Source organism: Falco punctatus (genome assembly GCF_963210335.1).
Source record: "Falco punctatus genome assembly, chromosome: 4".
Taxonomy (NCBI): Eukaryota; Metazoa; Chordata; class Aves; order Falconiformes; family Falconidae; genus Falco; species Falco punctatus.
This window is the reverse complement of record NC_137583.1, coordinates 97,113,162-97,235,089: the sequence shown is the minus strand read 5'-3', so window position 1 is coordinate 97,235,089 and position 121,928 is coordinate 97,113,162. Positions and strand designations below refer to the sequence as shown.

The window sequence follows — 121,928 nt, the reverse complement described above, 5'->3', positions numbered from 1 at the left end:
GACATCTTTTACCACCTTTACCTCTTCTGTAGTGTGCATAAACAGCTGGGTAGTGTACATGTTACCGATTACTTTGTTTTTACTCCATGATTAAATTGCTAAGTTGGATGAATTCACTAACATCTCATTTTGCCATCAGATTAAGTCCTGCTTTTATTTTCATTCTCCATTCTAAGAGCCCTTGGTATACTTATTTTTGGCAGTACACTGAAACCTAAGTCAGTGTTACTTAATTTATAACATATTCTTGATATATTCTGGTCCATTAAACAAAGGAATGTCTTCACAACCTCTTCCGTAGACAAATTATAGCACTATTCGAGTGTCTGCATTTGAAATGTTCTTTCGCTTTAGCCCACGTAGGACTTTCAGTTCCTCTGATCACACTCTCGTGTGGGATCTGGGTAGCTACGCCACAACAGTTTGTCTTGAGCTTGCTTTATGGAACAAGCTTTATTTTGAACTTTAACAAATGAAAGGTGCAAATCTTTTCCTGTGCTTACAGTCATTATCTTTGGCTTGCAAAAGGAGAAACAACCAAGAAATGCCAAAGGCAGGGAAATGTGCTGGATGCCAAATGTATTACTGCCAAGAACCCAAATATGTAAAAAGCAGACCATTGGATAGTCAAGGACATCTTTTCATAGCTCACATAAAACCAAATTATTCCAATTGTCTCTGTTTTTCTAGTATTAGGAGCTTGATTTGTGTAAAATTGTGTAGGAGATGAAAATGTTGTTGCTACTGAACAACTATAGACATGTGTATTGATTAAAAAATCATACTCTTTTGATAAGAATGTAATAGCCATAGCTATATATTGAGATATATATATATAGATACAGATATAGATATAGATATATGTCCTTAACATATTTATAAAGGAACTTCATTTTTACTAGCTGCTGAGGCATTTCATTCATTTACATTTATTTTCTAACAAACAATCTCTTATTCATTGCAGGCAAGTTGCATGGGCATGCTTTTCAGAGGTTCACTTCCTCAAAGGAATTTAGGCAACTCTGATATCAAAGGGAATTTGTTACCTAAAATATCACAGAGGAGCTGGGCATAAGCTCCTCGCAAAAAAATACACAATGAAGCCATGTAGCCATGCTTCAGTTCCACTACATGTGCTGGCATTCCCCCATTTACAAACGTCATGATCTGGTCTGATAACTGTTTGCCATAGTTGGTCAAAAATGGGGGAAAAAAAGAAAAAAGAAAGCGGGTGGGGGAAAGCAAAGAACAAGAGCAGAGAGTCCTGGAATTCCAGAGAAAGGAGAATCCGTTCTTTGAGTATTGGAGAAAGCTGAAGAAAGAGTAGGAAGAAACCCCAGACATGGTAAAGAAAAGTCCCTGCAAGACTAAAGCTGAAAAATAAAATTTCAGTTGTTAGCAATTACTTTCAAGATATTATCAGCCATTGCTGGTGTGTTGTCATGGGGAGAAAAAGGCGTTAGAGCATCAAAGGAAACAAGGAATGTAATGAAGAAAGAAATTAGAGGAGTAATTTGCATCTATTTGGTGGTACAATCTTCAGAGGCACTTTTGTTAATTAGAAGGTTTGAGCTGTACATATTAGAGTACTGAGAGGCTGGTGGAAGTCTCCAGAGATGTTTCAAGGCAGCAATTTGGATGGTCACAGAACGTTTCTGTAGCCTGACAATTTATCAGCAAAATGAGTTATTTTTCCTTCATCACTGGAAACTGGACAGTCAGAAGGAAAAATGACCAACCTCTTGCAGGACCCTGTTTCTGTGAGCAAACATAATACTGAAAAGCTCATCTTTTCTTCCAGAACTTTTGATAAGATGATGGCAATGGCATACTCCCTCTATCCACTGGGGTGTGACTATATTTGAGTGTATCCAGTCTTAGCTGTGACCATTTGTTCTTCTTTTGTATTGTGGGTTTTATTCCTTTATTATACTTTTGTGGGTGTTTAGAAATCTAGATATCTGTTCTGAAATAAGTAAATAAATAAAAGAAGTGCATAAAGGGATGGAGAGAGTAATTCTCTGTTCCACTGAAGTCAGTGCAGACAGAACAGCAAACAAATTTAGCACACTTCCCGGCAGTGTTTATCTCTTCAGGTGTTGCTTAGGTGGACTTTTTTTCATCATTAGTATCTAAAATTCCCAGTGGCAAAAGATGAGCACTTAAACCCATACACTTCACGAATCTGAAAAGAGTCTTTGCTTTTTAGAGACTTCTTTACGTGTACCGGTTCCTCTGAAACTGAGATTTGAGTGAAGCCTAATCTGTTTTTCTGTATACTCTTTTTTTAACTATAGACACAGAATTTTTCATCCCTTGTACAGGAAATTCCCGCATCCAAAAGCTTCTTCCTTCCTTTCTGCCTTTTATTTCCTTCATATGGGACTTTCTTTAGTCCCCAGGTTCTCCTTTCCCCAGGTGTGTCTCCTGCTCCGGAATATACCACGTCCCTGCCCCTTCCCTGTGCACCCAGCTCCGTTCATTAGACGTATAATTGCCCACAATGGTTTCACCTGAAAACCATACTTTCTTCCAGTCCAATCTCTTATCCCTGCTGGAGTCAAACTGAGTCACAGGGTCTAAAATTATCCCTGAGGACAACTCTGCAGAGGTAAATATAGGGGATTTAACTGTGTGTTTTCCTTGTGTTTCAAAGATATTTTTTTAAAAAAAAATCAGTCTAAATGTATATGTTTTCAAAACCTATTTTCATTGAAAAGTATGAAGGGAAGAGTTTGTTCATTGCCTTCACCTAATACCTATTCTTTTCACACAGCTGCTGCACCAAATCCAAAAATCTTTCTTTTTAATCAGAAGCAGCAGACTGCTTTCACAGCTTACTTGCTGTGACCCTCGTTACTGTCTTTTGCTGTAACCGTGGATCTGTCCGTAATGCTGCGTTTTGTGTGTAGTAAACTTTGTATTGCTGGAAAAGCTCTGACCAAACTTGCCTGGGAGTCTCAGCCGAAGACCATTCACAGGATGTGGCTGAAACAAAGAGGTGTTTCCACCGTTCCATAAATAAACCCTCCGAAGTGTAAATTGTGACCGTTCCTCTCTCCATCTGAGTGCTTCAAGCTCTTCAGAAAGCTGTTTTTATGTAAGATTAGAGAGCTGTCTCCATGACATGATGCTCTGTTTCTCTTCACCATTAGTTGGGCGTTAGTTGTTCTGGCTGTAAATAGACAGGCACAGATGGTACCACGACTCTCCGAGCCTCCACACATCTTGCACTGCAGGGATTTTTGTTATTCTTGTTATCTCTCTAGCAGCTCCTACTCTTTCCTAACAGTTTGTTGAGAAGAAAAAGGAAAGGGTAAAGAACAATCAGTGCCTTTCCTCTCTGGGATTGCTGAAGGCTTTAGACAGGACAGCAGCATTCAATTTGACTTTTATCTTTGCTAGGGGAACCCAGCCATGGGCTCTTCAATGAAGGAAAATTTCTGCCAGCCTCACCAGGTGAAGTCCGTCCTCTCAGAGACAGCTGAGCAGAACTAAATGTCCTAATGGCATTAAACTGCACGACTTGAATAGCACATCCTCCCTCGGTGCCCTGCAGCCCCGAGCACCACGCTGAAAGAACCATGATAGATAAGAGAAGCTGGTATCTTGAAAGACTGCCTTGGTGCACAGGAATAGTGTTTGCAGGAATTTAGCAACACTGAATCTGGAGAGGGCATGGATAAGGAGGATGCAACAGAGTCATATCCCCTCCCTCCCCTTGCACATCATGGAGAAGGTAAAATGGGTGCTGCTCCTTAGTCTTTAATATAACAGAACAACAAGATGTTAACTTGAAGGCAACAAATTGAAATCAATTAAAAGGAAGTAAATTTTTTAAAGAGTATGTTAACCTCCTACAATAACCATTGAAGCCAAGAACTCAGTGAGGCTATAAAAAGGATTAGATGTTTGTATAAATTACAAAAGTATTCATTTCATATTTTCTCTATCCCATCTCATGTAAGGCTATAAGCTTCCGTTGTCTCTAGGAAAGTCAGGTTACTAGCAGAAGGATAAGAAGCAGTCTCCCTTCTCTGCCAGCAGGCAAATCTATTTGTTTACTATTTGGTTTTTTATCATCTTCCTCTACAGTCCTGGCGAAAGGAAGAATCAGTGACATGGTAATGTGTGGACCATTCACCTGCTCCTTGACAACAGTTCCTGCATTTTCATCTATGAAGATACTAACAAGAAGAAAACTGGTAAAGGTTAGTCAACATGTTCATGAATAGCTTGCCTTGATCCTGGGCCTCAGACTGTTCATATAAACCCATGCAACATTTCTTTCGGGGTCTAACCTTTTTCAGATACACTAATGCCACAGCTGAAGAGAGAGGAGGAACATCTGCAGATGCAGAGCAAATCCCTCCCCCTCCAAGGAAGACATTGAAATAGCAGCAATGCAGCTGCAAGCTGGCTGTGGCGAAATACAAACCCAATCCACTGGATTTCATGGTCAGGGGATGGTTTCCTTCTTCTTCATCCACCTCTTTTGTAAGACTCCAAACTCATCCACCAGAACTCCGTAATGATGCAGCTTATCTTTATACAGGCACTGCTGCAAAACAAAAAAGTGCTCCTCTTACAGGGAGGTACACCCACATACAGCAGCCATGGGTGGTCCCCAGAAACCTGTGGGCAAGCAGGAGCAGTGTCAGCGGGTGGCCCCGGTGGGCCTGGACCACCACACACAGGGTTCCTCTTTCATGCTGCTGTGCCCTGCTCTCGGGGGTTTATCTACATCTGTATTCATGTCCCCAACACAGGCCCTATCTTAATCAAGACTGTAATATCCTGTAACAGAGGACAGGCTTGCACAAGAGGAGAGCGTGATGAAAACATTGCAAGAAGGAACATCACACCTCACCTCTTTTTTAACAAGAGGATTGACTGAGAACAGTCCATCAAAAGGGCTAGACACCTAAGTGATAGATGAATGTCCTAGAATCGCAGTGTTTCAACAAGAAAAATGAAAAGCACCTTAACATTAAATAGAAGCTGTGGCTGTCATGTAGAAATAAATCTATGACAATCTGAAGAGGAAGCAGTTGGAGGCACGAAAAGTCTGATGAGTTTATAAATAATATCATATATTGCATTACACCATGCTCATGCAGTTTGCGTTTCCTCAGCTACTCCACATAGACTGCAGTATCTGCTGCAGACCTTGGCGATCTCTGAGCTCCCCCATAAATGAGACAGTTTGGACACCAACACATAGGAATGGGAGGTGTCTGATTTCTCCCCAGATGTCAATGTATGTGGCAAATTTGAGTGAAATCCTGGCTGTGTGAATAGTTGAGGATCTGCCAAAATATGTTGGAAAAGGTGAGCAGAGATGCAGTTGTTCTTTGCAAACGTGAAGACAAATAAATGTAAGATTCACTTGACCGAGTCAGTGGTGATGGCTTTAAAGCCTGTGGAGTGGTTATGGCAGTAGTCGGTTCCTTCAGGCGCTTGTGCACTGTTTTTCCTGGAGACTGCACAGCCGCTCCCAGGGCAGCTTGCAGATGTCCTGCTGCAGAACGCGGGAGACAGTCGATTCCTCCATGCTTGGTGCCTTCCAGTTAAAACCCGCTGCCTTCCTAGAATGAGCGCGTTAGCCGGACACACACGATTAGGATCAATACAGAGCTGCAGAGGGAACTTTATGGACGTTGGCATCCAGTGTCATCTAAAAGCAACCCCTGCGGATCTGTGAGACACTCACTGTACTCTCCTGCTTTCCTGTTTGTCTCACCAGCACGTCCTAGCTTGCCTTTCGGGGTGGACTCAGAGAAAAAGCCTGTCATCTACCATGCAGTACCGCAACAGAGTGGGCCCCCAGAGAGGTTCACTTTGGAGGCTGTAATGGAACTCTTTCATAATTTTCCCAGCTTTTTTTTTTTCTGATTTCTGCCACTGAACACTGGGTTCTGACGATGAATAGAGCAGAGCGTTAGAGCCAGGTACACATCTGCCACTTCAACTCTCATGCTTTGCTGCTGAAGTGAGCTGCTTGCAGGGGTTGCTAGGTAACCGGTAACCTGCTCACAGCTGATGCGAGCCAGCGAGATGCTTCTGATGATGTCATGCTTCAGATTCATATTTCATCTCTTAAAAGAGTTTTCTCTCCATTTCTACAAGAACAGGTGCGTGGGGGAGTTCTTCAGCGAGGCAGAACTTCCCTGCTCTATCGTGCTTATGCAGCTTAATTTCACTCTTGCAGAACACCGTAATACAACAAAGCTGGCCAGGGCTTCTCAAAGTGTGATTTTAGGGGAGAACTTAGAGCTGTTCAGACATCTTTTATTTTTTAGACACCAGTTCAAGGGCTAACTCTTTGGAAACCTAGACATCTTCATCTGCTACCCTGCTGCCTGCATCTGAACAAAACAATGGCTTGATCAGTAGAAAGATAACGAGAGTTTTGTGATGATGCTTTTCAAGAACACAAAAATTCAAATATTATGTGCCAGAAATGGACTGAAACTGGGAATCATACCCCTTTCACTAACTACGTGCCTAACTTTAGAATCTAGTTACACCAATATGTGACATTACAAGTGCGTGTAGCACAGCTTTGACAAGGCAGATGAGAAAAGCTTCTCAGACAGGATGCTTTGAACTTGCTGTTGTGAGTGTGGGATGCATAAGCAGGACATCACTGTTGTGGGAGATCTAGCACACCTGGTCTTGAGAGACTTCAGCCCTAAACCTGGGCTGAACAAAGCCTGCAAGGTGTGGGTGTGTGTGTGTCCTCATTCCTGAGCCCAGAGGGGATGCACACTTGAAGTATGGTGTGTCTGAAGGCTTTCTAGGTGGCTCTCTGTCCATATGGAAAAGCAGGGCATGGAGACAGGTGTCTGGCCATAGCGTGTGTGTTTGACTCCCACTGGAGCTCTCCAGGTGCATTTGTAATTTTTCCTGGTTTCTCCCCCTAGTCTGACCTATCTGTTCCTTATTGAAAGCCTTTGCTTGGAGGTCCTCTCTCGGGTTGGAGGGTGTGCTGTCATCTCTGAACAGGCTGGTCTTGTCTCCTGGTTTTTTCTTCAGTGACCACCATGTGCATTGACAACAGCAGGAGCACCACATTGCAGTGGTAGCTGGTGCAAGCAAGGAGAAATCAAACCCTTTGTCTCCTGTCCTCCAGCTTGTAACTCTTGTGCATCCTCTGAGAACTACTGCCTTCATCCCTGACACTTTTAACTCTATCTATTGGTTGTTCTTTCCCTGTTTGCCTGTCTGATTTGATCTTCCTTTTCTTTATCACTGTCTCTTGCTGTTCTTCTCCCCCACACTTCCCCACGTGTGCAAATTCCTAATCAGTGCAGAGCGCAGGTCCCTGGTGTGTGCTGTGCTGTGCTGCTGCAGCAATTAGTTAATGTTTGGAGAGTGCCGAGCAGCACGGTCTCCAGCAGCTATTTTAAGATGCGCAGTCTTGATCACATATACGGGGCCTACCTGGTGGGAAAGGAACTGAGGCAGAGCATACAGCTGATGTTCCCTAGGCTCCGGAGGAGTCCTGGTGTTAAATGTACTGTTTAGCACAGAGAAGACCATTTTATGCAGAGGGAGAGCAAGCAGGCTCTCGTTAGGACAGGCACAGTCCAGTGGGAAAGACTGTGCGCCCCACTGTGAGCAAGTGCCCCGGTATCTTCGCCTGTTCACAGGGTGATTAGACAAGAACCCCCCCGCCCTCCAAGGCGAACCATAGGAAACCTTTCTGCTTTGTGTCACTTCCACAGAAATCATCGGGATGATTTGCATAAATATGCAAGTGGCAATCAAACCTGGGGAGTTCAGCTGGGTTATGGTTCATTTTTTAATACATGCTGTGCATACAAAGCGAGTAGATTTTCACTCTGTTTAAGCTGCACAAGGTCATTGCATCGAGCAGGGACCGAAGTACTGGAAGGCACGTTTTGATCCCCTGCTTCTCGGTATGATACCTCTCCCGGGACATAATAATATGGTTACTGTCATGGCCAAAGAGCGCAGCAGATCTGCTGGTCCTGCAGTAATGGTCCTGTTCTTCTGCCTGAAATTTTCTAACTAGTTGAAAGCAGTAAGTAAATGAGGATGATGACAATTGCTCATCTCATTAGGAGACTTTTTTTCATGTATATTTTACATACCGAGACACTCTGCTAAATCTAATTTCTGAGCAAGAGTCTATGAAGAATGAAGTGATGGAGATTCCTCACTCCTGACATTTTCATTTTGCTTTCTGCTTAATTCCCTGCTTGTTCTGATATTCCAACCAGAGATAACACACGCTCCACAAAGCTTCCCAATATTTTATAGAAAGTACTTGAGGTTTTTGTGCGACTGACCAACAATGGCAGAGGGCTCCAGAGCTTTACAGAATGATCAAATACATAACTTCAGCCATGTCAGTTCACCTATTGTTAAAGCTGGAAACTAAAGATCTGATGATTTTTCAGAATTGAAGTAAATGAAGACCAGTGTAAGAACTGAGCCAAAATGAGGATATAAGTATCATTCTCTTCATTACCTGACACAAACCTGCCATTTTTGTTTTAATGAATTGCATAAGTGCCAGCTAAAAGAAAGTCAATTACCTAGAAATCTGGTAATCATTTATTGAGTTGTCTAAAAACTCAGTGCTTCCCAGTTACGCAGTGAAATATTTATGACTTATGACTAGTGGTAATACATTCTGAAGGCAGATGATCAGGTTGCACATAAAATAAATCGGGCATCCATACTTAGGAAGGTGTCATTAAAGTCTACATTTTTGAGGGGTTCTTAACTTCCTGGTGCAATCATTTTGGGGAATGAAGTTTTCCATTGCTCGGTCTTTTCCCAAAGATGATGCCTTTTAAATATTCATTATCTTTCTAGCTTCACACCTACATTTGAAGAAAGCATTATATCAGCATACTGTTTTGCTGATTAACAGTGGTATCTGCTGATGAAAAAAGTGTGGTGATACAGGATAAGGGGTGGACTTAAGAGGGTACCCGTAACTCAACATTGCATATGTTGAGGGCCGACAGTAAATGTTTCACCGTACAACTTGATGATGGCGATCTGACACATTCAAAGAGGGAAAACTTTTTTCACTGAAGACAAATTTTTGTACTATGTTGGTTAGAATAATCTGATTTTTGTAAACAAGTGCCATGTAAACAGGTACTTTAATAAAATACCACCAAAATTACAAGCAGTGTTTAAGAGTACCCTTTCTTGGGATTAAGGCTCTGAAATTTTTCTCCCAAGTTTTGTATTCTGTTCTCATCTTCTTGTACAGAGAAGGCTTGTAGAAACAGTTATGATTTATTACGCTGTAAAGAAAACAGCTTACCCAGGTGAAGGCATATGAGGATCAGCAGGTTTTTAATAGTTCAATTTGTGTTTGCATTGTGACAGTTGGTTACATTTTCGGTTTTGTAGGAAAAGCCATGTCTGCCCTGGCCCATACAGAATGATTTTCAGCATTTCCCTTGTGGCTGTCCCCCAGTGCTGAGGACTCGGGTGAGATCACCTCGGGTGTGGAGCAGTTCAGCTCCGTTCGCCTCTGATGAGGAAGCTGGAAGCATGATGAAAGGTGCTTCTCCCCAGCCGGCAAGTTACATGGATGCTTTTCACTACAGAAAAACGATGCTGTGAGATTAAAGCAAAAGTAAGTGCCCTTCATCCCAGCTCCAAACATTGTTCACAGCTGTTTATTCAACAGCAAAGCTCTTGCAAACAAAGCCTTTCCTTAGGGGCAGCTGCCCCCCCTGGAACACATCCCTCCAGGGAGCTGGAAAGCAGCGGCAACTGGGAGGTCCCCCCTGAAAACACCAGCAGGCACCGCACAGGGCTGAGGGATGCACTCCCAAGTGCCCCCCACAAAGGCAGCGTGGGCATGCCGTGACGCTGCCACTGGTGCTCCAGGCAAGAGCCGCTGCTGAAGTTGGCTACGGCCTCTGAGGAAAATGATGATCGGTTGCATTTTATTTTTATACCCTGAGCTTTCATTTTTACACTGATAAAGGAACAGCTGCCTCTAATCTCGCTTCTAAATCCTGAGCCTGGTATGGCAACCTCTCTGGCATTGCGGATGCTATCCTTAACTGGCCAATGAGACTCAAATGCCAGCTATTATCCTTATGGCAACTATGTGTGGCATTAGTTGTGGGTCTTTTTTGCTGTCTATTTAACTTTTACAGTAGCAGTTGGGGTTTGGGAGTCAGAGGAAAACTCTGCGGTCCCTTCTCTTGTTAAACACTCAGATTCACTCACTGGAGGCGTACAGAGGGTTGTTTGGGGCCGCTTTGACACTAAAGGTTTCATTTCCAGAGACTGTCATACAGGGATGCAAACTGCCAGGGGAATTTAAGCACGGATGATTAACGCATAGTGAGGTAACCTGTGGACTAGCTGAGCTGCTGTTCCTTTGGAAAGACTGCCTTATAAGATCTCATTTATATAAAAGCAGTGAGACACTCTGCCCTCAGCAGTGCCATGGTCTGAGTTCACCATTTCCGTAAGAAGTATGAAGGGAGGGCATAAGGCTTCTCGGCAGGGTGGGCAAAATGCAGTTCTTCCCACCATGGATGAGACTCGGCAAAGGTTGCAGAGGTGAGGCTGCAGGAAGGTGGTCTACTCTGCCTATGCATAGATCTGGTCCATCAAAGAACATAGTCTATACACATCAGCCCATTGGTATATTTCTGCCTTTTGGAAAGTAGAGAGGGGACCTTCGTTTCAAATGACTGCAAGAATGTGGAAATGGATCTATCGTGTGGAAGCTCTTCCTCTATCAGTCTGGGAAGAGCTCAATGCAGGTGTAAGAAAAATGATTTCTGTCTTCCCTGAGATTGGTCATTAAGTATGAAAAGCCATTCCCTCTTCTCTTTGCTAACTTTTAGTAAAAGTGAGACATTCCTTCCAAAAACTTGCCCGCCACGTACTCCTGCGTGGGTCGGTGGACGCAAGGCTGAGTAAACCCAGCTCCTTTGCAGGATGAATACATGCCTGGGAAAAAGACAGGGGGAAAGTATAGAGAAAGTGCGATACAAGAGACTGGAAGGAGGTAATTTGCTCTTTTTCTTAGATGAGTTTTATAAAGGGCTTCGCAGTTGGTGCTTGTATCCACAGAAGACTTAATATATATTCTTTCTGATGGTGATGAATTGCGTTGGTGATCCTTTTCCATATAAGCAATACAGAAGGCTTGGCTGGAATATTTTCTGTTGAAATGACTGGAGTAGTACTGAAGGTGCCAGCTGCCTTCAGAGCTTGTGGTTTGTTGACTTAACATTTCTCTTCCAGGAAAGCTGATGTGCTGAATGAAGACCAGGCATCCTTCGTGTTCCTGGCTGCCGTCTGTGGTCTGCTCAGGTATTGAGGGATTATTTTCAAGTGTCTCCCTTGTCCAGCCTTCACCCCACAGAGAATACAGTACGTTAAAATGTGAGATACCCTGGTGATAGAAAGCATTGAGAACAGAGATTCAAGCTTAAAAATATGAATTCTTCTCCTGACGTAAATTCAGCAGCCTTCTAACCTGAGCCCATAGCCAAAACTGCTGAACACCAGTAATTAATTTGAAGATGGTTCTTTTGTATAAACAAAAATACACAGCGATGTACGCAGGGAGACATCTACAAACATTTGCAATGCACTGTATTGGCAGAGGACATAACTCAAACCGTATAAAGGATGTTGAAATTATTTTGCAGAGAAAGGTGCGGTAACCTCATCCTTCCACATGGCCTCAGTTGTTGTTTAGTAACTCAGAATATGAATCATTTTAAAAAGCTGTAAAAAACCTGTTTATCATCTCCTTTATCAGACGGGGTAACAGAAATTATAGCAGCTTCTACCCTGTGCACAAGCAGGGCACCACTCCATTCCTGGAAGCATAGCCCTGGGATGTCTGGGTTTCCTCACGTGTCAATGATTCATCCACTGTGTTCAGCCCATCCTACCTTCCTTCTCTCCCAGAGTCATTAGCCTTTCTGCTCTATTGCAGGCACAGAGGAACCTTCCACCCGCCTAAACCTAAAAAAGCCAACAGAGTCTTTGGGTCGCATGTTATCTGTGCTGAATATACTGATTTGCATAAATATATATTACTTTTATTTCCTCTGCCAGCAGATTGCTCTGCCAAAAGTTTTAAATATTTATCATGCATGTACTGGGAGTGGTCCTGCTCACCTGTGGTATCCCAAACACCTCTTGCTTTCCAGGATAGGAAAGGGTACAGAGCAGAGCAGCTACGGCAGAAATGCCTCAGCCCTCTTCCACTAAATGAAGGCTGGATTAAAAGGGCAGACACCCGACCTGCTGAAATGGAGTCTGGAAAAGAAGTGAAGCTTTCCCTCTGTCACCCTGGGCTGAGTCCTGTAAAGAAAAAGGTCTCAGTGCCTCCTGGCCGAGTTTTGGGGCTTCTGTCTTGACCTTCCTTTGGTCAATGTATGCAGATTGGTTTTTTCAGACTTAAACAGTGAGGGAGGCTGAGAAAGGCAGATTGAGAGGAAAAAAGAAGAGGGGCAAAAAAAAAATAATGAGCTCTCTTATTCTTTGCTTATGGGCTTTCTCTAAATTCTAGAATTTCCTTAGGACTGAGTATTTTAGAGATATGAAAAATATCTACGTCAGACATAATTTAGTATTTTTCCCCCTTTCTATTGTACTGGTAAATCCTCCCACATACCTTCCACTGAAAAGCAGATCACTTTGAAATGCATCACCTCGGCTAACACTTTATTTTCAGCTGCACTGGGCATGCTTGGGTACTCCTGGTTCCTACTCTTCCCAAGTTCGTAGTTATCAAGCAATATTAAAAGGTAAATACAAAAGCCTTTTACACCAGCATTATAGTCCTGATCTCTCAGGACATTCAAAACCTCAGTTTTATTTCTCTGCTATTTTTTTTTCTCAACTTGTTTGTATAGTATTTTTTTGGTACAATATCCTTACATAGCAAAGGCTAATCAGAAAGCTTTTTGTTCATCAAGCATTGCCTTTCACTAATAAGCATGTCCTGTTAGAGCTGCAGTGTTTCTCTCTGGTTGTTTGGTTTTTGAATTGCCGATCTGTGAAAGCTTGTAGCCAGTCCACTCAGCTTGAACAAGGAGAAAGCTGACAGGAGGCCCTTCAAGACCCTGTTCTTCTGCTGGTTTGCAAGCTAGTTCTGCGCTGTTAATTCCCCCCCAAAAAAGTAATTGCTTTTATTTTGTCTCATTACTGTAGTGGTTCAAGAAGGGAAAGAAATCAGAGGGCATCGAGCTGTGCCGGTGAAGAAACGTCTCTGTGATTAGTGATCAACTTGTTCATTAATTCCCAGTTCAAAACAATGTTTTCATTACCCAATTTGGCTTCTGCAGCCACAACTAGCTTGAGAAAGATTGAGCTGTTTATGTGCAACTTAAAGTGGATGTCCGAGACATTGCTTTTTTAAATAATTGTTTTGTATTGCTGACTGATTTTCTACTAAACAGACACAGTTACTTAAATGATGCTGTGATATTCACACTTTGTCTTCTGTTCAGTTCCAGGAAATTTGTCTTATGAGGATTAGACATGCTGCCATCTGCAATACAGACATTTCTATCAGCGGATATGACCAGGAAAACCTACTGTTTGTGAGTAATTTCTTCTAAAAATAAGCACTGTTTCTTAAAAGTGAAATGGGAGAGTGACATGTAGCTTTAAAACTATTCTTCTAGTTAGTAGCAGAAAATAACCCACATCTATGACTATTTTGTAAGGCAAACGCTGTGGGCATGGAGCAGGGTGCTAATCCTCTCCCAGCCCAGATGCAGCTTTTGAACCTCTGCCCCACAACAATGCTGGGACCATCAGCTGGAGACCCTCAAAGCCTTCAGAAGGATAATGGTCCCAGCTCCATTCGCCTCTGGGGGGTGTAAACCTCCCTTCTGTTCACACACTGGAGAGGAGCTGCAATAGCAAGGGGCCGGGGTTGGCACAAACACCCAGGCTACTGAGATGGAAAAGAAAAGCTAGCGTGGGTCAGATTAAGGGGCAGGATCAGACCTTCTCCTTATCCCATAGGACCAGCCTGGGCAGGTACCAAAGCCTCCATACGTCTTCTGAATGGCACAACAGACCTTCTTTTGCCAACTGCTAACGGAGTAAATCAAGAGTTTATCATTGGTAATGTAACATAAGACGGCTCTTCTTGTCTCTGTCTTAGCCCCAAGTCTTTTGTGCCACCAAGAGACAACTAAATTGACACCACCTTCTTAATATACTTGCTCTAATGACAGGGCTTCAGTCCCTCCTAGCTGCACCCCTGCATTAGCTTCAGACAGGGTTGCTACCTTTGTAAATACTGCTCCATCAGCAACGCATTAGGCACAAACAGTAACTGCCAGTTATCACCCTTTTCCCACAAACCCACAAGGGGAGGAGATTTTTGTCCTGTTAGAAATGGGCCATAAAAAGGTCACCGATTCAGTCTCCATCACAAGTGAGAGGGCACAGAGGGCTCCTGTGGACAGGGGGCAGAAATGGGGCAGGAACCTCTTAGAAAGGCAATAAAAAGGTCAACTGGTTATAGCCTGTGAAAACGATAGCCACTAAATAGTCCATCATTTAACTGCCTACTTCTACTGTGGTACTTTGTCATTAAGTCTCAGTGTGACAAATGAATGAATGCCTTCCTCTGCAAAAGTGCCTTGTTTCTGGTTTGTCTGAGGGAAACAACTTGAGAAGCCTTTCTAAGGCTCCTGTTTGGTTTTAAGGCAGGGCCAACCTTGTCTCTAAAAAATACAGCTTTCTAACAGGGACACGTGAAACATCTGGCAACGTAGACTTTCCAGATCAGAGAAATAATCACTACTGCCACCAAAACCAGAGAAAACAACTTCCCATGCCCTACATCCCCCTGTCCCATTGGCAAGAGCTCAAGGACAGTCCATTATCCGCCCTTGGTCAGGATTTTTTCTGGGCATTTCTGGAGTCTTGTAGTTCACAAAGTCCTTGGAAGAAAAAAAAATCTTGTACTCCTAGTTAATGGAGTGAACACAGTGTGAAGCACTCCTTTGCTTTCTGCAGGACTCATACAGACTGAACCAATTACCGTCTTCGAAACTGTCATTCTTACCCATATGCATCTCCTAGAGCCAATCCAGTAAACAAAATGAGAAGAGTTTTTTGCACCAGGACTCTAAGCAAAGCAGAGGGGAGCCTGCTGAGCAGAGGCAACTGTGGAGCCAGCTGAGGGCCGCGGTCCTGGTGCATTACCTGTGCTCTGCTCCAGGCACAGCATCCTCCAAGCAGTTCCACTGAGGAATGGGCTTCAGGGGCACTTTTTGTTGGGTATGAGCATGAGATAGCAGAATCTGAGCTTTTAAATTAGTCTGATTTCAGATAGTTTTGGTCTGGGATGCTTTTTGTGATTTGCCCAAGCTACAAAAGGCCTGAGGGCAACAGGAGCGTAGGTGGAGAGTGTAATCTGGACAGCACATGCATGATGCAGTACAGGAGAGAGCTGGGAGAAATTTGTGGAAAATTAGCAGAAGAAAATGGTGATCGATTGTCAAAAAGAATTTCTTTACAAAGTGATGATCTAATCAAAGAAAGTGGTAAGAAGTCCTGGCCACCGGGACCCTACAATTACTCAGGGTGAAGAGAGGAACAATCTGCACTGGCTGGACCCGTTCTTCCCCCAAAAGCCAGAGCACAGGGGCAGCTCTTTTATAAATATTTTACAGTACAGCTCGCTATGCAGCCTTCAGGCTGAGGCCAGTTGCATGGCCATTTCTGTCCCTAACGGCCTGATCCGCTACAGCCTATGTAAATCAGAGAGAAATATTCTCATGGGTAAGTGGGGTCTTGAAAAAGGCCCTGAAATACAGCAGATAAATCAGCAGCAGTGTTGGCATTGCATAAAGGGCAGGGTGAATAATAATAGCAACAAAGAACTCCCAGCATCCAGAAAGCATGGCTCTGCCACCAGGACAGTTGTTCAGGCGAGATTTAAATGTTTTGAAGGAAAGCTCAGCAGGGCAATCGTGCAGGGAGCTACTGAGAGGCTCTGTTTCAGCTGCAGCCCAGGGTGCCAGGTGCTGGCTGCGGATGTCACCACGGAGCATGGCCCCTTCAGCACTTCTCTGTGTGCCTCCAAGCGTGCACATCCCATAGTCCACACCCCTGTCACAGGTAGTTCAGTCCATACTGGTGGGCTGTGAAGACTGAAGCCCGCTCCCCGGCAGCCTGTTAAAAGGTGCCTCCATCAACCTCCACCCTGGCCAGCCCTTGCTCGCCCCTCCTGCAGCCATTTCAGCCATCTTCAGCTTGGTGAGTGGCTCCTTTTCCTACAGAAATTCAAGCCTGGAGCTGGCAGCTGCCATCATCCAACCTCACCCTCCATACTCCCCTTGCAGCATGTTGCCAGAACTTCCCTTGCAGACCCTGGCCGTGTTCCCACTGGCCACTTCATTCCCAGCAAATCCTCCCTGCATCCCTTCAGGGAAGCCTTAAGGGAACACATTACCACAGCCATCTTTGCTGTGCACTGGCTCTTTGGAGTCTGAACAGACTGCAATATTCTCAAATATGTCTGTTCTTCAATGGATTACTTTTGAATCTCTTCAACAATTAATTCCTGGTCTGTACCCTGACTCACTGAGTGCTGTACCTCTCTTAAGTAATGCATGCTAATGATCAGCTTTTCTGGATTTTATAGCTAGTAGCGGTGAAAGATGAAAGCCCAATATTGCCTATTATACTGGGGCTAGTCAGACATTAAAAAAAACCCAACCCTCCAAGATGACATCTGTTGTAGCCAAAGTTCATATATTTTTTCAGGAAAATTCAACTACATTAAAAAAAGAAGAGACTTTGCAATAGATGGAGGATGATTCATGCTTGAATATGCAGCTGAATGCCACTCAGAATTCTCTTTTTTCCCTAGTCCTTGCTTTTTTGTGAGTCCAGCCAGAGAGGAACTATGACCAATGCTAACAAATCTCCATTTTCTCACCCTGGCCTTCAGTATTTCATCAGAGATAACAGTAAAATCTGGTGCTCTTTTGACATCATGCAAATAGCATTTCCTGGCTCTCTTCTCTCTGCAGCCTGCTTTATCTCTCATGCTCAGCAAATCTTCACATGAAGCTAATGTTTAGCTGCAGAAATGAAGTGTATGGAGGATATGCATGAATTCAGAAAGTAGCAGGACTGTCACTGAATGGCCTTTTTCTGAGAAATTGGCCCCATTTCAGTGGTTAGTGAACAGCTGCCTCCCAGCTGAGATTTATCAGCTAAAGACAAGGTGATACAAAATCTAGCAAAAGCGATAAGAGAGCTGTGAAAACTGGAGGGCTTCTTTCTGGCTGTAGAAATGCCCAAACCTGGGCATTTACGTCCCAGTGAAGGATGCCCAGATATATGTAAGCAGCCCATCGACTGCCAGCAGCTCCCACTGGGAAGAAATGGGCCCCTGCAGTGAAGGGATGATGCTGCCGAGAGCCAACTAGCAGGAGAAAACAAAGCTGAAGCCCTGAGACAAGTGCCCAGATTGATGTCTGGCACAGCCTCCTGCATGCGTGAGCTGCAGAAGTAGGTCAGAAACTTAAGAGACAGACTGTAGCGTTTCTATCCAAGTAGCAAGTGCTGCCTGGGATGATCCCCAGTTTACAGCTGCTGAGCGTCTTCCCATTTCTCTTGGTCAATCCAGCTAACATCCAAAGCCAGCCTGGGTCTCCTGCTCCACCCACGCAATGCCTCAGGCAGAGGTGAAAGCCGGAAAGATGCGATGGCTCATGGGAGAGGGTAGGGCACTACTGCAGCCGTTAATATCTTCCTTTTTGAATGCCTGCAGCAGCAAAGTTAAGGTGGCACCATCCTTCCACAGACTCACGTCTCCATTACGTGTTTCTGAGGACTACCATGTGCTGTAATTCAGAATGAAGCGATTGCAGTTTTGTGGGGGAAGATCAGCCTGCTAAGATGCTGGCACACCTCCAAAGCAGCCATGGCTGGATTGTCAGTGGGTTGGTGGCATGTGACACCAGGTTGCAGGAATGAGATGGGGAACATGACAGGTATGTAGGTATCCTACTGAAGCCACGGAAGAAAAGAACGGGGCTGAGACCCCACAGATAGGAGAGCCGATGGAAAGAGGCAGGCAGACGTGGAAACCATCGCCCAGGGGAGTATGGAGCTGAGCTGTGTTTTGTGCAATACAAACATCTTGCTTACATTACCAGTTAAACTGGGAGGTTTTGTCTGCCAGAAGCAAAGAGGCATTACCAAATGCCTAGGTTTTTTCTTCTTATTATATCATTCAGCTTTCATGTACCAGTGAGTTTCACAGCAGGGCTGTATCCTTAGAACCTGAGCAGGGTTCTGCAAGACTCTAGCCTGGGATCACAGTGGTGAGGGAGGACATGTCAAATACACCACACCAGGCAAGGGAAGCAGGATACCAGCCAGGAACTGTGAAGACTGCTTTGAAGTTAAGTCCGGGCTTTTTTGGTTTTGGGTTGTTGTTTGGTTTTTTTGTCCTTTCATCTCTCAGGATATTCTGACTTCTGAGGCTTTTATGGTTGCTCTGGTAATTGAATGATTCTCTGTGGAAATAAAAATGTTATTTACAAAAACTCCTTGCAAAAAAGTGACAATTAACTGCCAGCAATTTTTGTAATGCACATTGCAATCACACCTACCAGAGCACTGATTAAAACCAAGGGCCACCCCTGCAGATACATGGGGAAAATCACTCACGGTCTCTTGCAAATTGCAATTGCACATACTGGCAGCCCACCAAAGTGCCCTGACTCAGGCCTGGCCAATAAAAGCACGGGAATAGCTTTTCCATGTGTTTCTCCACTAAAGTTTGGTGTTAATGTAACCGGACGTTCCAATAACCTTTTAAAAGGTTGGACTAATTTAGTTGTTTGGGTTTGCGAGAGCCGAAATGCATTAGCCTGGTTATTGGGTAATAAGTGAAGGAAGGTGGCAAAGAGGGGAGGGGGCCAGTGGCTTGAAGTGTTTTCCGCTAGTATAGAAAGACAAATGAGCTGACCAGTGGGGAATTTGGCTTGCTAACAAGGGACCAAGGGGACAGACACCTGCAAGGTTGTTGTCTCTCCCTGGCATCACCAGTCCAGAGACAGGCTGCACCTGTGCAGTTCTGGTACTATCATCCTGGGATGAGAGGGATATGTGGGGATGAATAATTCTGCAAATCAGCTGCAAATCAGCTCTCTGACTGCAAAGCATTTCTTTCTGAGTTGCTATTTTTAATTTAGATACTCCCACATGGGTGTTCGGTAGATTAGAGACGTATGAGAAATAGGAGAGGGTGGCTCACACAGGCAGGTAGCAGAGGCTGAGTGTGGCAGAGGTTGAACCAGCACTGGCCTAGAGCAGCTCCAGTGCCACCTTCCCACTGAGGGCAGCACAGGACTGAGCATCTCCGAGTCCTACTTACTTCGGTGGGAGCTGAAAGTCCTCATCGCTGCTTGCTTGGATTTACACCCCTGTGTGGGCAAATCACAAAGAAACAGTGGGGGTGCCTACATGGTTATAGCTGTGGCTGAGTATCAGGGATCTGGGTTCGGTTTTGAGGTCTGCTGCTTATCTCCTCTGCCTAAACCTTGTAAATCCTCTCTCTTGTAGTTCCAGATTCATTAGTGGTAAAATCATTACCACGGATTGTTCTGCCTCACCTAGTTATAACCTCTGGGGAAGAAACCATCACTGCATGTTTATAGCTATAGAAGATAACTCAAGGGGGAGCCTCTTCTGTTGTAAGGTGGCATCTTCCTGTCATGTTTTTTAATCACAAACATCAGAAGGAGAGAGTCGTCAAAATGTTTTAAGAGGAGAAAGGTTTTAGCTACAGCAGCCTAATGAGGACTGGGGGGACTGTAGAAAACAATGGGACAGAAAAGCTGCCAATTTGGGCAAAAGCAAAACTATCATTACATGCTCATCTTTGTGAGAATCCAGATTTCCAGAAGAGGATGGCTGGCATTTTGATTTGTACACTAGTTCCTACAGATTATAAAACCAAAGATTGAAGCATAAAAGAAATCCTGTCATGTCTGAGAATCTTTTTTTTTTCTTCTTGCTGTGTATACAGTGTTTTCCAATAAATTACTTCGGATGAGACTAATACTAGTAATAACTGCTTTTACAGAGTCTAGACTGCTTTTGCAAATCCCTGGCTGGTAAAGGCATTCATGTGTTCCTGCAGACTCAAGGAAAGCTTTGAAATTTAGAGTAGTTTACTCTCTTGTTATATTATATGGACTCTCAACTTTTCAGCTGTAAGTCACTGGATATGGGGAACCTTTTAAAAATGTGGTAAGAGGAAAGCAAGTATTTGAAAGCCAAAAGTGAATTAACTAATGTGAGATCATCCTGTAGACTACTGCCAGGGTCATGGAAAGCATCCATCTTTCTGAGGCATGATGTACTGTCCTACCCCTTCTCAGCATCTGAATAAAGGACCTTAAGTAAGAAAAGCCCTTCTTCCTCTATTTCTTGATCCAGAAAATCCTGGACAATTGCTTAATTGCTCAATACCAGGTCAGGAAAATCTGCTGCTGCTTCCAGATTTTGGAGGAAAAGAAGGGAAATAGAAAAGGAATCTGTAGTGATGAACAAGCTAATATTCTTCGCAATAGAAATTTCATGACTAATGGTTCACAAAGCCTGGTGGTCAGCTTTAACCATGTGATATCCAGGAGACTGGAACAAAAAGCACTGTTAGTTACGCTCAGTTCAGAAAGCAGGTCATTAGCCAACGAGCTAAATGCCTAATAAGCTCCGTTTATCATGCACCTTTGCCCTCCTGACTTCTCCTGGGAAAGCAACGAGCACCAGTAAGTACACACCACATGGTGGCTTCTCACACCAGCATCTTAAAAAAAGTAGCTACAATTTTAAAACACAAAATACCATGCCAGACAAAGGTTTCTCTTTCTTTCCTAAAATATAAATTTAATCTCCAAAACCTACACTTGCCTGCAGCCTCTGAACAGCAGGTCTACAGCACCGAAACAGAGTCTGGCTTGATATATGGAACCCTTGGAGGCATTAAGGCAGGAACGGATTGCTTTATATCATTAGAAAGCCAAGACTGTCTACTTTTCTAGGGGACAGGAAACATTCGGTTGCAGCTGGTACTTCACAAGATCCTGAGCCACAGCACTGCCCCAGAATTAGCTTTTGCATATGCATTGTAGACCATTTTAGAGTTTCTAAACTTTTATTAAAAATTTAATTACTTTTCTTCTCTCTAATGGCATGTCTAAATGCATGATGCAGACTTCTTACATAACTTTCTACCCACCTAATTCTCCATCAGTCCTTCCAGACTTTTGGAAAGTTGTTGGTATGTAAATTTTTCTTTCTAGTTGGTCTTCTCCAGTTTTGTCAAAGCTCAGATGGACAGAGAGACAGCCACTAACAGCTTTCATCCTGTGAATAAGCTGTAGTACAGTCACTTGGTAGACTTCTATCAGGAAAGCACTGACATCTGATTTCCCACCAGCAATTTGGTAAGTCATAGGATTATAATAGCCTGTGGTAACCATCTCCCAACACATCTGTGCAGCCGTTGTCTGTGCTGGCTCCTAGCCTGAGGTCCCTCAGCACACAGAGAAGCTCCCTGAAACTCCACTGCATTAGGAAGATGTCTTCGAGACATCACTCAACACCCTTCATCAGCATCACTTTAGGTCATGGAATGCTCTCAGTATGCCAACACGTTTGTGACACTGGATGTATGGGGGTATCACCACTTGCACAAGCAATGCCACGGCTCCCCAGCATGCTGTGAGAGCCAGCGTGCCCTGCAGTCTGGAACTTGCTGCTCAATGATTGTCCACAGTGTCCTGTGGGAAGTGTCCTGTGATGGATGAGCACCTCAGCCACAAGCAGGCAAGCGTGGGAGAAGCCCTTGGTTTAGGACAAATTGAAGTGAGGACTACTTCAGGGAAAGCCTGAAGGCTAGTAAGAACTACTCAGTTTTTCTGTCCTTCCTTATACAAATGATAAGCCATTTTGTCTCCACATATAGCAAAGCATTTAATAAAGAACAGGCACTAAAATTCTTGGACAGGTCTTAAGAAATCTTAGCATTCACATAAAAGCAGTGTTAATGTGGGCTGGGGATTCTAGGTGTCAAGTTATCTTCTAATCTTAACTCCTCTAGTGGGCTTTTGAATGTTAAAGAGGAGAAAGCAGTATTTAAATTAGCATAAGGTTAACAGTGTAAGTATTGGGTTTGCACAACATACATAAACCCCACAAATATTACATTCTCTGCTTAGACTTGGGAATCTTAACAGGAACAAATACATCCAAAACAACCTTTAGAAGAATCAAAAGTAGGAATCTGACTGTATGGGCTGTGTATGTGTACCTGAGTGATATTCTGGTATTTTGTTCACTTCGTGCAAATTCTTTTTCACAAATTCAAACTGAACTAAAAAAAGAGTTGAAATTGGCTACTGAAGCGACTCTGGACTTCTCACGTGGGACACAATAAAAGGACACACAGACAGGTCACCTCAGCATCCCTGTGGATCTGCATAGCTAGAAGCAAACCTTGCCTTGAATTCCAGCATATAACTTGGGCGTTGTTGAGGTTATTTATGGCAACCGAATCTCAAATGAGCCACACTCTCTAAAGAGATGCTCTCAACTGTTAAAACAAAAGTTTCACTCACGTAAAAAGTCTTACATTGTTGAAATATAACTACTTAACTTTTAAAATATATTTTGGTTTTTTAGACATATCATATAACTTTCAAACATCTTCTTTTAAGAAGCAATATACTCCACTTTCTTATACAGTTTTTGTGACATCTCTTCCTATAATTTCAACTACAAAGAGATAATGAGTGGCAGGTTTCATAACATCAAATCCTGAAAATGAGGTGTTAATTGGTATTTAGGAATTGCAGTCCAGAGCATTCAATCATCCTATTAGTTATTTAATCATTGGGAAGCAAAAGGATTTCTATCTAGTACCAAAGGATTTGAATAGCATATGCATTATAGCTAACAACCAAGGCCATTCTATGTAATGGACTTAATATCTCCATAGTCTACATGGCATTAAATATACTTGTTTGATAGTCATATTAGTAAACTAACGAAAATAGAAAAAAAAGGACATAAGTTAAATCATAATAGATGATCATTAGGAAAGACCACCAGGCTTCAAAGAGCATCTACAATGCTTTGCCAGTCCTGTTTGCTTCCTTTCCAAAGAAAATTAAATTAAAAATTCCGTTAACAGGACTCAGAGCTGCCAACAGTGGTAATGAAGAATATAAGGTATCTGCAATTCCATGAGACAGCAGGGGATCATAATAGCATCATAACTTTCCCAGCAGTAATATATGCAATATCCTAAAGCAGCACAACAGGCTCTCTGCTAGACTGTGAGCAGGCTTCCTCTCCCCCTGTGTATACCATCCCTGACACAGTGGCTTGCTGGGGCCAGTATCTAGCTGCTCTTGGGCCGGTCCTGCTTGGGCTCCCCCAGCTAAATAGCCTTCACCATTCCCAGATCTGGTCTGAACCCTGTCTGGGTCTTGGGGATCCCAGACCAGCACTTGTTTTCCCCCTCTGCTTCACTGCTGGGCTGAGAGTCTGACTTCTGACAGCAGATTATTAGCAACTCCTAGGACCTTCTATTTATCATCTCTTGTGTTTGCTGATGATGGAGTCCTTACTTTGTCAGTAGAGTGCAGCACACTGATTTGGACAGAACATCACACTCAACATTTCTTGAAATTTTTCATGCTCAGTTTATCAAGCTGTTTTTATGCGCTGTTGGCTCTTCTGCAGATTTTCCTCCCAGCATCACAAGAAGCAGCAGATCGGTAAAAGAACATAAAATATTAATTTTAAAATGCAGAGAAATCCTGCAGCTTTCGCATTTTCACAACAGTCCATCGTGCCCAGAGGACACAGCTGAGTGAGATGTTGACAAAAGCTATCCTTAGGGGAGGCCAGCTCCCTTCTTCTGCTCCTTCTGTAGCCAACGGAGGAAACAGGGGTCTGGCTTAGGTACCCTGCATTGCCACTAAGGCTCTTCCTTAGTGCAAAGGCTTCCTCAGCTAAAATAGTCCCTGGTGAACACTGTCCTCAGCCCCACGCCCCAGCTGGGCTCCACAGGGCCCTAGGAGGGCTACCCACACATGGTTCCTCACTGGCCCAGGACAAAGTGACCCACAGACAACTTGTCTACCTTAGATATAAAATGGGCACAAGATAACACTCTGTTCATCCTTCGTGGCACTACCTGCTTTATCACCCCAACAGCAAGGAGCTGCCATGGCTCAATTGTAAAAAAATGCTGATAGGGAACACCACTGAGTCATCCATGACCATCATCCCTGGGCTTAGATCATTCTTGAGTGAACAAGTGATTTTCTTATGTCAGTAAAGTATGAATCAAGGTATATCCTGTGCTGAAATTGCATGGCCTTTGCTTGAATCTGCTTTTTGGAACTGGAAGGCATGGAACATTCCCTCCTGCCCTTCTCTAGCAAGTCATTTCAATGGGAGTAAGGAATGCTGAGTGAGCTTATCGGGTACATCTAGTATGCCTGCAAACCAGGCAGGCAGCTTTGCTGAAAAATGTGCAGAAGAACCTTCCCCCTGTTTAAACATAAATTTTCATTTTTATTTTTATTAAAGCATAATGATTTTGAAGGGGGAGAAGAAAGTGATTTACAGAAATGCCAACTTTGCATTACATCTATGAGACCTTCAGGTTTCCCTCTGTACTGTAGAATAGCATGGCTGTATATGTGTCTGTGATTCCAAGCTAATTGCTAGCAAGCAAGGCTCCCATTTAAAATGTTACTTCACAAGGTAATTTAGATATTTCTCCAGGGAAACAAGGGCTTGAGTGACCAGTTACAGTATTTCAAGAGGCCACCTCTATTACCAAACCTAGACGAGACCCTGGACCTCCACAGAGATCATGCCACATCATCTTTTCTGTTAATGGGCTGAATTTCATCCTAAAAGTTGCTAGAGTTATTAGAGGGGGGAGGCTGTTTCCACTCCTCTGGAAGATTGTTAGAGGACCTCTCTGATCCAATAATGAGAACCTGCTCTTGCTTTCCAGTCTAGATGTAATACAGTTACTTGGGATTTTTTTATTATTATTATTTTCCTTAAATAGTTCTTCTCTGTTTCTGGTATTCTGCTAACCAATATATTCTTAGAAAGAAAACTGTATCATACCATAGCCTTTATTTTTTAGACTAAGCAGCACTTTATGTCATCTCTCATATGACATGCTTTATGGTACCTCTGCACGTGTTGCAGATGAATTATTCTTTCCTAAAAAATGTGACAGCAGTTGTGTAGCAGATGTGCATTCATCCATGCCTTCTACAATGAAACTTCCTTTCTGCTGGAAATACCTTGTCTGATGTATGCTATGTGCATGTACACCTTCCTCATGGCTTCATCCCATGGTCAGATTCCTAGTCATCCTGTGATCATTTCTGACTCCCGGAGTTCTCTCCACCTGTCATCTCTCATGTCAGACAAAAATTTCGTCGTTAACCCTGAGTGCACACCCTGCCATTCTGTTCTAATCAAACACTTCTTCCCACTTATCTGCCTAGCAGAGTCAGAAGGGTCTTAATGTATGACAGTCTTCTTCCATGTTAGCAATGTCCCTTCATCTTCAGGTTTCAAGGGTATGCTGACTTCATACGCTAATGTACTTAATGAAAATATCACCAGCACTGGCCCTAAAATTGACCCTTGAGGAACTTAGAGTAACTTGCTTCTCAACTCCTCTTTTCTTGCTTTTCCTCTGCCCTTTCCCATCTGTCAGTTCTTCCCCACCTTTTGTGTCCTCTATTAACCTCCATCTTCTTTTGCTTCATTAATATCTTCCCATTTAGGAGTGTATCAAGAGTTTTTCTAAGGTCCAAATGAGATTTACCACATTTTCTATTTTGGAAAATCCATTATCTCATTTAAAGAAAGCTATCAGATTATTCTGGCACCATGTTCCCTTAGTAAACCCAGGCTCCTCTCATCTTGTTTTCTGTTTAACTAGAAAGTATGATTCGATCTTCTTTGTTCTTTGGTAATTACACTCTGTAGAAATATAGAAAAGAAATTGAGGTAGATCATATTTACTTCCATCTGGTGCATATTTATATGTTTATAGATAGAAAACACACATATATGTATGTGTATCTGCATATGTGTGTTATGTATTTTTATATATATATATATATACACAGAGAACATATACACATACATGTAATTATGTGTATACATCAGCTTCCAAGCTGCACTGAGCTTTTTAGCAAGTATTAGCATTTTAGTGTTTCCATACAATAAAGATCAATTACCACTCATTAATTCTAAGTCTTACAGATATTTTCCTCCTGTTCTGCTTCAGTACTTCTTCTGGAGCCAGCCAACAGCCAGCTGACAGCCAATGACACAAACCCAGTGTGCAGGATGATTTTACCCAGTGCTCAAACTGATTCCTGCTGTCAGATATCATTACAATGTTTAAGTGCAATCTAGTTGTTGGATAATTGCAATGATGAAGTTTGACTGCCAGTGTACAAAGCTGTTTTAATAGTCACAGTGAATGGAAAATGTCCATTCACCACCTATTTTAAATATGGTTCTGAGTGAAAGAAACATTATCACATGACAAGGGTTTGATTAGTGGGTGTCTGTCTTGTTATTCTTTCTTGTCTGACATGGTAGCACACACTTTCGTAACACAAAAATTTACTGTGAAAGAAGGTGGAGGAAAAGGGGCACAACACCACTCTATAAGGTGGCTGTCCAGATGGATGATCTTCTCCCCCACGGAGGTATACGGGGTATGTATAGTATCAGTGTGGCAGCCTTCACTAATGACTTCAAGCAGCTGGAAGCGCCTGTCTCTAGACACACAACTGACTTGCCGTCTCAAATGACAAGCTTCAAGAAAGACAGGAGAATAAACCCCCAGATTTCCAAAATTTGCATTTGTAGCTGTAAGAAGGAGATGTAACACTCCCAGATGCATTTGAGTTGCAGATAGCTTAATGACAACAGGGCTTCACCACAACCAGAGTCCACCAGCTCCTGAGGACTGGGCTCTCAGCCCTGTGAGTGTAAATTCAAAGCTTTAAACAGTCTTACAAACAGCTTTTTTCCAGATCAAAAGCAAGAAACATAGAGCTTTGAATGCTGCAAAGGAGTAATTTTGCTCGCCACTGTTTATAACTAGTTCCAAAACCCAGAAAAATTGTGCTAGTGAATTAGAATCATAGGATCATTTAGGTTGGAAAAGAAGATCATTGAGTCCAACCATTAACCCAGCACTGCCAAGTCCACCACTAAACCATGTCCCTAAGCACCACATCTGCAGGTCTTTCAAATACCTCCAGGGATGGTGACTCAAGCACCTCCCTGGGCAGCCTGTTCCAATGCTTGACAACCCTTTTGGTGAAGAAATTTTTCCTAATATCCAATCTAAACCTCCCCTGGCACAACTTGAGGCTGTTTCCCCTTGTCCTATTGCTTGCTAATTGGGAGAAGAGACCAACACTTACCTCGCTACAACCTCCCTTCAGGTGGTTGCAGAGAGCAGTAAGGCCCCCCCGAGCCTCCTTTTCTCCAGGCTAAACAACCCCAGTTCCCTCAGCCACTCCTCCTAAGACTTGTACTCCTCAGGAGAAGAAGCCCAAAATGAAAATACAGCACAGATTACTTTGCTTGAAAACTGGACTGTTGATGAAAGGCAAAAAAGCAAAGGTGCATTGATTTTGATAACTTCTCCCCATCTACACACACGCACACCTACTCGCAAACATTAGTCTGAATCAGTAAGAAGCTGCTGTCACAGGCACTGCTCTCTGATACCTTTATGTGGAACATCAAGGGTGTGCATTTTGGGTTAAATGCATCCCCCCTGCAAACACCCAACACAATACAGATGCCGCACAAAATCCCTTCAGTATAAGGCTCACCTAGGACTTAAAATGGACTCAGCCCCATGTCCCAGCTTCTGACTCGGCGGCCAACATCAGCCTGCTAAAACAATACTGATAAATACAATTCTACTAAGTTCGGATCTTACACATCTTCAAAATCCTTTTGCATCATTCAGTGGTATAAGTGGCACAGGGATTGACACAGGTTCATGGATTTTCCAAACAGAGAGGGCCATCCCAGTCATCAAGTACAGACCCCTGGATGGTGGGGTGGGAGGTTGTTGAATTCTTATTTAACTATCTCTTCTTTCATTGATGCATTGTTCTTCTTCATTTTGCAAAATCAAGGAATGACGAACCTGTGTAGGTTTGGATGACAATAACCTCCTCTGTCATCAAGGCCAGTCTGCAGCTGAAGTGGGCATCAACTGTATCGTGTAATACCTGTGTAAGCAGATTAAGCTCCACCCCTAGTAATGTGGCCAGTCTTGCCCAAATCCATTCCTTTCTATCCAAAAAGTGTAACTTTTTTCTCTTCTATCTGTTTCAAAAGCTTGTTCTTCCATTACCACAGTATTTGTGTGCTTTTTAAATAAAGTCTATTGCAAAAATGAAGCTTCTATTGATCTTTATGGAGTCATCTCTCAAAGAGAACAGCTCTCTTTGAGATCTAGGCTCAGATGGTGGACGTGGCTTTGAGAGGTGTTTTTTTTTAATACAGTCTATTAATTTCTTGCTTTTTTTATATTCTCAAGTGCTATTCTTCACATCCCTGCAATCCAATCACCCGTATTTTTTATCTGACCTTGTGTTTTAAAAGCAAAAACACTGAATAGGTAAACTAAGGCAAAATGAAACTCAGAAGCAAAAGCCACACTCAAGTTTAATGTAAAAAACCCAAGCAAACTCTTTAATTACATGAAATGTGTCTGGGATTCAAAGTATGCAGGCAATAAAAATTATTTTCTATTCCAAATGCTGGTTTTTAATCCTCTTTTTTGTGGGAGGCTGGAAAAATACTAGTCATGTTGTTGATGTAGGAGCAAAAGAGCAATGCCAGGAAACACAAGCATCAATCCTGGTAACTATCAGCAAAGGCAAAATTATACTTGTACGGAAATCTGGGAAGCATGTCTATTTAAGCGACAGACAACTGGAGCACTTTTGCACATTTCCCATACAGGAACTAATGAATTACCTAACTACTTAATCATCTCCAGGCTTTGTGTTGACTACAAAAATGCTTACAAACAAGTTAATTTAAAATCTAGAAAAGAAAACAGGGGAGTATCAGCCTTATGGAAAACAGTTTACTACCAAGGTTATTATTAAGGCAAATATAAATGTCATTAATTTCCTGTAATGAAAGGAGACCAAACAAACAGCCCAGGTTAACAAACAAAACTCCACATGGGGAAGGTGGGGATCATGGGAGAGTGGGGTAGCTCCCCTCTTTGGAAAAGTCTGAGGATCTCTTGTATTCGTCCTGTTACAATACACCCTGCCATTTATGGGGTTCACAGTTTGATGTTTTGGCTTAAGCCCCTGGCACATCTAGATGCTCTTGAATGCAGAAATTAAAGAACAAAGCAGAGGCATAGTACCGTAAGCTCTCTGTAATTTTCAGCAATATCTCAAGCTCCCTCTTATTTAAAAAGAGCACACTTGCCCCTGGTCATTTTCTCCAACTCTTTTTCTGCTTGTCATACATATAGCAGGTGGGTTACCTTCCTTTCACAACCTGGCCAGCCTTCCACACAGCCAAATATGCAGACAAGGCACAGCAGACAGGAAGATCAGACCTCCTATTGCTGGATGAAGAAAATCTCTCAGAGAGGTTAGCAGACTTGGAAGAGAACACAGGGGAAAAAAAAAAAAAAAAAAAGAGTATCAGGTTTTGGAGGAAAGCTTTGGTGTACTTTTGGCTGTCCTCTTCATGCCATGGGACAATCACTCATTGGCACCTCTGGGACTTACTGCTGACATGGGACCTCAATGTTTTTAAAATGGTGATGCAAAGCAATTAGTGCTTAATAGATAGGCAAGTCACTACTGCTCTTACTATGAACAAGCCAATTGAAAAAGCTCAAATAGCATACATTTGCATTGGTTTTGATCTTCATGGATTATCACGCTACTCAAAATACCTTTGCTCTTCTTTCCTTCTCAGTATGCTTCTGGTTTGTCTCAGTTTTTCTCAGCCAACTTTAATTTCTGTTTACAGATAATCTTGCACCTTGTTTAGCTTCATCTGATACTGGCTGCCTTCCTCGCCATCAGAATCCAGACAGCACAACAAGCTTCAATAACATCAATGGGAAAGTGACACAAATTAAAAGTTTGATATAGTCTCAGAGTAAGTTCCCAGCATCATCTTGACAGAAGTCATCTCTTGCATGTCCTGAAGTAACACATAATTCAAACCTGCATCAAATGTGCTTGGCTTGTTTTTGTTAGCAGCTAATCAAAATCATGTCAGCAAGTCCTCCCAGAAGAAAAGAGAGAGTAATAGAAAATTATATTTTTTGGTTTTTATTTTTTCTCCAATTTTATTTTTTTTGAAAGAGTAGGTGCAAAGTAGCACCTATGGCCAAGCCTTGGCACAATACCCTGCCTCTGCCCATTTATAAACCCCTCTGCCAGTACCTATCGCAGCAGTATTGTAAGCTATGTCTGACTTTAACCAAGCCCAGTTTGGGTCATCGCATAATATGGCAAACAGAGAAGTGCTGGAGGCTCCATATGGGCCCAGACCTAAGTGGTTCCAAGATATGGCAGGTCTGCTGTAAAGGAATTACAGAGGAATGAAGGCAGGTTAATTAACACTGATAATATACAGCTGTGGGCTGGCTTCAGGGGCGGTGGGTCGGCTGATGTGGATAAGGTGCAGCTGTGACTGGTTCCTGCTAAGTAGTTAAATAGCCCTAAGGGCCATGTGAAGGGGAGCAGCTAATGAAGAGAGATCTGGAAGAAGTAAAGGGAAGAGAGTGTCCTGGATGTAGGAGAGACAAGAAGGATGATGCAGCAGAGGCAAGAAGCATTGTGGACTGGCCTGAAGTGTATGAAGAAACAGCATGAACAGTAAATGAACTGTTGAAACCTTGGGGTGGGGGGTGGGGGTGGGGTGGGGCAAGGTGTGAGAACTACTTATTGAAGTTAACCTGGTATGGGATGGTAAAAGCCTTGTTGCAGCCTACTAGTTTGCTAGTGCTGTGACAGTCTGCATTTATGTATAGCATCCATCTAACTTCCTTGGAAGCATTTAAGATGGTGATTAATTTAGTATTAATCTAAACAGATTATCCTCAGCTTCAAGCAGATGAAATACATAAGTAGATTTTCAGGATAAGAAAGCAATATTTTAGTAAAATGAATGGATTAAAAAGATAAGACAAAGGTCTGACTATTCAATCAGCTATAATCTTGATGGCAGGTCTTGAGAAATATAGGTCAATATGTTTAACGTTAGGTACTTTAGCAGTCCTGAGATTGAAATGCCTTTTAAAAAAATCATAATTCTGAATTTGAGGCGGTGATGTGACTCTCAAAATATTTTCAAGACAACATAAAGTAATTCTCTCATTCTTTTGCTACTGCAGCTCACTCTGAGCTCTACTGTGTTGTCCTCAGTTGAGGTGAAGGGCACTAGACACAAAGAAAGACGTTTTCATTTGTAAGCAACGACAGCCAGCTCTTCCACATCATGTCCCTTCTTCTTGGAAGTGGGAACCTCTCAGGTTCCTGAGCTGAATCCAGCAGAGATCATGAATTAGAGGTGTGACCTGTAGAGCCCACCATATGAATGACAATCAAATTCAACAAGGGTTCATCTTAACAGGCCAGGCAGGGGTTGGATACGCTGCTCGCTCATCTGTCTGCCCTGAGTAGGCAGTAATCCCCGCAGAGCACAGGGAGCAAGCAGGGACACAAGCCCTCAAATGGTCCCACGTGAATCATGGGAGTGCAGGGGTCAGGGCTAGTGTGAGGGAAATCATCTGTTGAGGTTAAAAGATGTCCCACCTCATCACGAGCTCTCTTGTTTGTCCTGGGGAAAGGTGTCAGGTGAGGACTGCACTGCCTGTCCCCTCACACCACAAAATGCCCTGTCTTCCCCCCACCCAGGAACTTGCACAGCAGCTCAGAGAGATTTGAGACTGGAAGATCTGTTATATCAAAGTCACCATTGCTGGCCAAAAGGGAGATCAACAGGAAAGCAAACTAAAATTAGTGAAACTGCACCAGTTTATAAGCTGGGTAGGCATCAGAGCTGCTCTCAGTTTTTCTGTGGTGAAAAGGTTATAGTTTAAGCATATTTGACAGGTAGACACAACCAAGCAGAAAGCTTACACTCAATAAATGCTTACTTTTAGTCATATAAGAAGCCCCTATCCCTAGAGCACAAAGGTACGTGCTACTTTAAGCATTGCATAAACCAATGTGTTGGTTTAAACACTGCTAGAAACACAACAGCGAAGAGAAAGGCTTGAAAATGAAAAGAATCAACAGTGGCCAGCAGCAAAAGGGCACAATCCACAGGAAAAAGAATGGATTTTATGTTCCTTGGAGGCTACTACAAGCTACGTGCAGTGATTAAAAACAGCTTTGAACTGTAGAGTGTTGATGACATGTTAAGATGCTATTTTCCAGCCAAAGCTAGAATTAATTACATTGCTCTTTTCCTTGTTAGTCAAAAAGACATCACAAAACAACTATTGGCTTTTTCTTTGAATCTGCCTCTCAAAAAAAGCAAAAAATAGAGAAATAAAATTGAGGACCAAATGCCACTGAAATATAACCCTGAACTACATGGCCACTTCACAGAGTATCTGTATACACTGTGGAAGTAAGCAGAATTAAACACTGCGCAACTTACTACAGAGATTCAGTCCCAGTTAATTGACTCTTTATTTACAGTGGATTTCCTAGGTTGGCATGTTAAATATCTGAAGTACACAGATATATGCAGTGACAAATTTAGCCTCATGTTGCCCAGCAGAAGATTCTTCAGACTCTCAGGAGCGCTCTTACATGTTCCTCAGGTGACTATCTTGCTTTTATCCACAGCCGTCCTCATCAAAGACCTACTGAAACGTTTGTAGGCCTGAGGGGCCAAGGACTGAGCAGCTGCCAGGCTGCCATTCCCAAGGCAGAGTGCAGCCCTGGTAAGCCCTTGTAATACGTGAAGGCGGCGCAGGTACTCTGCCTGAGGTGAGGTGCTGTTTGGTCTTCTAAAATGCATGCCCGTGCCTGAACTCTCTAATTAAAAGGGTTGCTATCTACCTCTAGTAGGTTAATAACTGCCTATCACTGCTGAAATTCAACTTCTGCCCCATATTTTTCAAGTTTTCAGCGCAGGCTCCGAGTGCATCCCTCTTAAGCCGGGCTGCCGCGTCAGAAAGCCGCGCTTCCCTCCCGGCCCGCCTGCTGGAAGGCTCGGGGCTTCGAAACACAACTCCGTCCCTCCGAGCCATCCGGCTCTCACACAGCCGGGCCGGGACGCCGTGCGCGGGAGGCGGTGCGGAGGCGGTGCATGCGCCGTGCCGGCCGCCGGCGCCAAAAGCGAGACCAAGATGGCGGCGGCCAGGGCGCGGAAGTGAGGCTTGGGGCGCGTGAGGCGCAGCGGCGGGTTCCTGCGCAGGTAACGGTTCCCCCCGCGGCGGGCGCGCCTCCCGTCGGGCTAACGGCTCAAACGGCCGCCGGTCTCTGCTCCTCCTCACGCCCACCCTCGGGCGGCCTTTGCCTCCGGAGCCTGCACCCCGGCACCCTCCTCGCTTCCCCCGGCCCGCTCGTTAGCGTCGCGGCCCGCGCCTTGCCGCTGGCGAGGCAGCCTCCCCCCCTCCTCCGCCAGCGGTCCCGCGCCCCGCAGTCTCCCCCAGCCAGCCCCCTGGGGAGCTCTGCCCTAACGCTGTGTGACCCGGGCTGCGGCCCCTTTCCCTCTTGCATCCACTGCTCTGGGCTCAGCCCAATGTGACTGGGAGGGCCCGAGGTCACTAATGCACCCTGGCAGGCGTGACATTGGCAGGTGGGCTTCTGAGCTGTGTGCGGGCATGGGGTCTAGCTTGTGTCTTCCTGTCTCGCTTCAATGAAGGATTCAAGGATTCACAGCTGTATAGCTGTTGTGTTTTAAAATCCGTATTTTGTAAATCAGCAGTGCTGAAAGTGGCCTGCCATAATGAAGCGCTCCTTTCTGTTGTCAAATAAATTGAAGTAATAGATACAAGTAATAAAAAAAAATAAACCCAAGCAAAACAGTGAAATGTTCTTGCTAATTTTGAGCTGAGTACATAAGTGTAAGGTTATGGAGAGGGAAAAATTAGGTGTCTCCTGTATAATCTGTGTGCAGGGAATCCTAAATTCACTCCTTGGATTTGTTGTTTCTATGAATGAGAGATATTTTAGAGATTAGCAACAAAAAAATCAAAGCACTAGCATGATATATGCAGATGAAAAAATGTTTAAAAGGGGCCTGCTTGATAAATAAGAGAGAAAAGGTGCAATTCTGTAGATATTAGATCTAATGAGATTGGCAATGAGGTCTTGTGTATGCATGTGTAATGAATGTTAAGGAAGTGTAACTCCCACTAGCTTATTGAGGACCTAGGTGATGTAGCAATTATTTTTACTGATAATGTTGCTGTCGTATGGGGAATACATAAATAAAACAAATTCTTATACACTTATTTCTGTATACTCTCTACACAGAGATTTTCCTGATGTAACTGTGCAAGAAAAATTATGAACTGACTGAAATAGCTAGCTTGGTCCAACAGTCAAGTGTATAGGCCGAAAATCTGAAGAAAAAATAAACAACCAAGCCTCTCAACCACAGAGACTAGGATATATTGATGTAAATAAAGAAACAAGTTTTTTAAAAGGGAATTTGGGGTGAAGATGAGGAAGAAATCTCAGAGTAGGCGTTTTCTTAATGCTGTATTTCCTACTGGAGAAAGTAAAACCCATAAATATTATACTGAGTCCACATGTTTGGGATTGATCTATTTGATCTTTCTCACATCTGAGTAGATTTACTTTAGAAGACTCACTCTAAAGCACGATGAGTTCTTTTAACTGGATTTTTAGTTGAAAGAGGAAGCCTTAGCAAAATAGTCAATTTAGAGCATCTAGTTGAAATCTACTAATTATAGTCATCCTCCCCCGTGTCTTCTCAGTGATGACAAATTCAGTAGTTTTACAGGATAATTTCATCCAACTTCTCCCCATTTCATTCTAAATTTTTACTAACACCTTGTTAACCATGTTCTGTTCAGGCAGCTGAGCTTCTTGAACCTTCAATTGACTAGTCCTGCCTTTATGGGAGATCGAATGTAAGAATTTTATCTTATTAGAGAAGACATCTAACAGAACGGCGTTGTTCCGTGCAAGGGCCACAGCTCTCTTGGCTAAAAAATAAATGCTTTTGTGATTCAAACACTTGGGAATAACGTGCAAGTACCAGGGAAAACCACCAAGTAATCTAAATCCAGCTAAAATAGGTTTCATAGCTACCAAATGTCTGTATAATCATAATAATAACCGTGGAATTGCTGTTATATATTGTAGACTGAAACATGTATTTTTGTCTTTTCCAGATATCATAACCTTAAGAATGCAGGTGGTTTGTCAGAGAGTTGGTACTTCTTCCTCATGTTTGAAGAGACAACTAAATGGCTTCCTGGGTTTACTTAAATTGCAGAGGAGACTGGTTCCTGCTTATGTCAGAACTATTTACAGTGAGACGGGGAAATGGGAAAAAAGCTATGGGTTGAAGACAAGAAAAAGAGTTGAAAATTGGTGGCTCCCAAGAATAAAGGAACAGTTCTGCAGAATTTCAGAAACTGATGTAAGCATTATGAAAAATTTGGAAATTACGTTTGATATTTTGGATGGAATTAGTTGAAATTTAGTACAGTTGGCTTATAACAAGGAGATGTATGTTACATTTCAGGAGAAAATACTTCTATATTATAGTAGATTATTTAAAACAGCTTATGAAATAGGTACAAAAATAGAAATTAAAAAAATGTTAAGGAAAACACAGTGAAAAGCAGAGTATGAACTTGTAAATTTAGGGAGTGTCGAAGTAATCAATTCTTTCTATATTATACCACATTTAGGAATTCGTTATTTAAAGTATTAAATGAAGCATGTACATTTGCAACTTCTGTAAACAATTTTCTCAAGGTCTTGTTTCCAATTGTTATGACAAATCTATTACATTGCACACTGTGACTCATTAAGACCTATGTTAAGGGAAGATGATTTAAGAATATTTTCTGATTTATAGTGTTTTAGGATTAATAAGTGACTTGCAGAAAAAGCAAGTTTTCCCCATGCAATAAAATATCTTGAAACAATGTTAATCTTGGTCTCTGATTCTTTTTGCCTTCACAATTATGCTCACACAGATACAAAAACATTTTCGTGCCCCTTCACTGTTTTTGTTAATTTAGGCTTGTGTCTTTAATATCTGACAATACATGTAATACACAGGTACACCATATGTCATACCTATGATAAATTCTAAATTGTGTGTTTAATGATATTTTTGTTTAGCCTTACAGTTAAAGTAGATTTAATAACATCTCATATTAAGAGGCAAATAGCGTATAGTGCTGCAGTGAAGCATTCAGAGTATTTCTGATGTTGCTATTACTGGACAAAAGTGATGAAGTGACATTCGCTAAATATGCATAGTTTTGTTCAGAACAGTAAAAGCTGTCCATAATTTTTTTCACTATTAATATAAGGAAAACAATGTAGGAACTTACCAAGCATGGATCAATGATAAATTCAATCTTAATCAAGATGTATTAGGAATAAATTTCCCGAGAGAGATGATGTTTGATTTCTTTAACTTTTGTCAATTTCTCAAACCCAACTAAATGAAGTTTTTACCTTTTCACAAGATACTGCTCGTAAGATATCTTTGGATCTGAGCATACGTAGTGGAACTGAACAGTTTCACTTCAGTGAATGTTCATGCAATTGCAAATGATTGAGTTAGTTGCTCGGTGAGTTAATGCTGTTTAGCTGACAAAAAGCAACAGGCCAGGAGTGAGCTCCATGTTTATTGTGAATACAAGGTAAAACACTTATTTAAACTGTTAAGAGGATAATTTAATGCGTCATGTTTTCATTTTTTAGTGGGATAGACTGGGAGCATGTAGATAATCAGTTACAGATGCTATGGTAGGGAATGGTGATTTGTTAAGCTGCAGTTATATTAATACATATTTTGTTGAGTAAAAATTGATTAAAACCATAATTTTTTAAGTGCCATATAAATACAAATTGATGAGATGGCAGCCAAGTCTGGTAAAGCATCTCTGTTTACAGCCCCAAAGAATTTGATCTTACTAACTTTGTCAGTGCTCGCTTGGATCACTGGTTACAACAGAACTTTGTTTCTCTTCATGGTACCATATAGTCTATAATGTGCACATGTATTTATTCAAGTGAAATGCTAACTCATGTAGTTACAACTTTCTAAAAATTTTTTTCTAGAAATCAAGACCAAAATTTTATGTGCTTTCTATGTTCCCATATCCTTCTGGAAAGCTTCACATGGGCCATGTTCGTGTCTACACCATCAGTGATGCAGTAGCTCGGTTCCAGAAAATGAGAGGGATGCAGGTAAGAGAAGATCAGCAGTAGGGCTAAGTGTTTTCTTGATGTTTAAGTGAAGGTTTAGTTGGAATATATGCTACAGGTGTGTAGATAATGACCTGTGGAGTTTTGAATATTGAATTTGAGACTTTTTTGAAACGTGGTGGTCAGAACTCACTCTTGATAACAAATTCTTAGAAGCTATCTCAAATGATAGAGCTGATGGTGTATCAGCTACCTGAATCTATTGATGTAAGGCACAGTGTTGAGATGTGTGGCTGCAGTTTCTATAAGAGGAGACTGAAGACCCTACTGCTGTCTGGGTTGGGACCATGGGGGAGGCAAAGGTGTAGCTGGCAAGAGAAAACTGAGACACCGTGGAAGTCAACTCATTTCACCTCTTCTGCTTCTGAGAACTGGTTGCTGTCCTTTGTCAGACTGAGGGATGTCCTGCTTCACTGTGCCAGCTGGGAAGCAAACCCTTTCTTGTGACTGCTACAAGTCAGGTAACAGGGTCATGTCACATGTCACATTGTGTGGATGTAACTGTAGAAGTGTCTGTTCTGCAGCAGCTGACCCCTTGGCTTGCCTATTTCAGCCTTGCTCATACATATGGAAGCTGAATACAAGTCTACAAGGCAGGCTAAGACTAACTTACTTGCTGCCTCTGCAAGGAGAAATTCCACTTTCCCTTCTGTATTCCTCTGTTTCCCAGTCCGCCCCGTGCCTGCCATCATTTCTCCCTTGCTCCCTTCTCTCTCCCCGTTAGGTAGAAGGTGTAGTGGAGAGCCTAGTCCCTGCAGTCTACAGGTGGGATCATGCTCGGTGTTGTGCAGTAAAGGCTGGTGGGTAAAAGTTGAAGGATGTAAGGAAGGTGTGGGAGAATTGTTGCCTGATTGACAATCATATTATGAAGGAAGAAGACATCTGGTAGGGGGAAAAAGTTGAGAATCTGGGAAACAGTAGGAAGGAGGAATATGGGGAGAGAATACACAATTTTGGCGTAGGGAGCAAAAGGAAAGAAACATCCCTAGGCAAGAATCTAGGATGAGACTTGGAAAGGAATTTTCTCTAATGAATGAGAGAGAAGGAGCAGCTTAAGAATATAGGAATCAGAACCTCAAAAGAGTACAAAGAAGATGAAACGGAGAAATAAATATTGGTTGCTGGTTGTGTGTTTCCTTGCTACAAGTGCTGTAGAAGTGTCGCGTTTCCTGGATTTATCACCATCCATGAGACTTTTAAAGGTATTGTCACTGAATTATTCAGTGTGTTGCCTTTCCAAATAACTATGTGTTTTATGCCAATGTTGAACATACTGTACACTGAATATGTGCTGCTATGCTGCTTTACAGAAAGGCATTCTCATGCTTTTAAAATTACAGGAAAAAGAAATAACTGCCTTAGACTTTAAATAAGAAAAAAATACCCCAGTTGGTTGTAACACTAATCTTTCCTAAGTCCTCTGAATGACCAGAACTTAGATCTCACTAAAAACTAATGAGCTAACTGGGCTCTTGAAGGGATTTGGATCTTAAGACCGCTGGAGATGTCATTTCATGACATGGCTCATCTTTCATCAGTAACAGTGGAGATATCCACTAATTTCTGTTCAGAAATATGAAAACTTGCTTACTCTTGCACTAGCAAAGATAAAAGTGAAAATAATTGTCTACATTCAGTAGGATGCTGTAGGTGTTAGGTTTTGAATACAAGGTAAATAAGCACCTTTAGTAGAAACTTTTGGAGAAAATTAAAAGATAATGTAATTGCAGTGAAACACGAGCCACTGTGAAAGCAAGTTTTTATTTCCACATTTGGCTATTTTTTCTAGAAAAGTTTAAAAAGTCTTTTAAAGTTTTAAAATCTTGCATTTCAGCTTATTTTTATATTTCATGTAAAAATGACTTTGAAGGATATTAGAGTGCCTGCAGATCATGCTGGATTTCTATAAATACATGTGTCTTCTGTTGTGTTAACCACTTTGAACATCTATTTATGACTAAAGGTGGGCAGCCAAAGAATTTAACCTTCATGTACGATTAAGAGACATTAAAGATCTCTCAGATGATTTTCTGAGTATGTCAGACTAAGAGCTATTGTGTTGGTGATGTACAATAACTTGCTGGAACTTATATTTACCTTAAAACCCCTTTTCTTTATTAGCCTTGCTAATTTCTCCATCACTTAGAATTAAAATACTTGATTTTCTCCTTGCAATTAATTTATTAGCCTCTAGATGTTTTGTCTGGCCATCTTTATAGTTGTACAACGAATTAAAGATTTAAATTTCTTTATTGTGATGATAGTAAGCTATGACATAGTTATGTCTTATCATACATAAATTTTTATATTCCCAAGAAAAGTGTTTTCCCTATATTCAAGGGAATTACTGGAATTCTTCAGTACATAAAAAGAAACAATGCTTTAGAAACAAAAAATGTTAGTATGCGTAAGTTTGAAGTTACTCTATTGATTTTTTTTTCTGGAAATTCAGCTTTAATATTGCATGTTTGAAAGTTCAGGGACTGCTGATTTTTCTCGAGTGAACATTGTAAGTAGAATGTATTTCATGTACTCGAGGCACATTTAATGTAAGATTTTTGTGTCGTAATGTTGCTTAAACTTTGCTTCCATCATTTCCAAACTGTAAAAAGGGGTCATTGAAAATAATCTTAGGAACTGTATCTCTACATATCGGTGTAGACCCTGGTTAGTAAGTCATAAAATGGTGCTAGAGGCAATACAGGTAGGTTAAAAGTGTTTGTAAGGCAATGAGGAATGATGGGCTGTTACTACGAAAAATACAGGCAAAAATATTCAGACTTAAGAGTTCCGAGGGAGAACTTCAGACTAGTGTCTATTTATTGTCTAATAAACAGCAAGGGAAGATACCAGAAAAAATATATATGGTGTGTACATAGTTGACTTGTATAATGATTAAGAGAGTAATGTTATGTTGAATAAAGTGGAGATATTTTTCTTAGGGAATGCCTTCATAAGAAAATAGTAAATTAGTTTGACACATGTAATGTGAACAGGCAAGAATTGGCTTATTTGTTATAATAAGTAAGGACGAGTTTGAATGCGTTTGCAAAGGGATTAGAGCTCCTTTGGTAAATTGGAAACATTCTTTGGAATGCATTTGTGTAATTTCTTCATATTGGAGGTAGTTTGAAATCTTAACTAGGAAAGTGATAAATCATTTGGATACTGTTTTTGTGTTTCTCTGAAATGGAACATTAGTATTTCATTTTTTAGCTGAATAGGATCTGATTTTGTTTTAATTAAAATATTCTAGGGAGGTAATACTGAAGCTACTGGTATTTACCAGAAACTTATACTTCACCAGCATTTTAAGTGGGAAAATAAATATTAGTCACTCTTCCCCCAACCCCTCCTTGGAAGAAATACTGCTTCCACATGAAGCTGTAGATGATATTGGTGACTAATGACCCTGAAAATGGGCAATCAAAGAGATTACCTAATGAGCAGCAGCCTTTTCTGCAATACATGACTGGCTGGTCATTTATTAAATGGTGTGCAGGGGTGGCATTTAATGCAAGTGGAACGTAACAGTAGGCAGTCACTTCTTCAATGTACTGATGAGTTAGAAGCTTCACAGAGTTTTCAGTAAGGGGTGGATGAATGTGTGTGTTGTGGTACAGAGGTAATCACCAGAGTTGTACTGGTGTGGGACCAGCACATTGATTGTGCCGGTGGGTGATGAAGTCCCATTTGTTTTACCTGAAGATCAGACCAGGGAAGCATTGACTTGTTCCAACACTCCTCAAGGACCTGTAGGCAGTGTACGGGAAACACACTCTGTCATGCACTTGGACTGGGTTGCTGGGTAAATGATTTGTAGAGTACATCTGTTGTAAGATAACTTGTTTTCATTCTAATTACTGAAGGTGAAATTTGAAGTCCTTGTGTGGAAACTGTAAAATATCTAGGTTACTTAGCATGAATGCACTGAGCTAGTCTCTTTCAAAATGTGTTAAGGATAACATATTTATTGAAGTGCAATTAAAACCGTTTTGCAATGGAAAGTTCTAGTCACAGATCTTATTGCATATATATTTCTTTTAAAATGCTATGAAAAAGTTATTTATATATTTTAAATTACAGATTTGTATCTATTAATAAACGAATCCAAAACTATAATGTACAGTTTCTGGTTGTGTTTTCTCCATGAGTTTGCATGCATGTTTTGAATTCAAATGTAGGAGTTTTGTAAGAAATTAAGAGATTTCCTATTTATTATCTGAGTGCCATGTATAAACTACAGAGATATTCATGGTGATTTTCACCATGGCAGATTTCCAGTCTGCTGCTGCTTGGGGAAAAAGTATTTACTGCTGCTTTATCATGCTATCATTATCATGTCTTTGATGAATTCCAAAGTGGATAATTTGTGCCTCTCAGAGGACTGAGAATAATTCCCTTAGCAATCAGTAAACAGAGAGTGGTCCAGTTCAATAGTTCCTGTGACATCTTTGTAATAAAATTTTGAATTGAAATTGATACCACAGCGAGACTGTCACCTGTGTGTTGCGCAGAAATGAGAATGATCGTTAGACAATTCAGTGTGAAATTCCCGTACACTAGGATCAGTTTTCTTAATTTATACTTAAACTGCTCCTGATAGATGGGATTGGAAGATTGTCAGTGATATTTCCACAATATCCCCAAATTACTTAAAGACCATTTTCTTGTTATCCAGAACATATATTTTTCTTCTCTAAACTGTGTGTATTTTCATTGTTTTCCTTTTCAGCAGTGAATCTTTATACTCTTGAAATTGCAAAAGTAAATGGTATTGAAGAAAGACAGGCAAGTTTAATTCAAACTTTATAATTAATTCATCAGTAGGATTAATTATTTCAATACATTTTCTGATGATCTTTAGCTGCTATTCTCAACCATTTTTTGTGTGTGAAGCTATTGTGTCCTTTTGCCAGGTTATATTCTGTGGTATAAACAAAGTACAAAGTATTACAAGTCTCCTCTCTGAATTGAATCTTATTTAAATTTAGCTTTCCAGTAGCAAGTACTGAAGGTGTTAATGAGCTCAGTCTGTTTCATTTTGAAAGAAAAAGAAAATGAGATGTTATTGTAAATGTAATTATATTAGACAAGAGTGTGTGAGATTAAGGAAGCAAGAGACACCTTTGTTTTCTAAATGTGGTAATGTGCGGACATAGAATAATTTCTCATATTTTGTATCTTGTGAGAACAAGAGATAAATGAGAGCATTTTATAAGCAGAGTTATGTTTTGATAGAAATCTGTGTGGGTTGATTTTTTTTTAAAATTTGAAAGTGCCTTATCAGAATACTAATATGCAGCATTGTGTTGCAGAGAAGCATTGAAATAGTCCTTGCTAGAATGTACACACTAGTGAGAAGTTAATTATTTTAATCTATTTCCAGGTGTGCCTTGTCTGCTTGGGGATTATTTTTTTTTTTGGGGGTGGTGGTAGTATTTTAGCTGTTGTGTAACTGTTTATTACCTAGTACACTTAAAAGACAATCTAGTCTGCATTCAGATGGAGGTCCTGTATTTAAAATGTATTCTATCTGCAGTCTGTTTACAAATCAGATTTTCAACATGTTCAGCATAATTGTAGGTGGCCAGTGGAAGAAGCAGCCATCCTCTCCTTTCCCCTCTCCATTTGTGTGTCCTTACTGTCTCACTTGTGTGTGGTTGCGCAATTGTCAGATCAAGTGCAAAGAGGGTGGACAGAAAGTTGCTGCTGGAACGAGGGGTGTTTTCTGGCAGCTGGAAATCATGATCATGGATCACCCATTTGGTCAGCCTGTTTTGCCTTGTTCATGTAGTGTGTCATGGGGCTACAGCTAGAGGCAGGAAACTAGACTTTGCTGTGTTGATTCAAATTGTTAATCTGTCAGCGAGTCTCTTTTCATTTTTGGTTGTGCTATCACGCATTCTCTGAAATAAATGTATTTATTTACAGGTATCTTTGACACTGGTTCTGCTGTCTGTCTTAAAATTTATAATGCATTGGTCTGGATGTAAGAAAGATACATCAGCTCCCTGGTCATATTTTTGAGGCATACTGAGCACATCAGGAGAGCAAACAAGTTCTTTGTTTCCTTGCAAACATTAAGGAAAACTCACTGAATCGTCTGTCCTAGTTATGTTGATGGGAGGCATGGAACTGAGTGTTATGAGATCACTATTGGCTTTGTGTTATATAGTACTTACTGATCTTGCCTACTGATGTCAGTGTGATGGGCTGATTGTTGCAGCGGTGAATAGATGGAAAATCCTCTGAGAGGAAGAGCTGAGATCTCAGAAATTAATTCATGGAGTTACTGTGGCTTCTCTGCTTTGTCCCACAGTCACATTAAGAGCTCTAGCTGTCATTAATGACAAATTTTTGACCGTGCTGTGAAATGATTCTTAAAGTTGTGCTTCAAGCTAATATGAAGTCAGAGCCTTTGGGTTCTAAAATGCTTCACGATGCAACTGTTTTCCTTTTTAATAATCTGCTCCTGAAAAGACCGCTCAGTGTGGTAGTTACTGAGTGCTTTGTTCCCCACGCGCTCATTAATCACTTCCTCGCAACTTCGTGTTCCTGTGCAAAACATAGGATGTTGAATGGTAGAAAACACCAGTCTTTCATAGCTGATCCTGCCTGATCATGTGAACTTCTGAGGATCTTAAGCCATGTAATCTGTGTTCAAGACTAACCTAGTAGTTTTACCGGGGAAGAGTTTACCTGCCCACTTCATTGTGGAGACCAGAAACACAGAGCTGCCTTTGGTGATCGTACTGGCTTCTGCTGTCTTAAAATGATGGAAACTATAGCCTGCCGCCTTCTACCAGGTACAGGCATCCTTAGACTCATGCAAGCCTCCTGTTGTACAAGATAAGTTTATTGTTTGTTTTCTTTCTCTTTGCCCTTAGAGAAAGTACTGTCTGTACCAGAGATGCAATGCTTGGAAGAACGGTCACTCGAGTGAGCAGAATTGAACCCTCAGTTGCATAAGGTTTAGAGACTGCTGTCAGAAGCAATCAAGTCAGCATGCAAGAAAGTCGATGACTTTCTTCTGCTTGTCAGTAATGCTGGAGAGAGCAGCTATATTTTCTGCTAGTTAGAGTTTATGACGAGCCCATCAAGGAGCTGCAAGGAATATCCTTTGGTCTTCAAAATTGCTTTCTTCCTATTTTTTCTTTGTTTTGAACAGTCAAACTGTTCCTTTATTCTTTGTGCCAACTTCTGACATGTTAGTTGTGTATTTTCTTCTCCTCTTCCACATCTCTTGAGAATTTTGATGCTTTTCAGAACTCTGTGGTTAATCTCAGCCTTGTGTTTTATGTTGGCTAAAGTAGAGCCAAGATGTAATGCCAAGTGCTGTGTGGAGACTGTGCCATTTTAACAGTAGATACGTAACATACATTCCAGCCAGAGGCAGCTGACCTGTTGTTTAGACAAATGCATTTCACAAACCTTTCAAATCCATTCACAGCAGAGAAGTAAAAGAGACAATAAACTTGAAATAATTTTCTAAACCACTGTGCATGTTACATTCATCTCTATAGCAACTACATAAATAGATCTATCCTGGAGATTAATTTGAGGATATTTTTAATGTCTCTTTAAATTCAGGTTTCTGATTGAGACTTGAATTAGCGTACTTTAACTTGAAGAATGCTATTGGTTGTTAAATTGAACTGTCTTTTGGATGTGATAAGTGAACACGTTGTATGATATTTTTAATATGTATGCTAGAATTGGGAAGATCTGTTTGAGCAGATAACTCCTGCTATAGTGCTGATGGTACAGTGATAAAATGTCTGCACGTTAGCGGTCTGGAGCATCAGTCAGCCCTCTTGGGGAGTGCAGTCGATAGTGAAGCTGTTTTTCCCACATCCTTTTGCTCATGAGTGTGAGATTGTGCCTTGCTTTTGGCTGCCTATCTATATCCAGGAGATCTTCAGAAGCCAAATTTTACAAAAAATAATCAGGAGTAGTTTTTCTATTCTCTTCTAATGTGCATCAGCTTGTAGTAAAAGAAGAAATTCGTAGGGATTCAAATATAAGGCATTTGTCTAAACAAAGGAGGGTTGAATAAAAGAAAGTATGTATTATACATGAAAAAAAGAAATCTGGTTTATTTTATCATTTCTGTCCAGAGACAGGTCATCAGCAATAGTAGCGGTCAAAAAGAGCTGAGCTGCAGAAACTAATACTTCAGTAGGTCCTTAAGAAATTCTGCTGAAATTTGTACCTTATGTAAGGTTTACCTTTCTTCTTTCTCTTTTATACCAATAGTTTTGATTACTGGTGGGGTGAGGGAGAGAAGGGCTGGGGACAGGAGTGCTTCAACGGGTGTTCACAAGTGGTTTAGGTTTCAAATGAGATTTTTCCATGTAAGGCTTATAATGTGGAGAGGTACGGAGTTAGGGCTTATATTTTCTGACTCTGTGATATGAGGAACAATAATATGACTGATAATAGGTAAAATTTGTAACACAGAATAGCATTCTGATTTCTGTTAGATTCATATAAAAAGTGTGCTGTTGCATGGACCCTTACTGTACTGGCTTGAATCACAGTTGATCACAGATTAATACCTTTGGTTTTGTTGCTGCATCAGCGGAGTAATGATATACAGCGGGTTTAGTTTTAGCTCAGTATTGAAAACGAGAATGTTGAGAAGTCACATCTGTTAAATCCTGTTGCTTTTACACTGAGTTGGTGCCTAGGGCACCTTTATAAACAAGTCTATAAAGTATTTTTTATGAAAGAATCCATTGAAGTCAGAGGATTGGAAGGCTGTGGTAAAAAGGAATAAAAATAATTCAAACCAGTGACAAAAGTAGCTCTTCTGCTTCCAAAATGAACAGATTTTTCACATGGAGATAGCTTATGAGATTACTGTAGCTGGGTTTGCTTGCTTATTGCTTGTTTGCTTACATGCAACTGAAGAACAAATTCTTCATATAAATCCTTATTTTAAGGGGTAAACTTTCTTATTTCTTACAACCTATAAAATGTTACTTAAGCGTGTGTTGCTATTGTTAAACTTGTGCACATTTGTAGGTGTGAGAAATGAGATGGGTTTATCAGGTATCCAATATATGTGTCTTTAATGAGAACATCTTAAGTGCTGGTCTTTCTTTCCTTGCATATTAAAAAGGGGGGTTGAATACTTACTGTATTGCTACATTATTTTTCTAAATAATTTGCACATTAATAGGAAAGATACATATCTATTTCAACAGAAATTGTTATATTTTCTACTATACATTTTTTCCCACCACTGAAATACAATTTGTTAGTCTGTAGTCTATATTGACAAGAGATACCTAGTAAAATTTGGCTAAAACAGTTTTCCCCATGCTCTTCATTTTATCTGTTGGATTTTAGATTATCATTGGGTATTTTTCTTTCTTCAACAAAAAGAAAAAAATAATACGCTATGCATCAGTTACTGTTAGAAAACCATTGGTTCAGTTAGTTTTGCTTACGTTCTTCTTCTTTAGAATGAATATTTGGTTGTGTTTAGCAGTAGCATCAACTGCTAATTTTGGCCACCACACAAATTTACAAAGGATTAATTTTTGTCATTGTCAACCTCGTATTGAAATAGTCATGAGGATTTATTACATAATACTTTAAGCTCCCTCTAACACCACATTGTAGATGGCAAGTATGCTTCATATTCATCTTTTAAAACAGACCTAGCCATAGTTGGCATGTTTTGAAGATGTTAACTTGGACAAAGCAAATGCTGAAATGCAAAACACCATTCATTATTTGGATACAAAACACCATTCATTATTTGGATGCAAAACATCATTCATTATTTGGAGGACTCTGTGTGTTGCGGCTGCCATTTCAGAAAGTTATGTAAGATTGTGTTTTCCCATTTTGCTGACAGGTGATAAATCCAATGGGATGGGACGCGTTTGGTTTACCAGCAGAAAATGCTGCAGTTGAACATGGGCTTCACCCTGCAAGCTGGACACAAAGGTAGTTTTTAATTTAAGTTATATGACATTTCCACTGTGAATACCTGTACTGTGGCCCCCATAAACCAACAAAACAGAGCAAAACCAGTGTAGAATTAGAAGAAAGATGGTACAGAAAGAACCAGGGCTATTTTTCAATGTTTTATGGGACTGTGCAGATGATTCAGTTTTGAAAATCAAATTTATCAGGATGATTTTCAAGGTTTTAATCTCAATGACTTTTAAATTATAAAAAAGACAGAATATTGAAAGAGTGACATTTCCCAAACACCCAAATCAATGAGTAAGAAATAAGTTGGAATTTCATTGTGATGAGTTAAATCTTAGCATAGAATACACAGTTGAAAATTATGAGCTATGTGGTTAGGTTACCAGCAGTTTTTAGTACCACATGAAAGAGGAAGAAGATTGTTTTTTTCATTTGAGACTGGGTCTTGGAAACTGATAAGAAGCCGTTATTGCTGCTGATTTCTGTGAAAATTTGGGGCTTTGGACCACAGAATTAGGTGTTGTGTTCCCCTAATATTCTTTAAAATTAGTAAAAAGTTACATAAATAAACATTAATTTCTATAAATTACTCTGAAACCAGTCTTCTTAAGTGAAGCTGTTTGTTGTGCTTGAGATGCAGTAATCTAGCTGTGGTATCTTTTTGGGCCTTGATCCATTTCCTTCTTTGATAATGCTGTTTCTTTTAAGATTTTTCATGCTTTTGGTCCCATGTTAAGATACACAATACTTCTCCAACTAAAATACGATGACAACTGATGTCACTTACGGAGATTGCATGAGTGCACTACACACAAATTCTGAGTTAGTTATGGTAATTTTTTACAATTTCCTTTCTGTGTGGTTTAGATAAGAATATGCATGAGAACCAGTTATCATCAAGACACAAAACCAGGTTTTCTTCTTTTGAGAGAGTCTGAAAAATCACTGTGCACAGTGTGTGCACAGTGCGTGCTACCCGTTGTAGCATGGTCAGTACAGTAAATTGATCATTTCTGCCTTCCTGCAACAAGCCTGCTGAAGCTCAGCTGTAAAACAAATCTATGTTATATCTGAGTGCCTCGTTTTTACCTCCGTTATCTTAATGGAACCTTCACCAGATAGTGTGTTACTGTGATCCTTACCTACATGACAAATGAGGCACAGAGAAGCGAAGGTTGTAGTTTTGGACCAACAAGGCTGACATTAAGTACTTGCTGGCTGGGTTGATGTTTTCCCCTTCTCTCTACTACGTGGTACCTCCGTTGCTTTGGTACTCAGGACATTTTGCTGAACTGAACCTTTCTGCCAGCTGTCTGAGTTGAATTGTCTCAAAAGAAAAGCAGCGAGAACATGGGGCAGAGAGTTTGCGCGATAGCAAAGACCCATACCAGCTCAGCCTGCCTCGCCTTAGCATTTGTCTAGGTCATACCGAACAGTGTGTGGCAGGGCATAGCTTGAGCTGATTTTCATCTGCTTCTGTGCTGTTCTGTTTTTCTAATTTCCTGTAAATAGGTGTGTATTGTTCCGTACACTTAAAGCAGTTCAGCTGGTAGTTATGAGATGTTTTATACTGGAAAAAAATTTTGCTTTGAAAATTTCCTTAGTACTGAAAAGAGCGATTGCCTACTTTTGAGATGTAGGTGACAACAGGATAACAACAAATTGAGAAAAGGTAGCATATCATCATTGGGACTGATTATAATAACATCCAAATAGGAAAATTATTTGCATACCTTTTTTTTTTTTTTTTTTATGGTAAGGAAGGGAATCGATTCATCAAATGGGCAGTTTAAATTCTGACCACTGAAGTAATCGCTGTCTCCTGTTTTCTCCACTGTCCCTGTCCTGAATGTGTCTCATGCCTGCAGCAGGGATGACTGAACTGAACAAGGAGCTGTGATGTGGTTTAGTCATCCCTGGTGCAGAGCCAACCGCCCCTGTAAAAGGGGGCACAGTGTAAGCATTTCAGCATACTTGTTTCAGGAGTGAGCAACCGAATTTCAGAGCATCCTGATTTTCTGAAGTGGGGATTTAAATGAACTCAAATTGACTATTACTTCTTATAAAAAACATAAACCAAATTGAAGACAGAGTTACTTATACAAAACACAGACATTTTTGTAAGTAAGTGTTAGTATAGTGGCAGAAGCTTTGTCAAAATACACTCAAAATTGAAATTTTTGTATTGGTACAGTTTGTTTTGAGTGGGACTTTAATATAAGCAGTACTACTGAAAGGATGGTTTCTCCCAGTGGAAGCTGAGAGTCTGTAAAAGGGTTTCCTGGTATACCCATGCCAGGAAAAGTACCTGACCAGAAAAGGCAGGCCTTTTCCAGAGTAACCAGGGCTTTCTGACTGTTGATACTGGATACTTGCACTACTCAGTTATTCAGCCGTGAAAGTTTGTTCTGGATGAGAATTAAATGCTTAGCTTCATGACTGTCAAATTACCCACTGGGGGAAGATAGATGATACTTTTATCTGACATAGTGCATTTTATTAGAAAGTTAAAATTCTATAAGAATTTTTAAGCAATTTTAAAGTAGAATGAATTCATACCAGGTCACTAGTTAATATTGTGTAATTGTGGGTATTTTGGTAAACTATATTTAGTATATTTTCAAACTAAAGCTTCACTGTATATTCTGATGTATCTTATTTTACGTTTTTAGTATACTCTGTCTGGGGCCAGCTCTAGCCCTTTCGCAGTTGACTTGAGTTTATCTATGGTTGTGCTGCCACCAGAAGTTTAGCAGTTCCTTGTCACCTCCCAGGATATATGTTCCCACCACCTCTTTTGTGTTGGCTCTGCTGGTTTTGTGTCCACATTATTGGTTTGATTGGCCTGTTGATCAGAGGGAAGCAAGAAAACAGGTGAGGTTTTTTTGGAAAGCTTTTTGTAGGGCATGTCTTCAGTTTAAATGGGTAAGCTGAGCCAAATCCTACTATAGCCACATAACCACCAGAGCCAAAGCAAAATGCAGCCAGGATAGCATTGCCAGAATAGAGCAGGGTTAAGCTGATGGTGAAAGTGCATCCTACTGCATCATAAAGATTTCAGAGGGCCCTTTGGCTCACCTGCGGTAAAGATAGTTAAAAATAATGAGAAGTGATGCTTCAGAAATGTTTTTCTCAAACTGCACTGCCATATTTGCTTTTCAGTTATGCTTAAATTAAGAAAAATTACTGTCTTGTATACACAGCCATTGAAATTGAACCAGAATACACTAGGGACTTTAAAAATTATTAAATATGAGTATTCTGACAGTTCCTGGAGTTTGACTGCTAGTGAGGTAGTAGTGTTTAGAGGTTAACTAGTGCTTTTGATTTTTCAGAACTTTATAAGCACCTGATTTTAAATGTGGTCACATGATAGAAATATTTAAAGTTAGTTTTGTTGTTTGTTTTTTTTTCAGTAATATTCAACACATGAGGGAACAGTTTGATACACTAGGTCTGTCTTTTACATGGGAAAGGGTAAGCTTTTCTTTTTTAAAGGATGCTGCTGTATTTTGTTGTACAATGGAACACTGGAAAACATGGAATTTCACTGTTTTATTTATGACAATATAAAATTCTTAGAAAGTGACCAGTTTAAGTTGTTCAAATATAAAATCAAGCTTGTCTCACGCTTTTTATTGATTTCTCTAACTTTTGACATACTGATGTCTGATAATCTCAAAGTTTGGGAGAATCTTTTCTTTAAAGTAATTTCAGTTTTGCATTTGGATTTTTCTCTCTGCTTTTTCAGCTATTTCAAAGTAGCAATTTTCTGTGTTAGAAGATATGCAGTAGTCTAAATAGATACTTAGGAAACAGCATGCCTTTGTGTTAATGTATATATGTTTTGAGGAGTGCTTTTTCCAGTGTGTATGATTTTACAATATACTCAAAGTTTTAAAGCTAGTAACTTGAAATGGTGTTTTGGTTATTCTATATTTGAAGCACAAGCCTGTATTTTCATAGGTGTTCATATCATGACCATTTTAGAAAATAGAAGTTTTATTTAAAACACTAATGCTTGAGAATCGGGTGTTCACCTTGAAAACCTTACCAAACCCGATTAGACATAAGCTAATGTCATTTTCAAGATTAAAAAGAAATTAATATTTGAAGCAATTTTAAGTTTGTTGCATTTACTAGTGAATCAAAGTCAGTCACTACCTTTGTATTCTCAGCGATAACTGTTACTTATCACCTTAATATGATTCTGAATAGGGTGATGGAGATGCTAATCTTGGATTTTTATAGCAGTATTGTTGGCCTGAAAAGGAAAAGGATTAGTTTTCTGGCAGTCTGAGACCTGCCATCTGTTTTCTTTAATCTTGAAGGTGAAAGTTTTTATGTTTATGGCTTGCATCTAAAAAAATATATTTTGCCCATGTCATATATGTGGCAAGAATTTTCAGTATAAGCCTTTTGAGCAAGATTGTAGTTTTCTTGGTAGCCAAAAAGGTGCTTTGAAAATAAAAGATTTATTGTGGAAGGTTCACTGCACAGATTTTTGACAATTATTTTCTTATATTTAAAACTGTTGGTATCTCACAGATTTTTTGTATGTGTAATACAGCAGTGCTTCAAAACAGTGAAATCATGTGTGTAGGCCCTATTATGGAACACACGAGAGCTGAATGTTGCAGATTGCCTTTCAAGAAAATTGAGAAAGTTCACACTTATATATTGACTTTTGTTTAACCTTTCCATTTTGAAGAAGAGGTGGAGAACTGGCTGTACTGGAAACCATGGCAAGAAATACAAGTACACAGGGAAATGTCATTTGTCATTTCTGTGCCTGTTCTTTGAGGCTTACCTTCATTTCTCTTGTAAACCATGTTTTGGTTAATGAACGTCCAGAAGTCTCTGAATACTTGTGGAAAGGGCTTTGATACACTGCAACTATGTTCATTTGAACAGTTGTGTGATTGAAATGCTTTAGAGTGCTCTAGGGGTGCGTAGTTTGTGGTTTTGAAAGGTAAGATTTTAAAACAGCTAAGAAGTTTTCCTCAAAACCACAATGAATTTTGGAGTTCTCAGTCTGTAGTTTAAGTTTTATTTTACTTGGAAAGCCTGCTTTATTAACTGTAGTAGGAGTGACCTGAACAGTAACCATTAGATACGTTTATACATTTAAAAAAATGTATGATGCCTGAAATACATCTCTATGACATGATTTCCAAATGCACAGCTATTTGAGCTAGCCATGAAAGACCTGCCTTTGGAAGGAGAATAGCTAAGCTCTAGCAGAGTCTATTTTCCAGGCTGATAAAGCCTGCTTCTCTGCAAGGCTAATTAGGCTAGGCAGAGCATCTTACTGCCTCAGCTGTGCTGCTTCTGGGCTAGCTCCAGCGTCTTTGCACAGTAATGCACTGCGCTGTGCAGGTACTTACCTTAAAAGTGAGCTCTTTGAGGTAAGGAATAGATTTTTTTATTATTCCATAGTTGTATGGCAGTAAATCAGTGGCTTACAAAATACTGTGACAATGCAAACAAACCCACTAGCGTTAGTGACTCCTATGAAAAATGCAAGAAAAACACTTTTTATGTGGGTTAGTCTAATTAACCAAGACTAGTATACAAAACAGAAATTTGTTTTTTATTTGATTTCATTGGTGTGGCTTAAATGTGCTTCTTCATTGTGCTAGAGCACAGTATTTGACAAATATATGCTGGAGGAAACCCATTCCCCTACCTTAGGTCCCTATTTTAGTGTGCAGAGAATTGCCTTTTTAAGGTACGAACCTTTTATGTTAATGTCCTCTGTGGCGGGCTTAGAGTATATGCCTAGATGATGTGAAGGAAAATTAAGTAAACTTTACCATTTTACAAATGTTAAAGGGGAAGAAGCATGGGAAAATAATAAAAAAGTACATTTTGAATACCTAGGGCATTTAGCTGTACTAAAGAAGCTGACTTCTTATAAAGTCGTATCTGACATTCAAGAAAGTCCTGACCAGGAGGATGAAGGCTAGCTGTAATTTTATTGCTTGGTAAAATTATTATGAACAAAACCCAGTGCACCTGGGATACTAGAAATTTCCTTATATTTATCTGAGGTTTTTTCATCATTCTCTCTGTCTTGCAAATCAAAATGTAAAAGTATTTTTACGTTGTAGCAGTCAGTGAAATTATTTAACCAGTAAGGCACCACAAATAAGGCATTATTAAAAGCTAATTTGAATATTTCAGAGAACCAGGTTACAAAGACACTTGAAAATTAGTGTAAGCAAACTAAAAGTGTAATTAAATGCATAAAATAGCTCTGTAAGTACTTTGCTTTAGAGCCGTTTTGAATACTAATAGTGATCTGATATTTTTTTCCTGAAACATGTAGGTACTTTAATTGCCTCAAGTAATAAATGTTGTATTTTTAAATCACTTTGAAAATGGGGTGGTTTGGGGAGAGATTTTTAGAAAATAATGAGAGAGATCATTTCTATTCTGAACATTTATGTTTGTTAGATCCAGGATTAAAAAGCTGCAGTTTAGCATGGAAGAAATGTCTCTGAGAGACTTTAAAAACACCTGGAGAATAATAATTAAAAAAAAACCCACTGTAATTTGGACATTCCTGGTGATCAGGTTTCCCCAAAATACCATCTCAGACAGCGCAGCAAACTGCCTGCCACTTCTTTTAAACATGATCTTCACAGGAATTAGGCAATATAATTTTCAAAGATTCCTATCGTCAGCAATAAGGGATGGAGAACGTGTAACATTTTTTCTTTTCTTTTGCTCAGGAGTACCATCAGACTGAATGCATGCTCCCAGTAAGCCATCAGTTCACCACTGTGTTACCCCAATCTGTAACTTTCTTCTAGAAGGTAGCTTATTCTGCCAACATTTTTTAGTCTTTTCAGTTCGTGCATTCCAAGTGACATGATCTTTTGCTTAAGAGTAATGTTCCCCTTCTGCTCTGAACATTTAAAAAAATTAAATCTTTGGTAGATTTCTTTGTGCAGATATTTTTCTGTTTAGCTTTGAAGTTGTCATTCTTGTGTACTGCCTGAGCATGCATAAAACTGTAATAGTAGTTAGAGCATTACCTATTAAATTTTGTTTTTATCCACATATCACTGATAATCAGTCACCCTACTTGTAATTAAATAAAAAAAGAAACCGTTGATGCAGGGCTATTTTTTTGCAGGAAAGATATTCATGCTCTCAAAGGTAAGCATTGCATGATGTTTTTATTTGTAGCTAATGGAGCATGAAACTAAGGGCCTTTGAAATACAGATATTCAAATGAATTTAGAAATGTAGCTTGGTCTGGCTCTAAACCTCTGAAAATCAAATAATTATACTTCTGGATGAGGTGCTACCTGCCCCGTAATACCAACATAGACAAATAATAAAGACTGTTTAATCTTCCCAAACAGTTTGAAAAACATCTGTTCAGAATTTTTCTCCTTAGCACCTTTTTAATAAATATCAAATGCAACATGTCTGTCTTCAGGATAGTGTAAGACTGCTAAAAATAAAATAATCAATAATAAAGTAGGAATTACTTATGTCTTGTCTAGTTATGTGTTATTCAGAAAGCCTGATGGATCTTACATTAAAAAAAAACACTTTTGTGCAGCCTGTGTTACTTCTATTTAAAAAGAAAATAGCTATGAAAATGGCTTGAAAACGTAACCTTCTTCCTAAAAAAAAAAAAAACAACCCCCCCCCCCCAAAAAAAAAAAACCCTCAGTTTTAAGGTCAGAGCTATATAATAGAAAGTTCTAAGAATGGAGCAGATTTAGAGCAAATAATGAATTATAAAACAAGGTATTTAATAATCAGGGTTTTTTTTTAATTAATGAGCAAAATGTTCTATTCAGTCTGTTTGGGTTTTTTGTTTATCCAGGATTCTTTAGTGTTGGTTTTCCCATGGTTTTGGTAGCCAGAGGCGGGGGGGAGGGTATCAGATTTTTGTAATGATGAACAGCCCTTTAACCTTAACATGAACCAGTTGCTTCCCAAGTTACAGTGCTGTCCAATCTAAATTGTAGTACTGCTATTCAGTCTGTAACTGAGAATTTATTTGCAAAAATAAATGAGATACTAACCCCTCCATCATGCTGTTTGTTAGGAACAGATTGCTGTGCTGCAATAAAGGGAATAAGCAAGGTAGTTTTTGGTAAGGTTAGGGGTCTTTCTCCTCTATACTTTGGCAATACCTGTTGTTTTTAAAAGCAGACCACTTTTAAAAGTTGTTTTAATTGTTTTAATGAATTAGTGTAATTCCTGTAGGAACAAGGAGCAGTAACAGTAACCAATGAGAAAGATGTGTTTTGGTGACAGTATCAAATACTCTTCGTAACTAGCAAACTGACAAAAGGGAAACGGAAAGAGGGAGATGCTGTCCTATTTCATATTACCTTCCGAAATGCTGGGGTGATAGGTTATCACTAAATCTCTATCTAATATCACTAAATAAAGTCACAGAGCACTGAAGAGCACATGCAGTGGACAGCTGAGCAGCATATTTCACATTTGTAAAAGAGTTCTGATTTTTAGTATATATTTTATCTCTGGAGAAAATATGCTAATATCCTGTTACATATATTCACTGAACTGCTTTATAATGCTGGGTGTTAGCTAGTGCTCAGCTCACAAATGAGAAGCAGAAAGTTACTTTTTTTGGCAGGGTGGAAGGGGTCCACGTGCTGTTTTGCAAATCCTTTTAAAAACCTTTTTCTGTATTTCTGAGTTAAGTTCATTCTGTTAATGCATTGCAAATCTTTGTCATGCTCATAAAGTATAAATAGAAATGTTAACATCCACCTTAATTTAAGCGTGAGAGCAACCTAATGGAAACTTTTTACCACACTCTATTTATTTAATCAAGATCAGTAACTGGAATACATGGGAAATTATTTTTCACCGTAAGTCTTTGTGTGCTAAACAGTAGGAAAAAAACCAAAACACATTTTTAGATTGGCAGGAGGTTTCTGGCTTGTTGTCAGCAGCTCATTTCACTTGGTAGTGATTTCATTTGCTTTTCTTCGTGAAGTTTAAAAGTTACTTCAAACCTTCATGGTTATGAGGTTAAATGGTGAGCTTGAGTGATCTTTTTGCAGCTCAGTGACCACGCAACCAATTTTTTCAGTGATAGTTTGCTGCATTTCTTTCTAAAAGGTCTTAGTTTACAACTTGGAGGGAGCATGTACATGGGATTCTATTCCCAGGAGTTAGCTTGTTACCTTGCAGCTCAAGCTTGTGTGGCTTGTAGCTCAATCTAAACATGCTTGTTTAGATTGAGAATGTCATCTCTTTTTGTTTCAGTTCACACGCATCTGCCATTCAGGACCAAAAAGAAATATCTCAGTCCATTTTACCATTTTTATTTGACAGCTCACTTCTGTTATCTTTCCTGTTTGTCTGTTGCTCATGTAATTTTATATTGTACCCAAAGGGATTGTCTCCTTTTGTGTGCCTGATATTCCAGCGATGAAACTCCTTTGCCCGTAGTGGCATCACACTGGCAGAAGAACTGGTGTCACTGTGTGGAGAAGCAGGGGAGAGAAAAAGAAGAATGATTAAATGGATAGTGTTTAGTTGGGGAGATGGAAATCAGACTTCTGTCAAGTAGGGTTTTTTTCAATGCAGAGCACAGGGATTTAATCAAGCAACTGTTTTTCATGAGTAAGTCTTCACATGCTGTGCTGAAAACTTGCCATTAAATGTCTCTTTCTGATCTTTAAAGCCTCTTATACACACTTTTGAGGCACATCAATTCAAAGGTCATACTAATTGTTCAAAGTAACGTTTCAGCACTGGAATATAAAGCTCAAAGCAGCTTTTCAGCACTGGAATGTAAAGTTGTAGAAAAAGAATAAAATTTTTATGTTAGAGTTTTTCAGATGTCATTTGAGTAGCAGATGATATTACTGAAGTTGTGTGTAGTGGGAAGCTTAGATGATAGGAAGGCCTGGGTAAAAGACATTTCACATTTGGAGCTATTTCACATGGTCAATAACTATTTGCAAATGGAATAAATTTTATCAGTGGCTTGCTGTCAACCCTGTAACTCTAAAGTTAAAGAGATGTTCTTGTTGATTTGAAGTTCAGTGTAAGAGTCATCTTCCACTTCAGTAAGTACAAACATGGTCAAACAGAAAACTTGTAGAAATGTTTCTTCTTTAAACAAGTGCAAGTTAAACAGGAAACTGTTGAGGAGGGAAACGTGATCTGTTTATTGTTATATATTTATGATGTAATTAGAGCTTAAATACTGTGTGAGTGAGTTGTTTTTACTTTGGCCAAACTTTAAAATGCATGGGCGCAAGCATATGTGTTTCCATTGCACCTATGAAACCGCTGTGTTTGTGTAGAGAAAATTGGGAGTCTGTAATCACGTAATCCTTCAGTCACCTCTGCATATCAAGATGTTTATTAGAAGGGCAGCTTGTATTTTTAAGAACAAACATTTAAAATGTGTAACATTGTAAGCAATTGATAAGTAGGTGGTTTTTTAATTATGTGAGTTCACTAAAAACTTAGAAAACGTAAGTTTTAAAAAAGCTCTTCATTACATTGTTACTTGCTGTTCTTCTCTGAACTCCCCATTACTCCTTCTTAGGTTGTCTTTTATTTTTATCTGTCTTTATTTCCCATTTAACAGTCCCCCTCATTTGTGACTACTTTTATGACTCATTTTTTCCATACTTCAACCTAGAGCATTCCCCTAACTACAGCTGGCTTGCCTTTTAATAGGGTCGCTTACTTGATCTTTGATTGTGAGATAACCTTCGCAAGCCTTTCATCCTGAAGTTTAGGATCTTGCCCCATATTCTGTCGTGTCTGCCTCATGCTGTATCTGTCAACAGCTTTGGTTCCTCAGGGCGGTTCGGATGTCCTTCTGCATCTGCTGCTGCAGCTGTGGGCTCCTCTGGTCTGCTTGCTTCTCTGCAGCCAGCTCCCAGCTGCCTCTGAACAGCCAACAGGCTCTGCTCTCACTTTTCATTGCTGAGCAACAGCGGGATAGGCAACCTGGCTAATATGACTTCTTTATGATAGAGTTCTACTTTTTCTGAGTTTTGCTTTTTCCCTGCTCAGGCAGCTGTGGTCATTTTTCTATTCATTTTCCATTCTTATATCTGTCAGCATTGATCTTACAGGGGATTTATATTCCATGTTTATAGGGAACTTTTCTTTGTGCATCAAACCCACACAAAGCTCATGTTCTCTGGTTTTGTGTACAGGTGAATATCACTCATTATAAACATTACACAAGTAGGTTTTGTACATAAATACATAAACATGTATATTTTCTCTGTGGCATATATTACACACTCCTGAGTTAATTGTTTAAGTTAAAATGCTGTAATAAAATACGAAGTATAGTTTCAGGAATTTTTATTTAATTTCTACAGGAAATAACCACTTGCTTACCAGAGTACTACAAATGGACACAATATTTCTTTCTTAAGCTTTTTGAAGCTGGGATAGTGTATCAAAAAGAGGTACGTACAAACTTTGACCTTGGATACTTGGCAGGTGCACTAATTCAAGTCACTGACGCCAGTGGCACATTTCTGGATTGTCCTTTCACATTCATTAAGTGGATTGTGCTCTATTAGTTTTAAATCAGTGCAAAATAGAAGGAATTTTATATGTAACTAAATTTTATATGTAACTAACTAACATGAATGGGTATTGTAGCAAGTCACATCAGAAATGTTTATTGTCAGTGATTTACATTGGTGCGCAGGATCAGAATATAGCTGCTATTAGTTTATTTCAGAGCTTTAATATAGCATTTTCTAGATCTTGATTTCCCTCTCATGAAAACCTACAAGGTAATGTGATCATTAGGAGTCTCTTCAGCAGTGAGATTATTTAACTGTATAACATTACTCTGATGCTGTGTCAGAACTGATAGGATAATTGGAGATTATGTGCCTAACCGTCCAGTTCCTGGACCCTATTTGTGATCTGTACAATATTACAGAAGTATTAGGTGCTATAAGGCTATCACAGCTGTTTATCTGTTAACAGTACCTTAAGAAATTACTGACCTTCGAATATTTTGTAAGTAACATGTATCAGGATATCTGAGAAGGGAAGGGTTTGGTTAACTTCTTAAGCAGGAGGCGAAACAAAGATGTTAAATGAGCTTCTAAAGAACTCTCTGAATACCCAACGCAACTCAGTTCCAAAATACCTGAACAGCTGCACCTAAACAAAGCTGCAGTTTAGTGAATGTTTCTCACTTAGAATGGAAACTAAAATTTCTTAAATATGCTTTGACATTTCATTTGTATTCTACAGAAACCAGGAAACTCCATAGGATATAATTAGGGATGTACTCTAACTATTCTTTGAACCCAGAGAAAGGAGTTGATGGTGAAAGGTAGCATTTGGAATGGCAGGGTGTTACTGAGCAACTTCTGTTTTCATGCAAGGTGTATTCAGAGATTTTAAATGACAGCCAGCAAAAAGATTCAGTATTTGATGTGTCCTAACATGCTGGATTTGTGGGTTTTTTCCCGTTTTTTCTCCTGTAATTATTTCTTGTGTTTGTAATAAAAAAAAATCAAACTCTAGCTTTGCCATAACAAACTTACTTTATCTGTCAATTTGTTTGCTTGACAATTGATCCCAGGTGAATCTGAAAGCAGAAGGCTTGCTGCTTTGTTAGAAGCCATGATGATAGAAAAAACAAATTTTGCACACAGGCTCCAAGAACTGTGGGATCCTGGTGGTGTTTGGGTACCAGTGGTTGGATCTACTTCCCTCTTACAAGTCAAGGATCCGTTTAAGGACTTAAATCAGCATCTGTCAACCTGTAGGAGACATAATTTCTGGTGCATATGAACTGGTTGCTTTTTGACAGGGAGCAGATGGCAAAGGTATCCCATAACCCTGGGTCTCTTCAAACAGTCATATATACTGCAAGCATGCGTTTATCCCATGTTGTCAGTGTATCTGCAATATATGTTAGGTAGTGCTTTTGCACAGCTTGATGTCTCCTGTATTACAATTTCATTTTGGGTACAAGGAGATAATTCATATCCTCGCTGTGGCAATAAGAATAATACATGCAGAGCATTAGCCTAGTTAACGTTCTGTTCCAGCAGTATGTGTGTCTGGCCAGAAATTACCCTGGTAGCGAGACACAGACTCAGTTTGTCTGGGAGCTGCAGTTATTGAGAATTAACAGTATTTGTCTGGGTGCTGCTGCAGCCTTAGAGGGCATCTTTATTCACCTTAGCAAAATCCCCTCTCTTCTTCCTGCAGCACTGATCTAGTCATTATACTGTAGAGGTCATTGACCTGGCCTGGGTGTCTTACTGAGCTTGAGATTTATAGGTGCCTAGATTCCATTATTTTGATTAGATATCTGCTGTCTGTAGTCAAGCCATAGACACCAAACCTGGAGATAGATACTTATGTTACAGATACCTGAAGTTAGACAAGATGAATCCTACCTTAAAAGCCTATGGTCTACATTGGCGTAGTAAGGAGATCTAAATAACTGGTGCGCTCTATATGCTTTTGTACTGTGCTCTCTTTTTGTAGATGACATTTAGTGGCTTCCTGGGGCCGTAGTTTCAGAGGCTGTCATTGTCAAGAAATTGCCTGTGTGAGGTACAAGTAGGAACGAAGGATTTAATTTAATATCCAGGTTCTGGATATTCATCAAAAAGCTATGAGAGATGGAAGGAGCAAAACGCAACTTTAAAAATTCATGTACAAGACCTTTCAGCTACAGATTTCTTAAATGCATATTTGTTTTGTTTTGCATGATTTATTTAGATAAATCTTCCTGTCATGACTCATGAGAACATATAATCCTAAATAATTACATAAATAATTTCAGTTAGCTTTTAAAATTTTCATCATAAAGTTGATCCAATGTCATGTAAATAGCAACAGGGTTTTTTTTCTCAACTTTGAGTCATAGCCAGTTTAATACAAGCATATGCTAATACTGCTTTATGCAACTGGCATTTTATTACTACTTAATATTATCTGATTTACGTCTCATTAGATGTTATTTTAACTTTGTAGTGCTGTGGGATTTTTTTGCAGAATGTTGTAAATTAAAATTAATTTAGAACTGACTTCATAGTGTGTTCTGTCATTACTGAAGAAGTTGTGTTTTCTGAAAGTCTAGAAAACAGATCTGTAATAGTGGAATGTATTGATTGCTTTTAATTTCCCAATGAATTTTCAGAAGCCTTTTATAAAAATCAGTCTGTTGTTGTTGGTAGGTAACAGATGAAATGTAGGCAGAGTGTAAAAAGTTTAAATTCCAGTGACATACCGAATTCACTCAAGCTTCATTTGATGGTGTTTGTTCTTATCAAAGAATGACTTTCATTCATTTCATTATAATAAATTTTGTATAAATCAATATAAGTAATCAGATTTTGTGCGCGCACACACATACACCAACACTGATAACAAAATCAGCAACAGTATTCCTAAGGAAGAAGATCCATGAATCTGTCTTTGTGCTGTTCTCACTGTAAGATTTGTAAAATGGTTGTGATATTTACTATTTCTAAGAATACACAACATATTTAAAATTAAGCAATATCAGTTGATTGGAAACTAGTGCATTTCAGAAGGTGATCCGTGATAGATAAAATGTCAAGTGAATAATATGAGGGCAGTGATTCGTTTTTAGATTGGGATACTAAAGTTCTCCTCATACCCAAAGAATGCATTTGAAATTTTCAAATCATGTGTAATGTATTAGAATGCTATGGAGCTGAAGCTACTTCTTTTTCAGTCAGGCTGATTTAGCTTTGATTTAGCTCAAATACTAAATAACACTTGGAATAATGGTTTACTCTTCTTAATCACTTTCATTATTTGTATTTTTCTTTTTCTTCCTGTTCATTTTTTCAAGTTAATGTCAAGCATTGAATACCACTTCTGGAAGGACAGTTAGGATTCTTTTGTAATTTTAGATCCTTTATGATAAAGGATAGCAAAATTGTTAACACTGTCAGGGGGTGAGTTTGATTTTTGCTCTTCCCCATCAGTATGTTATGCCTGGTATTTCAGTTAGCTCTCAAAAAACAACGTTTGTAAAGTTGAACACAAACATTTATTTCACTTTAATTTTCTTTAATGTATTTGTTTTGGTAAGGAAAGATGATTCCAAAAGTAATTCACATTGACAGAAGTTATGTGCAGAAAATATCAAATCTTTCACATGAAATACTGTTGACCACTATAATACTTCTTTGTGGTTCAGTTCTCTCAAGTTGGAGGTCCTCGATGATTCATGCCCCACAGTCAGACTCAACACTTTTGGATTAGTGGTGAACAGCTTTTAAGCATCAGACTATGTATTCTGCAGTATAGTCAATTGGAACACTTACCTATTTAATATTCAAGTGTCAGCCTATCCTCCTAACATGATCAATCAAGGCAAATGCTGCCAACTACATTCTTGGTTTTTTTGAGTTCTGAGAAGATGACTATTCAAAACATATTCAGTTGAGCCCCTGTTGCTAACCTAAATGAATGTTATAAAAAAGTGGAAAACTCAGGGATCCAAGAAACGTTTCTGGGTAATTCTTTTGGTGTTTAAAAAGTAAGATTCTGGTTTTGACATAGCTGCTGAAAATATTTTTTCTTCCTGCAACTGTTTTTAGGCCTTGGTTAATTGGGATCCAGTGGATCAGACTGTTCTAGCTAATGAGCAGGTGGATGACAATGGTTGCTCATGGCGTTCAGGAGCAAAAGTGGAACAGAAATACCTCACACAGTGGTTTATCAAAACAACTGCTTATGCAAAGGTATGAGAATACAGTTTTTTGAAATTGTGGTAGCACTTAAACGAGACAAGTTTTCATGCAGAAATACTCATCAAGCTGAATGTGGTCTTTTATATATGCATGTTTGTGTGATGTATAATTATATAATAATATATGTGATCTATCCCTGTGTATGTGTGTATATAAAAAATATCCCTGAAGTTTTTCTGTTGGCATTTTTAAAGAATTCTAAGTAATTGGTGTGAGATTAGTTTTGGAGAAATCAAAAAGCATAAATTAGAAGTGAATGAATGAATTCTGCATTCACACGTTGTCACCCCATATTTACCATCAAGTGCTTTCTGTGTTTTAAGTGTAGAGCTGTGCAATCTTTTGAACTAGAAATTTGTTCACCTAGTCAACCTGTTGGACTTATGGGCATGGTATAAGCAGTGGGGGACAGCCTGTCACCTAGCATTCATTTCCACATGTCTGAACTATAGTTCTTTGTGATTAAGTGCTCTTTTTTGAAGATTCATCTGGACCTTCTATTTTAGGTTACTTCATACTCTGCTCCATTATCTGTAATGTAAAAAAAAATACATATTTTCAAGTTACTCAAATATCCTTTTGTGTTACAAGCTCAAATTTTGATTGTGATGGGACAATATAGCTTCCACACCTAGGAATTCTTCAGCAAAACTTTTGGCTTTATGCTTTCTGAGATGAAAGTATTGACTTCCTGTTGTGTCTGGGTGAAGTTCTTATTCCGTCCAAGTGTTCTGTGTATTGAGACTTCAAGTAAATATTGAGAAAGTTATTCCCAGGAAAATAGTAACAGTTCATCTTTGACCCTTTTCCTGAGCCTCAGAGAGATTCTTTCAAGGGACCAAAGTTCCACCATCATCCAGGGAGAAGAAATCCAGGTCTCACTCTAGGTCTGTTCATAATAAAGAGAAAAACTTTAGATATCCTGCCTGATGCTTTGATTCCTCATACACAAAGAGAGTGCTTGAGATGCATGTTTTCTGATTGTTCTGCCAATTCTGGCAGTAAAGAGGGAACATTTGCTATAGCTGAAGGAAAAATGGAGCATGTCTGCACAATCACAAAATGATCACAATGTTCAGAGCTTTTTCTTGGTGCTCAAGTCGCTAGATCTCACAATCACCTTTGTGATGTTTCAGGGTCTGCCCCAACTCACTGTTTCCGCCAGTTTGAGGCTGGAGCTTCACTGAAGTTTCTACCTTTACTGATACATCTTTTGTCTGTTGTCTCTACAAAGGTTGTAGGAAATAACGACTGGCATTTCTGGGCTGTATCCATGCTTGCACCAAATCACTGCTTTCGTATCTCCCTCTAAGACAGCTGAATCAGCCTTAAATTTTTGCTCATAAAGACCAAAATATAAGACTGAGGAGCTCTTCGGTAACCTTGAAAATACCTTTGGCTTACAGGATTATTACCTCTTGCTCAATATCCACCCTGCTCTAGGGAGGAGGATTTACCTTTTGTCTTTAGCCTCTGACCTAAGTAATGTTGTTATAGGAAAAGCATCAGCTCTTGGGATGATCACGTCTCCCACGTGTCGTTCTGCAATAAGCAGGTTAGCTGATGACAGGAAGGAACTTGTGCCTCTACAACACCCCTCTCATCTTCCCCCCAAAGATGTCACCTCAGGAGACTACCATATCCCCTACCTACACAAACGGAAAAAGTGCAAACAGCCTCTTGTTCTTGAACATCTTAGTGGCATCATGAATGAGCGCTGCTTCTGCATTTCATTTTGGGGAGGAACTCAACAAAACCTTTAAGCATTACTGCAGAGGACAGTTGAGTACTCCACAGATCTCTGTAAAGGTTTCCCAAAATTTTGTTCTGTGCATGATTGATATTCTGTAGGGTCTATGCTAGCAGATACAACCAGGTTGATGAATGATGCCATGTTGCTCCCACCTCAAGTGCTTTGGCAAGCATTGCCTTCATGTGCTGTCACTTCTTGTACAGTGACAGATGCTACCAAGTATCAGCAGGTGGTTTGGATTTTCCTTTTTACCCACCCTCCACTGCACTGACTCCCATTTTTGTTGCTGTGGTTCTGGCACATTTTGAACAGTCTCACTCTGCTTCTTTTGGCAAGGGCTTTAAACATTTGGTTGTAAAAGGGGAAAAGAACTACTACCTCCCCCGCCCCGCCCCAAAACCTTCAAATAAGAATAAGCAAATAAGAATAACCAGGCTCTGCTATTCTAAGTCCAATATCTGATATGAGATGGATTTCATGCTTTGGAAGATTAAGATAAATAAATTCCCTTTTTGGTATTTATCTTTTTCTTTCAAGTTGCAAGAAGCTAGATAACATAGCAGGTTGTATCTTTACTTTCTGAAGAGGACTGGTTTGGCCATACAGCTCTGAGTGGCCTATGAGCTGCAAGCCATGACTGAAGATTGTCCAAGTACTTCAGTCTCTTAGAGACTCTGTGCCCACACTGATGTAACCAGGAAGGTCTTGACAGAAGCCAAAGTATTTTGGCTCCTCTTGCTGAATATCTTAACTAATTATCCTCAAAACTCAACTTTGCACACATTTCTTCATTCCTTACAGTTGTCATCCCAGTACTTTTCAAAGAGTAGTAAGACATGAATCCCTTTCTAAATCTGTTTCTTTTGTATACTTTTTCTTTGTGTTCAGGTTGTTGACAGATGATCTGAATCCCTATCATCCTAAATAGCATAGTGTTGAACACCATGCTTACAGCAGTCACTCTTCCTAGCCTATTCTTCAAGCCTTCTTCCTCATTTCTTTAGAAAATCCCTGGCCAGGAGGCCAGGCTTTATTGAGAGGAAGATGTTTATTTACCTTTATTTTTTACAGAGGCTTATATCTTGGAGTGGAGGGTCCAGATTTTGCAGAGCTAGTCCTAGTAACTGTGGAGGATAGGCACATCTCTTTAATTTTAAAAAGCTAAAGATTTTTAATCACTAATATAATTTTAGGATGATAACAGTGGTGACAATTCCTTCACTTTAGCAGAGGGAATAATTTCCTATCTCTTGATCTTGAAGACACTCACTTCCATAAAGATATTTTTCTAGCTTACGTCAAGGACCCAAACCTTTACCAGTACAACTTCCTTTTCTTGAAACTCTTTGCCATTCAGAGACTTCAGATATTTGTGCTTCTAATGATAAACAAGTACAACAATTATGTTCTTTATGGATCTTGCTTTTCTTTTTCTTCAGTTGTTTGGGGCTCACCATGAATATGTGTATAGTACTATCTCTGTAATCATTCTCAGGCACCTGAAGGCTCAAGATGCTACAATAGAAGAGAGCATTTTTATCCAAGCTGGGCTTGGTTGGTGAAGGTTGTGTATGGTACTCCATATGCCAGACTCCTGTAAATGGGAAATCTGAGAGGACATTATAAAAATTATCTTTAATGGAACTGGGGATTTTAAATCAGCTTTTTTTTGGTCAACATTTTTTGCATTAAAAACCCAATAGAAATAGAGGTTCACCTTTCCAGAACTTGTCTGGCCCTGAGGTCTTCATTCTCCATATCTGAGTCAATTGCCTGTTGAACGTCCTATGTCCAGTTCTGCTTCTTTTGAACGTGTCCAGAAGGTTAAGGCAAGATGGTGCCACATTAGCATGGTCAAAACCATTCTGATCCAAAGATCTATGTTTTCTGTCAGTAGCTTTTAGGTCTTTGAGCCATACTGCCAAAATTCATGTAAGAGCACACCTGGCCCTCTATTTCCTATGTCTCATAGCTTGGACAAGTTCATGGGCGCAGGGCAGATATATTCCTTCCTTGTGCAAGGTGTTCTTACTAAGTTTGGGAAAAGGTAGAGCACTAAGTGGATCAGGCATTCAGTGAGTTCTGTGGCTAGATTTCTGTTATCCACTGAAGTTTCACTACTTTTCATTTTGAAATTAAAAAAATGGGAGGCACTAAGAAGCTATCTGATAATAATTTAATCCATGCATCTTTTGGGGAAGATTTGTATTTTTTTCCCACTTCGGCTACTTCTAGACTTAGAGGGTTAGTATTCTTTAAGTGTGTTTTACTTCTCCCACTCATCTTTTTCCAGTGAGGCTTTAGTCTGCTTTTGGTATCTCATGGGGAAAGCCATTTGATTCTGGTCACCTTTTGGTTGCATCACCATGGGTTGCACCATTGATTTGGTCACCTTCAATGGAAACTGTTACTACTTCTGAGAAGTTTACAGAAATTCAAGACCAAATGCCAGAAAATTCCACCTTGTCCTTTTTCTGCAACAAGGCTCTCTGCAGATCTGTGCCCTATGACTTCCAGAAGTTATCCCTGAGTTTTCTTTAAGATGATATAGTGGGAAGGTATTGAATAAAAGCTTTCTTTCTAGTAAGTAGCTCCTTTTCTGTGTGGCTTTGAGGAAAATGTAAATCTTCATTTCATAACCATGTTTCATAGACAAGGTTCTATTTAAAGTACATTTAACGAATCTGCTATCCCTTAATTCTTCATGCAAATTACCAGCTAGCAATAGTGGCTGAATATATATGTATGCAACTTAGTTTCTACTTGGAGCACCCACAAATTATTTTGTAGTAACTATTCAGCCTATTTATACTGCGTATTGATGATCTTTCTAGTCATCTGTGTTCGTCTCTTTCATCCATTTATCATTTTATGTTTTCTCCTGTATCTCATAACCTTAATGAAAATAAATACCAGTAAGGGTAATCTTCATCTGCAATGCTTAAATTACTAGTCAAATAGCAGCAAGGAGTTATGTGGTCAGTAACGGGCTGCGACAGCATCTCATGTGTTACAGGAGTCAGTGTTTCATTCCTACACATGCTATTCTTTAAATTCTGTTGTGTCCAGAGGAATCATCTTCTGTGGATTTGTTTTGATTTCTTTATTGTTAGTGCACCAGCTTGTAGTCCTTTCTTGAAATAAAAATGCAAGTAAACAAAGCAGTGTTGGCTCACATGGCAATTTACCATTGGCAATGAATTTTTTTTCAAAGTGAAAAAATACTGACCGTACTTTAAACACTTAGCAGAAAGCATTTGATTATGTAAAGTAATAAAGTAATTGTGACCCATTTTTTAAACTGTGGAGTACATATAAAATGGTCTAGCAGCTTTTATGGATTTTTAAAGAACATTTTAATTGTAATTTTTCTTTTGACAGATTTCTTGGATAAAAGTATAATGCCTTAACTGATGGCATTATTATTCAAATTGTTATCTGTGCATTTAAGATATTTAAGCTAAAACATTTAGTTGCTATGGTTACTCAGCTAAATCTGTAGGAAGATTCATTGGAAAAATTTATCTGTAAATGTTAGTATTTTCTGTGTATATCTGTAAATTGCTGTTACGCTTTTTTATGCAGTCAACTGAATCTTCAAATCAGAATCCTTAAGGTTAATCTTTGCATAGTCCCCATTCTTCCTAAATGAATTTTACTTGATACTTTTTCATATTTTACTTTTCAAAAATCAATTAAATAACTGGAGAATAATCTATTTTTTAACAAAATAAAATAGAACCAACTTTTGAAACTTCAGGTTTTGCTTTAAATCATCACCCTTTTCTGCACAGCAATAAGATATTGTATGTATGTTTAATTTAAATACTGGGAAATGTGACAGAGCCTACAGAATTCTGCCACTCTAATTTGCAGATGCCATACAGATAAGTAGTACTCTCTCTTAGTTGGGGCCAGGGATGTGTGTGTGTGTGTACAGGCATTTAGGGACAAATCCTTCTCATATTCCATGGGGTGCAGGAACTTAGATGTTTAGCATGGTGCTGACTCTGTGAAGGGAAAACAAGCGATCTACCAGTTCATCTCCAGGTTTTCTCTGGGTTTGTGCTGCATCTGACAGCTCTTTTGTCTGGTTTGAATAGATTTGGAATTATTTAACATAATTGTGCTTTGCTTGATTTTTTATTTTCTACTTTATTTCTGAGATATTAAGCAGAACGATAATGAAAGAGAATGAAACTGAAGTGCTGCATTTTAGAACGCTGAGAGTCTTGACGGTACTTTGGATTTCATAGTGTGAGGTAACGCCTCATCATTGAGGGAGAATTGAAATGCTGGCTCTTTAGTTCTTCATGCTTTATGTGTGATTTTTTCACTTCCTACACTTAGGGTCTAGCTCGTAGTTGTCTTCTTCCAACAGAACGGGCCTGATAAACCTCACTTCTAAACTCTTCCTCTTGAGTCAGGCTGAGAGCTCGTTCCTGGACAGGGACCAAGAGCACTGTCTCCACAGCTTGCTTAGCACTTCATTAATAAAAAAATGACGCCTGTTTTGTTAGCTTGGCAAGACAGGATTGTTTGTGAACATCCAGGCCAGGCTGATCTTTTCCCCTTAGTTAAAATGCAGCATCTCATTTAGCGCTACAGCAATATAAATTTAAGTTCCTGTTGGTATAAGATTAATCAAAACAGTGAATGCTCGGTACTACTAAAAATGGTAACAAATGTTTTAAAGAGCTTTTATATTTATGGAATCGATTACATATTTATCCCAAAGATATGCTTCATTGTATTGCAAAGGGAGTATCTTCTTTTTGGTTATTGCTACAGTGAGAACAGCTTTGGAGGGCAAAACTGCAGAAGAACGCTGGCTTTTGCTTTTGAGGAATCGTTTCTTTGCCTCAGTTCTACAAAATCAAAACAGAGGTGTTCGTTGACCATAAATTACAGGGCAAGGAAAGGGGAAAACTGCTGACAGTTCAGACATTTACCAGAGAGAATTTGAAGTATACACAGTGTTACTGCTCCTTTTTAATGTATGTTTTCAGTATGCTTCACACATGGGAAAGAAGAGTCAGGAATGACCTACTATAGTACAGGCAGAAACTACTGAAGGTAGGAAAACCCCGACAAAACAAGAAGAGATTAAATACCAGCAGAAGCTTTACTGCATAATCACAGTTGGAACGCTGCAATAGAGTCCAGAATGAAACAGTGGGCAGCCTAACTTTATTTTCCTATACTTTAGTTAATATATTAAGTTGTATTAAATTATTTCATTTAATCTTTAGTTTATATTTGGTTACTATTTTGGGAGCTTGATCAATTAAAGTGAAGAATTTCATTTTAATCCGAAGAGATCTTAAATATTTCTTTGGCTCTTCCTCAGAAGCAAAGCTTTTCAATTTTATTTTAACTTAGAAAACAATTTTGTTTTGCTAATGAATGCTTTTGAAAGGAAACCTTTTGCTGTCCTTTCTGTTTTAGTCTTCTTGTTACATTGCAGATTTGTCAAACTTCATTAAAATGCCTTCACTGAAAAAAAGAGTTAACTTTTGGCTTTAATAGCTTATTTTTAGATTTTTCACTTTATTTCATTTACTATCATGGAGGAGTTGAAATATGCTTACTAATATAAAATTAGTGGCAGTCATTGATCATGCTAAAAATTTTAGTTCCCGAAATCAGAGACTGAATTTTTCAGGTGCTCAGCAGAATCCTCCCTCTTTGAACTACAAGCAGGGGGACTTTTGGAGTCAAGATAGTCTTGGGTAATTATAAAGCACTTCCATTTTTTGATTTTATGGACCTTTATTGTCCGAAGATTATTAAACTGAAGTTCTGTTTCTCTATGAATCTTCAACAGACTAAACATCTCGGGGTGTGAGAGCAGTTTTCCACTTTCAAATGCTTTACTGCTAGTTTCAGACTTGGTCAACAGTGTTTGTGATGAATTTTCAGCAAACTCATCTCGATTTTGTGACTCTCTGATCATCTGAGCTGGTTGACTTTCATCCTCTAGCAATGCTGGAATTTTGTAGGTGTTCTGAAAGAGTAAAGCGGTTCTGTGAAACATTAGTTTATCCTGAATTTTCAGCTTCTCCAGCACTTGAGTCAAACTTTCCTAAAAGTGTAAGAGCCTTGAAGTTATTCTCGTTCCTGAACATAGCTTTGATTTCTTTATCATTTTCCTGAGTCCATCTATCTTTAGATCTGGAAGACTGCCAAAATGTATTTATGCTTTACCTTGACTTGTGTTTAATTAAGATGGGAGTAATTTCTCCTGTAATTAGACATTTGCATTTGAAGTTTTCTTGTCTCTTCTGGAGCCATGAAAAATGAAAGTAGAAAGACTCTACTACCTAATGTTTCCAAGTTTCTCACTCTTAAATCATCATCAGAAATTTGAAAATGGAGTTTATTTCATAAGCTCATCACTCTCTGCTTAATGGATTATAATGCTGCTGCTGTTCTTTGTCCCTTGCAGAATCCAAGGGTTTGCTTTTTTTAATTTGCCTGTTTGCTGAGAAACTTCTTGATTGCCTTTTCTGTGTTACCTAGTTAACAAACCTGTGGAACAGATGCCTAGGAGATATGTACGTGCCTTTGAGGGTTAGGATTTTTGTTTAAGCTGTAAAATAATAATTGGAGCAGAATTCATGGGACTGCTTTAATGATTCAGAAGATATTTTACCAAACATGGCAGTGATTTTTAAAAGGAACATGGAAGCAAAATTCAGGGAGTTAATATTTGACTTTCAAAACACCGGCTTATAATAATCAGGATTTTCTATGCTAGTGTGGGTCAGGTTCAATTCAAGTTTTGTATACCCAAACATGCTGTGTGTGATTATTTTAAAAAATTAATAACAGTTTTAACATATATTTATAGATCTATGTTTTTGCAGGTTATAGTGCAATTGGATTTGAAAATGAAAAAAATCTGAAAGGATTTTATTTAAGCAATTCTTAAAAACCTAATTTGCACGAATGAATTTGGAATGTATTTATTTATTTATGCATGTAGGAATTAATGTTTTGCTACTTTCCTATTAGTGAGTATCCTAGGTTAATTTACCATCCAGAAACAATAATTAACATGCTAGCAGTATACATACTGTGTATTTTATGCCTCTGCAACACTATGTAAAATGTTTGGTTTACATGTTGTTCTCCGCTTGCTATTGGTAGCCTTGAATTCCTGAAATTCAAGAAACCGAAGTAGTGTTGAGTACAAAGAACAGAGAATCATAATTCCATATTGAAATTTTTTTAAGGTTTTTTTGGTTTGCTTTTTTTTAAATCATGTTATACTACTGTTCATGTGCCTATTAAGATGCAAAGGGTGTGTGTTTGCAAGCTGCTAGGCTATGTCACCACGCAGAAGTTGTTTTGTTATCTTCATTCAGGTGAAGCTGAGTTGGCTTCTCCTGTTTAGCTGCATGAAGCAATTGCATTATCAAGAAAACTGGGCTAACTCAAACTGTGGCCTATAGCTTCTAATAAGGCCAACTAGCAACAGTTAAAATCATTATCACACTGGTATTAAGGCTCTTGATGTAATTAATCTTGCCGTGAAATAACATCTAGAAAGTTTTGCTGTCAAGCAATTAGACTGTACAGTTTCAGTAGACCAATTGCACATTTAGCTGCTTCTGCCAGCAAAACTTAATGTAGATTAGGATGGATATCCAAGCAGTAGAATTTATTAAAATATGCTAATGTGTCCAGCCAGTTCTGTGGGTATTGGCACAATTTCATTCTTTTTAAAATACATAAAATTCTTACAAAGACTGTATCCAATTATTATGTATATATCTCTGTATATCTGTTTATATCTCCAGTGATTCGTTATTCTTCGGTAGGTTTATATATACATGGATCATTCATGGCAGATAAAGCTCAGTAGTCTCTGGAACACTAAAATTAATGAGAATTATGAGAGTTTGGAATTCTCTGTGATATAATATACTTGCAATTGTGAGCTAAAACTGATAAAAGTTACAGTATGATTAAAAACCTTCCAAAACCTTACCATTCTTTTATTTATAAATCATCAGAAAATGAATTTAATAATAATCCCAAGTGGTGGTGTGATACTATGATTTATGAAGGACATGCCCTTTGTTGTATTTTGAATGATAGATATACAACAGAGCAGTAACAAAAAAGTAATTAGTGTCTTTTATGCATCTCAGTTTGAAAATATTTAAGAATGTAGTTAAAGCACAACAGCTGAAAAATAATGACTTGTATATTCACTAATTATCTAACTAACCTGCTGTTTAATTTGAGCAGCACATAGTAGCTACTGTCCATCCTAGCAAGCTGTTAGCAATCAATGAGATAATAAAGAGCTTGCACACTTGACTTTGCTGAAGGAAAAATTATTCAGTGTGTTGCCTTATTCTTACATTTTAGCTGTAATTGTTCAGCACATCCACCATCTGTCCAAGTGACTCATACCTCTGGCTGTACTTCTGCCAAAGTAAAGATTTTGGACAGTCACGGAGTATTTGTAACAAAAATGTGAAAAATGACATGAGCTTTGAGTTATGCATCCCTTTGCACATCTCCTTTACTTTTTTATTGATTTTGTTTATTAAAAACATATTATTCAAATTATTTAGGCAGGTATTAGTTGACTTGGGATAGTCTGTTATGCTTCCAAGCCACACATCAGAAAGCACATAAATATATGGATATATCTCTTGCTGAATATAAATGTACATAGAAGTTGCAGGTTGGCTGTTGGACATTATGACTTATGAAGGAGCCAACAATTTCTCCTCTGCTGCATGATACAGAATCATGGAATAATAGAATCATTTAGGTTTGGAGAAGACCCTTAAGATCATTGAGTCCAACTGTTAATCCAGCACTGCCAAGTCCACCACTAAACCATGTCCCTAAGCACCACATCTGCAGGTCTTTCAAATACCTCCAGGGATGGTGACTCAAGCATCTCCCTGGGCAGCCTGTTCCAATGCTTGACAACCCTTTTGGTGAAGAAATTTTTCCTAATATCCAATCTAAACCTCCCCTGGCACAACTTGAGGCTGTTTCCCCTTGTCCTATTGCTTGCTAATTGGGAGAAGAGACCAACACTTACCTCGCTACAACCTCCCTTCAGGTGGTTGCAGAGAGCAGTAAGGCCCCCCCCAGCCTCCTTTTCTCCAGGCTAAACAACCCCAGTTCCTTCAGCTGCTCCTTATAGGACTTTTTCTCCAGATCCTTCACCAGTTTGCTGTTGGTTGCTTATAACAATTATGTTAGTTTTATATTATTATGTATATTTTGAATTCAGTATGTATCCTTATTATTATGATTTAGATTGTTGGCTTTTTTACAGGATGGTATCACCTTAAGATCCCACTCAATTTTACAGCCTGTTGTGCTTGGTAAAATATCAACATGAAATACAAGAAAATGATAGGCAGCTGGAAACTGTATTTTGTCATTTTAAGTCAGAGCCTGAAAATTTTAGGACATGTAAATGTCTTTTGTCTGACTGCCATCTCCAGGCTATTGTCTAGAACAACTAATCCAAATGTAGGCTTCATACCTGCAAGCACATCTCATATGTATCTGTAGCCTTGTTCAGCTCATTAGGACATTAGAAAAGATACACTTTTCACAAGTTACATCCATTGGGAATATTTTCTGTGTTTGTTTTCATTTAAGGGTTTTGTTCTGTGTTTAAGGTTTAGTTCATTCAAAAGGAAGGTCTCTTAGTAACAACAGGGTCTCTGTTGGAGACAGCATACCTCTGGCTTGTGCTCTGTTAATTCTGGTCTTGGAGAGGTGAATCTGAGGCAGCAGCAGAATAAAAACCTCTTCCTGTGTTTTTACCAAAACCTTATAATTTTGCTGTTAGTTATAATTAAACGCATCGTCTTAATTTGTATGCTCACAAAGCTGAATGTCCTGATTCTTTCTTTTGCTGCATCAGGCTATGTTTGATGCTTTGTCCGATCTCCCCGAGTGGTATGGTATAAAAGAAATGCAAGCAAATTGGATAGGTGACTGCACTGGATGCTCTCTCGACTTCTTGCTAAAGGTAAGTCAGAAATTTCAATGCTTCTCTCTTGGTTGGGCTAACAGCAATGCCTGAAATGTGTAATGGGAATGGATTTTCAGATCTAAAAATCCTGAAACCTGCTAAAAGAGATTATTATATATTCATGCCCAGACCAACGCAGATTCCTGAAGAAGCTACTTGTGGGCTGAAGAGATGCTCTCCGGTATCCTCCTTAGGAAAGGGTTTGGTGTTCAAGTGCAACATTGGATGCAAATTGGCTGTGTGTATTTATGCCAAAATACATGCCAGCTAATAAGCATTCCTGAAAGCCAGGACATTTAGGGGAGCAGTGCCAAGAGCAGTATCAAGTGGTACTGCACAAGTCAGCTGGGATCTAGCTGGGCTTTCACTCCTCTCTGCACAGCACCTTCTCTGTCAGACCCTGGCTGACCTCAGGCAAGCGACTTTACTTATATTTGTCCATTATTTAATTTACTACATATAATAATTAAAATAATGAAAAACACACATTTAGGTAGTGATGGACCTGTAGAGAATTCTAGAAAGAAAGGAGAGGAAGGGAAAGGAAACCTTAAGAAAATTATGATTATCTACAGAAGGACTTCAGATTTTCCCATTTTTCTCAAGAGATTCAAAAGGCTTCTCAAATACAATAGTGGCAGAAGAGATTTTCAGAGACCCTGATGGAATTTCAGCCCTTGTGCTTCAAAGCTTTATTGTGCTCATCTACTCTGGTCTAACATTTTAAAATGGCTTTTTATTTTAAAAGATTGAATTTTTTGGAACTTCCAATTGAAGCTTAAACTTTCTTAATGCCTCTAAATTGCACACTGCTTGAAGGTGCATTTTTGTGTTTAAGTTGTTTTTATCAATTATTTCTGAAAATGTATGTCAATACCTCTTGTAGAAAAATCTCCTTCTAAGACCCCGGTGTGCTCCACAGTTAATCGATCTAAAATATAAAGCCTGTTGATAGTGCCAGGTGGTAATTCTTAAGCAATCCTCTAAATTTATTACTATTTTATGTCCAGTTGTTTTAATGTTGTGCCACCTTTAATATTTTATTCCTATGCATAAGTTGCAGTATTGACTTCATCAGAGAAGTGTGGTAGAATGCCTCATAGCTGACATGATCTTAAATTCTTTAGATCTCAGAGGTAACATCACGTCTGTTTCTTGAAAACAAGGCATGCATAGTAAAAGTGAATAGAAGGATTTCAGGTTACTTAACCAAGGATTGAATCTAGCTCAGTAGCACAGTGTAATATTACATGATTTTATAATTTATTTTTAATAGATGTATTTGGATAAACTGAAGCAAGACTGTAAAGCAACTTTCTCAAGGTCTTAAAAGTAAATTTTGTTGAGGTTTCATTCTGGAAACTCCCTATAGTGGGAATGCATCTGGCTTGGTATTGACAACTGTGCACTTCTACAGGGTGATGTAGGTTTGTTAGTTGCATAAAAAGCAACAGGAATCTAAAACTGCTGCACTTCCAATGGGATTTTTTCTGCTTTGTTTCAGGTTAATGGTAAAGTAACAGGAGAGAAGCTAGCAGCTTACACCTATACACCTGAAGCCATTTATGGAGCCTCCCATTTATATATCTTACCATCTCACAGACTGCTACATGGGAATAGCAGCCTTAAGGAAGTCTTTCAGAGGGAATTCATCCCAGGGAAAGGTGGTATTTTTCCGATACTGCATTTTATTGTAGAATAGTAACAATTTTAGAGAATGATATTCAGAGAATATGTGTCAAGCTGAGCAGGAGCTGTTCCTGTTGAGAGGGGACAGGTCTTTTGATTCTTGGTATATGTCAAACAGTATCACATCAGCCTGTCCTGGCTTTAGATGTGGTAAGAGCAGCTATGTTAGAATTCTTCCTTTTATAGTGCCTGTAACACTTCATAGTATATAAAAGCAATGGAAGAGATTGTTTCCTTGTGTACCAGAAATGAATAGTCCAACTCTGACTATGTCAGCCCATTAGAAAATCTCATGGCTCTACAGTAATTTGTTGTTAGCACAAGGACAGCAGAACCAGCTCTTGCACCAACGATGATCTGTTCCTGTCATAGGGAACATAAAGAGGGCAATAGATCGCTAATAGATAGTAAAGCGGATCATTGATAGATAGCAAAATAATACTCTGCTGTGCAGATCCTTACTTTAGTGGAGTAAATTCAAGGTATCCCTATACTCTGTCATAACTTGTACAGAGAATACAGACAAATGGAAATTCTTCAGTTAGTGTTAACTGGTTTCCTGAAGGCTTCTACCACCAGTTCTGCCTGGTCTACAATTTTTCTGTTGTTGAAAAATCTGAAAATTACAAGACCAAATACAATGTATACAGAATATTATTTTTTTCCCACTTCAGGCTGGTGTTCAGTGTTTGGTTTTTTCCTCCCTGGTAAAGCTGAGGTTTCATTGTCTATGTAACATCTGATATCAACAGCAATGAAGCAGGAATCTTGTGGGAAATTCTGGCGTTTGCACAGAACCTGCTTTATTTTTGAGTGCTTCATTTCTATAACCTTAAAAAAGTTTTCTTGCTAGCAGAAAAAAATGGAGCCTGAATGTGTATAGTTCTTATAGTTTGGCCAAATCAAAGCACTAACCACAGAAGTGCACATCCATATACCTGCCTGTATCTTTGTTGGATCTGGTGCTTTAAGTGAAACCACAGAAGTGCAAAATTTGTTTATAATAAGGATAACAGTATTTTTTTTTTAATCGTTTTTACATAGAAATACCTGGAAAGGCTATTTTTGTGGTTTTTAACAGTAAACTTGACATTTTGGTTGAGCTAAATTAAACTCTCATTCAGAATAATAACAGCCATAAGTCATTGAAAAAGAGGCACAATTCGAGAATTGTAACTCTGCTATTGTTGTGTACTCCTGCTATTTGTAAATATACTTATATGCATTCTTTTGTTGAACTTGGCTGGTATTTCTTACTATTCCTTGAGCATTTCAAAGGAACAAACTGGTATTTTCCAAAGAAGAGAATGTAAATGAGAAGAATTTCTACATGGACTTTCAGATTCGCATTTCAGCCATGGTACATATGAAGAGCCAACAATGGCATTTGAATAAAAAGAAATTTTGAATGGTCTTGAATAGGCCATACATTAACCAAGATTTCTTAAATAATCCACCAGTAATATTAAAATTTTAATTTAATTAATTGTAATTGTTTTCAATGGAGATAGACTTGTAACTCCCTTTCTTCACTGTGTTCTCATTTAACTAATGAGGAGGATATATTTTCATGGTTTATAGGAAAGAAAAAAGCCAACTTTTATGGCAAGGTATCTTACAGTTCTGATACCTTTACTCTTGGAGTACAGCTCTGTATTTTAGGCTATTGTTATTTAAATAGAGACGAGAAAACAGTTTTCAAGCATTCAGTTTTGTAGCCTAGGTAAATTTATGTTCATTTAGTGTCTGGTAAGTATTCTAGTTTTGACAGCATGAGATGTCTGAGATAAAGATTTGACCCTTATGTTGTTCGTTATCTCATTATAATGCTATGCATACATTCTTTTGCATTTGTAACTGTAATACCATCTCTTTATGGCTATTATAATAATGATGTTGAGCCAGTGAGCTCAAGAGAGAATGTCTTCATAAACTGGAATTACTATTTTGGGTTCCAGCATAAAATCAAAATTATTGCTGGGTGAAAGAGAGAAGTTATTTTTAAAAGCAGACTGTCCTACCCACTCAGCTTCCTGTTCATGAGGCTTTTTGGTTAGTTGCTTTTAAAAAGCGAAATGATTGCTTTTGTACTTTTTTTTTAAACATGAGGAAACCTATGTACAGTGGCTTGAATGGCTTTTGTTATAAGAATCATGAAAATTTATCAGTCTGACTTAATTTTGATATGTCTGAGCATTTTAGAAATGTGATTAGGCTTTTCATTTTCTTTCTTTTTTAAACAAAATTTTAATTTCATGTGTGCTTAAGATAAACTGAGTTCTAATAGTAATTAATGTTCTTAGCATATCTTCTGTCATATTTTACTTACCATGATCGTTAACACCTGTTTTCAGACTCACTGACTTCAGTGACAGCTGTGAATTTGCTGACCAGTCAGGAGATTCCTGTAGTCATCTCAGCAAAAACCAATTTTGAGAATTTTCTTGATACTAAAATAGGTATGTGACTTTTAATGCGTAAGTGGAATAATAGTTCTCAGTTGCTGTGTTGGAGCGATGAGATATACTGTTGCAGTAAATCTTTGAACACAGTGGCTTTCTTCTAGACTTTGGAACTCTGTTCTTCATTAGTGAAGGAAGGGAGAAGTAGCTATGTAGAATCTGTCTGGGGTAAGAGATTTACAGGCTGATAAATTTTAATGGAAATATTATAAAATTAGTCTAATGGGCTAAATTTGAGGATCTGCATATCTTAAGAAGGTTGATTACCTACAGTGCATGTGTATTTGGCTGTCTCTCACCATCCTTAACAGAACTGTACAATTGTTTGACATAAATATTGTGCCCAGCTACCCAGACTTACGGCTTTTTTTGTGTCATGTGTTTACATAGATTATATGTATCCTTACAGAGAAATGTTTCAGACAGTAAATGTACAAAACTTCCAAGCTTGACTTTTATGTGGCAATATTTGCATTGAGGTCAGTAAAATAATTCAGAATAGGTAACAATTCTGTCCAGGTAGTCTTGGACATTTACCTTGGATCCTTCATCTCTAAAGGAAGTGTTCCCACAATTTAAGGCACCTAATTTAGGACGGAGGATCCATAAATGGATGGGGAAGGGTGTTGCTAGAGGATGCTCTGAATCACCTGGGGTGTCTTTCAGAGTTGTGCTGTGAAGCAGCCCGTCTTGCTCCTTTCTGGCACAGGGAGCCTAGCCCCTCTGCTTGGGTAGCTAAGTATGATGTGACTGTCCTTCTAAGTAAAACTGGAAATTGTCCTAACTTTTAAAAATGGTGTCCATTTTAATCTGCACCCTCCGAGCTTTTTGTTTACTCCTGTGTTTTGCTATGGTCTCATCTCAGCTGCACTGAGCACGCAGTGTTCTGTGCCAGTCCTAATAGGAAATAGTTATCTCTTCCTCCCCCTTTCCACTCCCTTCCTTATCCCTTAACTCCCTTTTGTTGCCTCCTGGTTGTTGACACACCTTTCCTGCCCTGAAGCTGCTACCTTCTTCTCTGTACCACTGCCAATACCAGCTGTTCCTGCACAACAACTGGAATGAATAAAGCCAGCTGATGGTACAAAGACATCTTGGGTGACCCTCACAAGGCTGGTGGAAGTTACCCACTTGGCTGTATACCTTATAACATGCCTGCGTCTTACATTTTTTTATAAATTTATTTATTTATAAATTTTATATATTTATATATTTATGGTTTTTAAGAACCAGAACCTTTCCTTGTGTACAAGAAGCCAAATAATTTGAGATACCTAATCTTATTTTTCATTAAAAACTTCCAGCTTGTTCACTGGCATGTACCTTGGCCTTATGTCTGTTGGAAACAGCCCAGTTTTTCCCAGGAAGTTCTGGATGCCAGCTGTTGAGCTTTGCAAATGTACATTAATAGTATTATCTTTTCCAAAGAAGGAAAACCAAAAAGCGGGACCCACTTTTTTCCGTGTGTAGAGCATATTGTGAAGCCACCTGTTGCAGGCTGCAGGGCTCTTTGACAAATTAAGATACATATATTATTCTATAATAGGGCCTTGAAATGACAAGAGCGTACATCTGCTGGAAAGATAAAATAGTGATTCCGTATTTTGCTAGTTAAAGGGTTATTTTTCACAGGAGAGTTTTGCTTGGTTTTCCTTAGTTATCTGCTTCCAAACTTCCATATACTGGCAGAGCTAATGTATAGCAGGCATTTCATTGTCTGGACAAAGATGATCATTAAACTGGTTTTGAATTAAGTCATTTGTATGTTAATAATTCTAATGTGCTCAGCAGTATTTTAAGAGATTTTGTCTGTAATTTTCATCAGCTTAATGTTGTAATTGGCTTGTCAGAATAAATTTCTTTGGCTTTTAAAGATGACAGCAATTGTGCAAGATGGTTCAAAATATTAAATAAATTATCACTGAAAGGAAAAAAAATATGCAGAAAGATGTATCTGTCTGTGGGAATAATAAATCTGTTAGTATCTCAGTGTTATTTCAGAATACATGTGATAATAAAGTTAAGAAATTTCTTAACTCACCCTGAAAGGTAGTCCTCCAAAGTAGAACTAAGACGGACGACTGTTGCAAATAATAAGATGTAATGGGAAAGATAGCACCAGGGGCCTCAAGTACTGTGACTTCTATAGCTGATTGGAACAGCAGTAGGAAGTGCTTTCAGTAGTTATAATTATGAATAGAGAATTGATGTTATTAGATTTTTTTTTCCTGAGTTTATAAACAAAGCATATTTTTCATAAGAAGTTAAAGGGATAGTAATGTTAGAGACTGTTGTGTTGTGGTACATTTTAATAAACTGTGAAATTAGAAAGAGATTAAACTTAATATTGAAACAAGAGGATTATTTCGGCTGCTTGATTAGTATTTGTTTCTCCTATTTGCAGATAGCATTGAAATTTGTATTATGTAAATATATTATATTTAGAAAATATAACTGTATTGAAAATATTATTATCCAAATTTTGTAGCTTTATTTTTAAGCTGTTTTGGAACCATAAAATTTTCAGCCTTTTCTGAGGTAAGACATTGATGAATATTTGGATTACAGAGAAACTGAGAAAATGTGTTTGTAATTATTGCTGCTTAAATTTTGCTGCTTAAAGAACATGAAAGCATTTTTATTGTTCTTAGATTTTTAAACTCCTTTGGGAAAACCTAAGTCATTATAATGAGTGTGTCATAGAAATAAAATGTTTTATCCTCAAACTGACAATTGATACCCTTGTTAGTCAATCCCAGAACTGCTGGGTTTTTTTTTTTTCTCCCCTCCTAGGAATTCCTAGTACTAGTGCAGAAGATGCTGCAGTAGCTAAGAATTTGGGCATTTCTTTCACTGAAGTCATTGAGACATTGCCAAATGGTTTGGAGAAAGTCATTAATTCTGCAGAGGTGAGTGTACAAGTATGGAGTTATTTCCAACTTATAATAACAATGCAAACTAAATCTGTTTTCTCAAGAGTGGCAAATACTTTGTATGATTAAAGGGATTTTCTGTATTTAAAAAAAAAAATCAAGCCAGGCTTATGCTACCAGATTTCTAGGAATAATTTAATGCTGAAATCTGTTGGCTCTTCTCTAGCAATAAAATTACTTTTTTTTCCTTTGGTCCTTGAGAGGAAGATACAATATTGGTCTGAGTTTTATAATGGAAACTGAATAGTTAAATCCATGTTAAAAGTTGATTCTTATTTCATAATCTCAGTAGATTTTTAAGCTAAATATTAACACATCAGTCCTTCTTCCACATAGTCATTGAAGTGTGGTGTAAGCCTTTATGGTAACATACCCACCTAACAGGACATAGAAATGTTATCTTTAAATAAGATATATGTGGTGTTCTAGCTTTTGAAAACATGCATTTAATAGCGTACACAAAGCTCTTGTTCTGTTACATGACGGGTAGGGCCTAAATGGTTAAGATGTATAGAATCGTAGAACCATAGAAAGGTTTGGGTTGGAAGAGATGTTAAAGTTCATCTAGTTCCAACCCCTGTGCCATGGGCAGGGACACCTTCCACTAGCCCAGGTTGCTCAAAGCCCCATCCAGCCTGGCCTTGAACACTGCCAGGATGGGGCATCCACAGCTGCTCTGGGCAACCTGTGCCAGTGCCTCACCATCCTTATGGTATGTGAAAGTAACAATAGAAAAACCTAAAATGAACACAGGAGAAAACAAGCTGGTTTTACCATTTGCATTTCCTCAGTCTCTTCCTCAATTTGGTCATATTCTGGAAGTTTCAGTGAACAGCAGTTGATTAAAATATTAACAGTAAGTGCAAATTATCTGCCAATAAAGGCTGAAGGAGTCTACAAGACAATCAAGAACGTTTTCCTTTGAGCAAGAGGCTTTAATTGAGTAGCTGGTATGTGAATGTTCTTGCATTTTCACTAACAGCAAATATAAATTTTTCTTTCTTTTGCTGCTGCTGCTCTTTTTTTTTTTTTTAATCAGATCACAGGCATGACTCGGCAGGAGGCTTTAAAAGCTATTACCCAGCAGGCCAAAAATAAAAGAGTAGGTGGAGACCTAACAAGTGACAAATTAAGAGACTGGTTAATATCTCGACAGCGATACTGGGGAACACCTATTCCTGTCATTCACTGCCAGACATGTGGCACTGTCCCCGTACCTTATGAGGACTTACCTGTGGTGTTGCCCAGTGTAACCACCTTCACGGGAAAGGGAGCCTCACCTTTAGAAACAGCTCCAGAGTGGCTGAACTGTCCCTGTCCAAGGTAAGCCAATGCTGCATTTACTGCAGAATGGGAGAGACCGCTTTGTACCCGCTTGTTTCTTGTGCTCTTACTGTCAGTGTTGAAAACTGACACTCTGAGACAGGATACTGCTCCAGAATGATGCTTAGTCTGACCCAGCACTGGGGTTTGGTTTTTTCTTATATCCTCTTCAAAACTTCTTTTTTGCAACACAGACACCTACTGCTATTTCTTCATAAACAAGCTGAAGGAAACCTCACTGTTTTTAAGTTGGAGGAAAGAAAAAAGGGAAAACAGAATTATTTTCTCCCTGCCCCCCATTTCTTAGCCATACTTCTAACTTCATTTTCTACAATAACTTTCATTATCTTTCCCCAGCAGAGTTCATATAAAGTTTATAATGATTATTGAATTACACCTTTTTGCTAAGGAAACTACCATTATGTTCATTTTCTTAGCAATAGTCCAACAATAAAATATTTCCTCAGCTATGTAATTTGTTATCATGAAGAATGACATTCACTGTACATTACAGATGACAGCATGTAATTCAGATTGAAGGAGATAGTAAGTATATGCATCTTGTCAATGCAGTAATCTTTGTTGTTTCTAGTCCAGCTGTTTAAGAAATAAACCAGCCCAAATTGAGCAGTGAGAGATATGTCGTGAAAATCAGTTGTCTCATTTTGAAGGATGCTTAGATACTCTGTATGCTGGAGTTTGCATGCAGGTTTTACAGAACGAACTGGTAGAACATGAGGTGTCCCAGAGAAGTTTTTCATCAGCACTGCAATGCAATGCAGGTGCTAACAGATTGAGCGAATGAGCAGTACGTTACCAGGTTGCCAGGCAGGGGAACCAGACATATAAATGGTGTTAGGGCTGTCATTGGTAATGCAGCAGTTTCATAACTAACTTTATTTTAACATTTGAAGGGTAGAATATCAGCATGGTTTTAATCTCTAATTAGATAGCTTACACAGAGTAGTTTTGTGGTTCTCCAGGAACATGTCTTTTGACCTTTGTTGATAATATATTTTATGTAAAACACATATTTACTTCCATGTTTCTGCATACAAAATTTCTTCTCAGATACTACTATTTAAATTACATATAGTAGTGTATTTTAAAGTGTGACTCTTACAGGGAAACCTTTCTAAACAAGATCCACGGGTTTAGTAAAATCCCCACAAATGCCATGGTCTACAATCCCAAATTTCAATGGGCAAATTTTCATGATGTGACTGAAAGTCACTGCGTGCACCCTTGGCTTCCTCTGAACTTAAACTGATATTGTTGTTTACCAGGCAACAATGTACTTTTGATGTATAACAATTCTTTCTGGATAGTTATTGTAACTGCCCTACTTCAAATCCTTAATCAAGGACATTTATTTAGTCAGAAATAAAGGTGTACAGGACTAGTTTCTTAGCCTAAAACGTGGTAGTTTGCTGAAATTGACTTTTTTTTTAATTCTCACCTTTATTTGTTTCTTAATGCTCACCTGTTTGACAGCTGTCTTCAGTATTGCTCATTCATATGCCTTCTACAGTTTCAAATCCCTTGAGCTATTACTTTTGTGTCTGCAGAGTCTTCCTTGTTTTTCCTTGCTTTGAGAAGTTGCATCATCCCTTCTTATAGTCCTTCTCTCCAGTAACAGGGGTTTTTTTTCCATTGGTTGCATTTACTATCTAGAACTAATAAGAAAAGCAAGATGGAAAGATACAAAAGTCCGTGAGTATTTGAGTGACATTAGTGTTAGCAATCATAAATGGGAGGAGATGCCCAAGTTGTTTGTTGTTACACAAGTCCAGGTAATTGTGTTAATTGTCTGAAGATCATCTAATGAGATGAAAGTATTGTGCCTTTAATCACAGTATCGATATAAACTGTATAAATTTTGAAAGATGCCCATGCTGTCTCTGTGTTAGCGAGCCATGTCCATTGAGAGTACAGGCAACATCAGAGGCATGATGCACATACAGTTATGGTTCAACGACTGTAAAGTATTCTTGCTTTTGAGTGAAAAGCCGTTCTGTTTCAATGTAATGCAATAGTATTTTACATTGGCCAAGTCTCTGCTTTATGTATACAATTTAATGAAATGGTTATTCTATATTAAAAAACAATTAGAAGTGATATTTCTTTACTACATTATTCCTATTGAAAGAAAAACTTTCTGGTAGAGAAGGGACTGGGGCAGAGACAGTGAAGGAAAACGTTAACGTGGTGGTACTCTCTCAGCTTGCCTTGGCAAGCCAAGATGAAGTGTCAGGCCGACAGGCAGACAAATGTTGCAGCTCAGTCATCAAGCCTGATCAGAGACTGAACACGCAGTTGGAAAACATAAAACAGCCAGTCTCTATTTGTTATGTATATTGATTACACATATATGTACCTTTAAATTTACATACGGTTATAAATTGCATACATTTGTTACATATAGCCAGTGGTATTTATATACAAGTGTGTCACAGTTTGCAGGGTTTTATTGACATTAGAATAATCCCATTGTTTTAACTGTAAGAGTTTTAAAGAGAAATCATTTATAACAAATGGAAGTTTATTAAATGTGATTATCAGCTCCTACAAACAATTTCTATTTAGGCAGAAATTAGCAGAAAGTAACCTGAGCTTCTAAAATTTATTTTTAAACTGTTTCTTGGGGCTGCCAATATAGCTCCAAGTAAAAATTGATATGCCATAATCACAAATTAAAATTGTGCTACAAGGTCTGGAAGAGATTTGCTACAACTCAGTGAAAGTGGAAGTGAAGCTAAGTTTGTTTTTCTAGAGGTGACAAATGGAGTCTGCAGAGACCTTTCTGTGCAGACCATCAGTGAGAGGCACCAACCTGCTCCTCCTGCTAAATGTTTATGAAATTATTTGTCTGCTGGTACCTAACGAGTGTGATACGTATTCGGTACCCATTAACTTTACGACAAAGAAGGCTTGTCTGTGCTGTAAGACTTGCTTTGTTTCTTTCAAAATGGCAGTTCTAAAAAATTCCGGAAACGCAGGATTGAGAGGGCTGTCTGGTGCAGGGCCATCTTCCACTATCGCTGGGTGTCACAGCTGTTCAGGCCTCTGTTGGGTTTGCGGTTTGCTTGGTTTGGGAGGGAGAGAGAAGGAGAGGCAGCCCTGTGTGCAGGTGTTGGACGACTTCTGAACGTGTCACTTCAGGCTGTTCAGACCTGGTCAGTTTTCAATCTAAATGTCTTTGTGGCCACTCTGTACATGGTTGTTTTTCTTCCAGGCTTGTCACTTCGCTAAAAATAGCTTTTCTCCTTCTCTGTCGCTCAGGTGTAAGGCAACAGCACGGCGAGAAGTTGATACCATGGATACATTTGTTGATTCCGCTTGGTACTACCTGAGGTACACTGACCCTCACAACACGGACAGGTGAGGGCTGCAGGCGCAGGGCCACCGCGGCAGCGAGCCCGCTTCACGGCATAGAAAGGAAGGAGGAGGCCAGACTCTCTGGTGCTTCTGGTTCTAACTGCTGTTGCAGAAAATGGCATAAACCCCCGTGCTGCCCTGATTTAGTGCCTGCCCTCCGGCCTGAGGACTAGGAGCTGCTCTAAAAGTTTGGCATATGGTTGCTGCCATGCCAGGAGATCTGGCAGAGCGGGATGTGTGGGCACAGGAGCTACAGGGCAAGGGGCAGAAGTTTGCGTGAAAGGACATCACGAGGCAGGGCACAGAGAGCATGTTCAGCTGAGGAGCTAAAGATAGTCCTTCAGTGGCGGGTGCTATCAGGAATGACAGTCTACCACAACTCTCTCCGGGACTGTGGGAAGTTGCACGGTGTGTACCCTCCTTGGCAATACAACCGGTTGGTCAGTGTATGGACAGACGGTGCTTTTCCACCAGTAGGAAGAGGAATAGTCCGGTGTAACATCCAGCTGCCAAGAATGGCACCTTCATTTCTCTCCTCTTGAATTCCGGGTAACTCTTGGCTACTTCTCGTGCACAGACCTAAAGTGAAGCGGCATCACAGCGAGCTCCTGCTGTGTCGGCACTTGGACTGTATGCATAATTAATGAAAGGAGATTTTTCATGTGCTGTGTATTAGTGGCTGCAGCATGGAGAGTGTGGGAAGATAGATGTAGTTATTAGTTGGTTTTCTGCTTCACAGTCTGCCTGTAGTAATGCTGCTGATACCACTGTTTTTTCCAAAGAGGAATTAGTGGAACAGCTCTACCATGTAGTCTGAGGAAGAGGGAGCTGCATTTTTAAGATATTGATACCACATGTAGGGCTGTTTGGGCATGTATTTGTTGATTCATTGTCTCTGGAGCACTGCTGGGTACATACTACGTACAGAGTGATTTAATATAGCTAGGCCAATTATTTTTTTTATATCAGTGGCACTAGTTTATTTAAACTAAAGCAAAATCTTCTTGAATGCTTTATTTCATGATGGTTTTAATTATTTTCTAGCGATAGTGTGAATTTATTATTAATATTAAGTTAGGCACTCTCTAGTGACAGTTTGCAATATTTTTTGTGCGTGAAAAAGAGGGACTTCTCCAGAATTTGAAGAAAAAATAGCTGGATGTAACATCCAGCTGTTGAGGTAACAGCTTAGTGTAGCTAAATCTGTTTTATATTGAAATAAGAACATTTCTATGGACTTCTGCACTAGATTGCTACCTCCATTTGATTTGTTTGTTTGTTTTAGCTAAGCTGCATGTATGTAAACCCTTTTTCCACAAACCATATTTCACAGGTCTAGAATTCGGCATAATTGCTCTGTTGACAATTTTGGAACCCTGTGAACAAGTTAGTTTTGATTTCATCCACTAAAGACATGAATCCCAGATCCACAATTTGCTTCTGGGCTCATCTGTGAGGAAAAAAGTGTTGCTATTGCAAAAAATACAGATGGAATAATCAAACAGACTAACAAAACAAGTAAATCTGTTAGTATGGGACCATAAAGCATACATTAAAGGAGAGCATCTATACAAATGGTATTTTACAGGTAGGAACCCATTACAGGAGACATAACAATATTTAATGAAGCAGTAAGCACTGCTGGGAAACCATGCAGGTGAGCTCCAACGACATGGTAAATATGCTGTAAATGACAAATTTACTGTAAATTCATTGAGCATCTTTCAGCTGGAGTGTATTCAGAACGTTTTGCAGCTTTAAACTGCTTCATTGCCCCCTAACGGCTACAATGCAAACCTCAGAGTAAAAAAAAAAATCAACTATGAGTAGGCATGTCTTTTGTCTTTCATTCTAATATATTTGTATGTAAAACTTGAGAAATCCTAAAAAATTTGAAGGGTAGGCTCAGGTTGTTTATAAAAAATCATGTAAAGAGCAAGCAAATATTTTCATCACTTTCTCAGGTAATGTATCTGAAATCTTAGTTGCTTGCCTAAAACATAGGAAAATAGTATTTTTGTGGATCTACATCTCAGTGGAAATTAAATTTTTGTCTGTAATTTAATAAGCATATAACTTAAAAATTAAAGAGATCTGATAGCAAAAGTTATATTACACATGTATTGCTCTCAGTGGTGTCCAGTTGAGTATGATAAACTGCTTCAGTAGAGCTGATCTTTCTTCTCCACATTGTATTTCTTCTATAATTGTGTTTTTTCAGGCCCTTTAATAGTGACCTAGCAAACTACTGGATGCCTGTGGATTTGTACATCGGAGGAAAGGAGCATGCAGTTATGCATTTATTCTACGCGAGGTTTTTCAGCCATTTTTGCCATGATCTGAAAATGACAAAACACAAGTAAGCCTTATATATTTCTATATAATTTTTTCATATTTCATTTGACTAGCAAGAGTGTTAGTGGACATTGTTATGATGGTAGAACATTACACTGAATAAGCCTGAATTGTCCTGCTTGTCAGTCTTGGCTTACTACTTGGTTTCTCAGAGCAGTTGCATTTTCTGTATGCCTACATACATAGTGTTTTTATTACATGAGTATTAACTGGCTCAGAGCAAGTGGTAAAATGCTGCTGTAGATTTTCAGCCTGCAAAAGCTTGCATAAACTAGTAACTTCAGGCATCCTGAGTAATACTGTTATTTCAAATTAGGTAACTTCCTGCCAGTAATACCATTAACTTCGCTGGAACCATGCATATGTAGAAAACCAAGCACTCCTATAATTCACTGCAGTATTGGACTTGAACAGTGCAAAACACTTCTTGATAAGCAAAAGCAGTATATTTATCTGCTGTCCATTTATTTTTTATGTAATGACTTATATATAATTACTTTTAACTACTCTTGTTGCTGATGCTGCTATAGCTTAATTCATGATCCTCTGTTTTGGTTAGAGGTAAAGTCTGAGGCAGGAAGGTGAGTCATCTGATGTTCTTTGTCCTCTCAGGTAGGTTCCCAGCTTGACATCCCCATTTCCACTGAAATTCTGCCATTCTGTGCCCTAAAATGCCATCACAGAAATGCCTCGACTGGGGGAGGATGCTAGTGTCAGAGCAATGAAATACTGCCCCATGCTCACTCTTGTTCTCCCATCAGCAGAGGCATTTGAATAAATGGAGTCAAAACAAGTGATCCTGTGAGAAGAAATGCTCAGTAATTTCTCAGCTGGCAACTTGTATACATTCATTCTTTACTAGTATCCCCTCTAAAAACTTGGTGTGAAGAGGAACCTAGATATACATGGCACTGAGCTTTCTTGAATGCAGTAGTTTTGCTATAAAACTAGAACTTAAGTAGCTGTGCACCAGGAAAAGGTGGACTAGTTAGTGGAGCCAGCAGAATATTTCCATGAGTTACTTCATAATCAGTTGGTGAAAATAGACGATGTGCTGTTATTGCTCATTCTTGCCTTCGAAATGGTTTGCAGTGAGAGCTGTATTTGAAATTTTGGATATGGGTGATTTGTGTACCTGTGTTTCACTCCGTTGTCTCCAGCTTGCATGGCTGCAGCAGGAAGGCTGTTTCTTCTCTCAGGGAGTGGACCTCTTAAAGCAGACCCTTTTTCTCAAGAGGTGCTATTTCTTTAGCAGAGGATTTCAGAGCTGTCCCTTGCAAGCAATTTCAGGCTTATCAATTCTACAAAAGATTTTACAATCCTAATCTATCAGCCAGCTAGTGGAGCTTTAACATACAGCAGCAAAATGTTCTTTTGTGAGTCAAATTATTCCACCTCTCAAAATGACGTTAACTATGGCGTCTGAAGTATTGTCACTGTAAAGTGAGATCACAAGGAAGAGGAGGTTTGCTTGCAAAGTGGTCCACTCTGGTGTGCAAGAAAATGAGAAGATGGAAAGAAGCCAGCTTGGCTTTAAAGGACTCTGCTGAATGAGCTGAAGCACTAAAAGACATGCATGGAAAGTGGGAACAAGCATGTGCTGCCCCTGGAGAAATGTGGAAGCATTGACTGGCTAGGCAGCGTGGAATTCGGAGAAGCCACAGTTCATCTAGAATTGAAACTGGTGAAGAATGTGAAGGCAGTATAAAGGACTTCTGCTGACACATTGAAAAGAACATCAAGGAAAACATTGGTCTGATGCAAAATCAGGCAAACAACGTAGTAGCAAAGGGCAGTCTTTGCCTTGGCCTTTGCTGTCAAGGTCTGTGCTTAGTAGGAGAGTTTGAAGGAGAGTGGTACTACCCACTGTAGAGTAGGATTGAGTTACGGATCACTTAAGTAAACCAGACACATACAAGTTCTAGGCTCATGAAAGACAAGGTGACTGGGAGTAGCCGACATAAATTTACCAAGAGGAAATCACGGCCAGCTTAATTTGCTTTCCTTCTGTGTGAGATTATTCCCTCTGTGGATGGGGAGAGAGCTGTGTGTATCTTTTACTGTGACTTAGCAAAGCCCTTAACTTGTCCCGTGGCATCCTTGTAGCCAGACTGGGGAGTTACAGGCTGAATGGGTGGACTACAGCATGGGTGAAAAAAATGTCTGGACAAACCATCAGGCTCCAAGGGTCCGTGTTCAGAGCCTGACCAGCAGCTGTTTGCAAGTGGTACTCCTCAGGAGTCCCCCCTGAGACCAGTTGTATTTAATGTCTTCATCAACAACCTGTGCAGTGCAACACTCTGAGCTCGCTCTGAGCGAGTTCACTGATCACTGCACACTAAGAGAAGTCATTGATACTCTGGGTGGCAGGGCTGCTATGCAGAGGGCTTTGATGAGCTGGAGAAGCAAGTCTGAAGTGCTGATAGGAATTTCAGGTACATGGAGCAGATTGCCCACAGAAACAGCTGGGGCTGTGCCGACTGTGCAGGGACCATTACAGCAGAGAGGGGCTTTAGGGGTCCTGGTGAACACCGTTAGACATGAGTCATCAGTTGGTGTGAGGGTATACTGTGCTGCATTAGCAAAACCACATCCAGCTTTGAGTATCTCTGCTCATCACTCAGGAAGGCACATGTGGAATATTGTGTCCAGTTTTGAGACCCCCTTAGTGCGAGGAACATCATTAAACTGAAAAGGATCTAGTGGAAGCGTTGGAAGGGACCTTAAAGATCATCTAGTTCCAACCCCTGGCCATGGGCAGGGACACCTTCTCTCAGCAACCTGTTCCACTCTCTCACCACCCTCACAGTAAATAGAATTTCTTCCTACTATCTAGTCTAAATCTACCTTCTTTCAGCTTAAAACTACTACCTCTTGTCCTATCACTATATGCCCTGGTAAAAAGTCCCTTTCCAGCTGCCTTGTAGGCCCCCTTTAGGTACTGGAAGGTTGCTAAAAGGTCTCCCTGGAGCTGTCTCTTCTCCAAGCTGGACAACCCCAACTCCCTCAGCCTGTCTTCACAGGAGAAGAGACGGTCAGCGTGGAGAAGACTAAGAAAGGAATGTAATTGCAATCTACTGCTACCTAAAGGAGGTTCATAGAGAAGACGGAACCAGACTCTTCTCAGAGATGTACAGAGAAACAGTCACAGATTGCAGCAAGGTCCAGCTGGGCAGAAGGAAAGTGGTTTTGACAGTGAAGGTGATAAGACTGCAGCAGTTTGACTGGAGAGGTTGTGGGATCTCCATCACTGGAAATTTTCAAAACTCAGCTGGATGAACAACCTGAACTTAGGTCTGCAGTGAGAAAGCGAGTTGGACCAAATGATTTCCAAATATCCCCTCCAACATACATTATTTTAAGACTCCATGAATCTGTAGCTGTATTTATTTGGAATGTGTTTTGTTCACACGCCGCTGTGACAGAGCAGTAGCACTAAAGCTGTGTAGCATGGACTGGTTTAAATATGGTAAATTGCAGAAGAAAACTCCTAACTTCAATTAAAAAAAATATGCCTAAGAAGCATTGACTAGTGGCAATAGCAGAGAAAAGCGAAATTGTTTTCTGTAGAAGTAGTTTGCAAGACTGGGGAATTCCTTTGACATCATATACAATCCCAAGAACAGTTGCACATGTGAAGGTACTTTATAGCATTGCCCCTAGGATCTGTTTGTGCTGCTTACACGTGTACTCAGACTGCAAGATGATTGTAACAAATTCATCATGCTTGATTTAGCTTTACACAAGTTAAAGCATTAGATGTTTTTAAGCTGTGATGTCAAACTAGGATTTTGTTTTGATATGGAAATTGTAGCTCCTTTATAAATAGTACCATGTTTTAAATGTTTCAGCATTGGTCAGAAGCCACTTTTGCTCAGTCTCCTGTTAGGACTGCTCGAGGGCTGGTCTGAGAGATCTGAAAAGGGTGATTCAAACAACAAGCTTCTTGTTAGGAAGCTTAAAGTCATGGTGTCAAAGCCCACAGCTCCGAGGGAGAACATTAAAATGTTAAAAAACACTGCCCTCTTGTGCATTTTCATTCTTTCTTTAATAGCTCAGGTCTTGTTCACTGATTAGCTTAGTAAAATTCTGCTGTATCTCAGTTAATGAGATCTGCCATCACTTACAGTGTTATCTAGTATCCTGACAAATTTAATCTGTAGTAACTTTTCATTTTTATAGTTTTTTTTCATGGAGGTTTTCACTGTTTGGCTGCTCTGACTTTTAGATCCATTGAAATATTTCCTGATAGTCTTTAATTCTGTACTAATGGATATTAATAGAATAATGAGGTTGAAAAAAGAAATTAAAAATTCCATAGTTCAGATTTTTCAAAGCAATCTCTTCAAATAGTATGTACGTTATTATTATAAAAATATTACAGGTGTCATATATAAAATAAGCCTTTGGAGACATCACACATGCTTTCATAGAAAATGTAATGTTTGCGGGCATCTAGAATTGTAAAGGTGTCGATGTGGTTTACACGTGCCCTGAAGATGGACGTGATCTTTTATTTTGGGTTTTTTTTTTTAATGCATTGAACTGGAGCTGGTGGGAAATGGTGCTCATTTCCTTAGTAATGACAAGGCAGAATAAATGGCACTCTGTGGGTAGTGGTACATGTGATAACAATTAAGCCCAAATTGATGTCATTTTGTTTTAGCAGTCTGGTCTGTACAGTGCATCAGTTCTAGAATTAATTCACAAGCCAGTCGGCCCTCCCAGCTGTGACCGCCGGTGGGAGAAGGGCCAGGTAAGCAGCTGGGGCCAGCAACCTCCTCATCTGTTCCAGGTTAATCCACCATGGCCAGTGTGTGCTGACACACTCAGTTACACCTGCTCAACTGAATTATTGCAAGTACAAGTTACACAGAATTTGGCTCTTCCCTAGACTTCAGGGAAAATTATTTTTTCAATAATTTGAAATGGGATCTAGCACACCCTCCCTGAAGTATTATAAACCAATAAAGAAGTTTATTGTTACCATTAAGTCAGCAGATTTGACTGTGATGGAGTAAATCTGTTGAGTGAGAAGGCACTATTTTCATGTAGCTGCATAACAGAATAAAAGAAGATATGTGTGTGACAGAAATAGCTTATTTTTTGAAGGAATGATGTTAGAGCTTCTCTACATACGTTAGGGACTTTATCACTAGTATTGATTTGAAGTAAAAGCACTCAGCTATTGACTCTGCATAATCTTGGACATTCAGTATTGTTTGATCTGTTGTCTGCCTAAAATGGTCACCTTCCACATCCTCCAGTCACTTCTGTTCTGGCCTTCCTCAGGGTTGCCAGGTGGTTACAGCTAGATCTAACAGCAGGTTTTACAAGCACCTGAACTCAGCTAACAGTGACTGACTCTCGGGCACAGCATCGGACTCTCTCAGCCATTCTAAAGGTGCAGGATGCAAATACACGCAGTGAGCTCCCTTGATAAGGCTATCCCGTCCTTTGAGTCCGCTATTTATCACTGTTGCAGGCTCCACAGAGTCCTTCCAGCCAGGTCATTTGTTATTGGATTGGAAGTCCTGCTAGTCACCTTGCACAGAGCAGAGCAAGGACCGTGATGACATGGCGCTGAGCAGGAGCTCCTGATCTGTCATGCTTGCCCTGCCATCCGTTGCGTGCTCTATAGGGGAATTGGTCTATCATAGAGACGAACCTGTACATGAACATTACTGGAAGGAAAAAGATGGATTACTCAATTCATGGCTGGCACAGCTGATCCTCTTTCTCCGAGGTGTCAGGCAGACTTCACAGGTGAGGTCCCATCTGATGTACGACATGATCAAAAGCTGCACATAACTAAGGCCACAGTGCCCATGCTCCAGCACTTCATGGGCAGGTGAAGGTGTGTCCTGTTCCAGCATCCTTACAATCTGAAATGTGATCAAGCATTCAAAGGAACTCAAGCCACCTTTTCGTTCACTGTGCCAGGAATGTTTTTCTGTCTGAACAGAGCTCAGGAGGTGTTATGATGCCAGCCAGGACTGGGTGCTGCAGTATTTAGATCAAAATTGCATCACACCTGCTGTCCTGCAGTGTCTTGGCAGTTCCCTTCCGCAGCCAAGAAACACGTCGCTTTCTTCAAAGGGGCAGGTTTTAGGTGTGTGTTTTTATTAATGTGGATTGAAGCGTAACCCGGTGATCCTGGTGGGTCCCTCCCAACGTGGTGTTCTGTGATTCTGTGTGCCCATGAGATGGAGCCACCACAACACTGGCAAAATCACTGTGCACTTCAGGAGAAATTCAGTCCAGGGCTCAATTTGTTCTGAGCCCTGTGTTTATTAGATGGGCTCTGGCTTTCTCATTTTGGGCATGTCTCCGTTCTCCTGTGGTCTCCCACGAGGAACGCGTGGGGTTTTTTTCCCCATACTTGGTAATGTATTTTGTATTGCATTTTTGTAGCCTCTGTCAGCATAAACAAAAATAGGAAATGCTCATTTCTGCGTTCAGCTTTTAATAACTTGGCATATGATCTGAACTAACTCTTTGTCACTGAAAGTAAGTGTTCCTTGAAAAATTGCTGCCAGTGGAGAGCCCTGTCTGATTTGGATGTTCTGACTACCCCATTAGCTTTATTTTAGATAGCAGGAAGTGTAGCTATTTTAATAACCGTTTAAGATCTTAGGCTGACCTACTGAATGATAGAGAAAAAAAATATTTTTATTTTCCCTTGGTGTAATATCTTTAGTTTGTAGAAGAAACTTACCCTGAACATGTCCAAATCTCCTGAAGCTTTTTTCTACCATTTGTTGATGATAGATTTACAAGGTTTTTGTTCCCAATTTTCATCTTCTAATTCACTCAGATAATTTGTGATAATTATTTGAGTTTTTAGATAATACTGCCTCCTATTTTAAAAATACTTTTTCTTGTTTATACTGTCTAAATTTTATTTCAGTTCTCATCTCCTGAAATTCCTATCATTTATTTCTGAACAACAGGATTTTTCAGGCAACCTGTGAAATACTGTCTAGAAAATATTTATGGAGATGCTTGAATTGCTGTTCTACTTAACGTTGTTGATAAAACCAGGTGGCATGGCAGAGACTCCTACTGCTTAGTGACTGAATGATACACCGCTGTGTGCCAGTACTTGCACAATATCTAAAAGTATGCAAACTACATAAGGAAGGAAACTCATGTTCAAACATGAATATGTTGGAGACAAATTATGAGGCCTGTCACTTTCTCTCTCCCAGTTTAAGGCTTTTCTTTCAAAATACCTCCTCACATCAGAGTCATCAAAAGAGTTTAAAGGCTAGTACTGGGATGATAGCTGCTTTATGGCAGTTAAAACATGCATGAGCGTTACATAATTCAATAATACTTTAACTATATTATTAAATAATGTTTTAAATCATGAGATGAATTGTTGCATCATTTATATTTCCTAATGATGTAAAATACTAAACTCCTTAAAAGTGTTTTGAATTATGATTTTTTTGCGCATGTGAAGTAAAATGTGGAAGTCTGGGTTTAGTGTTTCTTCTTTAGACGGATTTATTCTAGCTTTTTAAAAAGTATGTACATAGGAGTAATGCATCCTTTTGACATAAGTTGTTTTGCTAGATATGTGGGGCTTCGTTAGGTGGAAGTGTGGAGGATTCAGATTGCTTAATGTTGAGCACACGTGTGAGCATTAGGAAATGCAAGTCAGTACTATCCAGCGATGGTTAGCACGTCCTCCAGAATGTTGGTCACCCACGTCTTTGTGTTGGAGGATCCCATGGGAAGGCTCCCCAGACTCTGTGCCTTCTCGGTCTGGCTCCATACCTCTTCCCTGGCCCCTACTGTTCTTGGGGGTTCTGTTAGACCTGCCTTACTTTCCTGGCCTATTGAGTGGGGACCAAAAGCTCTAGAGATTATTTTTGTTGTCTTTTTTTTTCCCATGAAAACAGCAATAGACATCTGACTTGATGAATTAGAAATCCAAGATCATTGCAGGAGGTGGCCATAATAATGTATCTGTCAACTAGAGCAGTATTTACTTGAGTTTATTTCCTGCTGAGTATTCTACTGCCCTTATCTTTGGTGCTTCTAAGGCTCTTTTTAGCTCTATCATACACACATTTGATGAAAGTTTACTCTTCCTGATGTAAATTCTGCTAGAAAAGTAATGTTTTAATGTTCTAGAAGCTAAAAAAATTGATCCACTGACATGAATGTTCCAGCATTGCTGTTTTTCTAGCGTACTTTTTTCTTACAGCTAGGTCTTCGTGGCTAGTTCTGCAAAGGCACAAGGCATGCAAGTGCTTGTGTTAGAGGAACTGTCTTCTCCATTTATAGAAAGAGATGTACAGCAAGATTTTGGTTTGTTCAAAATACTGTGCTGCTCAGAGTGAAGCTAGAACTAAATATTTGTAAGAAGGACAGTGAGACTGGGTACTTGAGCCCTTTTACACTTGGGGATTTAGCTTGAAGTTAGTGAAACTTCACTGTTGGCCAAAGAAACTTCTGTGTATTATCCATATGCTAATTTGAAAAGTGATGTTAGAATAACTCAGTACTAAATTAGGATGCAAGAATGCATGCCGAATACAAATAAATACTTGCCAGCCAGGCACCATGAATAAATATACAAAGTACCCTTTCTAAGGTGACAACCATTTATGCATAATCAACTTAGAATTCTTGTTTCATTAAATAATTGTGACTGATTGGCTCAACACCTGAGGCTTATCATAAAGTATGCTTTTGACAGCTCTTTTCAACAGACAAGTTTCTTTTTCCTTCTATCCTTAGGGAGCCTTTCCATAAGCTCTTGGTTCAAGGTCTTATCAAGAATCAGACATTCAGACTAACAACAACAGGCCAGTGTTTGAAGAGAGAGGAGGTTGATCTCACTGGTAAGAGAGACTGCATGGGAAAATCAGCATAGGTGCAACCACAAAGTCAGGGACTGCTTTGTACAAGTCTCAGTGCTGGGAAAATTTGGAAGAGAAAATGAATCCTTGCAATATTTATACTGGAGAGCAGCTACTGTGAGTTTTGGATTTATATGCATTGCTGAGTGCACAGAGACTCTACCAGTCCAGCAGCCCTTAATTGCATCCTAACACAGAAATGGAATTCTGGTTGTTATTTTAGCTCCAGTATAGTCCAAAAGATCAGGAATCAGTTGTGGTAAGACAAGGCTCAGCAGCTTGCTGAATGGAGCTAGTAGTCCCAGCAAACAGACAAACACACAACATCGTGGCAAAGCTAACGCAGATGTTGGTGTATTTGGTACGTATTAGGAATGTAAAATGTGTGTAGGAAAAAGTGCTGTTTCTCCAGTTCTTTGCAGTGCCTTCAGTGCACAAGTGGAGCAGCAAGTCCTGGCTTGGGGAATTGTAGCAACAAGAGTGGTTTGGTTTTGCTGGAGGCACGTTTGCCTCCCTTAAGCACTCCTCTCGCACAACCCTGTTTTCACTGTTCTCCTCCTGCATACAAACCCCGTAAGCCATTTAAACAAGCAAACAAAAAAACCCTTACATTTACCACTGTCTGCTGTTGCTTTTTTTGTCCAGAAAAGCTAGGGCTTTTCTATAGCAGCTGTTTCTGCTCAGTTGCATCTTTATCAGTGTAAACGCCCCTTTCAATTTCTGAATTCATGCAACAGAAGGCACGTTCCTTGTCAGGATAACTTACTACAGTTGAAACCTATAAATCTTGTGTTTGTAAAAGCTAAGTGCAGGTCAGAATTGTACCAAATCAGTACACTTAACTACAAGGTTTTAAATATCATGGTTATAACAATGGTTAAATCTTAGGAGCTGTCAAGATATCCCATAGGATGCATGCCAGATACAGCTCCCAAATGGTAGAAGGAGACTTACTGTCATGTTTTAATGGAAGCATTGGGATATTACCTGTGTTAAAACATTAAAGTAGGAAAAAGTTGGGAGGGAAGAGAGTGTTTACAATGGGTGGTTTTCCTCTTTGAGCTGTTTGGACACTGAAAAAACCCAGTAGAAATAGTTTTTTCTTCATATGCTTAGGGAACAAAATTAATTGCTGTTACAAATGAGCAAAATTTGTTTTAATATTTTGTGCATGTCTTTAATATTTAGGAACTGAACCAGTTCATCTAAAAACTGGTGAGAAGCTCCAAGTTGGTTGGGAAAAAATGAGCAAATCTAAGCACAATGGAATAGACCCTGAAGAATTAGTAAAAGAATATGGCATTGATACCCTGCGTCTTTACATTCTGTTTGCTGCTCCTCCAGAACAGGATATTTTGTGGGATGCTAAAAGTAAGTCAGGTTGTTTCCGTTGTTTGTTTTGTTGGCATTTTTCCTAGCATGTTAGATTTTAAATACAAAATTCATACAGTTCTTGATGCCCAAGTTTTGGAACAATTGAATTGAAAAAGTATAATGAGCAGATTTTATTGTTTGGTTTTTTTAAAAGAGAGGAGGTCACAAAGTTGTCACTGAGAGGCAGGCTTGCAAGATTATTGCAGGCAGTTACATCTTACGAGCTAAAAGCATGTAGGAGAAGTGCTTCTTAAGTGGTATTTTCTTATGCAAACTTGGACTGCGTTCTCTTATTTTTTTATTAGCTACAACTGACTGAAAATTATTATTTTAAGATTATTTTCTTCAGTATAAGCTGCTTTTTTAAATCATATCAGATTGCAGATAAAACCTTGCACTATTTGTTATTATTATTATTTGCATTTATTTACACACACGTGCAATGACTTTTGTAAGCTGGGCTATGAAATATTCTCGGAAGAATCTCATTAGAAGATAATCAGAGCTCCTAGTAACTAATATTTGTGCACACATGACACTTTTATGAGCTTATTTCTTGAATACATAAAGATTTACCCTCCTACACACTTACTGTCATCATGCAGTTTGTCATACTGACATATTAATTCATTTTATCTACTGTGGTTCATACATTTTAATGTAGTCTTATGCATACATTTAAGTCTTAACCCTCTTGTTGCATAAGGCTTTAATAAAACACTCCATGTCTGGTTTAAAAAGGTGTACTCCATTCTTTCTTGTGTTTCTTTCTTGCTACTTAGTGTAGCCTGCACTTAGCATTTTTTCAGTTGATAACTATTATCCTTTACGTTCTTATGCATTCGTTTATGTATTATTGCACTGTTGTGTGTACTGGAGGAGTGGACTTTGTGACTTTCCTCTGTTGGCTTTCTGTCACCATCTAATCACAACAGGTCAGAACTAGGCATGTGAAAAGGTCTCTTAAAAAAACCAGTCAAGCTTTAAGTTCTTCACCCCTAACAGTATGCAGGTACATAATTCCCTCTGAAGCTGCTAAGTGTGTTGCACAATCCTTTTGCTTTATTTTTCCATCTTGAAAATGGAATAATTAAATCAGTGTGAGAATTGTGGGTATACAATCTTAGTTGCAAAGTATACTAGAGCTTGGTAGTTAAACATTTTTTAAGAAATCTAAGCACAGGCAGGTATAATACTAGCAAAAATGCATTTAGTGATTCAAATCAACCTGTTTACTACTTGAGAAACACAAAGATTTCAGAGTCCTGTTGTGTTAAGAGAGTATTGGAAAATGTGAACAAAAGAAGATGTTAGTAGTCTAAAGATACTTACGGGGGGGAAAATGGAAAGTAGGTGAAAAACATCTCATAATTCTTTAAGCTTGGATCTGAATTTTTAATGATAACAAAATAGTGAATGTTTCAATTGAAGAAATCAAGCAAGTTGTGGTGGGTTTGACCTTGACTGGATACCAGGTGCCTACCAAGTCAATCCATCACTCTTCCCTCTTCAACTGGACAGGGGGAGAAAAATACAATGAAAGGGTCGTGGGTTGAGATAGGGACAGGGAGATCATTCAGCTGTTACCATCACTGGCAAAACAGACTCGGCTCAGGAAGATTAATTTAATTTATTACCAGTCAAAATCAGTGTAAGGTACTAAGGAATAAAACCAGATCTTAAAACACCTTTCCCCCACCCCTCCCTTCTTCCTGGGCTTAACTTCACTCCTGATTTCTCTGCCGCCTCCCCCCCAGTGGTGCAGGGACACGAGGAATGGGGGTTACAGTCAGTTCATTGCACATTGTCTCTGCCGCTCCTTCCTCCTCACACTCCTCCCCTGCTCCAGCGTGGGGTCCCCCTCCCACAGGAGACAGTCCTCCACAAACATTCCCCAGTAGAGTCCTTCCCACAGGCTGCAGTTCTTCACACACTGCACCAGCGTGGGTCCCTCCCATGGGGTGCAGCCCCTCAGGAACAGGCTGCTCCAGAGTGGGTCCCCCCAGGGTCACAAGCTCCAGCCTGGGCTCCTCTGCTGCTCCAGCGCAGGCTGCCCACACAGTCACAGCCCCCTTGGGCATCCCCCTGCTCCGGCGTGGGGTCCTCCATAGGCTGCAGGTGGATACCTGCTCCACCGTGAGCCATCATGGGCTGCAGGGCACAGCCTGCCTCACCATGGGCTGATTCACCACGGGCTGCAGGGGAACCTCTGCTCTGGCACCTGGAGCCCCTCCTGCCTCCCCCTGCACTGACCTGGGGGTCTGCAGGGCTGTTGCTCTCACGCAGTCTCACTTCTCTCTCTGGCTGCAGTGGTGCAGTTTCCCCCCACCTTCTTTAAAACATTATCCCAGAGGCGCTGCCACCATCACTGATGGGCTCAGCGCCTTGGCCAGCTGTGGGTCTGCCTTGGAGCGGCTGGTGTTGGCTCTGTCAGATGTAGGGGAAGCTTCTGGCAGCTTCTCACAGAAGCCACCACTGTGGCCCCCCCTGCTACTAAAACCTTGCCACACAAGCCCAGTACAGAAAATTGTCTTATTCAGAGAATATTAGGTACTGGTTCACATGATCCTTTGCCCTCCAGACTTGCCCTTGCAGATTCCTTGTCTTTTCTGCAGCGGATGAGGGCAGGGCCTCATGTCATTCTCTGCCCTAGTGTGGGCAAGCAATATTCCAGACTGTGCAGGACCACTTGTGGTCAAACTTACCCAGCAGCTTATTGCACCGTTAATACAGTCTGGATAATGCCAAGCCTACCGTGTCTAGGTGGTCTACATGCTTCTGATATGAACAGGAGATGAAAAGTTAGGGGGGGGCACCATATTCCCAGTCCCACCTGCAAAAGTTCATGAGGATCATGCAGATGTAGTCAATCAGGTTGTATTTTACTGTTCCCAGATGAGTAGAATGTCTTTCATCTAGTGCAATTAGACAGATAACCCACCTGTATTACAGTCACTCACACATCTTTTACTTCTCTCAGTCTAGTAGTGGCTCTGGTGGTCTTTTCAAGTGCAGTTGCCAGAGCAGAGTTGGAAGCTTTTGCCAGCTAGGACATCTTAGGATACGTTGATATTGTGTAGCACAGCGTGTAGTGCTGTGCAGTCTAGTAGAAACACAGCACATCTGGAAAAGAGCGCTGAAGCCATATCAGTGCTGCACCTCGAGCCATCCTTTCACTAGTGGCTCTGCACCACACCACGTGGAGGACCTGGCTGTGAGCAGCAGTAGCTTGGGGCCTCTGTGGTGTGGTCCCTAGATCACAGAAACATGTTCTTAGGGCAGCCACAGAGCAGGACTGGTCCCTGCAGGGTCAGGGTGAACAGATGTATAATCACCCCATCCCAAACTAAGCTGTGTCAAAAGATGGTACCAAGGATCAGAGCCTATAGTCATTAGCATAGTAGCATCTCTGTACCAGCAAAAGTACATGTCATTTCTAAAATAAAATTTTAGAAGAAATCTCTCAATTTAAAAAATATGTCTGTGTATACATGTGTGTGTATATGTATGTTTGTATTCTGTGGGTTTGAAACATGGGAGCATATAGAACTGTTCTGTGAATTAGTTAAAACATGAGATGAACACTCTAACATTGGGTTATTTTAGAAATTTAGCAAATATTCTTGCTGTGTGTGTTTTAAAGTCATTGCAGAAAAATACTTTTGTTTTACATTATTATTTCCCTTAAGGCAACCCAGCATTATTTGCAAAAGCATTCTTAATTGCATTGACTTTTTTCATTTAAAATACAGGGTTTTTTTAGAAAAAATGTTTAGCGTTCACTTCCTTTTTTGCTTTTATTTAAAATTTTAGATGCGTTCATTGTAACTGAAATTTCTTTCTGCAATCTTTCGTTAATCTCAGCTGATGCTATGCCAGGCGTTCAGAGATGGCAAACACGCATCTGGGCACTTGTAACCAAACTTATTGAAGCAAGGACTTCAGGAACCATGCCCAACCCTGAGCTTCTGAATAAGAAAGAGAAGGCAGAAGCCAGAAAGATCTGGGAGCAGAAGAATCTGGTGATTTCTGAGGTTAAAAGAAACACTTAAATAGTTTGTAATTTACCAGATAAGTTGCTGCTTATGCTAAAACCATATGCTTGAGTTACAGAGCCAAAAGCTTTTTCCCCAGATGAGTAGCTCATATTTTTTAACTGAATTATTCTCTGTATGAGTAATTTATTTACATACAAATTCTGTGGAACAGAACTGCAAAGTATTAAGATTTGGATTGGCAAAAATTCTCTGTTCTGTGCCTTATTTAAACGATGAAATGTTACGGCATTAAAATGTTAATCAGTCTGGGTTTTGAGCAAAGCTGTAGGTGAGTTATGCAGGTTATCTCTAACAAAAGCTTTGGTTCTGTTAGCTTCACACCTCATTATTATGCCTACTGTTTCATATAGAACGAAAAAAATATTTTGGTGAAAATACATAAGCATATCCTAAAAAAAAAAAATTACTTAAATGATCGTTCATCTCTTCTTCTATGTTGTCTCATGCTGTGATTAGTGTCAATTCAATTATCCATGACTCAGAAGGAGATACAAATACTTGCAAAATTAACTTAAAATATTTTTCTATGGATAAAAACATTTCCTGATAATCCTGTGGTGAGGGACCTTCCAGGCCTTTTAACAGACCTTGGAATTATAGTCTTGCAATCTGTGGACAAGCTTTCACCAGCATAACTGGATTTACAAGGATGAAAGCCTCTTGTAGGGGCAAAGGGAAGATACTCTATTAAAGGAAATAGAGGGTGATTACTAATACACAGTTCTCATTGTCCCTGATTGAAGCTTTAAGAATCCTGAAACAGGGGAAGCTAGTCAACTGAATTTTTATATGATTGATATTTTCCCATACATGCATGTGACTGCATATATGACGTGTTTGCATGCCAAAGTGGTTGTCATGTAAGAGGTACAGTGGTCATATTTCACAAATTGAAGTTGATTATCAATAATTCTTTTTTATTTGAAAACCCAATATTCTATATTTGAGAATTCTAAGCAATTAGTGATAGACCTTTTTTTCTGATACAAGGTAACAGAGTACTTCACAAAGGATCATCTGTTCAATGCAGCTATTTCCCGATTGATGAGCCTCACTAATATACTCCATGTAAGTATGCGATATTAACGAAGATATTTTTCTCTCAGACCCAGTTCCTGTAATTCTTTATACAAAGCAGGAGCTGCCTGAACTATAGGTCCAGCTTCCCGTAAGTCATTTACTGTCATAAGTATTGCTACCAAGTCAAGACCCTCATTGAATTATGCAGTTCAAAAGTACCATGTTCTGGTATCACCGTAACCCTGAAATAACGGTTTTGCAGGAGGAGCTTGATGGTATTAGAGCCACTAGGTTCTGATGTTTACATCTGCATCCTGTAGTTTCAAAAGGATACGTTTTGTTTAGCTGTGTTCTTTATTCTCTTTTGTTTTTAACCAAATCGCATAGGTAGCTATATACCAAATATTCGGTTTTAAAGGAAAGGATTATTCTTTGCAAGGAAAATCACACATGATCTTACATTCGTCAGAGACAGCTTTCACCATTAAGCTGTCTGCCAGTAGTAGAGTTTACAAATTCCCCTTTTTAAAACAAATGTAAAAATAATTTAAGTTTTTAGTATTTTTTATTTAGATTATGTTGTTTATCAGCCAGTGGCAATAGATCAAATATAATAAACTGTTATTGTTTTATTATTATTACAATTATTTTTGTTATTACTCTTACATCTGGTTGAGCAATCCTTCAGGTATATAATGGTAACCTGATCTAGACCACAAATCAAATAAAAATCTGGATTTTTCAAATTCTTTATTGAAATACCATTTTATACCTTATGGATTCCAAGGGGATTATTGGTAAAGTCATGGAACTTAAAAAAAGTTAAGTAGGGTGTGCACAATTGCTGTACTGAGGTAACATGAGTCTACAGTACTGTGGTGTGGGGAAGGTGACAAACTGTTCTTTAACTCCAGCTCAGTGATTCATATGCATTTTGTGCTGGTGGATGGTAATAAGTGATCGTTTATAAAAAATAAATAAATAAACATCAGTGTCCTACAGACAGCCAGATGTCTGAACACTGACATGTTTCTTGACCAAAGAAGGCCGTGCAGTATCTTACAAGAACAAGTTTCTGTATAGCAGGTTCACACTTCCTCTTTTGCTCCCAGTTGAAAAGGAGGAGGTGGGTGAGAATTAAATGTAGAAAGCAGGAAGTAGTTACTAAAACTTAAATCTAGTTTGCACTGACGTTGTTAGTATCAGTGATAAGAAGAAGATGCCATCTGACAACATTTGAGGTCTGCGTCAAACAAATCACTGGTTTTGTACAACTTTCTAGTAGACGGGAATGGGTGTTAATCACACCCACCAAGTCATTCTCATCAGCACATGAGTGCTGACATTTTTCTGTGCTGCTTCATTAGAGAGGAAAATTACGAAGTAAATACAGAACCTGAATTTACTATGAGATGTAACCTCTCAAACAGGAAAAGAAAGAAAGAGTTCATTTGGCTACTTTTAGTGCTGTATCTTTTCTATTAAGATACAATAAATAGAGGAACAAAGATTCAAATTTTGTCACTTTAGCCCTTTGCAAGAAACCGAAAACGTACTAGGAAAGCTGAACACTTTACTAAAGCAGTCTGAGCATCAAACTGTAAAAGGCAATGTTCTGCTTTTCATTCCCAAATCCTCCTTCAGCTCTAAAACCTCACTTTGTCACTAAATTCAGCTTTACTTAAGCCACTCTAGGATCCTGTACAACTGAACATTATCCCAACAAAAACCATGCTGCATTCAGCACAGCTTGACTCTCTTATAGAAGTACTTCAGCTCTTCTCAAATAGCTGTGATTTTATCTAAGACTGCACTTCTACAAGTGGCAGCACTCAAAACGTTTTTGAGGGCCACTGTTGTCCCCATGGGTCTGTGTTCAGACTCCCACACTAGAGCAGATTCCCGAGGGACTGCATCAGCCTCTTCAGGATTAGTTTCCAAGTGCTGGAGAGGACTCTGTGACCAAGAGTTGCAGTTTTAATTCTCCATAACTTTTCTTAAGGTTTCCAGTTTATTGTGAAAGTATGCTCTCCTAAGCATAGAAATGGATTGTAGGTTTCCTTACTGCATTTTCTTCTTAATTAAACTACTTGCCCCCCACCTCAGAATATTAACAATTTATTTTCTTTTCCTTCTGTTTGTTTAGCAAGCTTCTCGGCCTGTTATTCTCCACAGCACAGAATTTGAAGGTGCTTTGGCTTCACTCTGCATTATGCTTGCACCTATGGCTCCACACATTGCATCAGAGATGTGGAAAGGTATTTACAGAAATAAACTTTTTCTTGATGTTCCAGGAGAAAATGGCAAAAAGTTTGCAAAAATACCTTTAACATAGTACCTGTGTCACTTATCCCTGAATTCTGCAGCTGTCTTGACACCTTCTGTCATAATTCCTAAACAAACTTGAATCTTACGGAGTTGTCGGATCTCTCTTTCTGCTTTTAGTTTCTTTCCACTTGGGTACGAAGGTGGATTTCTTGAGATTAGGCAGAGAAAGGGAGAAGGAAGAAAAATTCAAGACAGGACTTGCATGAGGAATTCATCTGTCAGCTGCTAGCTGCTCTGGTATATGGATGGCAGTATTAAGAGCTGAGCGTGGGGATAGGGACAGCCCTTTTTCAAACAACTCTTTCAGAGTCTTTGGACTGCGAATATTTTCTTTCAGGAATTCAAGCAAAAAGAACCATGTCAGAGAGCTGTATACTAAAAAGACTAAAGGAGTGTTCAGTAAAAATCCTGCTCTTGTAGAATTCTCCAGAGACCGAGGGATGTTATGCTGCAAATTAACCTCTCGTGGAGAGTGAGAATGGTGGACAGGAAATCTTTTTTAAGATCTGTCACAGTTGTAAACCTTGAGATCTGAATTCCAAGTGGGCTAAGTTGCATGGTGCTGCTACAGTTAAAGCCTGCGAAATAAGGGATGTGCATGCCAGAGTTCAGCCATTGCTTTTAAGGTTCTTTGGAGCAAGTCCCAAGACGTATGTGGGAAGATAGGAATATATTCTGCATTAAGACTGGCCACAAATTGCTATGTGGTTTTGGACCTAATGTTAGCCTTTGGACGCTGTTTTAACAGTTTTATTCCAACAGTCATCCTAAACCGTTGTGCATTCAAGTGTTTACAGAGCAGAGCTACTAAATTGCTTATATTTCAGAGTTGTGCATGGCTCTGTAATAATGTTAACTGCCAAAAAAAGGCTGCTCCTGTTGAAAGCAATAACATAGGGGCAGAGACTCTGGAAACAGAATGATACACTAGGGAGAATGGGGTTTTTTCCTGTGTTTTCATTTCCAGTGTTTTTAAGATGTCTTAATACAAGCTTAATTGTTTAGAATAAAGAGCGGCATCAGACATGATCCATCTGGAGAAAGCTACTTCTGGTCAATATTCTCCTACAATGTGAAGTACCATCTAATTAAAGTTATACTTAAATGGAAGTAATTGCCAGGACTTCGTTTTCCATGTTGGTTGAGATGTAGGCAGAAGGGGTCCAGGCAAATTATTTAATAAAAATCCAGTACCTTGTGAACTTGAAATTTGAATACATGTTAGGGAATAGAGAATTATCAAATATATTTGATAAAAAGACAAAGAACATTAGAATGTCTTAATTAATGTAACTTGTCAAACATAAAGCTTAATTCTGTAGTGTCTGGAATGTTAGGGAAGGTTGTCTTTTCTTACTACTAAAATCAATGAGAGTGGTAAACATTTTATGGATCTCTCTCTGATGTAAGAATGAAAAGGAAACATAAAAATTGGGAGTGTATTGCCCTCAGCTTCTGTATGCTTTTAAAGAGAAAATTTTGCTTGTGTGGTCCAAAGACTGTGCATTGTCATTCAGTGCAACTAGCATTAAAAAAAAAAAAAAAACCAAACAACAACATTGCATAGTGATTACTGCCTGAAGAATTTTATGACTAAACATGAAAATCACAATCCCTTAGCACGGTCATCATTACAGTACATTAAGGTTATTAAACAATTTCATCAGGAGAGTGTGTGTACATTTAAGTACTATGTTGAAGTAAGAAGGCTGTATTATTTTGGAATAGCCCATATCTAGCAGTTGTCCTGGGATTGGGGTTTCTGGGGAAAAATGTCCAACTGTAGTCTAGAGAAAGATTCCCCAAGTTCATGTTCTGAATTGTACTCTGGTTCCACCAAGTCTTGTTGCTCATCTGACGTAACCGATTTCTTAAACTTTATTATGTATGTATGATGATGCTTTCTTACTTTAAATAATTTCAGTATAAACATCAAGCTTCCTAAATACTCTGTTTAGTTCTCTTTATCCTTTTGTTCTCCATACACACTCGGAGTAAGTCACTCTTTTTGTACCTTGGCTTTGCATCTAAATGCAGATGTAGTGCTACTTCCTCTCTCGTAAACTAGTCAGGAAGAGGACTTTGTGTATTATTAGCTCTATAAATAGCACCTATAGGAGTGGACCCCCGCGCTTTGATGAAAGCCTCTGTCTGCTATTGTAATGCCAATAATAAACAACACATAAGCAACATATTCATGATAAAATACTGACATTTCATTCCAAAATAACTTGTACGCAGCCTTTGCATTTTGTTTGATTTAGTGATTAAAACAAGGGGCATTTTTCTTTATGCAGGGAAAAATGAAACTGGGAAATCTGGAAGCCCTGTAGTTTGTGTCAAGCAGGTAATTTGGCAGTTAAGTAGGAATGCTTGTAGGAGCAGTGACTTGTTCTTGTTAACCCTGAAGCACATTACGCTTCCTTGTGTATTTAAGCTTTTTTTTGAAGAAAAAGGATTTTGCTTTCTTATTAGTGTTTCTCATTAGAAAGTGTTTATTATATAACGAGATATGCTTAATATTAATTTTACTACATCCTTAAGAAGGCTGTAATAAAGGAGAGGAGAAGAAAGTAGAAGAAGAGAGCATTTTCATTAATTTGATTGTTTGCATTGTGCTTCACAGGATGAATAATACCTTTACTGTTGCACTGTAATCTCTCCTTTCATGCTTTCCTGATCACTGATTATGGTCATGAAACATTTTAAGAAGTACAATAGAATTTAAAACTGAATGTGAAACAATGACAACCTACAATAAGACCCTTATTTATGTATGGTATTATATTAAGTTAATTCTGCCAAAGATTTGAAGACAATTAAACCACAGAACTATAGAAGTTTCTGGTTAAACACCTGGAGTGAGGCTTTCTGGAGGTAATAAAATGAATTTTGACAATTGGAGGCTAGAAGAGCAGGTGTAAATAGTACTTTTTTCAGTTTAAATGACAGGTGTTCTGGAAATTGAAAAATAATCAACCAGCCTTTTCTCCTTTTCTAGTTTTGGAATAAAAAGCTAGGCTAGCATCTATAAATATTAAAGTCTTAAAGGCTTTGATGTCCAAAATATGATAACCTGCTACTGTTAGTTTTATTCAGTAATTACATAAAATATTCTCCTTTGCTTGAAAAAATTGCATTTAACTGCAAAACATGGTAAATTTTAAGTATCTAACAAATTTTCTTAAATACTGGTATTCTGAATGCATTCATATTTAAATAGCAAAAAATGCTTGTTTGCATTTTAATTTCCCTTTCAATCTAAAAGCTGTTTGGCACAGATCACAATGAAATGTAAAAAGAAAAAAAAAAGAAGGCAAATCAGTGTTTTCTCATGTAGTATCTTGTAGAGATTAAAACATGGCTACGTGTATAAATATGAATGTAGGTGCCTTCGTGGTTAGCAAAAAAAGTTACTTACAGCTGGAATTAACTGCAAATCAGTCGATCTTAATGGTTACCAACTAATGAAATTATTAGGAAAATTACAAAGATTATTTTAGAATGTTAATTATAAATGCTTTGCTTGACATTTTAAGTAATGACTAGCATCAGTGATGTAAGTAATTTTGATTGTAATAATGCTCTCCTGCTTTGCAAGAGTTGTGTCAGTGTTCATTTGAAATTTTAGCTTTTTAGTCTGCTGTAGATTTTTTGTTCATTTGTTGATTAACTTTGCAAATTCAGAACTGCAGTCTGATATCCCAAGCATGCTTCCGATGTAATATGCAACTTTTAAGTACAGTTAAAGTAAAATTAGGTAGATTCAGGACAAAGCAATTTTTGTTCTTTGCAGCTGAGGAATTATTCTCCCATGAGGTTTAGTTTATATGGGACCATCTTGTTTTCCTGCGTCAGATAGAAATGAAGGGTTTGGTCTCTTTGTGAGCTGGTTGGAGAGCGTACTTCAGTATTGGAAGTAAGTATTTCCAGTCTGAGTGAAGGAAAAGCTGCTTGAATGCTGTTTGGGAAGTGCCTCACCTTTCAGCAGCTGAACAATGGTAGCCCAGTGCTTCGATACTTTGTGTGTGAAGTTCTTTCTCCTGCTTAGAGGAGCACAGTTTTCAGTATTTTGGTGTGTCAACCTGATGGTCTGAATTGTGCAGTGAATACACTGGTTTATCGCTTAATAACAGAAAAAGCAACTGTAGCCCCTCAGTGTGGGAAGAGTTCATCCGGCTGATATCTTGGCAGTTTATGAACGCTGACAGGATGAGGAAATCTGTTTCCTTCCTGAAACCTTGTATCTGAGGAATATACAGACACCATTTGAGACTTTTTTTTCTTCAGTTTGTTTGTAGTAGTACAGGATTTTGCTGTCCAGACAAGGATATGAAACTGCTTATTGTGAGTTGTTAAATTTTTATGAGAGATGGCACATGAAAGATACATACTGATATTAAACACATCTTAAGACACATTGAAATTAAACGTAATTATTGGAATTTGTAATGGTGTAATTGTCTTAGCAACATTTTAACTGTCACTGCAGTAGCTCTTTTGCAAGAATTTCTTTGTCTGAATTCAGTCCTTCTCAAGAAGGCTTCTGTGAAGAATAGAGCTGAGTAGAAGCTAATTAATGTTGCAGATTTTAATTGAAAATCTGAATGCAGAAATCCCCCTTCACAAATCCACGAAGAAACATAATTTGGGATTTTTATTTTTTTTTCCTCCAAGAGTAATGACCCCAAGAGAAGAATAGTAAGTCTGTACAAGTGGAGGAAGGTGGATTATTTTCAGAAGGTTAAAAGGATTCACATGGAGTTTGCTGAATTGGAAACACATTCTAGAGTCTGCTTTTAGCAACCCAGGCTTTTCACAACCCGATTCTGTATTCCTATACCAATAGTATAATACCATTTGTTTCAGAGCTGTCTAGAAAACAGCTGTTACTGTGTTGCTCTGAGTTCTTTGAGGTTGCAGACCATTTCACATATGACTAACATACTCCTCCTGGGCTGCGGAAAGGTATTTCAGGTATGCAACTTGTCTGAATCTGCCAAATAGGAAGATTCATTAAATAGTAAAAATGCGTGTCAAGAACAAAGTAACGTGGTAACAATCCTTTCCTTGGAAGAGGCTGCAGAGGCAAGTAAGATACTGACCCAGAATGCATCTCCACTTACCCTTACACACTCCTGCTCTGGGCTTTTTAAATACTTTATCTGATTGTCTGCTAGTGTGGTGGATTTTTACTTAACACAGATTTCTATTGTTTTGATTTAGCTAAATCCAAAAATTATCAACATTTGGATAAGACACCCTCACAGTCACCTTATACTCTCCACTCTGATCTTCTTACATGTCCTGTTAGAAGATCCATAGTCGTAAACTCTGATACTGGCATTGCTTGAGATGCCTTCATCAACTTCCTTTTATCACCCATTAAGGCTTCCATCCTCCTTGCCTTTTCTGCTTTGTTAACCTCTCTGTGCCGGTGCTTGTCCCATGCCAGCTCTTACTCAGTTTGCTCCATAATGACATCTTTTTCTCTTGCCTACATAGTTTTGTGTCAAACTAGCTGCACTGTTGCTGGAATTTTACAGATATTTTTTTCTAGTGCTTTTTTCTGTAAGACTAGAAGACCTTGCAGTCCTTACACCTTGCTGATACGTGATTGCTTCAACATCTTCCTTCTTAAATCTCTTTAAAATGAGAATCCGCTCTTCCCTGCCATTTAGCACCTTAGGGGAAGTATTATGCTTATGAAGTACTCACATAATGCTAATAAAACATTCCCATGGGCTGAAACGTTGTTAGACTTGTCCTGTCCCCTCCGTCTCTCAACTTGCTCATTTACAGTAATATAATATGCATTTAACTTGGTGTTTTAACTTGACTGCAATGCTGTGAGTTACTGGTTAGGGAAACCTTGTTCTAGTATTAGCTTGCTAGTCAGTAAAAGTCTGTTGAAGCAGATTCATTAGCAAGATCAGAGCTTCAGACTGAGCACAAGTATTGTCTTTGATCTGTCCTGTGTGGCTGTACAGATGTGTACATAAAAGTGAACGGCTTACAGTAAGTAAAAATATACTCAGTTGGCTTTCTGTCCTACATTTGCAAGAGAATCTATAGCCATAAAAGCAAAATACATCAGAAAATAGAAAGCAAAATGTATGCTGCTTCATAAAAGTGCACTTCCCAGGCACTTTCTAGTGCAGCAAGACAGTAAACTAGGTTTTTACTGTTTTCACAACAGAAGGCTGTGAAATGGTCGGGGTTTAACTTCTCAAACAGTGCTTTTGTGTAATGTCTCAGAATCAAGTGGGAAGGCTGTCTTCGTCCTCACAAGTGGACCGTCACCATTCTGGATCATGGTGATGAAGTTTCTGGTCTTGTGTGTGTGCATTCTGGTCTTGTGCATTTTGAAAACGCAAACCAAACCTTTGCGTTTTCTGTGTTCTACAGCTCATGAACTGTGAATTAAGGCAGGAAGGCGAACAGGCAACAGAAGTAAAACCTTCATTTTGGTTTCCTGTCGAACTCTGTTTTCTGAAACTAGTTCTGTTGATTTTTGCACTTTTTTTTTTTTAATACAGATGAGCTCATAGCTCATTTTGCAGCAAGAAAGAGAACCAAAAGATTGACACTGTGCTTAGTCACAGTTTATCTACTTCAGAATTAATTTTAATTTTTTTGGTTAGTCGGTTTATTAGGACTGACTGCCTCCATGGGATTTAAAAGTGACCCTGGTTTTGCTTTCATAGATAGAAGCTCTTGAATCGTATTAGGAAGTGTTTTTGAAGTGGCTTGAAGAAATCCACTTCAACAGGAAAATAAGGAGTGGCCAGTGTGCATGCTTCTGCACCAAGGCATGTGATCAGTTGGAAAGAAATGAGCTCATCTGGATGTTCAAATGCCAAAAAGGGAAGAATCTGGCAGCTGTTGTCTTTAAAGTCAACGTGATAATGAATCACCAATGTGAAGAATTTTTTTTCTGCTTGAGTTCCTATCTTTTGCTCTTTCAGTTTCTAAGCTACTGCTGTGAGAGAAGAAAAACATGCAAAATCAGACCTGTTGAAGTGTTTTAATCAATTATTTACCTAATAAGATTGTGGCTTTGTTGTCATTCTTAGGAAATTTGCACATTCTTGCTTGCAATTAGAAATAGCTCCCATCAGTCCACGCCACTGCCCCATTCTGAATCATTCAGCAGATAGCAAGGCTGTGTGTCATTCTACCAAAGTGCTTTGTCTGCAAAAACACTAACAAAAATCTGGCGGATTTTTCTGCAGAAAGTTGCATTCTCTTTATGCGCCTGTTTGCTGTTACTCACTGTATTAGTCTAAACAATCCAGCTAGGTAAATTCATGTGGGTATTGTGCGTGGGTTGGTTTTGCTCCTATGACTGCTGTTGTGCTGTGTTTTGAACAGCTTCAGGTGCCTCCGTCTCAACAGTGAATCTTGTGTTGATGGGTTTTCTTTATGCTTTTGCTTGGAGTTTCCCTAAACCAGATGAGATTTCACATACATTTTGCAGTTCTGAATGAAGCATGTACTTACAAAAAAGTTTTAGTCTGTAGTCTTATTCATACACAGTGAATGTTTTTAATTTAAAAGTTCCCTGGCTTTGTGAGACTCACAGGAGCAATCATCATCAATTTTGATTAAATTTGACAGCCTCTTGTTAAGTGAAATCTTTCCATTTTGTCCTACAGCTGGAGCAAAGAGCAACATGAATTCCACTCGGAAGCTTTTATTCAGTTAAAGAATGCAGCTTCAGAATGAATTGCATCCTATTCTCCTATTACTTAAACAAATCAGGAACAAATTGTCTTGAGGAAAGCAAAGCCTATTTAATAAAAGGAGATTGCTTATAGCCATTTTAGGAGCTTTTAAAATAAAATCAAAGGATAAAGTGTTTTAGAATATATGTATCATAAGAAGGAGAGCAAGCTGTGCAAGGTAGTGTGGCACCTTTAAGTTGTAAGAAAATAGATACTCCACAAAATATGAGAAAATCTTGCAAGTATAGCTTGACTTGCATAATTAGAAGCTACTCAGCATATTACAGATGGTAAAATAATAAGCCATAATTGTTTATTATTTTGGTTGAGTTCTGAGTAAAATTTTAATCAAACTGGTGGTGTTACTGAAAAAAAAATGCAGGATTATGATTGACTTCCAGAAGTAGACGTCAGTTTGTGTTGCAGTGTTATGATTTCAAATAATAAACTGTGGTCTTCTGTGCTGTTGGCAAAGTTACAGAGTGCTAATACAAATCTAAATTGTGCCCACATTGTTCATGTTAGCATCCTACACATGGCATAAAACAAGCGCTTCAGAGATGTATATCTTTCTGTTTATAATGTGCTGTATGCTCATCTAAACACTGTTATTTCCTCCTAGGGGATTTGCTTTTAAAGTCAACTTTATTCTGATCTTACTTACCAAATTCCAAAGATTGAATATTCTGGTTAAAGCCCAGCTGAATGTTTGACTGGTTTCATTTTCTAGGTTTGGCGCATATGCAAAACAAACTTTGTCATCATCATCACTGGGATGTTGATGTGCTGCATCAGTCCTGGCCCGAAGTAGACCCAGAGTACCTTCAGCCATCAGATGTTGTGGAGATGTCTGTTCTGGTAAGAGTGCTTTCATGTAGGTTCAGTGGTGGCTAACCAATGTGTTACAAGCTCAGAGGATGACAAAACTTCTGCTCTGGTCGAAGTCTGTTCCCTTCTTAGGTGGCTCAGTGAAAGGTCAGACAGAATAGAAGCTGCAATTACCATAGCGCTGAGTAATTAAAATGGTTTCCTACGTTAAAAAAATGTAGCAAGTCTGGAAGGGAGACTATCTCAACAGAAACTTTTTTGAGTGACTGCATATTAGTACGTGTGGGGCTTTGGCCAATTAACCACTGTGGGCAAGGACGGTGCAGTCAAAATTACGATCAAAATACAGGTCCCTCCAGATTTTTTGCCTGACAGCGCATTTATGAACTTGGCTCTGTCAAAAAATGTTTAAGTAGGTGACATTTCTTGTGGTACCTGTAGCGCTATGGCTGCCTAATACAACCTACCATAAGTTGGGTTAAGTTGCTGTGATTTTTGCCAAACGACGTTTCCTGTCTGCTTTGGGCTGAGCTTCTGGCACGTTTCAGCATTTGGAGTATTCAGCATTCAGTATTTGGAGGACTGAGGTTGAGGAAAAACAGGTATCCTTGGTAATGTCATTCCAGTTTCTCTTTGAGCTCTAGCATCCTTTTGGTCTAGAGAAGGAGCTGGCAGCTCAGCAGAAGAGCGGACACGTAACTACATTTAGTTAACCTGCAGTTCTCCAACATGTGTCTGTGCACATGTGCAGTGTAGTTTAGTGTCTTTTTTCCTACTTCTCTAGCTAACTAGTCTGTATTCAGCATGCTCCCAGGCGTCATAGAGCTTTATCATTAGAGAGGGCACAGCAGCAGGTGCCACTGCAGGCCATAGAGCGACTGCCTGGAGCCAGGCCTGTGGGATCCACGAGTAGTGTCTCAGCTCTTCCATCGACTGGCTCCTGGGCAACTTGCCTTCAGGTTCTTCGTGCTCAGGTGTTACGGTAGTCTGTAGTGATGTAGTTGCGTACTATCAGATCTGCAGGACTCCTGCCTTTTCCACTGCTAACCACAGAATAACCGTTAACATACCATGCGGACATTCTAAGCTTAAATGTTTTAAATTAATTTAAATGTTTCAACTTAAAGACTTTTTGTGTTTCTGGACATTGAACAAAATGGAGCCTCTACAAGAAATGTTGTTTGATCATGTAAAACTGCGTGTTCTATGTGCGTGTGTAAGAGAAACAGAAGCGATGCATTTTATCTGTATTTTATTTTGTTAGCTCCTTTGGGTAGAAGGAGTAAGGCAATTGGGTTATTTTTGTTCAGCTGGGTTTTTTGAGGATGGAAGAGATTGGTTGGATTTAGGGTACGTCATGTTGATCCTTAACCAAAATATCTTTGCAAATAATTACAAAGCTTGCCAGATCTCTCAGTCAGTCCACTTGAACAGAATGAGAACTGCTGCTAAAACACTAATTTTTCTAACATTCAACATACATCCTTAGCCGAGGCCACAGAGTGTGTATTTTTGGAGGTAATTTTTAACTGGCTTCTTTTCCCAAACCAAGGAGGACTCAAGTGCCAACTGGGGTTAATAGCAGATTTAGTCTAATATTCCTGTAGGTTTACTGCTTGCTTGCTTCCTTCCTTCCTCTTTCTTCCTTTCTTTAAGTGATAAGTATTTATTTATACCAGTAAAAATCTTCACTGAGGTATAATCACTTTGCTCAAGCTTAAAATAAACCTTCACTTTCAAGCACAGCTAGCAAACATCTTAAATTCCAGCATTCAGTTTTTAAGGAAGTCATGAATGAGAAATTGTGTAATTATAGAAACATCTTTGCAATTGTGGCTAAAGCAAATTAGTTATTAAATGTATCCTTAAAATAAAAACTTCAGCAATACAGGGAAAACTATGACCTCTGTTTTTAAGACTATACAAACAAACATGAAAACACCTAAACATGTCACTGATATTTTTCTGCTGACATTAAAACTTCCTTCTCAAAAAAAGAAACCAGAAAAATAAAAATGAATTTTGCTTTAAACAACCATTATGAATTTTTTTTTTGTTTCTTTTCCTGACTGACTTTGTCAAAGCCATAACCTTTGTAGAAGTCTTGTAATAAGAGAAAAAACAACCCCTTTGTTGGGAGAATATGATGTATGTAAACACCTTTAGTTCTGAGAAAGCAAGTGACTGGAAGACCACAGAGACAAGTTCCTTTTTCAAACTGGGAATAATTCTTGAAAATTGTGCCTAGGAGGTGTGCCTGGCTTTCTACTGTAAGGAGGAAGGCAAGAGGGAAATATGGAGGAGGAGCGGGGAAAAGTCATCATAAATGTGAATATTTTAAAGTCTTGTGGACACTAGGTTTTTGTACGGCTGCAAAAATGAATAGCCCTCATTAAACCAAGAAACACTTGACATACAGAGGAACTGGTAGCTGCAAAGAGGCAGTGTCTCTTCACAAGGCTGCACAGTCAAACCGAGTCTGTGGGCCACAACCCTGTTCTTCGCCAGGCATCAAACTGCCTCAGGCTGCCAGGGTTTTGCCTGCTGAGACATTATGGGTTTATTTCTCTTGACACAAAATACTTCATTATTTCCTGTCTGTGCTGGAGTTACATCTTTCCGTATTTAACCCAAAGCAGCAAAAGGAACCAACTCGCTGTATCCTTGGCCGATACAGTACAGAGTGCCTACAAGAAAGACATTTAAATTCACTGTATATGCATGGTATCCATTACTTCAAATGTTACTGCAAAGTTGAATATTTTTAATCCTACCGTGTATTGTTAATGCTGTGAAAAATCTGACCTGAATGTAGTGTGCATTTCATCCTGTGAACACACTTCTGACTAGCATTCCTCACATTTTCTAGGTGGCGCAGAACTGTTAGCAGCTGTGGTCTTATAACTGATGTTTTTACAAAACAAAAAAAAAGCCGGTGTCGTTTTTCTTGCTCTGGCACACAAGGAAGGCCTAAAAGGACACAGATATTTATTTTCATTTTTGCTTCTCAGAAGGATTATACATCAATAGTAAAAAAATGTTTGAGTGGAATTAAAAATTCCTCTCTGCAGCCTCCAGGTGCTTATTTTTCAGTCTTTGATATCGTTTCATCCTTCATAACCTCTCTAGTTCCCTCTGGCTCCCTCTAGATCCAAAATATTCTAAAATGCCAAATGTGGTTTAAAAAAAAAAAAAAAAAAAAAGCAACAGCTTCCTTCCTCAGGGGAAGAAAGGACCCAAGCCTCACTTATTTCTCCTCTTGCAGTTTGCCATGGTTTTTCAGAGAAACAAGGCTGCCAGCACCCAAGTTTCTTGTGCTGGCACTTTTACCTGGAACTGCCGAGGGTTGTGATGGTCTAGTAAGATACAGACAGAGAGATGAAGACATAGTAGAAAATATTTTTCCTACTGAGAATCCAGCCCCGCAACTAAAAGAGTATGTGAATAGAATGCTTGATACACACAAGTATGTGATGCAGATGCTTATTTTAAGAATGATGTTAATACATTTGACTTTGCATCATGATATTTATGATGAAAAGCCGCGCTGGAAACCTGTGCTGAAATCATAACCCATCTGCCATTTGATAGGATTTTCAGACTCGGCTGGCAGCAGGGTGTGGGAGGATCAGGAGACGTGCTGTGGGAAGGTACACAGTGTCGGGTGGCCCAGGCTTCTCGACCTTTCTAGGAAAACACAACCACCACAGTCATTTATTTGCTAAGTTGATTTAGACTGCTTGGCTTTTCTGTTGAGAACGGCACCAAACAGGCTAGCTGTGGCAAGGTTCCCCCAGCCAACATCCATCCACTGGGACGTGTTAATCTGCATCATGGAGGACAGTGAATGACATTTTAACTAAGCAGGCATAGTTTTGAACTGCAGGCTGTGTGTCCTAGCAGCAAGCTGACAAGCTTGCTTTATATTCTCACTAAAACTGTATCAGTTTGGATTTTACTGTTTTCTTTTTCCTGGGGAATGCATTACTTCTCTGAAGTGCCCTGTCAAAAAGAACTACTTTTATGTATTTTTCACAAAAGCTCTAAAAATGAACTCTTCCGTGTTTTTTAAGGGATTTACTTTGCACCAGGTGCTAAAGGCAAAGATTAACACAGCCAGCCTTTGATGGTACCACGTTATGGATGCGTGTAGGAATAAAAGCCTATCTGTATTAGCACTACAAATTAATGTCAAGTCCAGTCAAAAAAACAGAAATTACTCACCCCAGCTGCATTTGAGACTTCATCTTGTTCCTTAAAAATCTGTCTCAACTTCCTCTCTCTGAGAATTGCAGAGATTAATTTATTTTCAACACAATACAAACTAGGTAGGTGAAGCAGGTCTCTGTCACTGGTGGTATGTTGCATACACGTATCCTGCATAAAATCCAAGTGAAAACCAAGCTGCATGCATTTTTATGTCTAAGCTGTATGAAGCAACATATATTCCTTTTTAGATGATTGAGAACACATTACAATGATGTCTAAAGGTCAGATATCTGCAGTAGCTGCAGCAGATTTTTACGCAAGTAATTTGATCTGGATTTTTAAAAATCAAATTGATTCATTTGCTAAAATGTGGGATTGATATTCTTTTCATTAATCCACTGAAAGTACTCCATATAAATCTGAAAATTTTTGTAATAATGAATTTTATGCCAGTTCTAGAAAAGTAGTCAGTCAGGCTCTGTAGTCCCTGTCCATTTTCTGCTCTTACTGGGTGACAGAAAGGATTTATAAGATTATTTTAAAAATTAAGGTGATTCCCACTAAAGGCCTTACTCAGTTTTACTTACATGATTCTGCCCTGCTGATGCAAAACCAGTATGGAAACTGCTCTGTAAACCAGCCACACACGGGAAAACATTACCTTATTGTCACCTTTGTGGTTGGTGTTGGCTTAGCAAGTCATGTGTTTAGTGTGAATAAAACATAATGAGTTAAAGCCTATTTTTCTAAAAATGAGTGATGATAGATCTTTCAGATACCTTTTCAGCTACAAATATTTTTATTTTAATGTCTTGCATTTGAATCCCAGTGAGGAATCACATAGCTGTGAAGAATCCAAATGGCAGCCTAGAAGTATGTACAAACCAAGATCCCCGCCTGACAAACCATTATGTTCGTGCTTATTCAGTATTCAGCTTGTGTAGCTACCGTGGTTTTAAATGTAAAAGATTGCCGCATTGCGTAGCGACATGCTGCTTGCTATCTTCAAAACTAAGACTTCCTATGGCCACTTCTTCAATTTTCCTTGACTATCGTGAATCAGAGTTTCATTCTCTTATTTTATGGTATATGGACAGGAGGTAAGGAGAATTTTATCCTCTACTTAAAAAGGTTGGAGTTGGAGAAAAGAAAGTTTGATCCCTTTCTCCCCCTCCCCATGTAACAAGATGGACTGGATTCAGGAAATGAAATTGTATAAATCAGTCTAGTAACTTCTGTTTTTTCTTGTTTTCATGCCTGTCTTTTTCAGATCAATAACAAAGCTTGTGGCAAAGTTTTTGTTCCTCAGCAAGCAGCCCGCAATTTTGAAGAAGTGCACGAGCTAGTTCTTCAGAGTGAGCTTGGAGTCAAGCATCTCCAGGGACGAACCATTAAAAAGGCGTTTCTGTCTCCTAGAACTGCCCTTATCAACTTCTTAGTGCAGGAGTAGCAAAGGCTCTGCTGGACTGTAAAAAGGGAACTGGAATATTTTGAGATGAAACCAATTCAAAAAGACCAGTTATGGTTATTTAAATCTCATGTAACAGTGGGGAAGAAATGTTACTAAAATCAAGTTGCTGCTAAATCTTCATTTTGTGTCACAGTAAGGTGCTGTTTGTCCGTATTCTCTGGAAGAATGAGAAGGAAGCGTAGAAGAATAAATCATTGTAACAGAACATAAATGATAATAAAGCACATGGGGTTTAGTGTTAACCTCAGGAATATATCCTATTGGAAAGCTGGCTTGGCTAAATGCAGAGGCATAAATATGTTTCTAGGACTAAACAATTGTCCTCAGTGGTGCTATGGTCAGTCTTTGCTCCCTGTATCTCATGTTTGGGTACCCTACCATTAACTAACATTTTAAGTTGTAAGAAAACGATACTACTGACTGTTAATTCAAAAAAAGGATTTCTTAAGTACTGACCAATAGCCTTGGGCACAGCAGGTAGCCAGAGTGGGGTGGTTTGATATATTTCATATACGTTTCAGAGCCAAGCCAAGAAAAACGTCAGGCTATTTAGCCAAGCCCTGCCTTAGCCAGGATCCTTCTTTCTCACTGGCATATTTGTGTTGGCTTATACGTGAGAGGTTGAACTTCAGCGAAGTGCTGGAGGTTGTTTCTGCACGAAACAGAATGGAAGTTACTTCCTATGCATGAGCCATCTCAGAGACTTTTGGGGGATTCAAGAAAGGGATGAGTTGGCTGCTAGAAATGCAGCAGTGGGGAAAGCAGACAGCACGCTTTTTGCCTCTACTCCTAGTTCTTGTAGTGCCTACATTGTAAAACTTGAAATATTTTTTTTTTTCTGAGGCATTC

General features: G+C 39.2%; 1 protein-coding gene across 2 annotated transcripts; it reads left to right on the top strand.

The window, feature by feature from the left end:
* The first annotated feature begins 33,399 nt into the window (after window positions 1–33,399).
* Window positions 33,400–121,199, top strand: LARS2 (leucyl-tRNA synthetase 2, mitochondrial). Of its 2 annotated transcripts, XM_080385883.1 has the most exons (21): window positions 33,400–33,552; window positions 35,504–35,754; window positions 37,419–37,547; window positions 47,437–47,528; window positions 50,933–50,993; window positions 58,877–58,966; window positions 63,119–63,262; window positions 74,938–75,045; window positions 76,553–76,712; window positions 79,092–79,196; window positions 81,993–82,108; window positions 83,172–83,455; window positions 86,738–86,836; window positions 89,055–89,192; window positions 97,943–98,046; window positions 99,253–99,435; window positions 103,303–103,472; window positions 104,487–104,564; window positions 106,663–106,774; window positions 115,302–115,429; window positions 120,879–121,199. In XM_080385883.1, the coding sequence occupies exons 2-21, from the start codon at window positions 35,521–35,523 to the stop codon at window positions 121,056–121,058; spliced, it is 2,715 nt and encodes a 904-aa protein (XP_080242009.1). In that variant the 5' UTR covers window positions 33,400–33,552; window positions 35,504–35,520; the 3' UTR covers window positions 121,059–121,199. The 2 variants fall into 2 exon arrangements, with proteins under 2 accessions (XP_080242009.1, XP_080242010.1); XM_080385884.1 differs by lacking the exons at window positions 47,437–47,528; window positions 50,933–50,993.
* Window positions 121,200–121,928: the final 729 nt, after the last annotated feature.

Coding starts and splice junctions, on each gene's coding strand:
- LARS2 (XM_080385883.1), top strand. CDS start 35,521: ATGCAGGTGGTTTGTCAGAGAGTTGGTACTTCTTCCTCATGTTTGAAG. Junction 63,263..74,937: donor AAACAACTGCTTATGCAAAG/GTATGAGAATAC, acceptor TTGCTGCATCAG/GCTATGTTTGATGCTTTGTC. Junction 103,473..104,486: donor AGAATCTGGTGATTTCTGAG/GTTAAAAGAAAC, acceptor TTCTGATACAAG/GTAACAGAGTACTTCACAAA.